At 35.4% G+C, this 144,179-nt stretch overlaps 1 protein-coding gene across 12 annotated transcripts; it reads left to right on the top strand.

Annotated features, from left to right (window-relative positions):
* Nucleotides 1-40,785: 40,785 nt before the first annotated feature.
* DCAF12L1 (DDB1 and CUL4 associated factor 12 like 1) lies at nt 40,786-107,642 on the top strand. Of its 12 annotated transcripts, XR_008518169.2 has the most exons (9): nt 40,786-42,739; nt 42,827-42,870; nt 44,146-44,262; nt 63,187-63,386; nt 75,334-75,435; nt 76,291-76,426; nt 76,865-76,949; nt 78,264-78,397; nt 94,195-94,378. XR_008518169.2 is itself a non-coding variant. In XM_002832085.3 (2 exons), the coding sequence occupies exon 1, from the start codon at nt 41,326-41,328 to the stop codon at nt 42,715-42,717; it is 1,392 nt and encodes a 463-aa protein (XP_002832131.1). In that variant the 5' UTR covers nt 40,787-41,325; the 3' UTR covers nt 42,718-42,739; nt 42,827-43,018. The 12 variants fall into 12 exon arrangements, 1 of the variants encoding a protein (XP_002832131.1); XR_008518168.2 differs by lacking the exon at nt 44,146-44,262; XR_008518167.2 differs by lacking the exon at nt 44,146-44,262 and having other exon boundaries at nt 78,251-78,397.
* Nucleotides 107,643-144,179: the final 36,537 nt, after the last annotated feature.

Raw genomic sequence — 144,179 nt, 5'->3', positions numbered from 1 at the left:
ATGTAGATGATGACAGGTTGATGGGTGCAGCAAACCACCATGGCACATGTATACCTATGTAACAAAACTGCACGTTCTGCATATGTACCCCAGAGCTTAAAGTATAATAAAAACAAAACAAAACAAACAAACAGAAAAGAAGCCTTACAGGTCAGCAGAGAGTGGCATGATAAATTTAAAGTGCTGAAGGGAAAAATAAAAACAAAACAATTTTTATTCAAGAACAACATAACCAGCAAAAATGTCCTTCAAACATGAAGGAGAAATAAAGGCTATCACAGTCAAACAAAGGCTGAAGGATTTTTTATCAACACCAGACCTGTCCTACAAGAAATGCTAAAGAGAGTACTTCAATCAGAATGTAAAGGACATTAATGAGCAACAAAAAATCATCTGATGGTACAAACCTCACTGGCAGTTGTAAGTACACAGATAAATAAAGAATATTATGACACTGTAATGTGATGTTTAAACTACTCTTATCCTAAGTAGAAAGACTAAACAATGAACCAATTGAAAATAATAACTACAACAACTTTTCAAGAAATAAATGGTACAGTAAGACATAAACAGAAAAAGCAAAAAGTTAAAAAGCAGGTGAACAAAGTTAAGGTGTAGAGTTTTTATCAGTTATCATTTTACTTGTTTTATTTTTGTTTGTGCAAACTGTGTAAAGTTGTTATCAGAATAAAATAATGGGTCATAAGAAAATATTTGAAAGTTTTATGGTAAACGCAAACCAAAGAGCATACTACATATACACAAAAAATTAAAAGCAGGAAACAAAATCATACTGAATGGAGAAAAACTGAAAGCTTTTCCTCTAGAATCTGGCACATGGCAAGAATGCCCACTTTGACCACTGTCATTCAACACAGTACTAGAATTCCTAGCTAGAGCAATCAGACAAGAGAAAGAATTAAATGGCATCCAAAATGGAATTAAATAACTCAGTTATCCTAATTTGCAGATGATACGATCTTATATTTGGAAAAACCTAAAGACTACACACACACACATGCACACACACACTATTAGAAGTGATAAATGAACTCTGTAAAGTTTCAGGATACAAAATGAAAATACGAAAATCAGTAGCATTTCTATATGCCAACAGTAAACAATGTGAAAAAGAAATTAAAAACTATTCTTATCTATAATAGCTACGCATAAAATTAAATACCTAGGAATTAACAAAATAAATGAAAGATCTCTATAATAAAAAGTATAAAACACTGATAAAAGAAATTGAAGAAAACACCAAAAATTGGATAAATATTCCAATATTGTTAAAATGTCCATGCTCCCCAAAGCAATCTACAAATTTAATGCAATCCCTATCAAAATACCAATGACATTCTTCACAGAAATAGGAAACAAAAAATTCTAAATTTTATATGGAACCACAAAAGACCCAGAATAGCTAAAGCTATTCCAAGCAAAGAGTATAACAGGAGGAATCACCTTACCTTTTATACCATACTATCACATTACCTGTTATATAAATTATACTACAGAGCTATAGTATCCAAAATAGCATGTTACTGGCATAAAAACAGACACACAGACAAATGAAACAGAATAGATAACTCAGAAAGAAATCCACACACTTACAGAGAACTCATTTCTGACAAAGGTGTCAAAAATGTACACCGGGGAAAAGACAATCTCTTCAATAAATGGTGCTGGAATAACTACATCCATATGTAGAATAATGAACTAGGCCCCTGTATCTCACTATACACAAAACATCAAATAAAAATATATTAAAGACTTAAATCTAAGGCCTCCAACAATGAAACTACTACAAGTAATCATTGAGGAAAATGTCTAGGACATTGGTCTGGGCAAAATTTCTTGAGCAATACCCCACAAGCACAGATAACCAAAGCAAAAGTGGACAAATATGATCGCATCAAGTTAAAAACTTCTGCACATCTAAGGAAAGCAGCGGTAAAGTGAAGAGACAACCCAAAGAATGAGAGAAAATATTTACAAACTTACCATCTCACAAGGGATTAATAACCAGAATAAGGAGTTCAAACAACTGTGTAGGAAAAAAAAATCTAATAATTCAATATAAAAAGGCAAAATATTTTAAGAGATACTTTTCAAAAGAAGACATACAAATAGCAAATAGGCATATGAAAAGGTTCTCAACATCATTGATCATCAGAGTGATGCAAATCAAGACGGCAATGAGATATCATCGCACCTCAGTTAAAATGGTTTATGTTTAAAATACAGGCAGTGAGAAATGCTGATGAGGATATGGAGAAAAGGGAACTCTCATACACTGTTGGGGGGAATGTAAATTAGTACAACCGCTATGGAGAACAGTTTGGAGGTTCCTCAAAAAACTAAAAACAGAGCTACTGTATGATCCAGCAATCCCTCTGGCGATTGAATATACTCTGCTGGGTATATATCAAACCAAAGAAACCTGCATATCAAAGAGATATCTGCACTCCCATGTTTACTGCATCACTTTTCACAATAGCTAAGATATGGAAGCAACCTAAGTGTTCATCAACAGATGAATGGATAAAGAAAATGTGGTACACATACACAATGAAGTACTATTCAACCATAAAAGAAAATGAGATCTTGTCATTTGCAACAGCATTAACAAAAGTGAAGATCATTATGTTAAGTGAAATAAGCCAGGCACATAATGACAAACATCTAATGTTCTCATTTGTTCATGGGATCTAAAAATCAAAACGATTGAATTCATGGTCGCAGAGTAGAAGGATGGTTTCCAGAGGTTGGGAAGGATAGTGGGTAGTTGAGGGGAAGTGGGGATGGTTAATGGGTATGAAAATTAGTTAGAAGGAATGAATAAGACCTACTATTTGATAACACAGCAGGGTGACTATAGTCAATAATAACTTAATTGTACATTTTAAAGTAACTAAAATATTATATTTGGATTGTTTGTCACAGAAAAGATAAATGCTTGAGGGGATAGATTCCCCGTTCTCCATGATATGATTATTATGCGTTGCATGACTGTATCAAAACATCGCATATACCTCATAAACATATACACCTACATATTCAGAAAAATTAAAAATTAAAAAAATTAAAAATAGAGCAGTCAAATCATAGAATATTTTTGAACCTATTCACTATTGGGGGCACTTTAGTTTGGAGGTGGTGATAAACAGAGGGATCTCAGATTAAGGCACAAGCTCTAGTTTTGAGAAATGTATAACCATATCAGAGACAAAGACATTTATTCATTTATTCATTCACCAAATATTTACTAATAGACTACTATTTGTCAGGAAATTTTCCAGATCCTGAGAAAACAGTGGTAGATAAGACAAGCATAGCTTCCCTGTTGTTTGAGGGTTATGCTTTAATGGAGTGAGGCAGACAATAGCCTAATTAGTTATCCCTTGTGTTGAGTGTTATGAAGAAAATGAAAGAGATGTGGTAATGACTGGGTAAGTATTTAAACTGGAGTTATTAAAAGAGGACTCTTTCAGAAGGTGATATTTAACTGTAAGCCTTAATGATGAGAAGGAGTGGGCAATGTAAAAAATAGAAAGACTATCATTCCTGGCACAGGGAACAGCTAAAGTGATAAGCTCCCAATGCATGAATAACCTTGCTGGATACACAAGTAAATAATATAAAGAAGGCAAGCATTAGTAGACTATGATAGATTCTGAAGAAGTATGCAAAGGTCAGCTTGTGTAAGGCTTTGTAAACCAATGTAAAAAGATTGGATTTTATTCTAAGGTAATTGTAAGTCACTGAAAGTCTTTGAGTATAACATAGTAAATGAACTAACAGAGGTATCTGGGGTTTGATTTGAGAATATAACCTAGAATAGGAGTTGGGGAACCTGGAAGAGAAAACCGAGCCTGAAAAGATGATGAGGGGTTAAACAGGTCACTCCTTGAGCCAAGGTGCAGGGAATGGAGTTGGGGTGGGTATTTCGTAAGGGACTGGCAGAAGACACTGGCATGCTAGGCACAGAAATAACATTTCTGGGAAAGGGAATATAATAAAGCAAACTCATTAAATCATAAAATCTGTGATGTATGTTGGAAAAAAACAGGTCTGCTTGGAAGGCCTAAGGCAAAGAGGAGTGAAATTATAGTCAAGGAGCAGGGGAATCAGTTAAACTGCAAATATTATAAATGAAGAAAAGATGATGAGAGCCTGAATTAGGATCATGGGGATGGGAATAAAATTGGAAGAAGCAATGGACTTAATTAAGGGTTAGTGTATAAAGCTGTCAAGAGGTGCTAGCTGATTGGATGGGGAGTGAGGGAGAGGGAAAGTGTGCATTCAAGAATGATTTGTGGGTTTGTAGGCCTCAGTGATACACAAAGACCAAACAAAATTTTACTTTGTTATGTATGGTTTATGGAGATAAGAGATATTTTTCCTTTTTGCTTTGCACCTTCTAGTGTTGTATGTATTTTTTTACTAGTTGTAGTGGATCCTAGCTGAAACACCCACTTGTGTATGGGGCATTCACTCACCCAACTACTAGAAATGTTGGTAGATGAGGACACAGCTTATTCCCTTCTCAAGAATTGTAGTCATCTTAAAGCGTTCCTTTACTAAAGGTTACACTCATTCCCTGGAGTCATCTTGCATCCAGTGACTGGTTGATGAAGGAGTGACAAAAACTGGACAACCTTGCTTCCGTTTGGGAAACCTGTTAAGACCATTCCAACTCCAGGGCTCTCTGTGAGATCAGTTGAGCCCTCTGGTGTAAATTCACAAGAGTTCAAGTTTTCTCTCTGTCCAATCTTCTTTCTTCACTCACTCATAGACGGTATTTCTGAGAGCACTTCCCAATAAGTCACCTGCATCTCAGAGTTTATCTCTTAGGGACTCAAAATATGACTTTTATAAATCTAAAAACAATTTATCCACAAAAATCCATTTTATTTTGGAAAATTAAGATGCTTAATACTAGGTAAAAGATGCTTAGATTTTCTCAGCCACTGTAAGAAATAGCTATTTCTAGCCATGTGCCATGGTATGTGCATATAGTCCCAGCCACTCAGGAGGCTGAAGTAGGAGGGCTGCTTGAGCACAGGCCTTCAAGGCTGTAGTTATATGATCATGCCTGTGAATAGTCACTACTCTCCAACCTGAGCAGCAAAGTGTGTGTGTGTATATATATATATATATATATATATATATATATATATATATATGAAATAAATTTAAAAATTATCAACCGATTTTGTTAACAAAAGAGAAATAGCTACTCCTTATAAGTACCTGATAAAAAAAGGTTGAATATTGTCAAGAGATGTTCTACATAACATGCCTAACACTATTTGTAAATGAAGTGATTTTTTTGTGTTGTTGTACATGCCCAAGTAACTATTGAAACCTGTGGATGCATTTGCATGTATATAAGAGTAAGCTTAGATTTCTCCAAATAGGCTAAAAACATTCATTTTCAATTATTATATATTTCCTACAGTAATTAAACATGATTTATCAAGAAGTAATTTTCTATGATATTACATCTACCTCTATTCATAATTTATAATTCCCATTATTCATTACCCTTAAACACATAGGAATAAAAGGGTTTAGAATAAATTTTCTTATATTTAAAAAAAAAGGCTCTTGATGATGGGCATTTCACATTTCCAATAAGGATTTAATCAATCTTTAAATATCTCTTCCTGCTTATTATAACATCAAGCAACTTATGAATATGCCAAAAAGAATTGAAAATGTTAGTTGAATTTTCATCAGCTAGCCTGCCAATTGGAAAGTTAATAGCTTACCTCAAGTGACATCTGTAAAGTAAAAGCAAAATTAATTAGAAATCTTTACTCCTGAAAGGTTAGACAAACATGTCTCGTCTTATCTTGTCTCTTTGACAACCATCTGCCTTGCATATATGAGCAATGAATGTAAGAAAATAATATTTAAAATTAAAATTGTATACACATGTACACACAAACTGTGAAAAGACAAATTAATTAGAATACACTTATTTTCTTTGTATGTTGTGAGAATTGTCTGTTAACCTTAGAAATGGAAAACACAGTCTTGTTACTGATGGAAAATAAGTGATAGAAAATACACAAGTAGTAGTCAATTTATTTTTCTACATATTTAATTATCTTTAGTGTTGTTTAATTACTTGGTATAAGAAATTAGGTATTTCTTCACATTAATTTAGAAAAATTGGTTTTGAAAATAGCATATTCTATTTTCCAGAATGAAAGAGCTTTATATTTTCTGTTTATATAAATCATATATTTATATTATAAAATTGTTATAGAAAACGTATGAATAGAAAAGTAAAATTTACTTTGATTTCTAATTCCTAAAACAAAGTGTTATGTTGTACCTATCTTTTTATCAATATGCTCTATTTATGTATCTATCTACTACTTACCTCTACATAAATAATATTCGTATATAATGAGTCATGTTACATTTGCTATTTTTGTTATTTTTTTTTATTTTTATTTTTTTGAGATGGAGTCCCGCTCTGTTGCCCAGGCTGGAGTGCAGTGGTGCGATCTCGGCTTGCTGCAACCTCCAACTCTCAGGTTCAAGTAATTCTCTTGCCTCAGCCTCTTGAGTACCTGGGATTACAGGCGCCCACCACTACACTCGGTTATTTTGTATTTTTAGTAGAGATGGGGTTTCACCATGTTGGACCAGGCTGGTCTCGAACTCCTCAGGTGATCCACCTGCCTCGGCCTCCCAAAGTGCTGGGATTACAGGCGTGAGCCAACACACCTGACCTACATTTGCTATTTTCATATATATATTTATTTTCAGTGAAAATGTCATGGACATTTTTTCATGTTAATAAACATAGACCTACAATCTAGTTTTAAATGGCTTTATACTTTTTCATTGTATTGCCATATCACATTTTATTCAAATGTTTCCCAAATGAAAAATTTTCAAATTGTTCCTCCTTTTAGAATGTATTAAAAAAAACCTTAAAAAGTTAAATATGATGAAAGAAAGAAAGAAAGAGAGAAAGAAAGAAAGAAAAAGAAATTGATTCAAGTCTGAAAAACCATTCACATATTTCCTTAGAACACTTTGTTATAAATAGAATTTTGGGGTCAAAGGGAACATCATTTTTAAGAAACTAAAAGAATCTTGCATTCACTGATCTCATTATTAATTAATTCTGTTTACAGATATATTACCTTAGGTAAAATTTAGTTGCAGTAAACGCAAACATTCTAAGTGTACGATGCACAGAAAAACAAATACTGCATGATCTCACTCATATGTGGAATCTAAAAGGTTTGATCTCAAAGGAATAGGGTAGAATGTGGTTACCATGGGCTGGAGTGGTTTCAGGGAAGGATCAGGGAGGTGTTGGTCAAAGGATGCACTGAGTGTTGACAAATGCTTACACCCAAGAAACTCGTATTATGACAACAATGTAGAACATTTCCCTCATGAAAGTTCCCTCATGCCCCTTCCTAGTCAATCCCACTCCACAAAACATAGAAAGCAGCTTTTCTTTTTTCACCATAGATTATTCTTGTTCTTTTACAACTTTATGCAAACAAATCATACGATATGCTCTTTATGTGTTCAGCTTCTTTTCTTCAGCATAATGTCAGTGACATTCTTTTCTGTATGCTATTGCATGAATAAATAATTTTTTTACCCATTCTCTGCTGATGGATACTTGGGGTGTTTCACTGAGATATTTATTTTTTCCAGCTTTATTGAGATATAGTTGAAAACAAAAAATATATATATTTAACATGTACAATAAGAAAATTTGATATATATATAGTAAAGTGATTACCACGATCAAGTTAATTAACACATCCATCACCTCACATAGTTACCAATTGTGTGTGTGTGTGTGTGTGTGTGTGTGTGTTTGTGGGTGTGGTGAGAACATTTGAGATTACTCTCAGCAAATTTTAATTATAAAATACAGTATTAATAACTATAGTCACCATACTGTATATTAGATCCTCAGAACTTATTTCTCTTATAACTGAAAGGTTATACCCTTTGACCAAAATCTCTTTATTCCTCCCAATCCCCAGGTCTTAGCAACCACCATTCTGTTCTCTGCTTCTGTGAATTTGACTTGATTTGTCTCCTGCTTTTATTCTTTTTTATTGCTACAAAAGAATACTGACACTGAGTAATTCATAAAGAAAATAGTTGTATTTAGCTCATGGTTGTATAGACTGAGAAGTTAAAGGACATGGCTCTGGCTTCTGGTGAGGGCTTTTGTTCTGCATCACAACATGGAAAAGATCAAAGGGGAAGTGGACATATGTGAAGAGAGAAAAATATTAGGGACATTCTGGCTTTATAACAACCCACTCTTTGTGGAACTAATTCATTCCCATGAGAGCTATTAGTCTCAAAAGAGTGAGGACTCACTACCATGACAACAACATCAAGCCACTCATGAGGGATCCGCCTTCATAACCCAAACACCTCCTACTACGGCCCTTCACTTCCTAGGATCTCCACATTGGGGATTAAATTTCAACATGAGTTTTGGTGGGGACAAACAAAAGGTATCAAAATCATAGCATTCTTCTTTAATTTATAGTTTTATTCACTTGAGTTCTCTCTCTAGTTTCTTTGTCTATCTAAAGGTTTGTAGACATTTTTTTCCCTTTGAAAAAATCAACTCTTAGTTTTGTTGATCTTTTGTGTTGTCTCCCTAGTCTTTACTTCACTTATTTCTGCTCTAATCTTTATAATTGTTTTCCTTCTGCTACATCTCAGCTTAATTTTTTCTTCTTTCTTAAGTCCTTTGAGGTGTAAAGTTAGGTTGTTCAGTTGGAATAATTTTTTTTCTTAATCTAGGCATTTATTATTATATACTTCCTCTCAGAATTGCTTTAGCATCTGTTTCTATGTTCATTTATCACAATATAATTTTCCATTTCCCTTTTGATTTTTTCTTTGGCCCATTAGTTGTTCAGGAGTGTGTTGTTTAATTTTCACATAATTGTGAGTTTTCCAATTTTCCTCCTGTTATTAATTTCTAGTTTCATATTATTGTGGTCAAAAAAAGATACTTCATATAATTTCAATCTTCTTAAGTTTGTTAAGACTTGTTATGCAGCCCAACATAAGATCTATCTTAGAGAATGTTCTATATGTGTTTGAGAAGAATGTGTATTCTTCTTTTGGGTTGAATGTTCTCTGTATATGTCTGTTGGGTCCATTTGTTCTAAAGTGTAGTTCATATCCAATGATCCCTTATTGAATTTTCATCTGGATATTGGAAGTGGAGTGTTGAAGTTCCCTGCTATTATTGTATTACAATCTATTTCTCCCCTCAGATTTATTAATATTTGCTTTATATAATTTGGTGATCCAATATTAGGTGCATAAATACTAATAATTATTATATCCTCTTAATGAATTGACTCCTTTATCATTATATAGTGATCTTTGTCTCTTGTGAGAGATTTTGACTTAAAGTCTATTTTGTCTCATATAAACATCTCCACTCCTGCTCTTTTGGTTACCACTAGCATGGAATAACATTTTTCATCCCTTTACATTCAGCCTATATGTGTCCTTAAAACAAAAGTGAGTCTCTTGATGGCAATATCTAGTTGGATCTTGTTTTTCATCCATTCAGCCACTCTGTGTCTTTCTTATTAGAATATTTAATTCGTTTAAATTTAGGTAATTGTTAATAGGGAAGCGTTTGCTGTGGTCGTTTAGTTAATTGAATTTTGACTATTTTTTTTTAGTTCCTTTGTTTCTTACTTCCTCTCTTGCTATCTTCCTTTGTAATTTGATGTTTTCTGTATTAGTGGCTATAATTTTTTTCTTTCATCATTCTTGTAATCTACTGCAGGTGTTTTCTTTGTGGTTACTATAAGGCTTTCATAAAACATCTTATAACAATCTATTTAAAGTTAATAACAACTTAACTTCAATTCCCTAAAAAAAACTGTAAAATTATATTTCTCCTCTCTACATTTTATTATGTGACTTATAATTTTCTTTGGATTGACCCAGCTTGGGATCCTTCAAGTATCACGTAGTTAGATGTTCTTATCCTTCCCAAGATTTGGAAAGTTTTAAACCATTATTTCTTTAAATAGGTCTTTTCCCCCTTTTTCTTCTCTACTATTCCTAAGAATACCATATTGTGTATATTTTTTCACTTGATGGTGTTCCATAGGTCCTATTTAATGTCCTCATGCTTTTTATTCCTTTCCTCTTTTTGTTCCTCTAACTGGTTAATTTCAAATGACCTGCTGTCAGTTTTGCTGATTTTTTTTCCTGTATTATCAATTCTGCTGTTACAGGTTATATAAATATTCAGCCAATTCTAATAGATACTCCAGATAATATGTTGAGAAAAATCCCTGTCTGTTCTTTTCTTAAAAAAGACTGCCACCATCATTCTCATAAAGAAAATACAGCCAAAAGACACATGAAAAAATGCTCATCATCACTGGCCATCAGAGAAATGCAAATCAAAACCACAATGAGATACCATCTCACACCATTTAGAATGGCAATCATTAAAAAGTCAGGAAACAACAGGTGCTGGAGAGGATGTGGAGAAATAGGAACACTTTTACACTGTTGGTGGGACTGTAAACTAGTTCAACCATTGTGGAAGTCAGTGTGGTGATTCCTCAGGGATCTAGAACTAGAAATACCATTTGACCCAGCCATCCCATTACTGGGTATATACCCAAAGGACTATAAATCATGCTGCTATAAAGACACATGCATGCGTATGTTTATTGCGGCCCTATTCACAATAGCAAAGACTTGGAACCAACCCAAATGTCCAACAATGATAGACTGGATTAAGAAAATGTGGCACATATACACCACGGAATACTATGCAGCCATAAAAAATGATGAGTTCATGTCCTTTGTAGGGACATGGATGAAATTGGAAATCATCATTCTCAGTAAACTATCACAAGGACAAAAAACCAAACACCGCATGTTCTCACTCATAGATGGGAATTGAACAATGAGAACACATGGACACAGGAAGGGGAACGTCACACTCTGGGGACTGTTGTGGAGTGGGGTGAGGGGGGAGGGATAGCATTAGGAGATATACCTAATGCTAAATGGCGAGTTAATGGGTGCAGCACACCAGCATGGCACATGTATACATATGTAACTAACCTGCACATTGTGCACATATACCCTAAAACTTAAAGTATAATAATAATAAAAAAAGAAAATACAGTGCACTTTATTTTATCTGACATGTTTATAGAAGCCCATCTCTGCAATAATTATAATTAATCAAACATTTTGGTTAAAAGACAATTGCCATGTATTTAATAACGTTTTTAATAATGTAAATATGTCAATAATATAAATAGAACATCAAATATTCTTTATTTTTATTTTTTATTGTGGTAAACCCACATAACATGAGATTGCAAATTTTAACCATTTTTAAATATGCACTTCAGTGGCATTAAATACCTTAACATTGTGCAACAATTATCACCATTTATTTCCAGATCTTTTGTTATCTCTTTAAATGAAAACTCTGTACCAAATAAACAATAACTCCTCACAGCCCTCTCCCCCAGCATCTGACAGTCACCATTCTACTTTCAGTCTCTATCAACTTGACTGCTGAGTACCTCATGTAAGTGCAATCATACAATATTTGTCTTCCTGTGTCTGCTTATTTCACTTAGAATAATGTCTTCAGGGCTTATCCATGTTGTAACATGTCAGAATTTCATTTCTTTGTAAGGCTGAAAAATATTCCATTGTGTGTATATACCACGTTTTATCCAGTTATCCATTGATGGACATATGGGTTGGTTTCCATCTTTCATTTATTGCTGCTGTGAGAATGGTCATACAAATATCTGTTCAAATTATTGATTTCAATTCATTTGGATATATACCCACAAGAGGAATTGTGTTATATGGTAAATCTATGTATTTTCCGGGGAGGTGGGGGGGCGCGCGTCCCTGCAAGGCACACCCCGCTTCTTGGGTTCCCGCCTCCTGCCCGTTCACCGCGGGGGTGGGACTCGCCCCTCGGGGGTGGGACTCGCCCCTCCGGGCTGGGACGGGGTCCGGGGAGCGTGGGTGGGAAACGCGGAGGCGGGTACGCTGAGCCGGGTCCCTGGGCAGCAGGCTCCTATCCCAGGGCTGGCCCCGCGGGCCCGGGGGCGGCCACCCGGCGTTCCGGCCCTGGCGCCTCCTTCCTCTTCTTTCCCCTGCACCGGTCGACCAGCAGACCGCGGGTGGGGCGGGGGGCGGGGTTGGTGTGTGAAAGGGGGTGGCAAGGCCTAGGGCGTCCCCACACCCCGCCAACCTCCACTGGCCACAGCTTCTTGGTCTGGCCTCAGGGGTCGACCAGCTGCCTCTGGAGGGCGTGAGACTTAACTGGTGGCTTGCTCTGTCCCAGGTAGACCAGCAAGTTGAATCTCTGAATAGACCAATAACAGGCTATGAAATTGAGGCAATCATTAATAGCTTACCAACCAAAAAAAGTCCAGGACCAGATGGATTCACAGCCGAATTCTACCAGAGGTACAAGGAGGAGCTGGTACCATTCCTTCTGAAACTATTACAATCAATAGAAAAAGAGGGAATCCTCCCTAATTCATTTTATGAGGCCAGCATCATCCTGATACCAAAGCCTGGCAGAGACACAACAAAAAAAAAGAGAATTTTAGACCCATATCCTTGATGAACATTGATGCAAAAATCCTCAATAAAATACTGGCAAACCAAATCCAGCAGCACATCAAAAAGCTTATCCACCATGATCAAGTGGGCTTCATCCCTGGGATGCAAGGCTGGTTCAACATACGCAAATCAATAAATGTAATCCAGCATATAAACAGAACCAAAGACAAAAACCACATGATTATCTCAATAGATGCAGAAAAGGCCTTTGACAAAATTCAACAACCCTTCGTGCTAAAAACTCTCAATAAATTAGGTATTGATGGGACGTATCTCAAAATAATAAGAACTATCTATGACAAACCCACAGCCAATATCATGCTGAATGGGCAAAAACTGGAAGCATTCCCTTTGAAAACTGGCACAAGACAGGGATGCCCTCTCTCACCACTCCTATTCAACATAGTGTTGGAAGTTCTGGCCAGGGCAATCAGGCAGGAAAAAGAAATAAAGGGCATTCAATTAGGAAAAGAGGAAGTCAAATTGTCCCTGTTTGCAGACGACATGATTGTATATCTAGAAAACCCCATCGTCTCAGCCCAAAATCTCCTTAAGCTGATAAGCAACTTCAGCAAAGTCTCAGGATACAAAATCAGTGTGCAAAAATCACAAGCATTCTTATACACCAATAACAGACAAACGGAGACACAAATCATGAGTGAACTCCCATTCACAATTGCTTCAAAGAGAATAAAAGACCTAGGAATCCAACTTACAAGGGATGTGAAGGACCTCTTCAAGGAGAACTGAGTAACTTCCATAGTATTTTCCATAGAAGTTGTGCTTTTACACTATTTTTTATTGAGTCAGAGTCTTGCTCTGTCGCCCAGGCTGGAGTGAGGTGGCGCGATCTCGGCTCACTGCAAGCTCCACCTCCCGGGTTCATGCCATTCTCCTGCTTCAGCCTCCCCAGTAGCTGGGACTACAGGCGCCCGCCACCACGCCTGGCTAATTTTTTTGTATTTTTAGTAGAGATGGGGTTTCACCGTGTTAGCCAGGTTGGTCTCTATCAACTGACCTTATGATGGGCCCGCCTGGGCCTCCCAAAGTGCTGGGATTACAGGCGTGAGCCACCGCACCCAGCCAGTAGTTGCACCATTATAAGTTCCTCCAACAATGTACATGTGTTCCAATTTGTCTTCATCCATACCAAGACATGCTGACATTCTGTTTTGTTTTGTTGCAATTAGCTATCCTTACAGGTGTGTGGTGTGAGAAACTCCAGGCTTCTACGGGTTTGTAGTCCCCCTTCAATTTTTATGAGCACTACTTGCTGCTCTCTGTCACTTTTCCAGGCTGAGATTTGAGTTACACATAACAGAGACTAGTCCTTTAGGAATCTCCCAGATATATTAGAATCTTGCAAATAAGGTCTGCTCTGCTCTCTCCAGTTTAAAGGATTTAAAATCATTAATTTTTTAAGTTTTATTTTTTAATGGAGCCACAATAATTGTACATGTTTATGGGATACAGTGTGATGTTTCAATACATATATACATGTGTAATAATCAAATCAGGGTAATTAGCATGTCCATCACTTCAAACGCTTGTCATTTCTTTGTAGTGAGAAGATTCAAACTCCTCTCTTCCAGCTATTTTGAATTATATATTATTGTTAACTATAGTTGCCCGGCTGTGCAATAGAACACCAGAACTTATTCCTTCTGTGTAACTTTGTACTCATTGATCAACCTTTCCCCATACTCCCATCCCCTCTACTCTCCCTGACATCTGGTAAACACTGTTCTACTTTCTAATTCCATAAGATTAACTTTTTTTTAGATTCATACCAATGAGATCATGTGGTATTTGTTCTTCTGTGCTTGGTTTATTTCACTTGACATAATATCCTTTAGGTGTGTCCATGTTGATGCAAATGATGGGATATCATTATTTTTTATGGTTGAATAATAATTTCCAAAATATATAAGGAACTCAAATAACTCAGTAGCAAACAAAAAAAAAACAAACAAAAAACAACAACAAATAACCTAATTTAAAAATGGGCAAAATATATGGATAGACATTTCTCAAAAAAGACATACAAATGGTTAACAGATATATGAAAAAGATCTTCAACATAACTAGTAATCACGGTAAAAAAATCAAAACCACAGTGAGCTATCATCTCACCCATTAGGATGCCTATTAGACAAAAAATTAAAAAATGCTAGCAGTAATGTGGAGAAAAGGGAAAGCTTGTATGTAACTGGTGGGAACGTAAATTGGTACAGCCATTATGGAAAACAGTATGAAGGTTGATCAAAAAATTAAAATCTGAACTACCATATGATACAAGAATCTCACTATTGGGTATATAACCAAATGAAATGACATTAGTATGCTGAACAAATAGCTGCATTCCCATGTTCACTGCAGTACTCTTCACAATAGCCAAGATACGAAATCAACCTAAATATCCATCAATGGATTAATAGACAAAACGTATGGCATAATTATACAATAAATTGCTAATTTTTAAATGGACTCAACATAATTAAAAGCTTTACTGTATTGGTTATGATTTGATTATTCTTTATTTATTCAAAAGATGCTAATGAATCTTGCTTAACCTGAGAGGCATTGGTATCAACATCATCCACTATCAACATCAGTAGGCTCATTGATAGGTCAGACTCACTTTATGCTATTGTGTCCCTTCTACCATTTTCATATTTTTTTCCAATCACTCCAATAAAATATTCAAGAATGAGTCTAATATCAGTCATTTATATCTCTTTGTTAATTTAAGATTATTCTCTAGTTGTTGAAAAAAGGTTTTTTCCTCATTAAAAGAACAGCAAATATTGGTGAGTTTGTGAAAGAGACAGATTAATTCACACCATATAAGTTGTTATTCAAGGCTTACATACTAAAACCCACAACCTCATCAGCCCATGAGCTGGCTCATCAATTGTATGCTTTTCTAATATACAAAAGAAAAGAAAATTATTGATCAAATTATGGTTTTATGGAAGTTAATATTTGTCACTCAATCACACTCAGGGGAATTACGGCTATTGTCCAAATTATTCTACCACATTTCTCCATATCTTCCAGGGTCTATCATATAATCAGATATACTAAATCAATTTACCATCTGAACTCTACCAATTATCAACATATCTGTAGCATTATTTCAACAATCCAGGCCTATATGCAAGAATGAGTATTGCTTCTCTTCATATTTTCACCTATTTTCTATAAATGACTTTGTCCGTACTCAATTTTTCCTCCTTTGGAATGTCTCCAAGGACCTCAGGATCTTACACTACCTCCTAAATTTTATATAGAATTTTGTATGCCCAGCTCTCAAGTTCTATCTGTAGACTTTCATCAGGGGCAATTTAGTCTAGAGATTGGACACTATAAAAAATAACATAAAATAAAATTTGGGCATATAAATTAAGTCATTTAAAATTAATTGGAGCTCTATCTTAAATATAGGTACCAACTTAATAGTGTTTCTTTCCTGATCTATTGAATGTGGCTAGCCAACCTTTGTATAATCATACTAATAAGCTAATGCTATGAATATTTGGATATTGGAATACTTCACATGCTTTGAAACATTCTGTTTTTCTCAATTATTAATCTCAAATATAAGAATAACGATTTTTCTGCAAGTTTCGTCACCAAGAGCATCATATTGTCTAATTGAGATCCTGTACTCAGCTTGTCAAATCTAAGTATTTCAAGTCAGCTAGAGTGAATTTTAGTTGGGCTAAATTACACTATTGATTTAGTAATTTGGTTTTAATTAGTTATATTCACTTAATCGTTTTGAGGTCTATCATGACATTTAAAAATGGAGTTGTGGAAATTTATTTCAGACTTTGAACGCTTAAGTGTGTATGTTTTTTTAATTTACTCATTTCTACTCTGAAACTTTGTGTAGAAGCTTTAGTCATATGACTTTCTTGCAGTTGCTTTTCACATGTAGGTTTGTTTTAAAGAGTGAGTGCCTTCAACAAAGTTCTTTAGCAACAGACATAATGACTGTCATGTGCTGCAATGATACAATAATGTTCATTGTGTACAGTAGCCAGTTTTCTAGATATTTAAAAGCCCCCTATGATGAGGAACTTGTATTTCAATTAACTTGCTTTTGTGCTTCATATTATAATAAAAAATAATAGCTATCATAACCATCACGACTATTATCTATCTTGCAAGATGTTGAACATTAAGCATATAACATTTAAACATAATACGACATTTCAATACTACCACTGACTCCTGCCTTAGCTTTTTCATCCACTGACAGAATCAAAAATGAAATGCAATTAGGATTTTTCTTTATGTTCATTTCTGTTGGCCTAGTAACATGTTATATGTTACCTAGATTTCCAAAACCTAGAGTCATAATCCCATTCAGGAAGCATTTAGAGAGAAAAGAGCATGGCTGACAGAAATGTAACATTTCTCAGAGCGTGTTCAGTGGAAAGTTGTTTAATATTACCACAAGTTTGGAAAACACTAACTGAAGTAAAACAGTTCTTTTTTTTTTCTGCAAAAGTCTCAGATAAGTTGCGTTTCAAATTTCTCTGAAGAGAATATGCATACCCTTTTTGTAAAGCACTACACAAATAATTCTTCATAACATATTTTAGAAACTATTGCAAAGAAAAATTGTAATGCTCTTTCAAGTGCATGTTATGGACTGAAAGTTTGTGTCTCCCACAAATTTAAATCCTGAATCCCTAACTCCCAATGTGATGATACTAGGTGGGGCCTTTGTGAGGTAATTAGTTTTGGATGAGGTCATGAGTGTGGAGCTCCCATGATAGGATTAGCGCTCTTATAATAAGAAGATAAACCAAAACTTCGTCTCTCCACCATGAGAAGACATAGAGAAGGGGCTCCCTGCAAGGTAAGAGGAGGCCACTCTTGAGAACATGACTATACTGGCACCCTATTCTTGAACTTCCAGCTTCCGATATTGTCAGAAATACATTTTTGTTGGTTAAGACATCTAAATATTTTGTTACGAGGAGAGCCTCAACTAAGATAATATTGTTGAGGAATTTGGGCCCAAACTGAATTTACTCTTCATCTTTGAAACTTACTAGAAGTCTAACACTACCTCTAAGTCCATCACTCATCAGTAGGGATACTAATAACTTGCAGGATTATTGTGATGATTGTATGTACATGGCTTATAGTAAGCTACGAGTAAATCACAGCTGTTATTGTGTTTATTATTATTCCCTATTACTATAGGTTTCTTCTACTCAGGCTCAAATTTTAAAGTGAATTGAAAATTTGGAAAATTATAAATTTGGCTGCTCAAACTGGAAAATTCTGGTCAAAATATAATATCCCTGTGAATCTTTTTAGAGAGGGCAATTATCCATAAATTGTGGCTGTTAAAGCTAGGTCCAGGATAGTTAATCTTGGAGTTTACAGGGTAGTATTAATAATAAATCAGCTGTTTGAGTACGATCAATACCTACTGATAAGCCTAGGTGAAAGTTTGCTCTCCTGAGCTTACTGATTTTGTACTAACTTTGCAGCTCAGCAGGCTCAACTGGGTCAAGTAATATGTTAGATGCATTAGGTAGGCACTCCATCGAGCTCCAACACACCAAGAAATTTTCATGCACTGAACTCCCATATTCTGGATTGTAAGTATAATTTTTATACCCATAGCATCTCAAGGTAGCTCTCATAATAACTTACTTCTTGTCTCGTTAAAAATAATTCTCATAACCCAATTTACCATTTTTGCTAGAGAACTGTATTCATGTCTGGTCAATCATTTTGTTTCATAAGAAAGTGTCTTCAGATATGGATAACTAAATCATTTTGCATATTTGCTTTGGAATGTCTACGTGAGGATTTATCCTAGGATCTTAACTCTAAGAAATAAATACATAGATTCTGAATTGTTTTGACATGAAATAGAGTGATAAAATCATGATTTAATATTTATACTATAACATACCATCCTTTGAAAAATCATTTTTTAAAAAAATCTAGTCTTACTAACTTGTAAGCATTTTAAACTTACTAACTTAAAATCATTTGTGCTAGCTATGGTATTTTTTTTTAAATTATTAAATTGGATAAGGCTTCTTGCCCCCAGAGATCTTATAACTTACCACACAGCACATTTTATGTTTTCATTTGTAGGCAATATATGTATTGAAAGGCACTGAGTATGTTGTGCTTTTTTCCTTATTATATCTTCCACATTTGCATGTGCTCTCTCTCAATGCCTTTTTGAATTATCACTATTTACGTATATATGAAATAATGCATATAGAAAAAATTATATATATATATATATATATACACACACACAGAGAGAGAGAGAGAGAGAGAGAGAGAGAAATCTGCTTCCTATTTTCATTTGATTTCTCCATAGGAGTGCATTCTGCTATAAAGGTGATTAAGTTCTCTTAAAATAAGAAGTTAATGTGGGAAAATACTTCTGATCAGTTCTGCTTTAATTTTATAGTGGAGTAACAATGCTTATAAGACATTTCGTTAAGCAATAATGGAAGAATATACATGTATTCACATGAAATTTTAATGGACTAAATTGCAACACACACTAAATGCCAGCATATTCCTCTAAAATACACCATTGGAGATTACAGAACTTGTAAATAAATGTCAAGCTTTAGAAAAAAATATAGTAACCAAGAATAGCATCGTTCATTCACCAACCAGCCATATTCTGAGTTCATTTTGGTACTATTATTGCAGTACTCTGCAGTGTTGCTTAATTCAACTCCATCGCTACTTTTTTTTTCCAAAACTAGGGTTTTCAAAATTCCATCCTAGTGTACATGCAGCAAACTCATGATAAGTTCATGGCAATTGGTATTCATTACATAGAATTACTGATACTGAGAATCTTGTTTCAGCTCAGTTTTTGACCTTTTATACAGTCACCTGTATATGTATATGTTGATTTATAGGCATCCTATGCCTACATCTGGTCCAATCGTCTGGGACTAGGAGCACAGAGCCATGTGATATAAAGCAAGACCAACAAAAGGCTTCTTGTAGAACAATAGTTATGAGTGAAGCAGGTGGCCATCAAAGGTGCTGTGGGAAGGCAGGTGCCATGTACATTCTCTATACCTTTGTTCAGAATAACTTAGTGGTCATCAACAAGCAATGAAGGGAATAGATTCCTTGTTGATGTGTATTGGTCTTATAATTCTATGAGTTAAGAATTAGGGAAGGTATAAGAAAACCGATACTGAAGATATTACATATTTTATCTTGCTTCTTACATATTTGAAACTGCATTATACTATATTTCAAATGTTTGAGATAATCAAGACTGATTTGATGGATCCAAGAAAATTCTCAGCAAGTACAACTGGACACTTGGATAAGATTTCAATATATTTTAATTTTATCCTAATAGTTTTCAGCACTTCGTTCAAGTTTTTTTAGCTGAGTTGTACATTTAGCATTGTATTCTTATGTTTTAACTTAAAAATGAAAGCAGTTATTCAAAAAATAAAAATAAAACAATACCTCACTATATCATTTGTTTTATAAGCAAAAATTCAACACAAAATACAAAGTATAGGTTGTGCAGTCTTAGGAAGCAAGACAAGGTAGATTTAAATCCCAGCTCTCTCACCTAGGAGCTGTGCAAATTTGCTGAGTTGTCTTCAACTTACTATACTTCCTTTTCCTAATACATTTAGTGGGAATAAAAATACATGTCTCCAGTTGTTGTGTAGGTATTAAATGAAATACTTTATGTAAAGGACTTGGCACAGTACATGGCTTATTAATAAGCACTCAATAAATAATAGTCCATTAGACCAGCAGTCTCCAACCTTTTTGACACCAGGGACCGGTTTCACAGAAGACAATTTTTTCCATGGACCATGGAGGGGAATGGTTTCTGGATGAAACTGTTCCACCTTAGATCAGGCACTAGATTCTCATAAGGAGTGTGCACCCTAGATCCCTTGCATGCACAGTTCACAATAGGTTCTTGCTCCTATGAGAATTCAGTGCTGACCGGGCATGGTGGCTCATGCTTGTAATCCCGGCACATTGCGAGGCCGAGGCAGGCGGATCACCTGAGGTCAGGAGTTCAAGATCAGCCTGGCCAACATGATGAAACCCCATCTCTACTAAAAATACAAAAATTTGCTGGGAGTGGTGGTGGGTGCCTGTAATCCCAGCTACTCGGGAGGCTGAGGCAGGAGGAGAATCGCTTGAACATGGGACGTGGAGGTTGCAGTGAGCCAAGATCGTGCCATTGCACTCCAACTTGGGCGACAAGAGAGAAACTCCATCTCAAAAAAAAAAAAAAAAAAAAAAGGGAATCCAGTGCCTCCACTGATCTGGCAGGAGGCGGAGGTAAAGCGGTAGTGCTGGCTTGCCTACTGACTTGCTCACCTCCTGCTGTGTGGCCTGGTTCCTAATAGGCCATTACCTGGTACCAGTCAGCAGTCCAGGAGTTGGGGACCCCTGCATTAGACCACATCTCCAAAGCAGTGTTGCAAGACAATTCACCGAGCTACCAAATAAAACACTAAGCATTTAATTTGTAATATTACTTTCTTTTAGTTTAAAACTACATTAACACTATATATGTATATAAAACTTTAAGCATACAAATGTAATCATATCATATATGCTAAGTTTTTGTGGTATATATATTTCTTCCTTTTTTGCTTGTCTCATCCCTATCTCTTTGTCTCTCCTTTGCCCATATCAGCTCCTTTGCCTACTCCCAAGAAACACATTCCAGATAGATCTGTATCACTTAGCAATGCTCTTGGCTGCAAATAACAGAACACCCATTTAATAGTGTCTTAGACAAGTAAGAAATTTAATTATATCACTCAAGAGGGCTGGAAGTAGTAAGGCAGTTTTAGAGTTGCTTCATTGATTCAATGACATTTAGAGGCCAGATGGATAACTCCTTCTTTTTCCTTCATTTTTGTAAGATGGCTGCAATGATGCCAACCTCCAAAACCTCATGTGAAACCATGCTGAGTGGCTTATACATGTCATCCCAACACTTTGGGAGCCTGAGTTGGGAAGAAGGGTGGAGGCCAGGAGTTTAAGACCAGCCTGGCCAACATAGTGAGACTCATCTCTACAAAAGTAAAAATTAACAAAAAATTAGCTAGATATGTTTGTGTGTCACTTTAGTCCTAGCTACTTGGGAGGCTGAGGTGGAAGGATCGCTTGAGCCCAAGAGTTTTAGGATACAGTGAGCTATGATCATGCCATTGCATTCCAGCCTGGTTGACAAAATGAGACCATATCTGGAAAAGAAAACCCTAAAAACTCAAAAACAAAACCCAAAAATCTCATGTGACAGCCTTATAAGAAGAAAGGAGAATTCAAAGGGAAAAAATGTCTTTGCCATACATCTTATACACACACACACACTCACACACACTCACAGGGAATGGGTCAGTTTGTTTCTAAAACTAGTATCACACTGTACACACTTTTAGCATCTTGCTTTTCTCACTCAACAATGTGTACTGAAAATTTATCTGGGTCAACTACCAGAGCTCAAATACATATTTTTATTGGCTGCATAATATTCTATGTTGTGACTATAGTATCATACATTCAATCACTTCTCCCCTGAGGGAAATTCACTTTGCTTCCAGAAGTTTTTTGTTTGTTTGTTTTTTGTTTTACCACTTTTGAAAAGGGGTCTAGATCTAGAAATTCCATTCGACCCAGCCATCCCATTACTGGGTATATACCCAAAGGACTATAAATCATGCTGCTATAAAGACACATGCACACGTATGTTTATTGCCGCATTATTCACAATAGCAAAGACTTGGAACCAACCCAAATGTCCAACAATGATAGACTGGATTAAGAAAATGTGGCACATATACACCATGGAATACTATGCAGCCATAAAAAATGATGAGTTCATGTCCTTTGTAGGGACATGGATGAAATTGGAAATCATCATTCTCAGTAAACTATCGCAAGAACAAAAAACCAAACACCGCATATTCTCACTCATAGGTGGGAATTGAACAATGAGAACACATGGACACAGGAAGGGGAACATCACACTTCGGGGACTGTTGTGGGTTGGGCGGGGGGAGGGATAGCATTGGGAGATATACCTAATGCTAGATGACGAGTTGGTGGGTGCAGCGCACCAGCATGGCACATGTATACATATGTAACTTACCTGCACATTGGGCACATGTACCATAAAACTTAAAGTATAATAATAATAATAATAATAATAATAATAAAAGAAAAAAAGAATGAAAGTAAAAGGATAGAAAACATATTATGCAAATTGCATCCATAAGAAAGGTGGAAGGGCTGTACTAATATCAGAAAACACACTTTAAAACAAAATAAAAGGTACTAGAGACAAAGAGAGGGACTTTATAGTGCTAAAAGGGTCAATTTGTCAGGAAGTTATGAGTGATCAGAAGTGTTTTATCAGTTTTGAGAAACCCTTTGCCAGTATTTGTTCGCATCTGTCTCTTACCCCATTTTCCTTCGCTTTTTCTTCTGGAACTTCACTTGCTTGTTTATTAGATCTTTTCCCTAAATCCTACGTGTCTCTAATGCTTTTTTTTCTGTGTTTTCAATTCTTTTTTTCCTCTCTCTGCTTTAGTTTGATTGTTTTCTGTTACCTATATTCCAGGTGATGGATGCTGTGTCTAATGTGTTATTGAACCCAACTAGTTAGTTCTTAATTTTAGATTTTTTTTTTTTGTTGTTCTGGAATTTCCATTTGATCCTGTTTTCATCATTTTGAATATACCGAAGAAATTACCTAGCATTTCAATTCTTTTATGCACATTCTTCATTTTCATATTAATTGAACTGTGGTTATTTTAAAATCCTTGTTAGTTAAGACTAACATTGGGATCACCTATGGGTCTGTTTCTATTGGTCATTTATTTTCTTTTGTTATTTTTTGACATGTGAAGGAATATTTGAATAAATGCCAGACATTAAAAAAAAAAAAAAAAAAGAAAAGTTCTGCAGTCATCATTTTGGCTGATACAGTTTTCTATGTAACGGAGGTTTTATTTTATTGGGTAAATTCCTAGAAGTGAGATTACTGGGTAGAAGACGATATGTATTTTTAATTTCAGTAGATGGGCTGGGTTGTGTCCCCCAAAAAGATTATAATATCTTATATTTCCACCAGCAATATATCAGAGAATTTTTTTTGCATCCTTGGTAGCAACAGATGTTCTTATTCTTTATAAATTTGTATATGTCTTATAGATGAAGTGGTACTTTATTTTGTATTTACTTTGAATATTGCTATTTGTGAATGTGAACATCTTTTCATATATTTGTTGGCTGACTATATCCTTTGTCCTTTTTTACTCTTTGGTTGTTTGGTCTTTTTCTTGTCAGTGTGTTAAGACACACTTACGTATTATAGACTTTAACTTTTCGTTTGATGTATTTAGTACAGTGTTTTCCAAAACTATCATTTATCTAGTGGTTTTATTACATGAAATTTAGTTTTCAGCTTTTGTATTGTTGAATGTATATAGTGAAGGTTACTCTCGACACCTTAGATTGAATGTGATTCCATATCTACTCTGTTAGACTTTCAAGATTTTGTTTTATTTTTATATCTGTATCAGCTGGCATTATATGTTGCTATAAAAACAATAAGAAAAAACAGTGGCTTACGAAGATACCAGTTCTCTCTGGTGAGACTCTCAAGAGTATAGCTGCCTATAGACTCCAGTAGACATCTGACTCAGACATACTTTGGAGGTCAGGTGAAGGGAACCATATTCAGGTTGCCATGTTTCCAGAGTCCTCTTCTAATAGATACTCTTAGTGCCCTGCCAAGTTCCCCTTTAGGAAGCTGGTTCACTCATCCCCCAGTTATCTGGCTGTTACTATGTCAATTGCTCACAACTGCAACTTTCTCTTGAGGATTTCCCTGGGCTTAACAGGGCCACCTCACTGAAAATGACCGGATTGTCATGTCCTCAACAAGACAACTTTGGTGGTACCATTCATTCTAAATCTCCCTATGGAATCGAAGACAGGGTGAATAAACTCATATTTGTGCAGAGCTTCTTCCTCTGCCCTATCCTGTTTCCCTTGTGCCTTTATATGTCTTACCTAAGAACACTTTCTTAATAAATCACATATAGTGTTGTCATAGTTAGCAAATAAAAATACTACACACTCATTAAAATTTTAGTTTCTAGCAAAGAAGGAATGGTTTTTAGTATAAATATGTCACATGAAATATTTGGGATGTATACGTACTGTAAAATTAATCACTGTTTATCTGAAATTCAAATTTAACTCGGCACCTTGTATTTTAGCTAGCAACCTTATTTCACTTGCACAAAAATTCTCATCTCAGGCCCTGCTTCTACAGAACTCAACCTAAGTTACTGCTCACTGGTGACTATATTCAACTTTTTATACATTAGAAAATGAAATTAAGCTTCACTATTTAATATACAGATAGGTAATCTCACTAGATCCATCTGTTAGTCTGTTATATAAAGGGCTAGAGAAGCAGCCCTGAGTCAGAAGATTAGACGGTAGCACTTTAAGCCCATTTTGATATACGCAGTTTATGTAAGAGAGTAAACCCCCCTTATCCACATTTTCATTTTCCATGGTTTCAGTTACCCATGGTCAAGTGTGGCCCAAAAATATTAAATGGAAAAATCCAGAATTAAGTGATGCAAAAGTTTTAAATTACATTCCATTCTGAGTAGTGTGATGAAATCTTGCCCCTTCCCACTACATCTTGCCCTGAAAATGGATCATCCCTTGGTTTGATGTATCCACACTTTCCATGCTACTCACCTGTTAGTCATTTAGTAGCCTTCTCAGTTATCAGATTTTTAAAAATTGTAAATACAGTCATCCCTCCATATCTATGGGTTCCACATCCATGGATTCAGCCAACCTTGGATTGAAAATATTCACAAAAAAATTCTATCTGTACTGAACATGTACAGATTTTTTTTCTTGTCATTATTCCTTAAATAATTCAGTAAAACAAATTTTTTTACACAGCATTTACATTACATTAGATATTATAAGTAATCTATGCAGGACTCAAAGTATATGAGAGGATGTGTACATGTCAAATGCAAATACTACACTATTTTATGTAACGTACTTGAACATGCTCACATTTTGGTATCCCCACTGGGTTCTGTAACCAATCCCCCTGAGAAACTGAGGGACAATACAGTTTGGTCCTATGCACAGTTTCAGGCATCCGCTCACTGTGTGTCTTAGAACAGATCTCCCTCTGATAAGTTGGGGCTACTGTACTGAATATCACTGATGAAGATTTTTCCATGATAATAGATTTACAGTAACTTAAAGATGTATTATATATTTGTATTTTATTAAAAAACCAATTGTATCAAATTTGTCGACTTTTTCTTTAATGACAACTGGTTTTCAATATCATGTTAATAGATTTTTTTAAAACAAAACCAAAAAAAAAGAAACCACTTAATCTGACCCTTCTAGACATGGATAATTTACCAAAGAGTAAATTCTGATTTTGAACAAAAAGTTTTGCTATAAAGAGGGAATTTTGAAAGTAAATATTTAAAATGTTTTTATCTTTATATGATTTTTCTCCTGAGTACAACTAAAGTGTATAACTTAAAAAAAAAACCTATCATTATGAGCATGTTAAAAAAACAACTTTGGAAACAGTGTTTCTTTTTTTTTTTTTTTTTTTTTTTTTTTTCAGTGGTTGAGTGTTTTGAAGAGATCACACAGCAAACAGGTGGTGATGCGTAACATTAAACCCAGGGTGACTGCAGCAGACATATATGAAGCGGTTGGGTAAGAGGACATAAGTATTGGTTTTCCAGTGTTACTGAGAGCAATTTCAGAGGGATGGAGCTAAATAAGACACATTTATTTTTTATTTTTTAACTTTTTATTATGAAGTAACATTAGGAAAAGAACATAAGATATCATGCAACCCCAGATCTTGGTTTCTTTTTCTTTGAGACAGAATCTTATTCTGTTGCCCAGGCTGGAATGCAGTGGCACAATGCCAGCTCACTGCAACCTCAGCCTCCCAGGTTCAAGCAATTCTTCTTCTTCTTATTATTATACTTTAAGTTCTGAGATACATGTGCAGAACACGCAGTCTTCTTACATAGGTATACACGTGCCATGGTGTTTTGCTGCATCCATCAACCAGTCATCTACATTAGGTATTTCTCCTAATGCTATCCTTCCCCTAGCCCCCACCCCCCGACAGGCCCAGGCATGTGATGTTCCCCTCCCTGTGTCCATGTGTTCTCATTGTTCAACTGTACTTATGAGTGAGAACTTATGAGTGAGAACTTGCAGTGTTTGGTTTTCTGTTCTTGTGTTAGTTTACTGAGAATGATGGTTTCTAGCTTCATCCATGTGCCTGCAAAGGACATGAACTCATCCTTTAGAAACAGTGTTTCTAAACTGTTTATAAAATATTCCAAATGAAGAGCTGTAGTAGATATCAATTTTTTTTTTTTTTGAGACAGAGTTTCACTCTGTCACCCAGTCTGGAGTGCAGTGGCACAATCTCCGCTCACCGCAACCTCTGTCTCCTGGACTCAAGTGATCCTCCCACCTCAGACTCTGGAGTAGCTGGGACTACAGTCGTGCACCACCAAGGCCTGCTAATTTTTGTATTTTTAGTAGATGCAGGGTTTCACCATATTTCCCAGGCTGGTCTCAAACTCCTGGCCTCAACCTCCCAAAGTGCTGGGATTACAGGAGTGAGCCACCATGCCCAGCAATAGCAAATCTTTTATAAAAGTACAATTGCAATGCTGACCCATAAATTGGCAGGAACAACTATTGGGCTTCAAAGAAGCTGAAACTTTTTACCAGTGTTTCTTTTCAAAGTGTATGCATAACTGGTAGGTGGGATTAAAATGTGAATAATGATTTACTAAACTCAGTCAATAATACCCTTCTTCTAATTAAACCTATGTAACTTCATGAAGTGTCTTTTTCAGCTATGAAAGCCACTTAATCCAGACATGGGAAAAATAATAAACACTTTAAAAACTGAACATAAAACCAAATATTTGAATGGCTGCATCACCAAGAATAACCAAATTTTAAAATAATAATGAAGTATATTGAAACAAAAAAAATGTTTATTTAGTTCAAAGACATTTCTTAAACCATACATTTTAAGAGTGTAATTTTCAATCACATTTATTAAATTTCATTACTCCTGGTCTAAAGAATCATGATTCCAGCACCTCACTGAAGTTATTAGCTTGCAGCCTCCTTAGGTATACTTATGAGGTGTCTGTAATGCTAAACGGGCTGCTTCTGCTAATTTATATTCAGTACCTGGCAATTGTATATGGTGGAGTGAAGAATGCAAAGGAAGTAGAATGGTGCTGCACTATATTTTTCCCTTTCTAGCACTGAAATGTTCTAATGGCCTCTGCCAAGTCAAAAAATGAGGCCTCACAATTGAAGGCACAGAGTCTTATATGTTAACGTTATGCCTACTGATAGAAGGGTGCTTATAGTTTGCGTTTTTTAATTTTCTGTCTTGATAACATATATAACTGGATATTTATGTATATTACATGGTTTCTTCCTTTTTTTATACTTTAAGCCCTAGGGTACATGTGCACAACGTGCAGGTTTGTTACATATGTATACATGTGTCATGTTGGTGTGCTGCACCCATTAACTCGTCATTTACATTAGGAATATCTCCTAATGCTATCCCGTCCCCCTCCCCTCACCCCATGACGGGGCCCAGTGTATGATGTTCCCCACCCTGTGTCCAAGTGTTCTCATTGTTCAGTTTCCACCTATGAGTGAGAACATGCGGTGTTTGGTTTTTTGTCCTTGCAATAGTATGCTGAGAATGATGGTTTCCAGCTTCATCTATGTCCTTACAATGGACATAAACTCATCCTTTTTCATGGCGTATTCCATGGTGTATATGTGCCACATTTTCTTAATTCAGTCTATCATTGATGGACATTTGTGTTGGTTCCAAGTCTTTGCTATTGTGAATAGTGCCACAATAAACATACGTGTGCATGTGTCTTTATAGCAACATGATTTATAATCCTTTGGGTTTATACCCAGTAATGGGATGGCTGGGTCAGATGGTATTTCTAGTTCTAGATCCCTGAGGAATCGCCAAACTGTCTTCCACAATGGTTGAACTAGTTTACAGTCCTGCAAACAGTGTAAAAGTGTTCCTATTTTTCCACATCCTCTCCAGCACCTGTTGTTTCCTGAATTTTAATGATCACCATTCTAACTGGTGTGACATGGTATCTCATTTTGGTTTTGATTTGCATTTCTCTGATGGCCAGTGATGATGAGCATTTTTTCATGTGTCTTTTGGCTGCATAAATGTCTTCTTTTGAGAAGTGTCTGTTCATATCCTTTGCCCACTTTTTGATGGGGTTGTTTGATTTTTTTTGTAAATTTGTTGAAGTTCTTTGTAGATTCTGGATATTAGCCCTTTATCAGATGGGTAGATTGTAAAAATTTTCTCCCATTCTGTAGGTTGCCTGTTCACTCTGATGGTAGTTTCTTTTGCTGTGCAGAAGCTCTTTAGTTTAATTAGATCCCATTTGTCAATTTTGGCTTTTGTTGCCATTGCTTTTGGTGTTTTATTCATGAAGTCCTTGTCCATGCCTATGTCCTGAATGGTATTGCGTAGTTGAAAGTAAAGCACTCCTCAGCAAATGTAAAAGAACAGAAATTATAACAAACTGTCTCTCAGACCACATTGCAATCAAACTACAACTCTGGATTAAGAAACTCACTCAAAACCGCTCAACTACGTGGAAACTGAACAACCTCCTCCTGAATGACTACTGGGTATATAAGGAAATGAAGGCAGAAATAAAGATGTTCTTTGAAACCAATGAGAACAAAGACACAACATACCAGAATCTCTGGGACACATTTAAAACAGTGTGTAGAGGGAAATTTATAGCACTAAATGCCCACAAGAGAGAACAGGAAAGATCTAAAATTGACACCCTAACATCACAATTAAAAGAACTAGAGAAGCAAGAGCAAACACATTCAAAAGCTAGCAGAAGGCAAGAAATAACTAAGATCAGAGCAGAACTGAAGGAGATAGAGACACAAAAACCCTTCAAAATATCAATGAATCCAGGAGCTGCTTTTTTGAAAAGATCAACAAAATTGACAGACCGCTAGCAAGACTAATAAAGAGGAAAAGAGAGAAGAATCAAATAGATGCAATAAAAAATGATAAAGGGGATATTACCACCAATCCCACAGAAATACAAACTACCATCAGAGAATACTGTAAACACCTCTATGCAAATAAACTAGAAAATCTAGAAGAAATGGACAAATTCCTGGACACATACACCCTCCCAAGACTAAACCAGGAAGAAGTTGAATCTCTGAATAGACCAATAACAGGCTATGAAATTGAGGCAATAATTAATAGCCTACCAACCAAAAAAAGCCCAGGACCAGACGGATTCACAGCCGAATTCTACCAGAGGTACAAAGAGAAGCTGGTACCATTCCTTCTGAAACTATTCCAATCAACAGAAAAAGAGGGAATCCTCCTTAACTCATTTTATGAGGCCAGCATCATCCTAATACTAAAGCCTGGCAGAGACACAACAAACAAAGAGAATTTTAGAACAGTATCCCTGATGAACATCAGTGCAAAAATTCTCAATAAAATACTGGCAAATCGAATCCAGCAGCACATCAAAAAGCTTATCCACCATGATCAAGTGGGCTTCATCCCTGGGATGCAAGGCTGGTTCAACATACGCAAATCAATAAATGTAATCCGTCATATAAACAGAACCAAAGACAAAAACCACATGAATATCTCAATAGATGCAGAAAAGTCCTTTGACAAAATTCAACAGCGCTTCATGCTAAAAACTCTCAATAAACTAGGTACTGATGGGACTTATCTCAAAATAATAAGAGCTATTTATGGCAAACCCACAGCCAATATCATACTGAATGGGAAAAAGCTGGAAGCATTCCCTTTGAAAACTGGGCACAAGACAGGGATGCCCTCTCTCACCATTCCTATTCAACATAGTGTTGGAAGTTCTGGCCAGGGCAATCAGCCAGGAGAAAGAAATAAAGGGTACTCAATTAGGAAAAGAGGAAGTCAAATTGTCCCTGTTTGCAGATGACATGATTGTATATTTAGAAAACCCCATCGTCTAAGCCCCAAATCTCCTTAAGCTGATAAGCAACTTCAGCAAAGCCTCAGGATACAAAATCAATGTGCAAAAATCACAAACATTCTTATACACCAATAACAGACAAACAGAGAGCCAAATCATGAGTGAACTCCCATTCACAATTGCTTCAAACAGAATAAAATACCTAGGAATCCAACTTACAAGGGATGTGAAGGACCTCTTCAAGGAGAACTACAAACCACTGCTCAACGAAATGAAAGAGGACACAAACAAATGGAAGAACACTCCATGCTCATGGATAGGAAGAATCAATATCATGAAAATGGCCACACTGCCCAAGGTAATTGATAGATTCAATGCCATCCCCATCAAGCTACCAATGACTTTCTTCACAGAATTGGAAAAAAACTACTTTAAAGTTCATATGGAACCAAAAAAGAGCCCGTGTTGCCAAGACAATCCTAAGCCAAAAGAACAAAACTGGAGGCATCATGCTACCTGACTTCAAACTATACTACAAGGCTACAGTAACCAAAACAGCATGGTACTGGTACCAAAACAGAGATATAGACCAATGGAACAGAAAAGAGCCCTCAGAAATAATACCACACATCTGCAACCATCCAATCTTTGACAAACCTGACAAAAACAAGACATGGGGAAAGGATTCCCTGTTTAATAAATGGTGCTGGGAAAACTGGCTAGCCATATGTAGAAAGCTGAAACTGGATCCCTTCCTTACACCTTATACAAAAATTAATTCAAGATGCATTAAAGACATAAATGTTAGACCTAAAACCATAAAAAGCCTAGAAGAAAACATGGTTTCTTTCTTAATGGTTTTCAAACCATTTTTTAAATTTTGAAAAAAAAGTATTCATATACAATGTTTAGAAATAATATAGAGATCCAGTATACACTTTACCCAGTTTTCCACAATTAAAAAATAGCTATATATTTGAGAGCTCGAGGTGGGTGGATCACGAGGTCAGGAGATTGAGACTATCCTGGCTAACACGGTGAAACCCCGTCTCTACTAAAAACACAAAAAATTAGCCGGGCATGTTGGCAGGTGCCTGTAGTCCCAGCTACTTGGGAGGCTGAGGCAGGAGAATGGCATGAACCCGGGAGGCAGAGCTTGCAGTGAGCCAAGATCGCGCCACCGCACTCCAGCCTGGGTGACAGAGCAAGGCTCCATCTGAAAAAAACAAAACAAAACAAAAAGAAGCTATATTAAAATATCACCGTCAGAATACTGGCATTGATAAAGTTAAGATATAGAATATTTCCATCACTACAGTGGTACTATGGCCCTTTTACAGATAAACCCACTTCCCTCTCACTCCCACTCCCCTCCTTAACCCCTGTAACCAATAATTTCTTCTCTAGTTCTATAAATTTGTCATTTCCAGAATGTTATATTAATGGAATCATACTGTGTGTAACCTTCTGATATTGGCATTTTTTTAAATCAACATAGTTCCGTTGAGATTCATCTTAGTGGTAGCATGCATTGACCATGTGCTCCTTTTTGACTGCTGAGCAGTAGACAATATATGGATAAAGCAAAATTTACTTAATTATTCATCCATTGAAGGATACCAAGTTTGTTTCTAGATTTTGGCTATTACAAATAGAGCTGCTATAAACATCCATGTGTGAGATTTTGTGTGATATGTTACAATTTATTTAAGACAGATCAAGCTATAGACTGGTAGGAAATGTATGAAAACTGTATCCTCAACAACATACTAGAGTCTGACTATATAAGAACTCTTGAAACTCCTCTTTAATTAAATGTCTCTTTTTGTCATTTACCCATTTTATAATTGATTTTTTTTTTAGGGTGTCTTGCTTTGTTGCCTGGGCTGGAGTGCAGTGGCTCGACCTTGGCTCACTGCAACCTCTGCCTCCCGGGCTCAAGCAATTTTCCTGCCTCAGCCTCCCGAGTAACTGGGATTACAGGCGCCCGCCATTACGCCTGGCTAATGTTCTATTTTTAGTAGAGGTGGGGTTTCACCATGTTGGCCAGTCTGGTCTCGAGCTCCTGACCTCAGGCGATCTGCCCGCTTTGGCCTCCCAAAGTGCTGGGATTACAGGCTTGATGTTTTGAGAGTTTTAAGAGTACTTATATATTCAAGACATGAGTCCTTTGTTCAGTATGCAGTTTTCATACATTTTCTCCCAGGCCATAGCTTGTGCTTTAGTCTCTTTAACAGGGTTTTTCACAGAGTAAAAACTTATAATTTTGATGAAGTTCCATCTATCAGTTTTTCCTTTTAAGGATGAATCTTTTGTTTCTAAGTCTACGGACTCTTTGCCTAGCACAAAGATTGCCTATATCTCAAAGATTTTAATCTGTGCTTTTTTTAAAAGAAATTTATGATTTTATGTTTTAAATCTGTGTGCAATCTATTCCTAGCTAGAGGAATCAGACAAGAGAAAGAAATAAAGGGCATCCAAATCGGAAAGGAGGAAGTCAAATTTGTTTGCAGATGATATGATCTTATATTTGGACTCCAACAAAAATCTATTAGAACTGATATATAAAAATTACCCTGAATTGTCCACTGTTGGCATATAGAAATGCTCCTGATTTTTGTACGTCGATCTTGTATCCTGCAACTTTACTGAATTTGTTTAAGAAGTGAGGTTTGGGTCAAGGTTCATTTTTTTTTTTTTTTTGCATACATATGTTCAGTTTCTCCAGCTGTTTTTTGAAATTGCCTTTGTACCTTTGTCAAAAGTCAGCTAGGTGCATTATTGTGTGTCTACTTCTGGGTTATTTATTCAATTTTTGGATGTATCTATCACTCTGCTAATATCACACTGTCTTGATTATTGTGGCTATGTAGTAGGACTTAATGTGGCATAGAGTGATTTTTTCACCTTATTCAAGATTGCTTTAGCTATTCTGGGGCCTGTGTCTTTCCATATCAATTTTAGAACAAGCTCCAAAAATACCCTGCTGAGATTTTGGTAGGAATTGCTCTAAAACTATAAATCAGTGAGGAATGTTGACATATTTAATATGTTGTGTCTTCCAATGCATAAACATGGCATATATTTAGGTCTTAATTGATTTCATTCATTATTATTTTGTACTTTTCACCATACAGATCCTGTACATATTTTGGTAAATTTACATGTAATTATTTCATTTTATTTATGTGATTTAAATGGTATTTTGTTTTTAATGTCATTCTCTATTTGTTCATTGTCGATATATAGAAATGAAGCTGATTTCTGCGCATTCACTTTGCATCCTATGAACTTGTTGAACTCACTTATTAGTTCTAAAAATTTTGTTTTTCTTTCTCAGATTTCTTGGGATTTTCTACATAGGCAATCATTACATCTGCAAGTAGAGACAGTTTCATGTCTTTCTTTCCTATCCATACAGCTTTTATTTCTTTTTCTTGCCATATTATACTGGGTAAAAATTCCAGTTACAGTTGGGTAAAAGTGGTGAAAGCAAAAAAACCTTGTCTTATTTCTGATCTTAGACATAAGAAATATAATTCCTCACCTTTAAATATGATATTTGATGTAAATTTTTGTACATGTTCTTTACAAAGTTGATGACGTTCTCCTTTGTTCCCAGTTTGCTGAGAGTTCTAAATTACAAATGGGGGTTGGATTTTGTCAAATGCTATTCCTGTGTCAGTTGATATGATCATATTATTTACAAAATATTGTTGAGATGGTAGTTTACACTGTTTGATTTTCTAATGTTGAACCAGACTTGCATACATGGAATAAATCCAAATTGGTCATGCTGTATAATTCCTTTTATAGCTTGCTGGATTCAATTTGCTAATATTTTGTTGAGAATTACTAGCTACATAAAATTCATTGGAAAATATTCCCTCCTGCTATGGACTGAATTGTGTCTCTCTACAATTCATTATGTTAAAGCCCTAATAACCAATGTGACTGTATTTGGAGAAGGAACCCTTAAGAAAGTAAATAAAGTTAAATGAGGTCATTAGGATGAACTCCTAATATGACAGTATTGGTGGCTGTATAAGAAGAGGAAGAGATGCCTCTCTCTCTCTCTCAGCCCTCAAACAAAAAAGAGGTCATGTGAGCACGCTGTGAGAAGGCAGCTATATACAAGCCAAGAAAAGGGACCTCAGAATTAAACCTACCTTTCTGGCACCTTCTAGCCTCCAGAAATGTGAGAAAATTATGTTGTTTAGGCCACCCAGTCTACGTTATTTTGTTATGGCAGCCTGAACAGACTAAGACGTCTCCTTTTATATTTTTCTGGGAGAGGTTGTGTAAATTTGGTGTTAAGTCTTCTCTAAAAGTTTGTAGATTTCTCCAAAGTATTTGTGTATGGAAGTGACTTTTTATGGGGAGAATTTAAAGTATTAATTCAATTTCTTTAATAGTAATAGTGCTATCTACATTTTCTACTTAAAATTCAATAAGTTGTGGTAGTTTGTACTTTTTGAGGAATTGGTCCATTTTTTTTCTAACTTGCATTAATGTAGGTAAAAGTTGCTCATAATATTCCCTTATTATCCCTTCATGTCTGCAGGGCCTATAGTGACACCTTCTATTTCATTCCTGATGCCAGTAATTTGTGTTTTCTTTTTTCCATTCTGTCAGTCTTACTAGGTGGCTATTAATATTATTTTTTTGAAGAATCAACTCTTAGGTTCATTGGTTATCCCCATTGTTTTTTGTTTTCAATTAAATTCATTTCTGCTTATATCTTTATTAATTCTCTCCTCCTGCTTGTCTTGGATGTATTTTGCTCTTATCTGCTTTAGTTTCTTGAAATGAGAACTTATATTTCATGAGACCTTTGTTTCTACTGTAAGCATTTAATGTTACAAATTTCCCTTTCAGCACTGTGTGGTATATATTTTCATATGTTGTACTTTTACTTTCACTGAATTCTATACATTATTTCATTTCCATTGAGACTTTCCTCTTTGACCCATGGATTATTTACAAGCATGTTGTTTAGTCCTTAGAGATTTATTGTTTTTCTATTTGATTTCATTATGAGCAAAGAACATACACTGTGGTTTCAATACTTAAAATTTGTTAAGGTTGTTTTAAGGATTAGAATATGGTCTATCTTTGTGAATGTTCCATGCGTGCTTGAAAAAATAATGCGTGTTCTGCTATTGTTGAGTAGAGTGTATTATATATGTCAACTAGATCCAGTTGATTGGATTATTAAGTTCTTCTATATGCATGCTTATTTTCTGGTTAGTAGTTCTATCAGTTACTGAGAGTAGGATCTTGATTTGTCTATTTCTCCTTTTAATTCTACTCATTTTCATTTCATTTTATTCAGAAGTCTCTTTAGTTTGGAACATAAACATTTAGGATTGTTATGTCTTCCTTAAGGATTGATCCTTCTAAAATTACGTAATGAACCTCTTTGACTCTAGTAATTTTCTTTACTTTGAAGTCCATTTTATCTGATATTTCTATAGCCTTTCCTGCTTTCTGTGATTAATGCATGCATCACATGTTTTTCTATCCTTTTACTTTTAGCCTATCAATGTCATATTTTTGGAGGTTACTTATTTACAGCATATTTTTGGATTATGTTTGCTTTTTAATCTACTCTGCCAATTTCTGTCTGTTGATTAGTATACTTAGACAATTTATACTTATGGTAAGTTTTGATATGTTTGGGCTTAAGTCTGCCACTAATTTGTTTTCTGTTTTCTCTTTCTTTTTTCTCTATCTCTTCTTTCTCACCTTCCTGTGGGTTATTTGAAATCCCCCTTTTTCTTGGATTCTATCTTCATTTTTACAGCATTTTTGAGTATATCAGTTTGTATTTTTGTAATTGCTCTAGGTATCAATATATACACATGTAATTTATCATAGTATACTGTTATCAGTGTTTTAGCACTTTGAATGAGGTGTATAGACCTTACTTTGTATAAAGTCCTTTTATTTCCCATACTTTAAAATATCATTTTCTTAAATATTCCTTCTACATACATTGAGTGCTGTATCAGATAGTGTCATAAATTTTCCTTCAATCATCAAATCTGATTTAAGAAACTCATGAGAAGTAGAAAAGCCTATTATGTTTAATTATGTTTTTACCCATTTGATATTCTTCTTTTCCTTTTAAAATTCCAAGTTTTCTTTTACGAATATCTTTCTGCTTAGACAACTTCCTTTAGCCATTTTTCAAGGGTAGTGTATTTTTTTTTTAGCAACAAATTCTTTTTCCTTCATCTGAGAATGTCTTTATTTCACCCCATTCCTGAATAATTTTGCTACATGTGGAATGTGTGGTTGGCATGTTTTATTTCAGCACTTCCTTCTGGCCTTGTGGTTTCAGATAAGAAATCTGGCGTCATTTGATCTGGTTTTGCCCTGTAGTTAATGTGCCATTTCTCTGTTTTATTTTATGATTTTTTTTCAGAGATTTAATTATAATGTGTCTTGGTGTGGATTTATTTGGGCTTATACTATATGTGTTCACTTAGTTTCTTGAATATGTAGATGTATGTATTTCATTATTTCTTCGGAGCAAGACTTAGCCCTACTTCCCACCTCCTTATTCAGTCTTTTTTCCCGCTGAGTGTGTGTAGAGGTTCAGTTACCGCTGACACCAGGAGTCAAGGATAGTGGAGAACTGACTAGCTCTGAATCTCACTGCTTTATTCAGACTCATTGATACTAAATATGAGTGGAAGCTCAGCTTGTCACTGAGCCTTACTGAAATTGGCGAAGAGGAGGGGTGTGAAGCATAGTGGTGATGAGCCACTTCTCAAACCTTCTCCTTGCTGACCAGATGTGAGTGGAGGCTGAGTTTACTACTGGACCACATTGACACTACCCCTGCAAGGAGTATAACACCTGCTTCTGCCATGGAGAGAATGGAAGATCAGCTCCCTACTTGGCCACACACTGAAACAGTCTGTGGTAGAGTGAGGTAGGGTAGTTTTTCTGTTGATGTTTAGCTGCAGTAGGATGGGTATTGCCAAAAAAAAAAAAAAAACGCTTTTCTGTAATTAGGCCTCTGTTTTCCAGATCCTTTGCCTATGGACAACAGGCTTTTGTTGGAGCTTTTATTATCTGTGCCTATTCATGGTTCTGGGTTAGAGGCTCCTGCAACTTTCTGGCCAATATATATGGGACACAATAAAGACACCCAGGGAACTCACTACCCTGAATTTCCTCAAATTCTGTGGTCCTTTGTTCATCCAGCTTACTTTCACCTTTCAGAGACTTCTTAAAGTTATGCTATGTCCAGAATTTTTTTAGTTTGAAAAGGGAGGACCTTGAAAGAATGGGTTTACTCTATCTTGGCCAGAACTGGAAATCTCTTTTCTTCTATCTCCATGTTTTAGACAATTATAATATCCACACTCCACCACTACAGAAGAGCACTGCATTATGACTTGGGGACAGTGTTAAGTTTCTAAGGGGTTGCCACTCACCTATCTGTGGTACCTCATCCCCCAGAGCATAGAAAGCCCTCTCCTTTTGTAAGCCTTGGGTAATGGATATTATCGTGTTTCATAAAACATAAGAGGAATATATAGCACATTTCTTTACCTTCCTAAGTCTAATTGCATTTGAGTTCAAGCTACACACACTTGGCTGGTAGAAAGGCCAATATCAGTAAAATTTCAAAAGTTCCTTCCTTTCTCTATGGGATCCTATTAGACTTGTGATGTTTACTTGGTCCCAGGAAAAATAAGTTGATTGTGGTCCTTAGTTCTTCTTGTTTGTTATGGATACCCTTACTGTTCATCTGCTGCAAGATGACATCAAGATGACCTACACTGATCCTTCCTGCTCCTATGGAGCAGTTCTTTTCAGCAGGACTTGACACTAATCACAAAATGAATCTCCAAACCCCTGACAGCTGGCTTAGTGTTTTTACTCCTGGTACCCAACTTCAACAGATGTTCCATAGTTATATCCGATCATCTGTGCTGCAAGAAACTGAAGCTTATCAATCACTAGCAGAATCTTTTACTCAATCCCTGGAATTTCTCTAATCTCTGGGAAGTGAATAAGAACATGGAATATGGAATCAAGCTACTTGGGATGACTTAATAATTCATTTACTTTGGACAAAATCATAACCTCTCCAAGCCTCAATGTCCTCATATGGGGCTAATAATATTAGTGGTTACCACTATTATAAGGTTGGATTAAATGAGACAATATTTGTTCTTGTGTTACCAGTAGAGGGTCTTGACTGCAACTTGTCCAGGCTCTTGGCATTCTGAACAAATAATTGGACAAAACACATAGCAAAGCAAGGAAAGAATGAAGCAATGAAAGAACAAAAGCAGGGATTTATTGAAGATGAAAGTACACTCTACAGTGTGGGAGCGGGCCTCAGCAGCGACTCAAGGGCCCCGGATACAGAATCTCCTCGTGTCCAAATATGCTCTGGAGGTTTCACAATGGCTACTTGGCACTCACCTCATGTAAATGAAGGGATGACCCACAGTCAGTCTGATTAGTTGCAGAAAGTAACCAATCAGAGGCTGAAGTGAATTGTCCACTGATCATTTGCATCAAATCTTTAGGGATAGAATCAAAGGATATGCACATCTATTAAGCTGCTCCTGAGATGCTAATGTACACTAAAACTCATGAAACAATCCTTGACACTATCTGTGCCTTTTCACATATGGTTGCCTCTTTCTAAAATGTCCATTCATCCCATTTGTGTCCACGTGTGGAAACAAAATGCAGCTTCCTCTATGTACCTGTCCCTAATTTCATGTTCACTACCACCAGCAGATGCAGCCTTTCTATTGCTATAGGATGAATGATATGGGGAGGAATCAAAATTGAGGTGCAAGAGAGTGTTGGGGTGCACTGGAAGGCAGCTGCTGGATTGGAGTGGTGAGAAGGACCTATGGCTTTTACTTGGAATTTGTGCACTTGAGGCGAAGTTGCAAAAAGGGATGGGGGAAGGGGACAGAAAACCAGAAAAATAAAAAAGGAGTTGGGGAGAAGCAGCAACAAAATAACTCTTATGGTTTTCCCTGATCGGGAAGTAAATTAATCACCGCAGGTGTCAGCACCCCACGCCCTCAGGCCCGACTGCCCACTCGCCTGCTCTTCCCACTGCCTCAGCCCCTCCCGCTCGGCCTTCCTCGTGGATCTGTCCACACACTGACTTTGTTCTCACTGCCCTCTCTCCCCAATGTATCACTGTGTAACTGAAATCACTGGGTAACTGAGTATGCCCCGTTTGGGCCTGCCACCTGACTGGCTGCTCTGAAGCAGCAGAACTGGATACGAACTTTATGAACCCTGAGAAGTTATTCATGCACAGAACCTCTAAACTTGCATCATTGTATCCATGTTGTTGCCTTCTTCTGGAACGTTATGTTCTCTGCACGTGAAAATCCTCTGCCTCTAGACCCTGTCCCAAGGTCCCAGGGACTCTGCTTGGGCGCCTCTGGGACTGACAACGGGGATATTAACTTTGCCTCTCAGGACTGGGGAAGAGGTCCCCCTCCCCGGATCCTTCCACTCCCTCTCCTTAGGGCTCTGAGGCTCAAAGGAAGCAAACACCTCCAAAGAGCACCTCAAGATTCCTCCCCCATTAGTACAACCTACCATATTCTCAAGGCTGCACCAAACCAAGTGTTCGCTGATATCACCGTGGGCCAAAAGTGGGTCCCAGGGATTTGCATTTGGATTGTACTCCTCAAGGGACTGTGGTGCAGTAGCTCAGAGACCTCAGTTTGAGGAGGGAAAAAATATTTGTTTAAAACTGTTTAAGACATCAACTGAGGGGCTGAAACTTGAGGGGTTGCAGGTCTGACATATGGGTAAAGGTCTCCCTGCAGCTGCCGAATCCCCCATCCCTTGCCAAGTTTAATGTCTAATCTTAGCGAAGGGTGTCCCAGGATTACACCAAGTGCACACTGGTTTCTCCAGACAGATCGTGGCCTGGGCTCCTTCTAGCCCCGTGCTTGACTATATCGTAGGTTTCAGATTTTATTGAAGTAGGGATTTTAAGAAGGGTAGTTAGCTGCTGTCCTGAGGGTAGCGAAATGCCGCGTGTCTGATACTTGGGATCCTGGCTTGGGGGCCCTCCTAGACTCTGCCCTTGCAGCTCCGCTACCCGCTCCCCGCCCTGTCCCTCCCAGCCTTCACCCGGCCCGGCCTCAGCTACTTCTCAGGCATGCCACGCGCTCACACCCGCCTGCCCGATCGCCTGCTCCTCCCACTGCCTCCGCCCCTCCCACTCGGCCCCCCGCGTCGATCTCGCCCCACACTGACTTTGCTCTCACTGCCCGGCCAGACGCACTTCCCGCCTTCGCCTAGGTCTGCACTGCCACCGCCGCCCTCTCCCGCGCGTCCCTCACCCGGTCCGCCACTGCCGCGTCTCAGAATCCGAAGGCTCAGTTCCAGCGCAGCCATCCACGCCGCCGCCACGACCAACTCCTGAGCCACGCGCCGCAACCACCACCAACGCCTTGCCGCCGCCGCCGCCGCCGCTCGCCCGCCGCCCACCATGGCCCAGCAGCAAACAGGTAGCAGGAAACGGAAAGCGCCCGCGGTCGAGGCGGGCGCCGAGAGCTCGCCGTCGCAGGGCTTGGCGGCAGCGGACGGTGAGGGGCCGCTGCTACTCAAGAGGCAGAGGCGGCCGGCGACGTCTCGCTCGATGGTGCACTATCTGAAGGTTCGGGAGGTAGGCGGGTGGGGCCCCGCCAGGCTCCAGAGCTTCGATGGCGAGATGCGAGGCTACGCGGTACAGAGGCTGCCCGAGCTGCTGACGGAGCGCCAACTGGACCTGGGCACCCTCAACAAGGTGTTCGCGTCACAGTGGCTGAACGCCAGGCAGGTGGTGTGCGGCACCAAGTGTAACACGCTTTTCGTGGTGGACGTGCAGTCAGGCCACATCGCGCGCATTCCCCTCTTGCGGGACAGGGAGGCCAGGCTGGCCCAAGACCAACAGGGCTGCGGCATCCATGCCATCGAGCTGAATCCCTCCAAGACGCTTCTGGCCACCGGCGGCGAAAACCCCAACAGCCTGGCCATCTACCAGCTGCCCTCCCTGGATCCCCTGTGCCTGGGCGACCGCCATGGCCACAAGGACTGGATCTTCGCTGTCGCCTGGCTGAGTGACACCGTAGCCGTGAGCGGCTCCCGCGACGGCACTGTGGCGCTGTGGCGGATGGACCCGGACAAGTTCGATGACACTGTTGCCTGGCATAGCGAGGTGGGTCTCCCCGTATATGCCCATATCCGTCCGAGGGATGTGGAGGCCATCCCCAGGGCCATCATCAACCCCAGTAACCGCAAGGTGCGGGCCCTGGCCTGCGGCGGCAAGAACCAGGAACTGGGAGCGGTGTCCTTGGACGGCTACTTCCACCTGTGGAAAGTCCGGAGCACACTATCCAGGCTGCTGTCCATCAGGCTGCCCTACTTCCGGGATAATGTGTGCCTGACCTACTGTGATGATATGTCTGTGTACGCCGTGGGCTCCCATTCCCACGTCTCTTTCCTGGATCTGCGCCAGGACCAGCAGAACATCCGGCCCCTGTGTTCTCGAGAGGGTGGCACGGGAGTGCGGTCGCTGAGCTTCTACCGCCACATCATCACTGTGGGCACCGGTCAGGGCTCCCTGCTCTTCTATGACGTCCGGGCCCAGAAATTCCTGGAGGAAAGAGCCTCCGCCACCCTGGAGTCCTCTTCAGGACCTGCAAGGAGGAAGCTCAGGCTTGCCTGTGGCAGAGGCTGGCTCAACCACAATGATTTCTGGGTGAATTACTTTGGTGGCATGGAAGTGTTTCCCAGTGCGCTCTACACCCACTGCTACAACTGGCCGGAGATGAAGCTCTTTGTGGCTGGGGGGCCTCTCCCTGCAGGCCTCCATGGGAACTATGCAGGCCTCTGGAGCTAAGGATGACCGCCTTGTACTCCAGGTACACAGATTTACCTTTCAGTTCCGCCCGACTGTCCTTCATGCTGCGTTTTTTTGCTTTTAACTCTGTGTGTCTTTTGTTTTCCAGGTGGAACCAGCCCAGCTTAATTTGTACTCCTCCAAGCAGAGAGAGTGAGTGGTCCTTTGGTCAATGAAAACTTGGCTTTAAGACTTTTTGACTCCTTTCCAACACCATCTTTTGGAATTTTCATACAAAGAAATTTGGTTAATCTTTAGTTGCATTCTCTCTTTGAGTGATTCATACATTCTGTTTCTTTAAGGAGATGCAGTCATGGTCTTTATGTATATTTGTTTTCCTTGTTTTTCCTCGTTACCAATATTATAACAGCATTGTTTTCAGTTATTTTTCATTGTAGATAGATGGTATACGAAGAGAAAATTTTCTAGTAAGCGAGGTGTTCCTACATCTTTTCTGGAGAGCTTACCATAGTTTTATAGCATTGTTCAATTGGAAAAGTACATTCCAAGTTCTAGATTACCTACGTTTGGAAACACTTAATTTACAAATTGTGATCTTAGTGTATATAGTTTTTACATTGTTGGTGCTAAAGTGCTTTTTTGAAGTTTATTCTCTTTCAAAAGAAGTTATCATAGAATCTTGTGCTTGTATCAAACTCCTAATTGGTTGGAACACTTTAGGAGTGCAGGGGTTCTGCTTCATTGCATTTTCAGAATTAACCTGAAGTTGAAACAACCATTTTTTTTTATTTCAAAACTTATTTAAGTTGTTATCACCTGTCCTTAAATAGATAAAAGAATGTGTATTTTTTCACTTGTTGCCTTAGTACTATCAAGACTTGTGAATATATTTGAATGTATATTGTTTGAAAAACTTGCACAGGGCATTGGAGAAATGTAAATGTGGAATGTATGGCAGGCTGGGCAGAATGTATACTGATCCAGGGTATAGACTAGATATTTTTGCTGTTGCTGTTTTTATTATAAAATGTTATATTTGAGGATATTTAACATTTTCCAATTCTGCTTAAGAGGTAATTCACCATAAAAAAAACAAAAACCAAAAATAGCACATTCTGAAAAAAAGATTCTTAATAAAATTTTATTTTGTGAAGTTCAAAGATTCTTTCCTAAAGTATAATGTGTTGTTAAAAAGTAGTGGTGTTATAACTCTCAGTGTAATAGTATGCAATATCAAGAACACAGGAAGTTTGTTTCAAGATAGGTGAGATTTAAAATAAATAGGATGAGGTTGAAGAAAAGTATATTGGGGCGCAGATAAATAAAAATTGTGGACTGCTATGAAAACAGGTTGTACTTCTCCATATGTGAGACTATTGGAAGTGAGAAGCAATATTTGCCATTTCTAAAACTGGCCAGGCTGTGCTGACCTAGGATTAGTAATTTGTTATGTCTGTTTCCCCTTAGATGTTTGGGCACTCAGATGCTGTCTTGGTGTACACACACAACATTGCTGTTCAGTCACAAATCCGAACAAGTTAATAAAGTAAATTATACTAAAAGTCATTTAAGAAATACCAAAAAGTAAGCTTTTGTTTTTAACCATTGTTATAAAGGCTAATATAATTGTTGTTATATAGCAGTAAGATATATTTGTGTGCATGTATGTGTCTCCAAGTCAGTTGTAAATGTCTTGAGAACAGAGAATACAATTGTCATCTTTATATTGCCTCATTTCTCCACTAATACTTAGCAAATAAAAGGCAATAAGTAAATATGTACTGGTTGAATGCCTCTGGAGACCTAGAGTTTAAAGTTTTAAGTCAATAAATAAATAAATAAATAAATATTTACTCTTAAATAATATAGAATCCTGTTGTGTTTTCCCCCCTTTTTTGGTAAACTTTGCCCTGATTTATTTCCAGGTCAGGCTATTGTGCTTATCCATTCATAAACTTACCCATATGTGATACTAGAAGAGGAAAGAACATGTATAAATCTTAGTTGACACTGGAAATTAATCTTTTCACCTGCAACCATTTAGGTTTGAAGATTTATTTAAAATATTTTGGGGGTTTTTTTCAGAAATTAGTTTTGAAACATGCTTTGTAGTTTGTCTTTTAACTTTAAAAACATATTTGCTAAAAATTTCCTTGAGTGTTACCCAATAACTTCAAAGTATTCGCTGCGTATCTTCTTGTAGGCAATGGGGAATTTTTATGGTATTCTTGCAATTATTTTGGAAATAATGTGGAAAACATTTTTAGAGGAAATAACACTTTCTACCTGGGGTGGGATTTTAGAGAAGAAATAGAAGGCATGTCTGATTTCTTCTCTGTCTTGGTCCTTAATTTCATCACTGACTCACTCTTAACTTTTGCGTATTTTAGGCTATATCTTTTTAATGCCAAATCACATGGCTTAACTTTTTAAAAACTAAATATTCTATGTGTATATTTCTATTTTGTAACCATCTAGTTATTTTGAAATATTTTCTAATTCTGACACAGTGATCTATAGAACTATGATTAATTATGTAACCTGTGACTGAAATAATTGGAAAAAAAAACAAAAAAAAAACGCCAGGCCTCCAGAAAGTCCATAAATACAACTCGCTTAAAGTACATAAGGAAGTGCAAATATTTATGTATAAATTACCTATCACTGATGTCTGAAAGGCCTCAGTTACTTATAGCTATGCATAAAAATGTGAATTATCTTTTTTTCTTTTCTTTTTTTTATTATTATTATACTTCAAGTTTTAGGGTACATGTGCACAATGTGCATGTTTGTTACATATGTATACATGTGCCATGTTGGTGTGCTGCACCCATTAACTCGTCATTTAGCATTAGGTATATCTCCTAATGCTATTTCTCCCCGCTCCCCCCACCCCACAACAGTCCCCGGAGTGTGATGTTCCCCTTCCTGTGTCCATGTGTTCTCATTGTTCAATTCTCACCTATGAGTGAGAACATGTGGTGTTTGGTTTTTTGTCCTTGCGATAGTTTGCTGAGAATGATGGTTTCCAGCTTCATCCATGTCCCTACAAAGGACATGAACTCATCCTTTTTTATGGCTGCATGGTATTCCATGGTGTATATGTGCCACATTTTCTTAATCCAGTCTATCGTTGTTGTTGGACATTTGGGTTGGTTCCAAGTCTTTGCTATCGTGAGTAGTGCCGCAATAAGCATACGTGTGCATGTGTCTTTATAGCAGCATGATTTATAGTCCTTTGGGTATATACCCAGTAATGGGATGGCTGGGTCAAATGGTATTTCTAGTTCTAGATCCCTGAGGAATCGCCACACTGACTTCCACAATGGTTGAACTAGTTTACAGTCCCAGCAACAGTGTAAAAGTGTTCCTATTTCTCCACATCCTCTCCAGCACCTGTTGTTTCCTGACTTTTTAATGATCGCCATAAAATGTGAATTATCTTTATCTCTAACTACCTATTCACATATTTCTCTCCAAGCATACTTCTGATCCAAAAGTTTATGTTCCTCTCCTTTACTCTTTGGAATGAGTTAATTTCTATTTTCTTTTGAAAAGGGGTGAAATAATTTACTTATCAAGGATATCTACTGGAATAAATTGAGGTGGAAAACAATCATTTGTTAAATACACTCTAGCATTAATGATAAACAAAATTGAATTTTCCAGAGGTTGATTTTTATCCACTTGTACTCAGAGTTGAACAATTTGTCAAAATTTTTCATTAATTGCTAATTTAGATTGATTTTAGAAAGCAATTCACAAAGCCCTCTTGGATGTTTTACTCACAGCTTCCTAATTTCTGCAAGTATTATTAGGTAACCCAGCTACATTAAACATGTCATTATGTGAGCTGCTCAGGGATGCAGTTCAGTGAGAATGTCATGTACTAATATGAAAGAGAGGCTGCATAAGCCACAGGTGTTTGCTTTAAGATATGTTATTGTGAGATCTGCTCAAGAAAGGGTTGCCTAAAAGTATTTCACACTACCAGTCTGCTGCAGACCCAGAGACACCTAGCATTGGAATTTGGCATCAATGTAAAGGCAATGTTTTTGCAGGAGGTTGCCATAAAATGGTCAGACTGATCCTTAGGAAGGAGGGTTCTTTCGCTGGTACATATTTAGTTTGCATAGGTCTTTGCTCCATATGCCCTTTGCCTACTTTTCTATTAAACTCTCTGTGACTTCCAATACAGAATTAAGCACTTAACTTCTCCATGCTCACAGTGACGGTTTTGTTGTTTTCTTTATTATAGCATTTAGCAGATTGTGATGCAGTCAGCTATGTGAGTGTTTAGCTTCCCTGCCCCTCTACTTGAATATCAGCTCTGTCACCCCAAACCTAGCATAATAGGCTACACATTCATGGCACTTAGGTGTTCAGTACAATGACTAATACATCGATTCTTTTTCATAAATTACTTTATCAGATTAGTTGACCAAAACATTAGGGAAGATGATAAAGATTAAGTTGATGAATGAAGAGTATCCTGAAACAGGCCCCATGGTAATGATCATGGTGATTCATGGCATGAAATAATGTGGGTAGAGCAGCAGAAACTTAAATTGTTTTGCCCAGGAATGATATTGGACCTGGAGTACCAAGATGAAATGGAGTATTATTTCAGAATCATAAATACCTGGATTTGAATCCCAATTCTATTATTTGTTTATAATAAGGCATGGATATGCTGTTTAACTACTCTAAACCTGTCCTTACATTACTAATTGTTCTATCCCCAGCATCTAGCATACTGCCAGATGCATAAGGCATTCAATTGATAATATTTTCCCCTCTAGAGTCCTATCAATTCTGATAGAAGGCATATGTATTTTTTTATTTGATTATTATAAAAACAGTTTATGTGCCTTGCAGAAAGTCGGACACATAAAGTAAAATATTTTTAAAAACCACCACATTTCCAGCAGCTGAAGATTACTACTGTCAGCAAGTTAGTGTACATCTTTCATGACTTTTTTGTACATATATGTACCCATCTATGCAGTTGCTACTAAAATATGAATATTTTGTAAAGGTTGTTTTGCAACCTACTTTTTTTCAGTTAATGTCTCCATCTTTTCGTCACAATATTTATCTTACCTAACATTCAGGGTGTTTTAAATGTGTACAGGCTGGGCCGGGCATGGTGGCTCACGCCCGTAATCCCAGCACTTTGGGAGGCCGAGGCGGGTGAATTACCTGAGGTCAGGAGTTGGAGACTAGCCTGGCCAACATGGTGAAACCCCGTCTCTACTAAAAATACAAAAAATTAGCTGGGAGTGCTGGCGCACACCTGTAATCCCAGCTACTCAAGAGGCTGAGGCAGGAAAATCGCTTGAACTCGGGAGGCGCGGGGTTGCAGTGAGCCGAGATGGCGCCATTGCACTCCAGCCTGGGCAACAAGGGCGAAACTCCGTCAAAACAAAACAAAACAAGAGGGGGCTGGGCGCGGTGGCTCACGCCTGTAATCCCAGCACTTTAGGAGGCCGAGGTGGGCGGATCACGAGGTCAGGAGATCGAGACCATCCTGGCTATCACGGTGAAACCCCGTCTCTACTAAAAATACCAAAAAATATATATATATATATATTAGCCGGGCGTGGTGGCGGGCGCCTGTAGTCCCGACTAATCTGGAGGCTGGGGCAGGAGAATGGCGTGAACCGGTGAGGTGGAGCTTGCAGTGAGCCGAGATTGTGCCACTGCACTCCAGCCCAGGCGACAGAGCGAGACTCTGTCTCAAAAAAAAAAAAGTGTGTACAGGCTCACTAGTTAGAAAATTGTTGCCATCACCAGAAATCATTAGTGACACATCAGATATTTAACCAAATATAAGAGGGTATACTTACACCTGAAGAGTTATTTTAAACATTTATTGTGTAGCAGTACTCTCTGTCTAGCTATTTGCGTAATTCAATGATTTTCAGACTTTAGAACACATTAGAGTCACTTGAACATACGTTGAAAGTAAGAGATGTTTCAGCTCATACCTACTGTAACAGAATTTTCTTGTAAAAGCATCATTTCATTTGAGTGTTTTCAGATTAATCCATTCAAAACCAAAACAAGACAGTAACAAAAACGTCATCTGCCTTGGAGGTTTATGGTGTAGTAGAAGAGAAAGATAGTTACTTCACTAATCATAACAAAAAAGTAAGTATAGTATTAAGGATATATACTAAAAATACTGAGAATATGGAGAAAATAGCAATCAATTCTGCCTGGAAAGGTTACGGAGGGCTCCCAAAAAAGGCAGTAGTTGATTTGGGTCTGGAAAGTAAAATAAGAATGAAGAAGAAGAGCCAATATTGACTTCAAAGGACCTTGTGAATGTCTGAATAGTATGGGCACATGCATATGTACAGGGCTGTTGCAATTTGGCCTTGTGGACTTTGAAGTGCCTGTGGGATTTGCTGATGGAAATGTCTGTTTTGCAGTTAAACATATGGATTTGGTCCTCCTAAGAGAGGTTAGGGCTGGAAACACAAGTGTGAAGATTATCACTATACAAATAGTATTTGGGAGAGGCAAGGAGGGGTGTAGTGTGTAGTGTCGCAGAACCTAAGTGTTCTGGCTCTCATTTGAAAATTCATATATCTTTAAATAAGTCTACACATATATATGTATATATATATAGTGCACATATATATGTGTAGACGTATATAGGTCTGCACATATAATAATGCATACCTACAGGGCTGTTGCAATTTGGCCTTGTGGACTTTGAAGTGCCTGTAGGATTTCCTGATGGAAACCTCTGTTTGGCAGTTAGAAATATGGATTTGGCACTCCTAAGAGAGGTTATATATGTATATATTTATGCATTATTATATGTCTAGGACATAGTAGGTAACTAATGACTTGTAGATTGATAGCCAAATAAATGTTTGTTTAGTTGATACTCAACAGTACTTACTGCCCCCAGGAAGCAATATTTCATACTTTTATCATTTAATGATCAACTTTTTAATTTCCCTAATGCAATCACATTAATCCAAAGATGATAAAGGAAATCTGCCAAATGTTGCTGTGTTTTATGAATAAAGAAATCTATGTTTTGGTTAGATGTATTTTTTCATCTTTTATAGAATATAGGTCAATCTAGAGTTGGGCAAGAAGAAAGCTAAATATTGATGATAACTTCCTTACAAATAACCTTCTTGTTTTTCCATTTTGGAGGTACAGTTCACTGAAGCAAACACATTGATGATGTCAATGAGAGTAATGGTGCTATTTTCACCCTTTCTAATGCCATCATTGTGCCATTCTCTGTTTCAACCTAAGGCATTAATGTTTCATGTTGATTAAATTTTAACATCTAAATTGCCCTTTTATGTTACACACAAATGATAAACTTGAATGTTGTAGTCAGAGGGCAGCAACTTCAGTTTTCTCTGGGCTCTTAGTAAATTTATCAAATAACATCCCCCAGCACCTCAGAAATGGCTCATTTCTGTTTCTCTTTCTTTACTCGCCTAGGATATACTGAGTTGAGTGTGATTTTTTTTGAATCATGCCTTATATGACTAAAACTAGACCTTATTTTGCAAATAGTTGCATTCCTTGACATTTGTACGTGAAGCACATTTTTGAAAATGGAATCTATATTTCCTTATTGACCTACATTATAATTTTAGAAGTGCCACCTTTATTACAGATTGATTTCCAATTGACAGTGATTTCTAACATGTTACCACTGCCTCCACTTCTGAGACATGTGCTTTAGTCTTCAAGCAAAAGATAAGTGATATAATGGAATCTCTAATTTCAAAGGATACTAAAGGATACTTTCAGAATATGATAAATTAAACTAATTCATTTGTATAAAAAATGAAATTTCTTAAAATAGGGCATCATGAAATTGGACTTGCTCTCTATATATTTATCACAAGCCAGAGCAAATCCTAAATGTCCTGCTTAAGGAATTCAATTTTTTCTTTTCCTCAGGTCTTTCTTTAAGAAGATTCCCCTAAGCAAAGGCTTTTGGCTTATGGATATTTCCTGAGAATGATAATAATTATTTGTTTTCCTCACTATCTTAATCTGTAAAACTCTGGATACTTACATCAGTTTTAAAAAGGCTGTTTAGGCATCATCATGCTAGATGGAAGTGTGGCACCAGAAATAACAAGAATGCAAACTTTTCCTTAACCCATATATGCCTGAGGTTGCAGTTTTTTGAATTTTTGCAATCAGACCTTGGCGATGACCTTGAGCAGTAGGGTATAAATAACGCCCACATGGTTAGTGTTCCAGTAATGGAACACTAGGCATAGATGGGGTTAATTGCTTTCTTAAAAATCAGGGGCTTTTAAAAAAATTTTTAAATCTGGTAAAATACATTTACATAAAAATTTCAACCGCCATTTTATTTTCTGTTTCTATGGCTTTGACTACTGTAGGTATCTCATATCAATAGAATAATACAGTATTTGCCTTTTTGTGTGGTTTGATGACTAGATTAATTCACTTAACGTAACGCCCTCAAGGTTCATCCCTGTTGTAGCCTGTGTCAAAATTTCCTTCCTTTCTAAGGCTGAACAAGGTTCCATTGCATGTATACACCACATTTTGTGTATCCACTGATCTGTAGATAGATGCTTAGGGTGCATCTATCTCTTAGCTCCTGTAAATAATGCTGCTATGATCACAAATATGCAAATATCTCTTTCATTCCCTGATTTCACTTATTTTGTATATATACACAGAAATGGAATTGCTGGATCATATGGCAATTTAATTTTCAATGTTTGAAGAACTGCCATTCTGTTTTTCATAGTGGCAGCACCATTTTACATCCCTACCAACGGTGAACAAGAGTTCAAATTTTTCCACATCCTCACGAACACTTGTTATTTTCTGTAATGTTTTCTATTTTGATAGTAGCCATCCTAATGGGTATGAGGTATCCAGGGCTGTTTTTAAACTTGTTTTAATTTATTACTTAATTAATACTATTTTAGTTAGCAAATGATATTTGGATACATTTGTGGTTTTCGATGTGATGTTTTCATGTATGTATATAATGCGGAATGATTAAATCAAGCTAATTAACACACTTCATCTCGCTTACTTTGTGATGAGATGTTGGAAAATTTACACTCAGTTATTTTGGAACATACATTGTTTTTGATTATAGTCATCCTGCTGTGCAATAGATCTCAAAATCCTATTCCTCTTGTGTAACTGAAACTTTATACCCTTTGATGAACACGTCTCTATTGCCTCCCTTTCCCCTGGCTCCGGCCTCTGGTAACCACCATTCTCCTCTACTATGAGTTGACATTTTTACATTCCACATATAAGATATGCCATACTTGTCTTTCTGTGCCTGGCTTATTTTATGTAACATAATGTCCTCCAAGTTCATCATGTTGCTGCAAATGACAGAATTTCCTTCTTTTTAAGACTGAATAGCATTTCATTGTTTACACACCACATTTTCTTCATCCATTCATCCATTGATAGACACTTAGGTTGATTCCATATCTTTGCTATTGTGAATAGTGCTGCAATAAACAGTGGAGTGCATATATCTCTTTGACTTACTGATCTCAAATTTTTAGATCTATAACCCATAGTGAAATTGCCAAATCATGTGATAGTTCTATTTTTTGTCTTTTATGGAACCTCCAGACCGTTATTCATAATGGCTGTACTAATTTATATTTCCACCAGCAATAAACAAGAGTTCCCTTTTCTCTACATTCTGAAACACATATATTTCCTTTTTGATTGCAGCTATTCTAACAGGTGTGAAGTTATAGCTCATGGTGTGTTTAATTTGCATTCCTCTAATGTTTAACTTATATTGAGAATTTTTCATGAACCTGTGGATTATTTGCATGTCTTATTATGATACATGTCTCTTCAGGTTTTTTGCTCATTTTCTGATCTGGTTATTTGTTTTCTTGTTATTAAGTCATTTGAGTTCCTTATATATTTTGGATATTAACCTCTTATCAGATGTATGGCTTGCAAATATTTTCTTCTACGATGTGGGTTGTGTTTTCACTCTGTTTTTTCTTTTGCTGTGAAGAAGCTTTTTCATCTGATAAAATTTCATTGTCTATTTTTGCTTTTTGTTGCTTGTGCTTTCAGGGTCATATCCAAAAAAACTCTTTGCCCAAACCAACGTCAAGATAATTTTCCTCTATGTTTTCCTCTAGTAGTTTTAGAGTTTCAGGTCTTATGTTTAAGTCATATGTTATGAAAGAAAGATTCAAATTCATCCTTCTGCATATGGATATACAGTTTTCCCGACACCAGTTTTTGGAGACTGTCCTTTCCCCATTCTGTGTTTTTGGCCTCTTTGTCAAAAATCAATTGGCTATAAATTTATGGGTTTTCTTCTGAGCTCTTTATCTTGTTCTATTGTTCCATGTGTATGTTTTTCCAGTGCAATGCTATTTTGATTACTGTAGCTTTGTAGTAAATTTTAACATCAGATAGTGCGATGCTTCTAGCTTTGTTCTTTTTGCTGAGGATCACTTTGGCTATTTGTGGATTTTTGTGGTTCCATATTAGTTTTAGGATTGTTTTTTCTATTTCTGTGAGAAATGGCATTGGAACTTGGATAGGGATTGCATTGAATCTGTAAATCACTTTGGTTAATATGGACTTTTCAATCCATGAACATGGGACATCTTCCTATATGTTTGTGTCTTCTTCAATTTATTTCGTTGATGTTTATAGTTTTTAGTGTATATGTCTTTCACGTCCTTGGTTAAATTTACACTTACCCTTTTTTCTTAACTATTGTAAATGGAATTATTTTCTTGATTTCTGGATAGTTCACTGTTAGTGCATACAAACATTACTGATTTTTGAATGTTGATTTTGTATTCTACAGGGTATACATTTCTTACAATTGAACTTCACTTGAAATTTCTTAGGAATACATTAATAAAAAAGATTTGTTGTAAGTAGAGGCTATGTCACTTTCAGTGGCAATTGATAGATCAAAGCATCATAGAAACTTTGAACACATGAAACTAATTTTAAACTTAATATTAGAGTATACTGTGACAAAATCTGTTTTTTTTAATTATACTTTAGACAAAATCTGTTTTAAATAGTGGATGAGACAAACTACTTCTTGCTATCTACTCTATTTTATAGATCAAATTGCATAACAGCAAGTAACTAACTTCTAAACAATTTCAGAAAGGAAAATATTCTAAAATAGCCATCTTGATATTATTTGTAACTTAATATTATTTGTAACTAGAAATACCTAGTCTCATTTCAGACCCTTAAAAAATTTTGGAGTATTGATAATCAGGATAGATATATAGGAATATAAAAGTAGGATGCCAAATCATTTTTAAACTTTTTTATATACCATCTATGTTTACAAATGTTGCAACATTTTATAATGACTAGCATTTTTATTTTTCTCTTTTTTAAATATCTCTTTATATCCAATTGTGAATAAAGTATGAACTTCCGAACTCATATTTCCATGACACTTTACTCTCATTAGTGATTTGTTAATATATTCTTGTTTAGAAGCACCTTTCAATATTTTTTTTACTTTGCACCCCTCAATAAAACGCATAGCACAATACGTGCCTAAAAAACTCATATTTTGAACAAATTGATTTTCTTACTTTGTAAATAAAAATAAAATTCCTTTGATTTGACTTTCTTGTTGCTTAGGAGCATATCACTTCATTATAAATGAGAATTATGACATCTCTATATTCAATGATATCAGATAATTTTACTATACATACTTCTATTAATAGATAGTCATATTAACATTCTTTTCACCTTCCACAGTTTGTATATTGGGACTCTATTTAGTATTCTCCAATTTATATGGGCTACTAAGATGGTATCTGCTCCAAAAATTCTTGTAATATTACACACATTTCCATTCACTTCCAGTAATATTAGTACAGTACTATTAGTTACTCATCATATTCACTTCCAGATAGTTTTTCAGCATCTTATTATGTGTAGTACTGAGAAGAGCAATGATATCCATTTATTAAAAGGATGCTTTGTCTTTCCCACCATTTTTGGCTCAGTTTTGAGAAAAGTTTTTTTAGAAATTAATTCAGAGAATTAAAATACCATTGGCTTAAGTCTTTATATTTTGCACAAGTTAGTTGCTATGTTTTTTTTTGTTTTGTTTTGTTTTTTATTCAAATATGAGGCAACCATTAAATGACTGAATCCTTTAAATGACTGAATCCTTAGGAGAAAAATCTATATTAAACCCAAACTATTATGGCATTTGAAAAGTGGCATTTTCTGTGGTACATATACAAAATGTATTATGACACAGCCATAAGAAAAAGCAAAATCATGTCTTTTGCAGCAACATGGATGAAACCGAAGCCCATTATCTTAAGTGAATAAAGAAACACTGGAACAGAAAGCCAAATAACACATGTTCTCACTTATAAGTGGGAGCTAAACATTGAGTATGGATGGACATAAAGATGGGAACAATAGACACTGGGGACTACTTGAGAGGGGAAAGCAAGAGGGGGGCAAGGGTTGAAAAACTAACTATTGAGTACTATGGCCACTATCTGGGTGATGGGATCATTCGCACCTCAAACCTCAGCATCACAAAATACACCCATGTAACAAACCTGCGTATGTACCCCTTGAATCGAAAGTAAAAGTTGAAATTATAAAAAAAAAGAAAAGTGGTATTTTCATTAGCGTCACTTGCCTTTTTAAATTTCTATAAATTGAAAATCATTATGAATAATTGCACCAGCTCTGATCAAGGATTAGTTTATTCTTTGAGTATTAATTGTGATTGCTTTGAAATACAGATGATCCTGTATTGACTAAAGGCACTAAATAGTATCTTCATGGCAAGTCTGGAAAATGTTGAGGTAGATGAAAATTATCTTCAGGATGTGACATCACTTAAGCCTTACGTAGAAATTCTCTAGGTGTTTGTGTTCACCATCCTCAAATATATCTCCAAATTCTGATATCAAGGAGTGGCTTACTCTACACAGTGAATTGTAAATATTGTTTCAGATATGTCATGTTAGTTTTAATAAAGGCATAACCAAACCATTTTTTGGCCTGTTCCACAACTGAACACTGAGTGGGCTCCATTCTATAATTTCTATTTACTAAGTTCATTTGATATTGAGTATTGTTTATAAGCATTATTCACTTTTCTATGTCATTTAGACTTTCAACAACTTCCTGAAATCATATTTTCTAAAAAGTAATTATAATTTTTAAAAATTATATGTAGTTTTTAAAATGACATATACAGTTATTACAATGAGAAAAAAACACTCGTGAATGGGAGCCAGAAGTTAGTGTAGAATGTGAATGCTTAAGTATACAGCTGTACTTAGACACGATGATTACCTAAAATGTTTTCATTGGTTTTTATATTGATCTTTAATTATAATGCACAAAGTAGACACATTTTATAAACTCTTAAAATTATAAGAGTTAGAATCTATATAGAAAATAGTTATGTACTAAGCAGGGCAAGAAAAAAATATGTACCAACATACTTGATTAAACTATTTCTCTTCTCAACAACCACAAAATTCAAAAGATGAGAACTACAGCAAGAAAATAATAGTTTCAAAAGGAATGATCATTCATTGAGCAAATATTATGATCAGATTTCAGCATAGAATTATTAAAATACTTCATGGAAGTATGTTTTCTAAGCATAAAATATCAGTCATGGTTCCATGAATTCAGAGATATAGAAAACTTGTTAAAATATGGTGGTAATTTTAAATGTTTATCATTTTCCAACAGGTAATTGCTAGTCATGACTTTTTTCCCAGACATGCCTTCTCTATATTTGTGTTTAGCTTCTCTTAAGATGGTTAGTGAAGATTATTTTTTAAGTATCATAATAAAAACCACGCCCCAGGCAAATACACAAACTACATTTTATTTATCTTCACTTTATTTTATGAGAATATCTTAATAATATTGCCTATGATTCTATCACATGAGAAAGTTATTTGTTCCTTTTGAGCTTTCAAGTGCAAATAGAGACAAAAGCTACAAAAGTTCAAATCACTTATATTTGTGTATAAATTAGGACTTAAGAGGATAAAGGAGAAAATGGAACTTAACTTTTGGTCAGTGTTTGGATACCTGATTCCTTTGGACAGGTATTTCCTAAAGTATGGTCCTAGAATTAGCTATACCACAGTCACCTGAAGTCTTACCAAGCCACATCAAGTCAAACAAAACGCAGATTCCTGGCTAGCACAGAAAAACTAATTTGAACAGTGGCCCCGGTAATTTTGATGCCCTTTCAAATTTGGAAACAGCTGATTTAGTGGTTGAGCCTCCAATTATCTGGTCTCTCTTAGAGTTCAATGCATTGCATGGAATAGAGCCAGGTATGATTTAGATGCATGACATCATTTTAGACTCAAATTTTGGCTGTAATGCTTTTATTCTTGTTAGTGTGAGAGTTGGAAATTTATCCCTGTTAAATTTGCCTGTGCATCCTCAGCAACTTGAAAAGCATACACAGCATATTGTATGTTCAATGAATTTTAACTGAAATAAGAAAACTCATAATGTAAACAATGAATTGCATTCTCCTAAAATGTAAATAATCGAATATGGCTCATCACACTGTATATTAGACTTCACTGACAAATGTTATTTTATGAGGCTGGGCATGGTGGCTCAGGCCTGTAATCTCAGCACTTTGAGAGGCTAAGATGCGAGGACTGCTAAAGGCTAGGAGTTCAAGTCCAGCCCGGTCAACATAGCAGGACCCCCATCACTATAAAATAGGTTACTTTATTTGATGAGTATTACTTTTTCCTCAATAATGTAAAATCTTAGTATCTCACATTTTTTCCTCTTTGTGTGTATCGGAATTGATTTATAAAGTAATATGACATGCAATTACACATAAAGAAGTTTTTAATGTTGCCTTGTTTTACTTTCATTTGAATTTATTAAAACAATTGTGTTTCCTTTTAAAGCCAACTTTATATTTTAGAAACTATAAAACATTTTATACAGTTATTTATATCGTCCGGTGATATGCACTTTCAATGTATATTCCGAGAAACATCATAGGCACCTTGAAAACAGAAAAGCATCCTAACGTCTGTGAAAGATGTATTAGAAAAATTCCCCAATCGCTTTATACTACCAGTGGAGTTAAGAGTATGTTTCCGTAAGTAGTACTTTATGATTGACGAATTGGTATGCACCTTTTATCTTCCTAATATGCTTCAAAGTCTACAGCTAGGATATACAACAATATAAGAATTATTTTCAATATGGGATACCTACACTATCCTGCTTTTACTCTAGAACCATCTCAAAACGTTATATTTTCCTTTAGCTTTATGAGCTACTTAAAATGTTTTTATTGAAGTATACACAAATAGAAAAGTTCACAAATCACAAGATCAAGAATTTCTTACAAATTTGTTACACCCATATAACCAATGACCAGATGTACAACTAGGACAGTATTGGCATGTCAACACTGCCTCTGCCATGCCTCCTCTTTATGAGAGAAAGGTAACTGTCCTGATGACTTCTAACACCATAAATTAGTTTTATATGTTTTGGAATTTGATTTAAAAAATGGGGCAATGTGAGCTGCTTTGTCTTCAATTTGTTTAAGTTAGTGTTATGTTCTTTTGGTGTCAGATTTTATTAAATGCTATTGTTTGTATCTATATTGAAATAATCAAGTAATTTCTATCTTTATTCTGTTAATATGGTCTGTTACATGAAATTATTTATTGTTAATATTAAAGGAATTTTGCTTTCCTGAAATAATCCGCACTTGGTCTTCCTGGATTATCTTTTCACATATTACTTGGCTGGATTTATTACTATTTAATTTAGGATTTTTACATCTATATTATCAAGAGATACAGATCTGTGTTATTTATATTATTATTATTATTAATTTCCAGTTTGAGTATCAGCCTACACTGGCCTCTTAAAAAGTGAGAAAGTACTCCCTTTTTATTATTCTATGAGATTGTTTCAGAAAATTTGGATATGTATATGTAGTTTTTTTTCTGCCTTAAGTACTTGGAAGCATTTATCAGCAAAGCTCTCTGGCACAGAGTATTTTCTAGAAGGGTTTATCACAACAAATTAAATTTATTTAATTAATCTAAGATGGTGAAGATTTTATAGTTCTTCTCATATCAATTTTACTTAATGGCATTTTCTAAGTAGTTTGTCTATTCAAAGTGTGATTATCTACCCACTATGTGATTCTTCTTAGTGGAGAAGGAGAGTAGGAGATGGCTCTAATTAGCCATACTGAACCCCTTCCCCAACTTTTTATTTTATAGATAAGCTTATTAGATTAGTATTTTGTGAAACATTGGAAATGATGTCTAATAATTGTCTCCTATGCGGAAGAATTCAGTACACCTTGCAATGCTGAGAGTGGCCCATGGGGCATCAGTGAATGTAATAGTCATCTAATTTTAGAGGAAGTGTCTCCAGATGAGAGCTTTACATAAGTTAATGGTAATTGGCCACGTATTAAATAAACTGATACGAGGTCTTTCATCATGTGACTAGAAATAATTTGAAACTATTTACCGTGTTTCCAAAGGATTGCTCTCTAAACTTGTCTTGCATGAATAACAAATCATTTGCACAGAATGGTATCCCTATATGATGTTCCCCAAATTTCTACCCAGTGCATGATTTATATTTCAAGTGGTCTCAGAACCCAGAGATTCTGCAGTCCCTGTGGTCTGCGGGGACTGGGTGAGGTCCAGGCCACCCAGAAAAAGAAAATCAATACTGAGTAGAAAATCACTACTGGGAAAGAAAATCAATACTGAGTTGCTATCTGCTATCACTTATCTAAGATTATTTTCAGTGAAGTTCATAGGAATAGAGTGATTATTTTACTCTTGGTAAATCATGTATTATTTATTAACTGCCGGGAAATTGTAAGAATAGGAAGTTGTATAATTATAGGAAAAGTGTTCAAAATAATGTCTGCAGTTCTTTTTAATACTCCAAGCTACTAAGTACATTAAGATTAGGCCTTGTTGTAATGGAAAATCTTGAGATAAATTAATCTAAAACAAAATAGTTATTTTTCAAACACATTAAATAGTATGTTACAAAATATTAGCGCATTCAAACACTCACTCACTTACCTGCAATAATATTTAATATTATGCCATTTTCATTGCAATGAAACAAGTTGTCTGATCCTTTAATGGTATGCAATCTGAAAATCAGGAGTAGCTTACTATGGTTTTTAAAATTTGTTTGTGAGTATATTTTCTTTCTCCTAAGTGAACTGCCTTTATTTTCCTGTTGATCTATTTATGCTAAATATAATATGTTTGGTTTTGTCAAAATAAGTATACTGTAAGAATATTTATGGCATGTATAATTGTGTGCATAACTCAAAATTACAAGTCTGTAGAAGGAACATGAGACATTGATGGGGAAGAACTAGTTATGACTCATTTGTTAGTATCCTGTTTACAGTTCCATCAAAATTGTTTCTTACTTCTTAAGTAAGTGTTTATACCTTGGTAAGTATATTAATTCGATGAAAAACATTACTAATGGAGGCTTCAAGCTATAAAAATAAACCTGCATACTTAATATAAGTGTATATATACATTACCACACCAGTAGATAATAATGTCTATAATAAAATAAGAGAACTTCAGTTTAAACAAACTTTTGTTATGTTCCATGATACACTCAGATATGCCACTAATTAATTTACCATAGTCGAATAGCTTTTCATTGTACATTTACATCAGTTCAGATTTGGAATAAAATCCTGCCAAATTCAGAATAATTTACCTGAAAATCTCTGAACACTTTTTGCTCAGAGCCACTCCAATACAGGAAAAAATACCCATTTAATCAGGGCACGGAGGAAATAAATGCTACTATCCTAAAATCAGACACTAAGCCTCGTTCCGTAAACACTTGTTAATTACTACTGTGTTTTATTTTCTGATCTGTCACAGTGTTTATATTTCTTTGTGTTAAATTACTTCCATAAGACACTACCCCAACCCTGATTCTATCTCCTTGCCTGCTTAGATCTTTATTTGCCATCAGATCTTGTAGTTCATTTAGTAGGCTTTGTAGTCAGATATTTGCTTGCCCCATGTATATCCATGCCTCTGATTGCTTCTCTTCTTGTAGTGTGTTTGTGTGTATATTAAAGAGAGAGAGAGAGAGAGAGAGAGAGAGAGAGAGAGAGAATGAATCTCAACCCGGGTCTCTTAGGGTAACTCATTATCTGGATAAACATAGGTCAGGGACTTTAGAACATGGATCCTGGTGGAGCTCATTGATTTTCCTGTGTCCATATTGTACTGTTTAAAAAACAGTCAACATTAACTCTTTAAAAAATGTTCAAGTAGAATTAATGTATTTGAAGCATACTTAAAATAATTTTAAAGATTTATATGATGCTTGCTTGCATGTGCAAAAAGACAAACTAGAAATTATTTTCTTTTTCAAATAAAATTTGCTCCTGAAAAGGTACATAATATAATATGCCTTACTCTTTAACCCTTTTCCCATTTGCCCTGAGAATACTCGCCAGCGGTGCTTCCGACTGCAGCTTTTACCTCAAGGTAACTTTGCCGTGGAATATATTGCTTTTATTATTTTCACATCATTCTAGTATATCGACTTTGGAAACAAGAGTAAAAATCCTGGAAAAGGTAGCATTCCTACACGTGATGTTAACATCATTCTCGAACAGTTGTTTGCTGAAGATGCATTGGATGCATCTGATTTTTCTGAAATAGATGATTCTGATGTTAGTTCTCTTTAGAAATAACTCCAAAAAAGTAGTTTTAATATTTTATTTTCACATTAAAAATCAGATTTGCTTCAGCCTCAAAGAGCATGTTTATGTAAAAACAAATGAGCACTGGCAACGAGCTGCACTTTTTTTTTGTAAATGGGAAAAGGGTTAAATAGCTGTAGTATCAGAAAGTCTTTCAGTAACAGGGGAAAGCAAAGGAACAAAGGGGAACAAAAAACGTTTTCTTAAAAATCCTTACTAAGTGTCTGTGTTCTGTCATATCCCAGTTATCATTTTCATTCAATTTTAGATAATAAAGATAGCATTGTTCAATAATTGCCAATATAAGAACATATCAGTTTGACCAAAATTTTAAGGAAAAGCTCAATGAAAACAAAAAAAACTATCATTTAAAAGAACAATGAATTATAGTGGCAAGGAACACAATTAATTATACACTGAAATTAACATAAAGCATTTTTTTTGGAAGTTGCAGTATAAGGAGTAATTTATATTTGCTTACTGTCACAGTAGTGCTTAACAAATCTAAAAAATATGGCTTTATTTACATCCAGGGTAGGTAGAAGTTCTTCAATAAACTGGCCTCTTATTTATTTTTAGTTTTAAATTTTTCGTATTTTTAATTTTTGAAATACTTATTTGACATATATTAAATAGATTTAATATATAAAATGTGTTTATTTGATATACATGTACATTGTATAAAGATAACCCCAATAAAATATATTAACACATATATCACCATCCAGGCCATACATTAGATCCCCAGAACTTGTTAATCTTATAACTAAAAGTTTGTATCTTTCATCAACATCTCATTTTCCCTATTCCTTATCCCCTAGTAACCATTATTCTACTTTCTGTTTCTGTAACTTCAACTTTTTAGATCCCACATATAAGTGAGATCATACAGTATTTGTCTTTATGTTCCTGGCTTATTTCACTTAACATAATGTCTGCCACGTTCACACATGTTGTGAATGTGGTAGAATTTCCTCCTTTTTTGGCTGAACAATATTTTATTATATATATTCACATAGGAAAATATATCACAATTTCTTAATCTATTTATCAGTTGAGGGACACTCAGTTTGGCTCATATCTTGGCTATCGTGAATAATGCTGCAATAAGAATAGAGGTGCAGATATCTCTTTGAGATATTGATTTAATGTCATTTGGATACACAGATGTGGTATTATTGGATTATAGTGAAATTCTATTTTTGATTTTTTGATTAATCTCCATATTGTTTTCCATAATGGAGATACCAATTTACATTTTCACTGGGTGCAAGGGTTCTCTTTACTCTACATCCTCTCTAAACAATTATCATCTCTTGTCTTTTTCATAATAGCCATCCTAAAACTTGTGAGATGATATTTCACTGTCATTTTGATTTACATATTCCTAATGATTAGTCATATCGAGCAGCTTTTCATATACAGTTACGAACTGCGTAATGATGTTTCAGGCCACAACAGACCCATAAGATTATAATAGAGCTGAAAAACTCCTATTGCCTAATGACAGTATAGCCATCATAGTGCAACTCATTACTCATCTTTGTGATGATGCTAGTGTAAACAAACTGCACCTGGAGTCGTGTAATAGTCTAAAATACACAGTTATATACAGTACATAACACTTGATAATGATAATGCATGCCTATGTTACTGGTTTATTTATTTACTATACCATACATTTTATCATTATTTTACAGTGTGCTTCTTCTACTTATGGAAAAAAAAAAAAACTTTTAGGTGTAAAACATCCTCAGGCAGGTCCTTCAAGAGGTATTCCAGAAGAAGGCATTGTTATCATAGGAGATGACAGCTCCATGTGTGTGAGTGCCCCTGAAGACCTACCAGTGGGACAAAATGTGGAGGTGGAAGACAGTGATATGAATGACTCTGACCCTGTGTAGGTCTACACTAATGTGTGTGATTGTGTCTTATTTTATAACACAAAAGTTTAAAAACTTAAAAAAAGGTAAAAGTTTAAAAGTAGAAAGAAGCATATAGAATATGAATATAAAGAAATAAAATACTTTATAGCTGTATAATGTGCTTGTGTTTTAAACTATTACAAGAGCCAAAAGCTTACAAAACTTGTAAAGTAAAAAAGTTACAGGAAGCAAAGATTAAGTTTTTATGGAAGAAACAAAAATATGTATTATAAATTTAGTGTAGCCTAAGTACAATGTTGTAAAGTCTACAGTCATATATCATAATGTCCTGGGCCTTCACATTCACTTACCACTCACTCATTGATCCACACAGAGAAACTTCTAGTCTTGCAAACTCCATTCATCGTAAGTGCCCTTACAGGTGTACATATTTTTTATCTTTTATACTGTGTTTTACTGTATATTTTCTATGGTGAGATATATTTTGATGCACAAATACTTAGCACTGTGTTATCATTGCCTATAGTATTTGGTACTGTGCCATGCTGTATAGGTTTGTAGCATAGGAGCAATAGGTCATACCACGTAGCTTAGGTGTGCAGTAGACTATATCATTCAGGTTTGTGTAAGTATACTCTATGAGGTTTGCACAGTGACAAAAATGCCTAAAGACATATTTCTCAGAGGTATCTCCTTTGTTAAGCAGCACATGACTGTACCTGTTGTACGTTTCTTATGGAAAAATGTCCATTCGGATCCTTTGCCCATTTTTGTATGGATTATTCAATGTTTTATAAATATGTATATTTATATATATTTATATATTTATATATTTATATATTTATCTATATTTATCTATATTTTTCTATATTGATATGTATTTATATATTTATCTATATTTATATATTTATATATTTATATATATATTTTATATATGTATATATATTTATATATGTATATGTATATTTATATATGTATATATATTTATATATAAATGTATATTTATATATATTTATATATTGATATCTATTTATATATATTTATATATATTGATATATATTTATATATATTTACATATATTTATATATATTGATATATATTTATATATTTATATATGTTTATATATTTATATATATTTATATATTTCTATACATTTATATATATTCATATATATCTTTTTATATATTTATATATAATTACATATATCTTTTTATATCTTTATATGTATTTATATATATTTATATATTTATATATATTTGTATATATTTATATATTTATATATCTATATATTTATATATATTTATATATAGATATATATTTTTATATATTTATATATATTTTTATATATTTACATATTTTTATATATATTTTTATATATTTATATATATTTATATATATTTATATATTTTTATATATATTTATATACATTTATATACATTTATATATATTTATATACATTTGTATATATATTTATATATACATTTATATATATTTATATACATTTATATATTTATATGTATACACATATTTATATTTTTTTATATATATTTATATATTTCTATATTTATATATTTATATATGTATATATTGTTATATATTTATATATTTATATATGTATATATTTTTATATATTTATATATTTATATATTTATATATTTATATATTTATATATTTATATATTTATATAGGTATATATTTTTATATATTTATACATTTATATATGTATATATTTTTATATATTTATATATTTATATATGTACATATTTTTACATATATTTATATATTTATATATTTATATACATTGATATATTTATATATTTATATATTTATATATATTTATATATTTATATCTTTATATATTTATATATTTATATATTTATATATATTTATACATATATAGTTATATATATTCATATATATTTATAGATATTTGTATATATTTATATATTTATATATTTATATATATTTATATATTTATATATTTATATATATTTATATATTTATATATTTATATATATTTATATATTTATATATTTATATATATTTATATATATTTATTTATATATCTATATGTTTATATATATTTATATATTTATATATAGTTATATATATTTATATATATTTTTATATATTTATATATAGTTATATATATGTATATTTATATATTTTTTCATATATTTATATATATTTATATATATTTATATATTTATATATTTATAGATACATTTATATATTTATATATTTATATGTATTTATGGATATATTTATATATATTTAGATATATTTATAGATATATTTATATATTTTTATATTTATATATTTATATATATTTATATATATTTATATATTTATATATATTTATATATTTAAAGATTTATATATGTTTATATATATTTATATATTTTTTATATGAATATATATTTACATATATTTATATATTTTTATATATGAATATATATTTATATATATTCATATATATTGATATATTTATATATTTCTATATATTTCTATATTTCTATATATTTATATATTTAAGTATTTATATATTAATGTATTTATATATGTTTATATATTTATATATATTAATATATTTACATATATTTATATATTAATATATTTATATATATTCATATATTAATATATTTATATATTCATATATTAATATATTTATATGTTTATATATTTAGATATATTTATATATTTATATATGTATTTAGAGATATTTATATATTCATATATTTAGATATTTAGAGATATTTATATATTTATATATTTAGATATTTAGAGATATTTATATATTTAGATATTTAGATATATTTATATATTTAGATATATTTAAACATTTATATACTTATATATTTATATGTTTATTTATTTATATATATTGATATATTTATATTTATATATTTGCATATTTATATATAGTTACACTTCATATATATTTATATATTTATATATTATGTACATTTATATATAAATACATATTTATATACATTTATATATAAATATATATTTATATACATTTATATATAAATACATATTTATATACATTTATATAGAAATATATATTTATATACATTTATATAGAAATATATACACATTTATATAGAAATATATATTTTTATATTTATATACATTTATACATAAAGAAATATATTTATATATATTTATATACATTTATACATAAATATATATATTTATATATATTTACATATAATATATATATTTTATATAGAAAAAAATATATATTTTATATAGAAAAATATATATATTTTTATATATTTATATATAAATATATATATTTTTATATATTTATATATAAATATATATATTTTTATATATTTACATATAAATATATATATATTTATATATTTATATATATATTTTATATATTTATATATAATATATATATTTTAAATATATATTTTTATATATAAATATATATGTTTTTATATATTTACACATAAATATATATGTTTTTATATATTTACATATATATGTTTTTATATATTTATATATAAATATATAGATTTTTAGATATTTATATATATTTTTATATATTTATATATAAATATATATATTTTTATAGATTTATATATATTATATATTTATATATGAATGTACATTTTATATATTTATATGTATATTTTATATATTCATATAAATGATATATTTAATATATTCATATAATATATATATTTTATATATTAGATAAATATATATATTTTTATACATTTATATATAGTTATGTATATATTTATAGATTGTTTTATATATATATTTAGATATTATTTATGTATATATGTATTTATATATTTTTTATGTATATATATTTATATATATATACATTTTATACCTATATATTTACTATTGAGTTGTATGAGTTCCTTATATATTTTAAGTATTCATCTCCTAACAGATGTATGGTTCCATACATGCTTTCACATTTCCTGGCTTTCTTTCTCATTTTGATGATGTTTTCCCAGTGTTACACTAAAACTTTTTAGTTTGATATAGTCTTACTTGCTTATTTTGCCTTCTGTTGCTTGTGTTTTGGTGTTATATAAAAAAAATCATGGAATTCGGGGTGAGCAAGCATTCTTCAATATATTGCCTTCCTTTACACAAATGCAGTGTATTTGTATTGAAAAATAATTATTAACATTAATTTTTTCAACAAAGAGGATTCATAACTACTTGAAATGATATTAATTTTTGGTAATAATTTCCCTAATAAATAGATTTTTCCACAAGGGTTGAACTAGTTTACAGTCCCACCAACAGTGTAAAAGTGTTCCTATTTCTCCACATCCTCTCCAGCACCTGTTGTTTCCTGACTTTTCAATGATTGCCATTCTAACTGGTGTGAGATGGTATCTCATTGTGGTTTTGATTTGCATTTCTCTGATGGCCAGTGATGGTGAGCATTTTTTCATGTGTTTTTTGGCTGCATAAATGTCTTCTTTTGAGAAGTGTCTGTTCATGTCCTTCGCCCACTTTTTGATGGGGTTGTTTGTTTTTGTCTTGTAAATTTGTTGGAGTTCATTGTAGATTCTGGATATTAGCCCTTTGTCAGATGAGTAGGTTGCGAAAATTTTCTCCCATTTTGTAGGTTGCCTGTTCACTCTGATGGTAGTTTCCTTTGCTGTGCAGAAGCTCTTTAGTTTAATTAGATCCCATTTGTCAATTTTGGCTTTTGTTGCCATTGGAAGTCAGTGTGGCGATTCCTCAGGGATCTAGAACTAGAAATTCCATTTGACCCAGCCATCCCATTACTGGGTATATACCCAAAGGATTATAAATCATGCTGCTATAAAGACACATGCACACGTATGTTTATTGCAGCATTATTCACAATAGCAAAGACTTGGAACCAACCCAAATGTCCAACAATGATAGACTGGATTAAGAAAATGTGGCACATATACACCATGGAATACTATGCAGCCATAAAAAATGATGAGTTCATGTCCTTTGTAGGGACATGGATGAAATTGGAAATCATCATTCTCAGTAAACTATCGCAAGAACAAAAAACCAAACACCGCATATTCTCACTCATAGGTGGGAATTGAACAGTGAGAACACATGGACACAGGAAGGGGAACATCACACTTCGGGGACTGTTGTGGGGTGGGGGGAGGGGGGAGGGATAGCATTGGGAGATATACCTAATGCTAGATGACGAGTTGGTGGGTGCAGCGCACCAGCATGGCACATGTATACATATGTAACTTACCTGCACATTGCGCACATGTACCATAGAGCCTAAAGTAATAATAATAATAATAATCAAAAGAAAAAAAAATAAATAAATAGATTTTTTATAGCATATATTTCCTGATTTTATTGTGATTACATTCAGGTGCTATTGTTATAACTTTGTCAAGATTATTAACCATTATTTATAACCTTAGTGTTGTCATTGTTACTCATTTATTGACTGCTGGAAGAACATGAAACGCTACAAACTCTGTAGTCCAAACCCACATAGGCATATTTACCATTTTATTCCACATAATCCAGTTTAAATGAATAATGTAAAGTGAAATTAAACTTTTAACTTTAACTACATTCAAAAGGCATCATCCATAGATGAAAGTAGATTTACCACTGAAAATACATTTTTTTTTTTACTTGAGGCTAATTCAATCTATCTATAAACACTTCTACTTCTGACATAATTAAAATATGAAAGAGCCATTTACTATGAGTACCTACAGAGAATGCGAAAATGAAATTGTAAAAGAACACCCACAGCCCCTAACTTAGTTGTTTTTGATGACACTGATTTTTGTTGAAAAAAAATATGTTTAGTGTCTAGATTGCTAAATAAGAATGAAATCACAATTTTTCTACTTTTTTTTTTTTTTTGGCAGGGTCTCACTCTGTTGCACAGGCTGGAGTGCAGTGGCATGATCGTGGCTCACTACAACCTCCACCTTCTGGGTTCAAGCTGTCCTCCCACCTCAGCCTCCTGAGTAGCTGGGACTACAGGTGCACGACACCATGCCTGGCTAATTGTTATATTTTTTGGTAGAGGCGGGGTTTCACCATGTTGCCCAGGCTGGTCTCGAACTCCTGAGCTCAAGCAATCCACCCATTTCAACCTCCCAAATTGCTGGGATTACAGGCATGAGTCACCGTGCCCGGCCTGAATCTAAGTTTTGTTGATAAAAATCAATAATATGTGCCATGTAAAGATGTCCTGTAATATTGTGATATAAAATAGTCATTGCAGAAGTTTATTTTTATTCAATAGGTGTATACTTCATGTCTGTAAGATGATGACTCATTATTTATATGTATTTTGGTAATGCTTTTTGAAATTATCTTGTTAACTGATATAACAGAAAGGAGAAACTGCTTTCCAAATTAAGTATATGTTAAATTCAAAAGAAAGGCATTCTTTAAAACAATCTCACCCAGCTTTACGTGATTGCTATGGTGGTATCAGGTTGATATATAAACTTAGAAAAAAAAAATCTACACAAGTAATTCCATTCCTTTGAAAACAAAAATCCATTATTAACAACCATTTTACTTTAGTACATTTTTTAATACAGGCATACCTGGTTTTATTGTGCTTTGTCTTTGTGTTTTGCAGATATTGCAGTGTTTTTTTTTGGGGGGGGTTGTTTATTGTTTTGTTTTGTTTTTAAGTTGAAGGTTTGTGGCAACTCTGCATCCAGCAAGTCTAGCAGCACCATTTTTTTTCATCAGTATGTGTTCACTTCATGTTTCTGTGTCACATTTTGGTAATTCTGACTGTATTTCAAAATTTTTATCACTATTATGTCTGTAATAGTGATCTGTAAACAGTAATCTTTGATGTTACTATTGTAATTGTTTTAGGGCACCAGGAACCACACCCATATAAGATGGTGAACTTAATGAATGTTATACATGTTCTCACTGCCTCACCAATTGGCCCTTTCCCTGTCTCTCTGTTTTCTTGGGGCTCCCTATTCCATCAGAGGCAACAATATTGAAGTTAGGTCAATTAATAAATATACAATGGGCTCTAAGTGTTCAAGTGAAAGAAATAATTTGTACAACACTCACTTTAAATCAAAACCTAGAAATAATTAAGTTTAGTCACAAAGGCCCATCAAAAGCCAAGACAGGCCAAAAGCTAAGGCACTTATGGCAGTTAGCCAAGTTGTGCATGCAAAGGAAAAGTTCTCAAAGGAAATTAAACGTGCTACACCACTGAACACAAGAATGATAAAAAAGCAAGGCAGCTTTATTACTGATATGGAGAAAGTTTTAATGGTCTAGATAAAAGATCAAACCAGCTACATTACTCTTTTAAGCCAAAACCTAATCCAGAGCAATGTCTTAACTCTCTTCAATTCTATGAAGGCTGAGAGGTGAGGGGGCTGCAGAAGAAAAGCTTGAAGGTAGCAGAGGTTGATTCACAAGGTTTAAGGAAAGAAACCATCTCCAAAATTAAAAGTTCAAGGTGAAGTGACAAGTGCTGATGTGAAAATTCAGCAAGTTATCCTTATTAACTAGTTAGATAACTGATGAAGGTGGCTACACTAAATAACATATTTTCCATGTGGATGAAATAGCTTGATAATGGAAAAAGGTGCCATCTAGGACTTTCATATCTAGAGAGGAGAAGTCCATACCTGGCTTCAAAGCTTGAAAGGTCAGGCTGACTCTCTTGTCAGGGGCTAATGCTGTTGGTGACTTTAAGTTGAAGCCAATGTTCATTTACCATTCTGAAAATCCTAGGGCCTTAAGAATTATGCTAAATCTACTCTGCCTGTGCTCTATAAAAGAAACAACAAAGCCTGGATGACAGCACATTTATTTACTTCATGGTTTACTGAATATTTTTAGCCCACAGTTGAAATCTACTGCTCAGGGAAAAACAAAAACAAAAACAGTTCCTTTCAAATATTACTATTCATTTACAATACACCTGGTCACCCAATAGCTCTAATGGTGACGAGTAAGAAGATTAATGTTGTTTTCATGATTGCTGATATAACATTTATTACGCAGTCCATGGATCCACAAGTCATTTTGATTTTCAAGTGTTATTGTTTAAGAAATACATTTAATAAGACCGTAGCTGAAATGGTGATTCCTCTGAGATATGTGGGAAAAGTAAACTGAAAACCTTGCAGAAAGGATTTGCCATTCAAGATGCCATTAAGAACATTTGTGATTCATGGAAGGAGGTCAAAATATCAACATTTTGATAGGAGTTTGGAGGAAGTTGATTCCAACTCTCATGGATGACATGAAGGTTTCAAGACTTCATTAGAGTAAGAAACCTGCAGATGTGGTGAAAATAGCAAGATAACTGGAATTAGAAGTGAACCCTGAATATGTGAATGAATCCCTGCAATCTCATGATAAGACTTGAACATATGAGGAAATGCTTTTTATAGATGATCAAAGAAAGTGGTCTCTTGAGATGGAATTTGCTCCTGATGAAGATGCTGTGAAAATTGTTGAAATGTAAACAAATGATTTGTAATATTACGTAATCTCAGTTTATAAAGCAGCAAAGGCATTTGAGAGGATTGATTCCAATTATAAAAGAAGTTCTACTATCTTTAAAATGCTATCAAACGCATCATATGCTGTAGAGAAATATTTTGTGAAAGAATCAATCAATGCAACAAACTTCATTGTTGTCTTATTTTAAGAAATTGCCACAGCCACCCCAACCTTCAGCAAACACCACTCTGATCAGTCAGCAGCCACCAGCATTGAGGCAAAACTCTCCACCAGAAAAAAGCATATGAATAGCTGAAGGCTCAGTTTAGTTTTAGCATTTTTAACAATAAAGGATTTTAACTGAGGTATGTGCATTGTTATTTTAGACATAATGCTATCATACACTTAATAAACTACAGTATAGTGTATACATAACTTTTTTTTGGAGACCTGGTCTCTCTCTGTCACCCAGGCTGGAGTGCAGTGTCACGATCATGGCTCACTGCAGCATTGACCTCCTGGGCTCAAGCCATCTTCCTACCTCAGCCTCCTGAGTAGCTGGGAATACAGGCATGCAGTATGGTGCCTGGCTAATGTTTTTCAGATGTTTTTGTAGAGATATGGACTCCCTATGTTGCCCAGGCTGGCCTTAAACTCCTGGGCTCAAACAACCCATTCATCCTGGCCTCCCAAAGTGCTGGGGTTAAAGGCAAGAGCTAGTGCTCTTCACAGCAACATAACCTTTATGTGCACTGGAAAACCAAAAAAGAAAAAAAAAGCGTTACTTGCTTTATTGTGATATTTGTTTTATGGCAGTGGTCTGGAACTGAACCCACATTATCTCCAGGATATTCCTCTAATAGCAGATATATTAAAGGTATAATATTTCTACATTTTAAAAACTAGAATTCAGATTTCTTTATGAATTTAAACTGTCTAATACATTTGTTTGGAATTTAAGTGTTTGGTATACTGTAGAAATTGAGGCACACTTAATTTGTTGTTAATGTATATACAAAAGCCCCTCAATATTGTCATCTAGCTCTGAAGGAGTGACAATATAAATCATAATTCATGGTCATACTGCCAAAAGAACTTTGCAGAGTTTATCTATTTGTAAACAATTTTTTCCATATTTAGTGAAAAAAAGGGTGTTTCACAAGTCGAAGCAAAAAATATAAAAGGTGAAACAATCATTGTTTAAATTTGAGATGAATACTATTATTGAATGTTCATTTTCTTTTTTTTATTATACTTTAAGTTCTAGGGTACATGTGCACAACATGCAGGTTTGTTACATATGTATACATGTGCCATGTTGGTGTGCTGCACCCATTAACTCGTCATTTACATTAGGTATATCTCCTAAAGCTATTCCTCCCCCCTCCCCTCACCCCACAACAGGCCCCGGTGTGTGATGTTCCCCTTCCTGTGTCCAAGTGTTCTCATTGTTCAATTCCCACCTATGAGTGAGAACATGTGGTGTTTGGTTTTCTGTCCTTGCGATAGTTTGCTGAGAATGATGATTTCCAGCTTTATCCATGTCCCTACAAAGGACATGAACTCATCATTTTTTATGGCTGCATAGTATTCCATGGTGTATATGTGCCACATTTTCTTAATCCAGTCTATCATTGTTGGACATTTGGGTTGGTTCCAAGTCTTTGCTATTGTGAATAGTGCCACGATAAACATACGTGTGTATGTGTCTTTATAGCAGCATGATTTATAATCCTTTGGGTATATACCCAGTAATGGGATGGCTGGGTCAAATGGTATTTCTAGTTCTAGATCCCTGAGGAATCACCACACTGACTTCCACAAGGGTTGAACTAGTTTACAGTCCCATCAACAGTGTAAAAGTGTTCCTGTTTCTCCATATCCTCTCTAGCACCTGTTGTTTCCTGATTTTTTAATGATCGCCATTCTAACTGCTGTGAGATGGTATCTTATTGTGGTTTTGATTTGCATTTCTTTGATGGCCAGTGATGATGAGCATTTTTTCATGTGTCTTTTGGCTGCATAAATGTCTTCTTTTGAGAAGTGTCCGTTTATATCCTTTGCCCACTTTTTGATGGGGTTGTTTGTTTTTTTCTTGTAAATTTGTTTGAGTTCTTTGTAGATTCTGGATATTAGCCCTTTGTCAGATGAGTAGATTGTGAAAATTTTCTCCCAGTCTGTAGGTTGCCTGTTAATTCTGATGATAGTTTCTTTTGCTGTGCAGAAGCTCTTTAGTTTAATTAGATCCCATTTGTCAATTTTGGCTTTTGTTGCCATTGCTTTTGGTGTTTTATTCATGAAGTCCTTGCCCATGCCTATGTCCTGAATGGTATTGCCTAGGTTTTCTTCTAGGGTTTTTATGGTTTTAGGTCTAACATTTAAGTCTTTAATCCATCTTGAATTAATTTTTGTATAAGGTGTAAGGAAGGGATCCAGTTTCAGCTTTCTACATGTGGCTAGCTAGTTTTCCCAGCACCATTTATTAAGTAGGGAATCCTTTCCCCATTGCTTGTTTTTGTCAGGTTTGTCAAAGATCAGATAGTTGTAGATGTGTGGTATTATTTCTAAGGGCTCTGTTCTGTTCCATTGATCTATATCTCTGTTTTGGTACCAGTACCATGCTGTTTTGGTTACTGTAGCCTTGTAGTATAGTTTGAAGTCAGGTAGCATGATGCCTCCAGCTTTGTTCTTTCAGCTTAGGATTGACTTGGCAATGTGGGCTCTTTTTTGGTTCCATATGAACTTTAAAGTAGTTTTTTCCAATTCTGTGAAGAAAGTCATTGGTAGCTCGATGGGGATGGCATTGAATCTATATATTACCTTGGGCAGTATGGCCATTTTCACGATATTGATTCTTCCTATCCATGAGCATGGAATGTTCATTTTCATGCAGAAAATTGTACTCACTATGTATGTAGCTATGTGTCAGATACACTTTCTGCCTTTATGCCTCACAGAAATCCATAATATTGCAGAGCAACCTACCTGTAGACACATATTTGGATTGTGGCTTGAATGGTGGTGATGCAAAGCATGGTATATTCATTTATTTTTGGAGTATGTGATGAGAAGGAATAACTGCTTTTGCCAAAGCTTAGGGGAACACAGATATTAAAGAAGACTTTCATGAAGAGGGGTAATTGAGATGGTTTTAGCAAGAATATCTCAGACAATATAGGAAGGGAATTCTAGACATAATGAACACAACATAGAAGTGCATAGAAATGAGAAAAAGTAGCAAGTGGCATTCAGGTCAGGCTCTAATGAGGAGACAGAGAGAAACAAGAATGAGGAAGTTTATGGCACACTACTACAGAGGATTTATATGCCATTCAAATGAGTTTAATACTAGAGTAATAAAAAGCTAATGAGGGATAATTTAGCTTCCAGCCATGTTCCCTAAAGAATGTTAATATTCTTAGTCAACAGGTACTTTGTATATAGACTTCTGAAATTTTAGGGGAAACCAAATAGCAAGCCCTTCTACATGTTTAATTGCAGATTAAATTCAACATTACTTTTCAAGGACTGGTCTGAAAAGAGCAAGTTTTTAATCATTGTGGCTGGCATGGAAGGAGTGACATCAGAACTCATATTTTTAGGGTAAGGTTTGCTAAACAAATATGTGAACAATAACATCTTTTCCACCTCAGCAAAAATGGGTAGTCAATTCTAACTTGTTATTTTCTGTGAGCCTTCCCATCCTTGATGATTATTGTATAATATCCTTCATATCGACTTCTTGCAGTCACAAAGTGAGTTAAATATTGAAAGGGGAAAAAGATTGAAATATTCTGTCAACTTCAAAAGTTGGGAACTCGAGAATGAAGATGCATAATTAGGATACCATAGTGTCTTTCCTTCAGACTCAAAAAGAATTCTTCTAATTCTTCTAGGTTTCAAGTCTAGAGTGCTGTCAAGCTACATTCCAATATTCTATGTTATATGACATTATTCATGTGCTCTTATAAAGTCATTCCCTAATTAATAATCTAAATATTGAAGCAATATTGCACATCACAGGATTTAAAAAAAAAAAAAGAGCCTTAGTCTAAGGGTGTTGTTTTGATCAGTGATGGAAATAAAGGGTGATTTGTGGCAGTGAAGTTCTGGGGCTGCCCAACTTGCATGTCAGTAATTTAAGAGGCAGAACACAATGACACTTCCCAAATAAATATTCATCAGTAGACATTTATTAGCTACCTGTCATTGCTTAGCTCTATATACTTGGCTCGGTGAAAAGTTTAAAGCAGGAGAAAACACAACATATGCCTGCCTAAACTGGAGGAGCTTATGCGCTAGCTGGGAAGACAATATGTATATTCACAAAAAAGGCCAGGCAACAAGGTGCGATAAGTATATGAGGTAATATAGTACAGATGATCCTATGGAAGTTTACGCAGCTTTATGATTTCCTCTATTAACCATCACTTTTCCCCACTGTTCTTCCTTTCATAGAAATGGTGATGATAACCTAGTGTCTTCCTGTAAGGGGACATTGTAAAGATATACTAAGTAACTTTTGGAAAGGAATTTGAGCTCAGAGAGAAGGCATCAGAAGAGTATAATGAAAAGAACCTTATCGTAAACCAAGGTAGAGTTGGTTATAACAGAATGACTAATAAATCATTCCTTTGTTTACTTTCTTCTTCTTCCGTATTTGACAATTAAGCCTTTTAAAATTCCTGGTGTTTAAACTGACAAAAAATAACTGTGAATTGCCATGAAACAACCTAATGCACAAGATTTTAAGCATACACACTGCCTATTTTTGGCCAGGTCTTTATTTTTAACAGGGGCCTTTAAAAAACGTCTTTAGCAACAGTCTGTAATAATAGAGAAAACCACTAAATGTATCTATTTGTCAGTAATCCTAAGGCATTATTTTGCGAGGAGAGGAGAAGAAGAAAATGGTTTGGTTTTAAATTTTTGAAAGTTCTAAAATATGTTTTTTTATTAGAAACAAATATGAATGTTTATTTTATTGCTTCCTTGTTAAAGTAATTATACACTGACTTTTTTTCCTTTCCAGGGTGTTATTCAAGGACCTTAGACTAATATCTCCAACAGTTCTTTTAATTACTCAGGAAGGATGATTTATATAAACAGATATGAAGGTACTGAACCTGATTTTCTTTATCAGCTTAAGTCGTGTGTTCCACAGACTTCAAAACTCTAAATGATATCTTTGAACTGCATATTTTTAAACCTGAGGGCTTCGGTTTATGTAGACTGGAACTGGAAAACTTCTCTTCCTTTCTCCAATCCTCTCTTCCTTTCTTTCTTCTTGACTTTTTTCCTTTCTTTTCCTTTCGTAACTCAGATAAAGAATATCCATTTAATCATATTCCTCAGTTCATAGCACATTATTAATCACCCACTGATGTAAAGCCCCTCTTGTGTTTGTAATTCCATCCATCCATCCATTTCTTTTTATCTTTTCTACTTCCATTCCCCTTTATTCATAGGCAATCATTACAATGTGTATACATAGTGTATTTTTTTTTAATTTGAGTGCATGCTTTGAACATGTATGTTGTTATTTTGGGTTATGTCTTTGTAATTTATATAAATGGCATAAATAGTAATTGTAGGTATTACTGACATAGTACTTTCTATAAGCCAGACACTGTTCTAAACACCTTTTTATGTACTGACTTAGTTAATCTTTGCAATAACCTAATGATATGGGTACATTTTTTTTTTCTTTTTTAAAGGCATTTTTACTATTTTCACATTACATAAAGTAATGTAGACAACCTTAGGAGAATCTTTCAAGATAATGATTGTGTTTAGGACCAAATAAATCTACATCTGATTAGCAGGATTAATTTGTTTTCAAACAATGACTATGTTTTTAAGAGTTCTTCCCTTAAGTAAATTCACTATTTTTTTATTATTATTTGTTTTTCTAGCTTTATTAGGGTATGATATCATATAAATATAAGTTTTTAAGGTGTATAATATATTTTTATATTACCTTGTGAAATTATATTACCTTGTGAAATGATTCCCTCAATCACATTAATCAAACTATCCATCACCTCACAGTTATTTTACGGAGGTGAGGTTGAGAACATTTAAGATATACTCTGTTAGCAAATTTTAAGTATACATTATTAATAACTATAGTTATCATGGTGTTCATTAGATTTTCAGGACTTACTCATTTGATAACTGAAACTTTAGAAGAGGAAACTAAGGCACAAATTGGCCTGTGCCGCACAGCTAGAAAGTGAAAAAGCTGAGATAAAAACCCGTACATCTGGCTTTGGAATCCACACTTTTAATCACTAGTCAAACTGTCTCTTGCTATGCAATATCACTGTATTTTTAAAATTTTTTACTAAACACTGTCTTGAAAATTCATGTGTCTTGCTATGTACACAGCTAATTAATTCTTTTTAATTTGTGGGAGGCCTCTTTTGTAGGTTTTAGCAACTTCTTGCCTTAACTCTCACCAATGTTTCCAAGTGTATTGTGAGTACACTAGCATCTATGAGTCTGGACAGAGAAGGAGATCAGGATGAGTGTAGCAAAAAGGGTGGTAAAAAATAATCTACAGGTATGTGTCAGTTCCTGTTCGGTCATATTTCTTAATTTTACCTAAATATGATTATCCCTTATAACAAAATATTTGAAAATAGGGAATTTCTGGTAATCTATGCACAACTGAAAAAAATCTGAATTAGTTTGCCAGGGCTGCTATAACAAAGTACCTCAGTCTGAGTGGCTCATAGAACAGATATTTATTTTTTCACCTTACTGGAGGCAAATTGTCCAAGATAAAGGTGGCCACAGTGTTGGTTTCCTCTGAGGTCTGTCTTCTCGGCTGGTTGATGGCCATCTTCTTCCTATGACTTTAAATATCCTTCCCTCTCTAAGTGTCTGTGTCATAATATCTTTCCTATAAGGACACCTGTCATATTGGATTACATCCCATCCTAATGACTACACTTTGACCTAATTTCCATTTTATAGTCCGTATCTGCAAATATGGTCACAATCTGTGGTACTGAGGGTCAGGACATCAGTCTATGATTTTTTTTGTGTGTGTGGTGTAAGGAGACATAATTGAGCCCATAACAATGGCTAAGGGACATAGTGAGACCATGGATTGACTATGTGTTAAAGCTAATGTTTCTTTTAGGAAAACATAAGAAGATTATTTTGATAATTATATACTGATCATCTGTTATGTGTCAAGAACTAAGATAAGATGCCATAGAGTGAGAGTTTGGTGAACAAGTACTTTTCAGATGATAAAGGTGGCTAAATGGTGCTGTTATTACCTAGGAAGGTTTTAGAACCATATTCGATAGTGTTTTCAAAGAATATATTTTCACATGGTGAGACAAGCCTATTGTACACATGCTAGAAGGCAGATCGTCATTTCTTTCTGATGCCATATTTATTTAAAATCAGGCTTTCTTTCTCCTTCTACCCCTTCTAGATCTTTTTAAACTTTTCCTTATGTGCCATGTTTACTACAGTAATACTGATTCCCAGTCCAATGTCACACCATTTATATCACTTACTATGGCACTGTTCTTTTACCAATTACCCTGGTGATAGTTGATTAATTCATACGTGCCCAGGTTATACTTTAGCTCTGTATGAACAGAAGCACACTGTGTCCAGCATATGTAAGGTAAAGATGCAAACATACACCATAGATCTAAAAGAGCAATGAGTGAGAGCAAAAGGCTGAACTTAATATTCCAAGACAATAAATTTTCATAGCATTTAATCTGTTTCATGATTTGGTATTTCTGAAGTTAACAGGAGCCATAAACAAGAAAGAAGGAGTTTTTGTGTGCTGAGGGATGAATTAGAAATAATGTGAACAAAGCAGAATACCTCATAGTTGTATATTCCATGTGGAATAGTCAATCTGCTATTGGCTTAGTTCTTCAGCTGAGTGGACTGGTATGTTGAGACAAATTCCTACATTTCTCACAGAATGGTGTTCCCATGTGTTTTACTGGACTCATGATTGTTGAAATGTCCATGGAATCCTGACTTTCATAATTTAAAAAAAATGCACATACATAAAAATATCAATGCCAAGTTGAATTATTGATATTAAACCTATAAAACAGGTTATTCTCAACAGAGTAAAGTATTTTTTTGGTTTTATTATTTCCTGCCAATTTATAAAGAATAGATATTCTGCTTTTAACTTCTCTCAAAGAGGATACACTGCATTGAGCTACTTTTGTTAACACTTAGTGTAGCTGTATTCCATTTAAAGAAAAGGCGGGTAATAAATGTTTTCCAGCTGTGCAATATTTATAATATGACATGATTTCAAATACAAGCGTTACATTATCTGTGTTTTTTTTTTTTTTAAAAGAAACTCTTTAAATAAACCTAATTATGTGTTATACATCTCAGAACTGGCTTGTTTTTAAACCCAACCATTTGCTTACACCTTTCATACTACAAAAATGCTTGTTCTGTAATAGATATTATTTTTTATGTAACCTTGATTTAAAGGAAATGTAAACATTAAAAATATTTAAGAATCAAAAATATTTGAGTTATTGAAGAGTATTTTTAAACTTTAATATGAAAGTTATATTGGAATTGAGCAGGAGGAAGTTGTAATTAAAGGAGCATTTAAATAAAAATGAAATGTCTTAGTTAGACTTGTTATGCTTTATATTGCAATCCTTATCAGAAATACCTTATAGATATGAGATAAGATAACAATGATTTCCACCAGGGATACTAAACACATTATCAATAATTATTTTAAATGTCTGAATTCAGTAAAAATAAAATAAACTACCTGAAACATGTTCAAGCAAGGAAGATGTTTGTAACTATTCTCATTCTAGCCTTTAACACTTATTTTAATATCTAACATACCCACTCTCTAGGGTTGGTAATACCCCTAGAATGGATTAACTGTTATGATTGTTTAAATTGATTTTGCTGTTTATCAGCTCTTATTCAGCAAATGGCAAGTTTGCTGACATAGCAGTGTACCGTAGATTCATTCTCCCAGATTCTATCAGTCCTGTAATTCAGTGCAGGTGTATCATTGGCGGTCCAATATAAAGAACTTAATGCAGGACTTTAAAACTTCTAGAAATTACATTAAGGACTTTCTTTGATTTTGAGGATTTCGAAGGAAACAACCAATAAGGATAAAACACAAATAGCCTCATTTATTATTTGAAGACGTTTTTACATGATTTTTACCTATGAAAACAGGAATGTATTAGAAGTTGGAATACTACTGCACACATGTAATTTTAACACTTCTGAATGACTTTTCAAAAAGGTTGACTTCTGCATACGGTTTGTTTCTTATTCTAAGTTTCTTAATTCAAAACAATCAATTCTCTTTCATTTCTTTTAAAAGTCTGCTTTGATTAATAAAGGCTACAATTTTTTCCACCCTGTGATTTATCTTTACCACCATTCTTCTGTGCCCATGTTCTCAACCTGTTGTTGACCATGAGGAAGACAGATGTTTATATTAAAATTTGGATTCCCTTTACTTTTCTCTTTTCTATAACAGATAATTGAAAATTGTCAGTAATAACATGATATAATGGACTAAGTGTAATAAATTCTTTAAATGTCTTTATTTTCATGTGGAGTGAGAAAGAAATGCTGTCTTTTCACAGTTATTCCTAACATGTTTTTTTCTGATTCCCTCAAGCCTACTCCAGAACTTTTGCTAAACTGTCACGCCTTCCTACTTTCAATTTCCTCCTTTCAACTGATTTCCTCTCTTTGGCATATAGAAAAACATAGGACTGCCCATTTAGTAAAGGCTTCTCTCAAGTTACTAATTCCCTTAAACTAGCAATTTCTTTAATCTACTGCCCTAGGATCCTCTTTTCTCTCATCACTAAATTTTTTCAGAAGTATTCATTCAGTTCTAGCTAACAACCCTATTTTATTCCCCAATCCACTACAGTACTTTTTGTTCCAATTACTTTACAGACTGTTAAAGTCATCCTTAACTTCCTTTTTTTGTTGTTTGGTTTTAAACCAATGACCTCTCAATTGCTAAATCAATTGGCTCCTCAAGTAACTTCCCTACTTCTATCTTGAGCAGTTGATTAAAAAAAACTATTTCTATCAGAAAGTCCATCTCTCATACATTTTTTTTCAGGTTGCCACTTTCAACTTCACTCTCCTACTATTCCACCTTCCCAATCTTCTTTGCTGACCTCTTTTTCTCCAACCGTTACATGCTAATGTTTCCCAAAATTCTTATGTTTGGCCATCTCTTTTTGTTCTCTGTGTTTTTCCAAGTAAATTAAACCATGAAAATGATTTTATATACAATTTATGCAGAGATAACTTCACAATCTGTGTCTTTCAGCTTGATCTGTATTTTATACATATACTTACACAAACTTACTAGAAGTATTCACGAGGTACTTCAAGCATAGCATACCTTAAATTAAGCACATTATATTTACTCTTAAATCAAAATCCATTTTTACTCCTGTATTCTGCATCTTGTTGAATTACATCTATTTCTTCCCCTCTCGAGCTCCTAGAGTTAACATTGACTCTTCACTACCCTTCAATATCCACATCTAATACCTCATCTAGATAAATTATGCCTCCAAAATATCTTTTAAATATTTTTATCCTGTCCATTCCTACCTTTAGTATCTTACCATTTCTCCACTGAACTATTTATGAAAATACCCTCATTATTGGTTCTCTTACAAATATATTGTATTTTCTTTAACTTTTTTCCAATTATTGCCACAGTTATATTTTTAAATACAATTGGGGTTATGGGACTTGCCTACTTAGGGTACAAGTATGTAAAGCACTGAGACAACACTCTTCAAATCTGGGGTCCAATCCTTCAACATGTCTAATTACACTTGCCATATAATAAATAAATATATATGTATGTTATGTATATATCATACATATTATGATATATAATAAATATACATAGATAATAAATAGATTATATTATATAGAGATATTTTATATATATATACATATTTAGTCATTTTCACTAGTTCTTACCACAGAATTCCTCAAAATATTGGAATTTCCTGAGTGATACAAATGTCTTTTGTTATTTACCACAAACACCTTTTTACCATACCTGAGTTTATGCAAAAGAAGTGACTCCTAGTGGTCCTAAGATAGCTTCACGATAGTAGCTGGTTGCCAGAGGAACCAAACACATGATTAGAAATTGCAACTTTCAGCCTCACCATCCATACCCTGTCCAGGGAAGAAAAAAAGGCTGGAGATTTCGTACAATCACCAGTGGCCAATGATTTAATCAATCATGCCTACATAATGAAACCTTCTTAAATACTCTTGAACAACAAAATTTGGCAAGCTTTTGGGTTGGTGAACATAATGATGTGCTGAGATGGTGGCACGTCTAAGAGAGGGCATGGAAACTCTTCACACCTCTACTCCTCCATACTAGCTCAATGCATTTCTTCTATTTGGTGATTCTTGAGTTGTAGTCATAATAATAATACTTTAATCATAAGTATAGCACTTTCCATTGTTTTGTGAGTCATTCTAGCAAATTATCAAATATGAAGGGGTGAAAGGAACCCCTACATTTATAGTCTGTGTGGTCCGAAGTAAGGTGGCCCCTGGGACTTGCAATTGGCATTTGAAATAAGGCCAGTCTTGAAGGACTGAAGTCTTGAGTTGTAGGGTCTATGGTAACTCTAGGTAGTTAGTGTCAGAATTCAACTGACTTCTGGGAAAGCCAGGTGGTGTCAGAGAATTGAAAATTTTGTTTGAATAACAACATATGTGGTGTCAGAAAAAAAAAAAGCATTCATTGCTAGAAAACCTTATATTGCTAAAAGGGGCCTGACCCATGGAGACATGGTTTGAGACAAGAAAGGATGAGGAACCTTTGATCTTGGAATGAATTAAGACTTTTTGGCTGTTGAGATGAGGGGAGAGGGTGTGAATGTATTTTGCATGTAAGAAAGACATGAATTTGGAGGGCCCAAAGGGCAGAGTGTTATAGGCTGAATTGTTTTTGCACAAAACTAAAATGTTGAAGCCCTAACCCCTCAATACTTCAGAATGTGACTGTATTTGGAGGTGGAGCCATTAAAGAGATAATTGAGGTTAAATGAGATCATACGCATGGGCCTCAATCCAATCTGAGTGGCATAAGAAGAGAAAATTTAGGCAAAGAAAGACATCAAGTGTACCAAGGAAGAGAAAAGACCATGTGAGGACACAATGAGAAGGCAACCATCTACAAGCCAAGGAGAGAGGCCTCAGAAGAAATCAAACTTGGCTAGTACCTTGATCTTGAAATTACAGTCTCTAGATCAGTGCAATAATAAATTTCTGCTGTATAAATCACCTTTTCTGTGTTATTTTGTTATGGCAACACTAGCAAACTAACACAGCAGGTTATTCTTGAGGGAACAGTAAGTCTTATGCACTGTATGAAACTGAAACCTGTTTGATAAAGCCTTAATGTAGGCTCAAGTTAGGGATGTATGTGTTGATGGAATTAAAGTGAAAGTTTAGATGAAAATTGATATGTGATATGGTTTGGTTTTGTCCCCAGCCAAATCTCATCTTGAGTTGTACCTCTCATGATTTCCACAAGTTGTGGGAGGGACCCAGTGGATGAATATGACCTGGTGGGAGATAATTGAATTATGGGGGCGGTTCCCCCCATACTGTTCTCATGGTAGTGATTAAGTCTCATGAGACCTGATGGTTTTATAGGGGGTTTCCCCTTTCACTTGGCTCTCAGTCTCTCTTGTCTGCCGCCATGTAAGATGTGCCTTTGACTTATACCATGATTGTGAGGTCTCCCCAGCCACGTGGAAGTGTGAGTCCATTAGACCTTATTTTTTTCTTTATAAATTGCCCAGTCTTAAGTATGCCTGTATCAGCAGCATGAAAACAGACTAATACAGTAAATTGGTACTGGTAGAGTGGGGTGCTGCTGTAAAGATACCCGAAAATGTGGAAGTGACTTTGGCACTAGGTAAGAGACAGAGGTTGGAATAGTTTGGAGGGTTCAGAAGAAGACAAGAAAATGTGGGAGTTTGGAACTTCCTAGAGACTTGTTGAATAGTTTTGACCAAAATGCTGATAGTGATATGAACAACAAAATCCAAGCTGAGGTGGTCTCAGATGGAGATAAGAAACTTGTTGGAAAATGGAGTAAAGGTGACCCTTGCTATGTTTTAGCAAAGAGACTGGCAGTATTTTGCCCCTACCCTAGAGATTTGTGGAACTTTGAACTTGAGGGAGATGATTTAGGGTATCTGGTGGAAGAAATTTCTAAGCAGCAAAGCATTCAAGAAGTGACTTGGGTGCTGTTAAAATCATTCAGTTTTAAAAGGGAAACAGAGCATAAAAGTTTGGAAAATTTGAAGCCTGACATGTGAGGAAAAGAAAAACCCATTTTCTGAGGAGAAATTCAAGCCAGCTGCAGAAATTTGCATAAGTAACAAGGAGCCAAATGTTAATCCCCAAGACAAGGGGGGAAATGTCTCCAAGGTATGTCAAGGGGCTCCTTGCAGCAGCCCCTCCCATCACAGGTCTGGAGGCCTAGGAGAAAAAAATGGTTTCCTGGACTGGGCCCAGGGTTCCCCTGCTATGTGCAGCCTAGAGACGTGGTGCCCTATGTCTGAGCCACTCTAACCATGGCTAAAAGGGGCCAAAGTACAGCTTGGGCCATGGCTTCAGAGGGTGCAAGCCCCAAGTTTTGCCAGCTTACACATGGTGTTGAGCCTGGGGGTGCACAGAAGTCAAGAATTGAGGTTAGGCAACCTCCACCTCGATTTCAGAGGATGTATGGAAATGGCTGGACATCCAGGCCAGTTTGCTGCAGGGGAAGGGCCCTCATGGAGAACCTCTGCTACGGCAGTGTGGAAGGAAAATGTGAAATACAAGTCCCCACATAGATATGAGTCCCAACTCATGCACTGCCTAGTGGAGCAGTGAGAAGAGGGCTATGGTCCTCCTGACCCCAAAATGGTAGATCCATTGACAACTAGCACCATGTGCCTGGAAAAGCCACAGACAACACCAGCCTGTGAAAACAGCCGGGAGGGAGGCTGTACCCTGCAAAGCCATGGGACAGAGCTGCCCAAGACCTTGGGAACCCACTTATTGCATCAGCGTGACCTGAATGTAAGACATGGAGTCAAAGGAGATCATTTTGGAGTTTTAAGATTTGACTGCCCTACTAGATTTTGGACTTTCATGGGACCTTTAGCCCCTTTGATTTGACCAATTTCTTCCATTTGGAATGGTTGTATTTACCCAATACCTGGACCCCCAAAGTATCTAGGAAGTAACTAACATGCTTTTGATTTTATGAGCTCATAGGCAAAAGGGACTTGCTTTCTCTCAGATGAGACTTTGGACTGTGGACTTTTGAATTAATGCTGAAATGAGTTAAAACTTTGGGAGACTGCTGGGAAGGCATGATTGGTTTTGAAATGTGAGGATATGAGATTTTGGAGGGGCCAAGGGTGAAATGATATGGTTTGGCTGTGTCCCTATCCAAATCTCATCTTGAATAAGACTGCTCGTATTTCCCACATGCTGTGGGAAGGACCCAGTGGGAGATAATAGAATCATGGGGCCAGTTTCCCCCATACTCTTCTTGTGGTAGTGAATAGGTATCATGAGATCTGATGGTTTTATAAGGGCTTTCCTCTTTTGCTCGGCTCTCATTGTCTCTTGTCTGCCACCATGTAAGACATGCCTTTCACCTTCTGTCATGATTGTGAGGCCTCTCCAGCTACGTGGAACTGTGAGTCCATTAAACCTCTTTTTCTTTATAAATTACCCAGTTTTGTGTATGTCTTTTTCAGCAGTGTGAAAACAGACTAATACAATATGTTTGAACAGGATTTATATAAAGTGGTTATTGTTTCTGTTTTACCTATTTATTTTTAAACATTTATGTCAGAATTCCTAAGGTCCTTATGGGGCAGCTTATGCTTTGACCCCTTCTGGCAAAATTGGGTTTTATAGTACAGCAGTCCCCAACCTTTTGGCACCAAGGACCAGTTTTGTGGAATAAAATTTTTCCATGGACTGAGGTGGGGGGCATGGTTTTAAGATGAAGCTGTTCTACCTGGGATAATCAGCCATTAGTTAGATTCTCACAGAAGCACACAATCTAGATCTCATGTGTGCAGTTCATAATAGGGTTCATGCTCCTGTGAGAATCTAATGTCACCACTGATCTAACAGGAGGTGGAGCTCAGGCAGAAATGCTGGCACTCCACTCACCTTCTGCTGCGTGGCCTGGTTCCTAACAGGCTGGACCTCTACTGGGTCCATGGTCAAGGGGTTGGGGATACCTGTTACAGTGAGTGCAGCTATATTGCCTAGTGATAAAAATAGCCTACGAGTGGGACAGAATACGAGTGGGATTTGGCTCCTTTTTCAAATTTCTTTTTCTTTTGTCCCACTGATCACAAAACCCATGTCATTACCTCTCTGACACTATACCCGCTATCCTGGAGGCTTTAGTCATACAAATAAAATAAACATTATTTTGTGCTCTCATAGTATTTAGCCATGCCTTTTACTGAAAGAATTTCAGAAACTGGCCTTAGGGGATCCAAATATCCAACTAAGATTGCAGAGTGTCCCACCTCTGGTAGGAATGCTGAACAATTGATTTACAACCTTGTTGCCACTAGCCACACCATTAGGTGGCCCGTTACTCAAGATAACCATCACAACAGGATATGCTGACCCACATACCCTTCCTCTTATGTGCTTTTCCCAGCCTAGCCTGCATACCCTATCCCTGATATAAATTCCTTTCTTTTCCTAATAAAAAAAAATCCCTATAGGCTCGTTTCAGGGAACCAACTGGGGAATCTTTGTACCCCCTCTGTTTCCCTTGCCCTCAAGCATAAAAGCCAGAAGACTTGTCTTGGAAAACTGCTTGGCCCTGTGTTAATTTCCATTATATGGGGAGCCTAGAAGCCTGTGGTTTTTAATACTAGCTCTATCCCAATATAAATGTAACCTATTGAAGTGGGAGTGGATTGATGGGAAGGTACTTGCTTAGAATAGTATTGCTGCTGGCAATCAAGACCAGCACAGTGATCAAACGTAATATCCCTTCCAAAGGTAGAAAATTCTGGGTACAAATGGAGAAAAGGAAGAACAGTAGCTGAGGGTAAATGAATAAATAAATGGGATGTGTGATAAAATAAATTCAATATTAGATTAACACTTCGAAAAAGGCACAAAGCAAAAGATGATACTGTCTCTTAGCTCATTTATACCAGATGCCTGAAAGGGTGAAGCCATATATTACTGAGACTACTTCTGCTTTTTGAATCTCCCAATATCAAATGAAAGCCTGCAAACTTGAATTCCCTGCCCTAGTAGGCAATTTTATACAATATAAAGATGGATTGGTCTAATTATTAATGATGGAATAGACTCCTAATGTGCCAGTAATTTTTGATGTTTATAAATCTTTTCTCATAAGGTATCTGTGGTCACAGGCCAGGGTGTTGCCTGTGCTATAATAAAAAATGCACACTTGGTCTTTGTTCCTGGTTCCTGAGCTCTTCAAACCCTTGGAATTTCCTGAGTGATAGGAAGGACTTTCGTTAAACCTGAGTTTATGCAAATAAGGTCACTCTCAGTGGCTTCTAGGTAGCTTCAGAATAGGGCTGCTTGCCATTGGAACCAAGCACGTAATCGGAGAGTTGGAACTTTTAGACTCATTGTACCCCCAACATCTGGGGTGGAGGGGACCTGATGATTGAGTTCAGTCACCAATCGCCAATGATTTAATCAATCATGCCTACATACTTCATTAAATATTCTTGAACAGTAAAGTTTGGAGAGCTTCTGGGTTGGTGAGCACATCAATGTCCTGGGAAGGTGGTATGCCTGGAGACAGCATGGAAGCTCTGTACGCTTTTAGCCCCACCCCTCCATACTTTGCCCTATGCATCTCTTCCATTTGGCTGTTTCTGAGTTTTATCCTTTATGATATTACTATAATCATAAGTATAGTAGTATTATACTATTATACTGAGTTCCTGAATTATTCTAGTAAATTATCAAAGTGGAGGAGTGGGTTCCAGGAATTCTTAAATTTCAAGTTGATTGATCTAGAAGTGTAGGCGGCCCCGAAGACTTGTGACTGGCATCAGAAGTGAGGGCAATCCTCTGGGACTGAACCCTTTCCTTGTGGGTTCTGCGTTTAAGTAGTTGCTATCAGAATCAAAAGACTTTGTCCTTAACTTGTGGGGCCTGTATAAACTCTGAGTGCTTAGTGTCATAATTCATTTGAATTTTGGGACACCCAGTTAGTGTCAAAGAATTGATAATTTTTAGAATGACAATGTATGCGGTGTCTGCTATGGACTGAATCTTTGTGTCCTCTTCAAAATTTATATGCTGAAACCGTAATCCCCAAAGTAATGGTCTTTGGAGGCAGGGCCTTTGATAGTAATTAAGGTTTGACTAAGTCATGAGGGTGGGTGTCCCCTGAGTAGATTAGTGCTCTTTTGAAGAAATGAAGGGACCAGAGGTTTCTCTCTTTGACATGTAAGGATACAGTGAGAAGGCAACTGTCTGTTATAAAAGGGAAAACCCTTACCAAGAACCTGACAATGGTGGCACCTTGATCTCAGACTTCTAGCTTCAGGACTCTGAAAAATAAATATTTGTTGTTTAAGCCACTCAATCTATGGTATTCTGTCATGGCAGCCTGAACTGACTAAGATGGTGTCAGAAAAACAAACAACCAAAAACAAAACAAAACAAAATGCTAAACAGGAGAATTGTTTGTGGCACTGTGTCCTCAGTAGAAAGAATACATGGGTTCAGGAACCACAGGGTAGAATCAGGGTGGCGTCACTTATTGTCATTTCCAATGTCCCTCTGGGAGACTTTGTATTTTCTGTCACTGCAATTTTGGGGTTTGTAGAGAGACAGATACTATAAAGTGGGCACACTTTTGTTGTGTGCCAATAAGTTATAATCTACAGCTGCTACCAGGACACTTAGGACTCCTTGTGTTCAGAGAATAGCAGGGTGGAAGAAAAGCTATTATTTTTAACAGGGGTAATTGACTTTGATTGCAGGAGTGAGGAAGTAGGACTACTCCCACACAGTGGGGGCAGGGAGAATTATAGCTAAAATCCAGATGATCTATTAGAGTTTCTCTTGGTATTTCCTTGCCCCACTGTAACTGTGAATGGACACATGCAGCAACCTAAAATCAATTAATTAATTATATTTTTTGAGATGGAGTCTTGTTCTGTCACCCAAGCTGGAGTACAATGGCACGATCTTGGCTGGCTGCAACCTCCGCCTCCCGGGCTCAAGCGATTTTCCTGCCTCAGCCTCCCGAGTAGCTGTGATTACAGGCATCCGCCACCCCACCTGGCTAATTTTTGTATTTTTAGTAGAGATGAGGTTTCACTATGTTGGTCAGGCTGCTCTTGAACTCCTGACGTCAGGTAATCCACCTGCCTCGATCTCCCAAAGCACTGGGATTACAGGCATGAGCCATCACGCCCAGCCCTAAAATTATTTTATTACAAAAATCAATATAAAATTACATCAATGAACAGGGTGCATTCCAAAGATTTCAGAATAAAAGGAAACAAGTGACCATTTTGAAATATTGAATACCTTCTGATATGATTAAGTTTATTTTGAAATACAGGTCCTAACTTTTAAAAATATGGCTTATGAAAGAAAACTAAAATGAGCATGTAGTAATAGGTATAGAGCACAGTGAAATATAAGTTTTTTTTTAAGTTACGCTAAGTTGCTCTACACCTTTGTATGGTATATTAAGACAATATTTAGGAAGAGTCAAAGTGAAAATGCAGATAAACATAATAAATCAAAATCTTCTCTTGTTCTTTGTTGTCAGATTATATAATTTCTTTTTGATTCAGTATTGGATATGGTGTTAATTTTAAGGATATTTAGTATATTGAATAATTAAGTAATAAAATAAAGGTTAATCTTTAAAATGATGTTATCAATCATAGATGTATAGGAAGATTGAACTACACATACATTTAAATATACTTGAAGAGACAGAAATGTTGGGTTTATAGGTTTCTTAATTCTGTCTTAATAAAATATAAATAATAAATTGAAGTCATTAAAAACTGACATATTTTGATATCACTAGAAATGATAGTTTTAGATGTTTCGTGCATAATTTGACAACATGCAATCAATCAATCAATCAAAATTATTCCAAACTCAACAATTAATTCAACGAATGAACCTTTGTCAGAGTACACATTGGAAAGGTAAAGATGGAGAGATACATACTGGTCATAATAGATTACTGTTCTAAAATTCAAATGAAAACTTCCAGTTAAGCATTGAAATTTGAGTAGGGACATTTTAAATCCTCTAATCCTACTATAGACTGAATATTTGTGTTCCCCTCAAAATTCATATGTTGAAACCTAATGTCCAATGTGATGGTATTTGGAGGTGCTGCTTTTGGAAGGTGATTAGCACATGCAGGAAGAGCTCTCATGAATGGGATTAATGTTCATATACTAATGCCTCGATCTTGGACATCCCAATCTCCATAACTATGAGAAATAAATTTATGTTTTTTTATAAGTCACCTAGTCTAGTATTTTTGTTATAGCTGTCCAAATAGACTAAGACAGAAAATTGGTAATGAGAATGGGGTGCTGTTATAGCAATTACCTACAAATGTGAAAGCAGCTTTAGAATTGAGCAATGAGTAGATCCTGGCAGAGTTTTGAGGTACATGCTAGAAAGAGACTACATTACTATGAATGAAACAGTAAGATAAATTCTGGTGAAAGTTCAAATGGAAATGAGGAACATGTTATTGTGAAATGGAGGAAATGCAATCGTTTTTTAAAGAACTTGCCTAGACTGTGTATGTATCTTAGTGGTTTGTGGAAAGTTGAACTTGGGAGTAATGCAATTGGATATTTAGCTAAAACAATTTTTAAGCAAAGTGTAGAAGAAGGAGCCTCATTTCTCCATACTGCTTGTAGTAAAATGTGAGATAGAAATAATTTAAAGACAGAACTGTTAATCAGAAAAGAAATAGAAATTAAAGATTTTGGGGAAAATTAGCTTACGCATATTTTAAAGAATAGGAAATCCTGTTTAGGAGAAAACTCTTAGAGTATGGCAAACACCCGTTTGATTTTATTTTTTTACTTCATTGAGATTTGCTTATTGAGATTTTAGTATTTATTATCATTTAGACTTTATTCAGATTTATTATTATTATTGAGATTTTATTATTTGATATTTTATTAATATTATTTTTTATTTGTTTGAGATTAGTCACTTATCTCAACAGAAGCCAAGAGCTATTCATCAAGGTAATGGATGAATGCAAAGGAGGGGCTGCTGGTGCCTGTGGTACCTTGGTGTACATGTGCTGCCCAGCTGCCCGGTGCTGCCTCTCATCATAGGCTCTGCTTCACATCCTCTGGTGCTACACTCTTTGGCTGCCCCTGCTGTTGTTACAAGGGCCTGCTGTGCATTGTGGGCTGCAGTGGCCTCCTCTGACGGGGACACAGGCAGCCAGCTTTGGCTGTCTCCACATGATGCTATCTCCATCAGCACACAGAATCCATGAGTCATGAGGCAAGCTGCCTCCAACTCGATTTCAAAGTATAGAACCAAATTCCTGCAGAGCTGTTGGAGCAGAGCTGAGACAGACGGCTTCTGTGGGGCCATTTAGACAAGCTGTGGGATGGAGCCACCCAAAGCCTTGGAGACAGGGTAGCTCAGAACCTTGGAGGCCCAGCAAAGCTGTAGCAACAGAACCACTACCCCAGTAGATATGGAAGTTATTATTTCAGGTCTGTCCCTTCAGGGTGTCTGAAAATTGGGACCTATGTCCCAGTGGGCCTGAAGGGCAGAACATCAAGTCAAAGATAATTATTTTCAAATCTTAAGGTCCAGTGGAATTTGCCCTATTGAGTTTTGGACTTGCTCAGGATTTGTCACTCCTTCCTTATTTCCTATTTCTCCTGTTTGGAATGAAAATGGCTATCCTATGCCTGTATCACCATTGTATTTTTGGAAGCACATGTCTCATTTTATTTCACAGGTTCACAACTGGAGCAGAATTTTGCCTCAGGAGGAATATTACCTTGAGTTTTATCTAGATCTGATTTAAATGAAACTTTGACATTAGACCTTAAAGCTGGTGCTGGAGCAAGTTAAGAACTTTGGGGCTATTGAAATGAAATGAATATATTTTGCATGCAAGAAGGACATAAATTTTTGGAAGTCGGGTGTGGAATGTTATAGACTGAATATTTGTTTCTCCCAAAAAATAATATGTTGAAACTTCATCCCCAATGTGATTGTATTTGGAGATGGGGCCTTTGGGATGTGACTAGGTCTAGTCTTTTAACACCTGTGATCTTTTTCAGTATTAGTGTTTCTTTGAGACCAAAAAATAAAAAAGGGGGAAAGTACATAATATATACAGAAGGGAGAGTAGTTCTATCACTATTTTTCTACAAAAATAGTAAAAGTTTACCTTGAAATATACTTCATTGAATATTTTACATAATTTTAAAATGTAAAATACCTATTAAAGTAGGTTGTAGATAGGAAAGAATAAATTAGACACATATCTATGTGAAATTTTATTCTGATCACTCATTTGCCTTTGTGTTCTTGTGTGATTTAGCTGTGGTGTGGCTTTCTTTTACATTTCAGATTAAAGTAAATTTTATATTGGTTTAAATTTAGTATATTTTCACTTTCCTATTTACTTTCTCTGGTAATCTTCAATTTTTTAATCTTTTTAAAATGGAACTTGACTTTCGTCTGGGGCATGAAAAGACTTATTTAAATATTATTAAGTCATTAATATAAATAGCATATTTTAGACAGTCTGGATGATAAATTTTCTGCTCACTGACCATTTTACTGAATTAATGTATGACCTGACATGGAACTAACAATAAGAAATGGAAATTACATTTACCTCAAATCATTCTGGTTTTAACTAAATTTATTAAGCTTTAGAAATGTAAATTATGCATATTTATTGAGTACTTAATATACCAAGATGATGGAGAAAGTGCATATTTGTATTATAGTGTAGCTTTCAACTAATGTTTGGATGAATTCATGGAAACTTACTCAAACTTCGATGTCAGATTTTACTTTAAATAAACACAAGTTTAATATTAGAATAAAAGAGTGCCTTGGTCAAATGTGAGTTGAATTCTGCCAGAGTGAAAACTCCTGATTACTACATAGAAGACTGTGTTATTTGCTAAACATCCCTAACATCTCATCTCAAGCATCAAAGAATAAAATTCAACCGTAATGTCATGTATCTTCCTATCTTTTCTCTTGTCACAGTGTGGTTCACATAAAAGTCAAATAGAATGATTTCCCTGGGAAATGATTCCTTCTGTAAAATGAGACTAATGATCATTCCTGCCAGAGTCAACTTACAGAACAACTGTGAAGCAAAAATGACTTGTGTATGAAAGCACCTTGAACACTGCTGCATAAACAGTATTATTAAAGATCAATTGGTTTGAAAAACATAAATTATATTTTGAAATAGAAATAGCTTTATTTCTGATTAAAGTAATATGTTATCATTGTTTCAAAAAGCCAGTCAATGAAAGAGATAAACATTGTTAACATCTTGTCACATTCTCTTATTACGTATGTGTGTATATATAGCTATCTCTAGTGTGGAAATGTTTCTATGTTGAAAATTAAAAGCTACATAAATATTTTGAATATCTGGATTTTTTTATTTTATATCCATGCTACAATTTATAAAACCGACTGCCATTGAAAGAGTTTATTTTCTATATTTTATAAATTGCAATAAAATAAATATCCTCCTGTATTAACATGTACAACTATTGATTTAAGATGATATAATAAATGTAGATTAAGATAAATTGCTCTCCCTAAAATTCTTACCAATTTGCTCTCCCACCAACAATGAATTTCTGCTTCTTTCCACACTTGACAATATATATTATTTGATCAATTTTTAAATGCTTTGAAAGTGCAATAAATTTTTAAAAGGCATCCTATATTTTTAATTTATAGTGAAGTGAAACTTTTTTCATATGTTTAGTGACCATTTGCATTTTTGTCTGAAGTGTTTCTCTTCCCATTTTTTTCTTTCCCATTTTTTTCTTTCCCATTTCCCTGTTTCTTTCTCATTTTTCTCATTGTTTTGTAGGCTTTCTGCATGCATTAAAATAATTTATCTTTAAACTGTCATAGGTTATATACATTAGCCTAGTTGTTTTTCTTTAAACTTTATTCTTGGTTTTTTAGGTATATAGAAATTTTGTAATTTGTTTTTATTTAATCTTTTTTATGTAATTTGTTTTTATTTAACATATGCCTACAAGGTAGGCATATATGCTTATGAGGTAGATGAGATATTTTGATACAGGCATATAATGTGTAATAATCACATTAGAGTAAATGGAGTATCCATCCCCTCCAGTATCCTTTGTCTTACAAATATTCCAATAACACTTTTTAGTTATTTTTAAAATGTACAATAAAATTATCATTGACTGTAGTCACCCTGTTGTCCTATCAAATACTCGGTCTTATTAATTCTTTATAAATAGTATTTATACCCATTAAGCATCCCCATTTCCCTCCAACCAACTCACTACACTTCCCAGCCTCTGGTAACCAGCCTTCTATTCTCTATCTCCATGAGTTAATTGTTTTGATTTTTAGGTTCCAGAAATAAGTGAGATCATGCAATGTTTATCTTTCTGTGCCTGGCATATTTCCCTTAACATAATGACATTCAGTTCCATCCATGTTCGTGGAAATGACAGGATCTCATTCTTTTTGATGGCTGAATTGTACTGCATTGCATAAAAGTACTACATTTACATCATCCATTTGTCTGTTGATGCACACTTAGGTTGCTTCTTAATCTTGGCTAGATTGCTCCTTAATCTTGGCTTTTGAGAACTGTGCTGCAACAAACATGGGAGTGCAGATAGCTTTTTGCTATACTGATTTTCTTTCTTTTGGGCACATACCCAGCAGTGGGTTTGATGGACCATATGGTACCTCCATTTTTAGTTTTTTGAGGAACCTCCAAACTATTCTCCAGAGTGGTTGTACTAACTTTCATTCCCACCAACAGTGTATGAGGGTTCCCTTTTCTCCACATCCTTGCCAGCATTTGTCATTGCCTGTCTTTTGGATATAAGCCATTTTAACTGGGGTGAGATGATATATCATTGTAGTTTTGATTTGCATTTCTCTGATGATCACAGATGTTGAGCACATTTTCACATACCTGTTTGCCAATTTGTATGTCTTCTTTTGAGAAATATCTATTCATTGTTTTGCCTATTTTTAATTTCGCCTACTTTTAATTTTTCATTGTCTCATTAGATTTTTTTTTCCCTATAGAGTAGTTTGAGAGCCTTATATATTCTGGTTTCATAGTTTGAGGTCTTAGGTTTTAGTCTTTAATCCATCTTGATTTGATTTTTGTGTATGGCAAGAGATGGGGGTCTGGTTTCATTCTTCTGTATATGGATATCCAGTATTCCCAGCACCATTTATTGAAGAGACTATATTTCCCCCACTGTATTTTCTTGGCATCTTTGTCAAAACTTGAGTTCACTGTAGGTGTTTGCATTTGTTTCTGGGTTCTCTATTCTGTTTCATCAGTCTATGTGTCTGTTTTATGCCAGTACCATGCTATTTTGGTTACCATAGTAGTACAACTTGAGGTAAGGTAATGTGAATTTTTCCAGTTTTGTTCTTTTTGCTTAGGATAGCTTTGGCTATTCTGGGTCTTTTTGGGGATCCATATGAATTTTGAATTTTTTTCTATTTATGTGAATAATGTAATTGGTATTTTAATAGGGACTACACTGAATGTGTAGAATGCTTTGGGTAATATTGACATCTAAACAACACTTTTTTCTTCCAGTCCATAAAATGGAATATATATTTGTTTATTGGGGTCCTCTTCAACTTTTTTCATCAGTGTTTTGCAGTGTTTCTTATAGAAATCCTTCACATCTTGGTTAATTTAATTTTTAGGTATTTAATTTACTGTGTGGCTATTGTTTCATGGGATTACTGGTTTTTATTTATTTTTCAGATTGTTCACTGTTGGCGTATAGTAATGCTACTTATTTTTGTATGTTGATCTAATATCCAGAAACGTTACTAAATTTGTTTATCAGTTCTAATAGTCTCTTGATGACGTTTTCGGGTTTTTCCAAATGTAAGATCATATCATCTGCAATCAAGGATAATTTGATTTCTTCCTTTTCAATTTGGATGCCCCTTATTTATTTTACTTGTCACATTGCTCTAGCTAGGACTTCCAATACTATGCTGAATAACAGTGTTAAAAGTAGAGCTCCTTATTGTGTTCCAGAGCTTAGGGGAAAGGGTTTCAGTTTTGCCTCATTCAATATGATGCTAGCTGTGGTTCTGACATACATGACTTTTAGTATGTTGAGGTATGCTCTTTCATCACCCAGTTTTTTGACAATTTTTATCACGAAGGGATGTTGAATTTTATCGGATGCTTTCTCAGAGTCAACTGAAATGATCATACCTTTTTTATTCTTCGTCTACTGGTATGATGTATGACACTGATTGATTTGCGTATGTTAAACCATCCTTGCATTCCAGGAATAAATCCTATGTGGTCACGATTAATGATATTTTTCATGTGTTCTTGAATTCAATTTATTGTATTTTGTTGAGGATTTTTACATCAATCTTGATTGGTACTGATATTAGCCTGTAGTGTTTTTCTAATGTGTCTTTGTCTGGTTTTGAACTCAGTGCTGTTAATACTGTTCTTGCTGATTTGTTTGGAAGTATTCCCTCCTCCTATATTTTTCAGAATAGTTTGGATAGGATTGCTATTGTTTTTCTTAAAATGTTTGGTAAAATTCAGCAGTGAGGCAATCAGGTTATGGGCTTTTCTTTGCTGGGAAACATTTTATAATGGCTTTGATGTCATTGCTTGTTATTGGTCTGCTCAGTTGTTGGATTTCTTCCTGGTTCAATCATGGTGGGTTGCATGTGTCTAAGAATTTATCCATTTTGTTTATGTTTTCAAATTTATTGCCATGTAGTTGCTCATAGTAGCCTTTAAATCATCCTTTAATTCCTGTAGTATCACTTGCAATGTATCCTGTTTCATCTCTGATTTTATTTATTTGAGTCTTGTTTGTTGTTGCTGGTCTGACTAAAGTGTGTGAATTGTGTTTATCTTTTCAAAAAAACAGATTTTCATTTCATTGTATTATTTTCTTTATTTCAATAAATTTGATTCTGCTCTGATCTTTATTATTTCTTTCCAGCTAATTTTGGTTTGGTTTATTCTTGCTTTTGTAGTTTTTTAAGATGCATCATTAAGTTGTTTATTTGAAGGTTTTTTTTTATACTTTTTTGATATAGGTGATTGTAGCCATAAATTTCCCTCTTAGTACTGCTTTTGCTGTATCCCATACCTTTTTGTATGTTGTTTTTCCGTCATCATTTGCTTCACGAATTTTAAAAACTTTCTTCTTAATTTCTTAATTGATGCATTTGACATTCGGGAACATATTCTTTAAGTTCTACGTGTTTCTATAGTTTTCAAAATTCTTCTCATTGTTGATTTATATTTTTATTCTATTGAGTTCAGAGAAAATACTTGATATTATTTTAGTGTTTTGATTTTTTAAAGTCTTGTTTTGTATCCTAAAATATAGTCTACCCTTGACAATGATCCATGTGCTGAGGAGAAGAATGCGTATTTTGCAGCCATTGGATTAAATATAATATAAATATTTATTATGTTCATTTGGTTTATCTTGCAGATTAAGTCAACTGTCTTTTTGTTGATTTTCTGTCTGGTTTATCTGTCCAATGTTGAAACTGAAGCATTGAAGTCTTCAGCTATATTGTCTGGGAGTCTATCTCTCTTTAGCTCCAATAATATTTTCTTTATATGTCTGTGTGCTCCGGTGCTGGGTGCATTTATATTTAAAATTGCTATATCCTCTTGATAAAATTATGACCCCTTTGTCATCATACAATGATGTCATTTGTCTTTTTTACAGTTTTTGTCTTGAAATCTATCGTGCCTAAGTATTGCTATTTTTGCTCTTTTCTGGTTTCCATTTGTATGGAATTTTTTTATGCCTTTCTTTTCATTCTGTTTGTGTCTTTTTTTGAGGAAGTGTGTTTCCTGAAGGCAGATCATTGGTTCTTGTTTTCCTAAAACCATTCTGCTACTCTGTCTTTTGCTTAGAGAGTTTAGCCCACTTGTATTCAATGTTATTGTTGATAAGTACAAAATTACTCTTGCAATTTTGTTATTTGTTTTCTGATTATTTTGTGGTCTCCTCTTCCTACTGTCCTTCCTTCCTGTCTTCTTTTGAGTAAAGGTGACTTTGAAAGGTGATATGATTTCCTTTACTTTTATTTTTTCTGTGACCCTTGTATTTTGTTTGACTTCAGGTTACCAAGAGGTTTGCAAACAATAACCTTTAACTAATTATTTTAAACTGCTGACAAGGGAACATTATTTGCATAAACAAACTAATCAACTGGAAAAAAGAAAATTAATAAAATTTGCATTTTAACATTATCCCCCATTTTTTACACTTTGTTTTTTCTATTTATATCTTTTTGTACTGTCTGTTTCTTGCAAAGTTGTTGTAGTTTTTATTTTTGTTCAGCTTATCTTTGAGTATTTCTATTCAAGATATGAGTAATTTAAAAACTACAATTACAAAGTTATATATATATATATAAAACTATATATAATAAACTATATATATAGTTTTTCTGAGTCCTTGCTAGTTCCAGTGAGTTTTATGCCTGCAGATAATTTCTTATTGCCCATTAACATGTTTTTTTCTTTCACACTGAAGAACTTCTGTTAGCATTTCTTGTAGTACTGGTCTGGTGTTGATAAAATTCCTCAGCCTCTAATTGTCTGCAATAGTTTTGTTTTATCCTTCATGTTTGAATGATAATTTCATGGGATATACTATTCTAGAGTTAAAATTTTATCCTTTTAGCACTTTAAATATGTCATCCACTCTCTCTTGCCCTGTAAGGTTTCCACCGAAAAGTCTGCTGCCGGATGTATTTGAGCTCCATTGTGTATTATTTGTTCCTTTTCTCATGTTTTTTTAGAAATTCTTCTTTATCCTTGACTTTTTGGAGTTTAATTTTTAAATGTCGCAAGGTACTTTTTCTTGAATTTAATATACTTGGTGTTCTATAACTTTGTCGTACTTGAATATTGATATATTTCCCTATGATTGGGAATTTCTCTGCTATTATCCATTCAAATAAACTTTTTAACTGCATCTCTCCCTCTCTCTCCTCTTAAAGGCCAATAACTCTTAGATTTTCTCTATTGCGGCTGTTTTCTAGATTCTGTAGATATGTTTCATTGTTTTTTATTCTTTTTTCTTTTGTCTACTCTTACTGTGTATTTTCTTTCTTTTATTTTTTTGTGAGATGGAGTCTTGCTCTGTCCCCGAGGCTGGAGTGCAGTGGCGTGATCTCGGCTTACTGCAAGCTCCGCCTCACGGCTTCACGCCATTCTCCTGCCTCAGCCTCCCGAGTAGCTGGGACTACAGGCACCCACCACCATGCCCTGCTAATTTTTTGTATTTTTAGTAGAGACGGGGTTTCACTGTGTTAGCCAGGATGGTCTTGATCTCCTGACCTCGTGATCTGCCTGCCTTGGCCTCCCAAAGTGCTGGCATTACAGGCGTGAACCACTGTGCCCAGCCACTGTGTATTTTCAAATAGGCTGTTGATATGGTTTGACTTTGTGTCCCCCCCCAAATCTCATGGCAAATTGTAATTCCTTATGTTGGGGCAGATACCCAGTTGGAGGTGATTGGATGATAGGGACAGATTTTCCACTTGCTGTTTTCATGATGGTGAGTGACTTATGATAAGATCTTATAGTTTAGAAGTTTGTGGCTCTTTCCCCTTCACCTTCTCTTTCTCCAGCTTCCATATGAAAATGTACTTGCTTCTCCTTTACCCTTCTGCTATGATTGTAAGTTTCCTGAGGCCTCCTCAGCCATGCCTCCTGTGCAGCCTGTGGAACTGTGAGTCATTTAAGCCTCTTTTACTTATAAACTACCCAGTCTTGCATATGTTTTTATCAGCAGCATGAAAACCAACTAATACAGTAAATTGGTACCAGTAGAGTAGGGCGCTGCTATGAAGATACCTGAAAATTTGGAAGTGACTTTGGAGCTAGGTAAGAGGAACAGGTTGGAACAGTTTGCAGAGCTCAGAAGAATACAGAAATATAAGGGAAATTTTGGAACCTCCTAAAGACTTTTTGAATGGTTGTGACGAAAGTGCTGATAGTGATATGGACAGTGAAGTCCAGCCTGAGGTGGTCTCAGATGGAGATGAGGAACTTATCTGGACCTGGAGTAAAGGTCACTCTTGCTATGCTTTAGCAAAGAGACTGGTGTTATTGTGTCTCTGCTCTAGGGATCTGTGGAACTTTGAACTTGAAAGAGATGATTTAGGGTATCTGGTGGAAGAAACTTACAGCAGCAAAGCATTCAAGAGGTTGCCTGGCTGCTTCTAAAAACCTACACTCATTTGTATATAAAAGAAATGTCCTGAAACTAGAACTTGTATTTAAAAGGGAAGCAGGGCATAAAAGTTTAGAAAATTTGCAGTCTGACCATGCAGTAGAAAAGGGCACCCCATTTTCTAGGGAGAAATTCAAGGCTGCAGAAGTTTGCATAAATAATGAAGAGCTGAATGCCAGTAGCCAAGATAATGGGGATAGTGCCTCCAAGCCATTTCAGAGACATTTGTGGCAGCCCCTCCCATAACAGGCCTGGAGTCCTAGGAGGTAAAAATGGTTTTGTGGGCCAGGCCCAGGGTCCTGCTTCTCTGTGCAGCCTTGGGACTTAGTGCCCTCTGTCCCATTTACTGCAGCTCCAGTCATGGCTAAAGGGGCCAAGGTACAGCTCAGGCCATTGCTTCTGAGAATGCAAACCCCAAGCCTTGGTGGTTTCCATGTGGTGTTGTGACTGTGGGTGTGCAGAAGGCAACAGCTGAGGTTTGGGAGGCTCTGCCTAGATTTTAGAGGATGTATAGAAATGCCTGGTTGTCCAGGCAGAAGTCTGCTGCAGGGGCAGAGCCCTCATGGAGAATCTCTACTAGGGAAGTACAAAGGGAAAATGTGGGGTTGCAGCCCCCACTAGGGCACTGCCTAGTGGAGCTGTGAGAAGGGGGCCACTGTCATCCAGACCCCAGAATGATAGATCCACCAACAGTTTGCACTGTGTGTCTGGAAAAGATGCAGGCACACAACAACAGCCTGTGAAAGTAGCTGCTGGGGCTATATCCTGCAAAGCCATAGGGAAAGAACTGCCTAAGACCTTGGGATCCCACCCCTTGCATCAGTATGCCCTGGAGGTGAGACATGGAGTAAAAGGAAATTACTTTGGAGCTTTAAGATTTAATGACTGCCTTGCTGGGTTTTGGAGTTGCATGCTGTCTGTAGCTCTTTTGTTTTGGACAATTTCTCCCATTTGGAATGGGATTATTTACCCAATGCCTGTACTCCCTTTGTATATTGGAAGTAACTAAATTGTTTTACATTTTACAAGCTCATAGACAGAAGGGAGTTGCCTTGGCTCAGATGAGACTTTAAACTTGGCCTTTTGAGTTAATGCTGGAATAAGTAAAGACTTTGGGTGTCTGTTGGGAAGGCATGATTGTGTTTTGAAATTTGAGAAGGACATGAGATTTGGGAGAGACCATGGGTGGAAGATGTGTGTATGAGTCCATTTTTTTTTTTTTTTTGAGATGGAGTTTCACTCTGTCACCCAGGCTGGAGTGCAGTGGCGCGATCTCGGCTCACTGCAACCTCTGCCTCCCGGGTTCAAGCGATTCTCCTGTCTCAGCCTCCCGAGTAGCTGGGACTACAGGCACCCGCCATCACGCCCAGCTAATTTTTCTATTTTTAGTAGAGATGGGGTTTCACCATGTTGTTCTGGCTGATCTCGAACTCCTGACCTCATGATCTTCCTGCCTCGGCCTCCCAAAGTGCTGGGATTACAGGCATGAGCCACCACGCCTGGCCAATGCTTAGTCCATTTTCATACTGCTATAAAGAGATTCCTGAAACTGGATGATTTATAAAGGAAAGAGGTTTAATTGACTCACAGTTCAGCAAGGCTGAGCAGGCCTCAGGAAACTTACAATCATGGCAGAAGGTGAAGGGGAAGCAAGGCATTTTCTTCACAATGTGGCAAGAAGTGCCAAGCAAAGGGAGGCAAACCCCTTATGAAACCATCAGATTTCGTGAGAACTCATTCACTATTATGAGAACAGCATGAGGGAACCACCCCCATGATTCAATTAACTCCACCCAGTCTCTCCCTGGACACGTGAGGATTATGGGGATTACAATTCACAATGAAATTTTGGGTGGGGAAACAACCAAACTTTATCAATGTGGTTTGGCTCTGTGTCCCCACCCATATTATATGTTGAATTGTAATTCCCAGTGTTGGGGGAGGGACCTGTTGGGAGGTGATTGGATAATGGAGGAGGATTTCCCCCTTGCATTTCTGGTGATGGCAAGTGAGATCTCATGCCATCTGATGATCTGATGGTTTAGAAGTGTGTGGCATTTCCCCCTTCACTCTCTCTCTCCTGCCACATGCAAAGATGTGCTTGCTTCTCCTCACCCTTATTCCACGATTGTAAGTTTCCTGAGGCCCCCCAGCCATGCCTCCTGTACAGCATTTTGGACTGTGAGTGAATTAAACCTCTTTTCTTTATAAATTACCCAGTCTCAGGTAGTTTTCTAATAGTGATGTGAGAATAGACCAGTATAGCTCTCTTCAAGCTCTCTAATTCTTTTTACTGCTTGATCATTCCTGTTATTAAAAAACTGATACGTTATTCTGTAGTTCTTTTGCATATTTCAGCTCCAGAATTTCTGCTTGATTCTTTTTCATTATTTCAATTTATTTGTTAAATTTATCTGATAGGATGTTGAATTCCTTCTGTGTTATTTTGAGTTTCTTTGAGATTCCTCAAAACTGTTACTTTGAATTCTGTTTCAGAAAGATCACATATCTGTTTCTCCAGTATTAGTCCTTGGTGCCTTCTTTAGTTCGTTTAGTGAGGTTCTGTTTCCCTGGTTGATCTTGATGTTTTTCAATGTCTGTCAGTGTATGGACATTTAGGTATTTATTGTAGTCTACACAGACTGGACTTCTTTGTACCCATCCCTCTTGGGAAGGGTTTCCCGGTATTCAAAGGGACTTGGGTGTTGTCATCTAAGTTTTTGTTCAGTCTGGGTGCAGTGGTGCTCACACCTGTAATCTCAGCAATTTGGGAGGCTGGCACAAGTGGATTGTTTAAGGACAAGAGTTGGAGACCAGCCTGGGCAACATAGTGAGACCTCATCTCTACAAAATTAAAAAAAAAAAAATATCCCAGCATGGTGACATCTTTCTGTAGTCCTGTCTTCTTTTGAGTGAAGGTAATTTCCAGCTACTCAGGAAGCTGAGGCAGGAGTATTGCTTGAGCCTGGGGGGTTGAGGCTGCAGTGAACTGTGATTGCACCACTGCACTCCAGCCTGGGCAATAGAGCAAGAGCATGTCTCAAGGCAAAAAAAAGTTTTGGTCACTATGGCCTTGTCTGCATTAGGTAGCACCCAAAGCTCAGTAACACTGTGGCTCTTGCAGACACATACAGGTCCTGGCTTGGTGGTCTTGGGTAAGACCTGGAACAATTATCTGGATTACTAGACAGAGATTCTTGTTCTCTTCCTTTACTTTTTCCTAACAAATGAAGTCTCTCCCTCTCTCTGCTGAGCTTCCTGGAGCTGGGGTAGGGGTGACACAAGCACCCCTGTCGCCACCACAACTGGGCCTTCACTGAGTCAGACTTGAAGCCAGCATGGCACTGGGACTCGTCAAAAGCCTCTTGTAACCACTTCCTGGCTACCACCTATGTTCACTGAAGGCACTAAGTCTATACAATCAGTAGATGGTGAAGTCAGCCAGGCTTGTGTCATTCCTTTCAGGGCCATGAGTTCCCCTACCCCTGAACACATCCTGAGATGCTGCCTGGAAGCCAGGGCCTGGAGTTGGATACCTCAGGAATCTACCTGTTCTTTTCTACCGTGGGTGAGTTAGCCACATTCCCTCCCCACTCTCATGGCCACCACCACAGGTCCAAAGGACTAGTGCTAGGTTATCCCTGAAGTTTACTCAAGGACCAAGGGCTTTTCAGTGAGGTTGTAGTGAATGCTGCCAGGCCTGGGACTCACCCTTCAGGACAGTGGTCTTCCCTGTGGCCCACGGCAGGTCCAGAAATGTTGTTTGAGAGTCAATACCTGGAATTGGGGAACCCAAGCACCTTCTTGGGACTCTACCCCACTGTAGTTGAACTACAGTTGGTACCTAAGCTGCAAGACAAAGTTCCCTTTCCTCTTCTCTCTGATTTTCTCAAACAGAAGTTGTCTCTCCCTATAGCCACCACAAGTGGGAATATGCTGAGTTACACCTGAAGCCAGCACAGCTCTGAGTCTCACCCAAGGCCCATGGTGTATACTACCAGACTACTGTTGCTGATTATTCAGAGCCCAAAAACTCTTTAGGCAGCGGATTATGAATCCTGCCAGGACTGAGTCCTTCCTTTCAAGGAAGTGGGTTCGTTTCTGGTCCAGGAATGTCTAGAAATGTCATCCAGAGCTAGTGCCTGGAACGGGGTCCTTAGGACTTGGCCCAATGTTCTGTCCTATTGTGAGTGAGCTGGTGCCCAAGATGCAAGACAAAGTCCTCTTTACTCTTCCCTTTCTTCCCTTCAAGTGGAAGGAAGGAGTCTCTTTCACAGCTGTGAGCTGTGCTGCCTGGGTTTGGGGGAGGGGTAATGCAAGCACTTTCTTGGAAGATCCAGCTGGTGTCTCACTAGGTTGTGTGCCCCTCATTCCACTGGCTCAGACTCTACAAGGCACTGGAAATTGCCATCTTTGTGGCCTAGACTGACTTTCTATTTTGTTTCGGACCTCAGATCACTGTAGCCTATGGTGGTGAGGTTTGCTAGAACTCAAGCTCTGACCCCTGGGATGGATGATTCCCCTCTGGTTAGAGCTGGTCTAAATGCTCCTTCTGTGGGTGCCAGCTGAGTTCTGCCTGGTGTTGCTTTCCACAGTAAACAGGGCAGCACTGATTTCCAATATAAAGACCCACAATCACTATGCTTTCCCTCTTCCAAGTACACAGATTCTCCATGCCATGGCTGATGCTGCAGGATGGCGGGGGGTGGCATTGACAATTAAAGGCTGCCTTTCCTACCCTCTTCAGTGCCTCTTTCAGTTATATGAAGTTAAATCTAGTTATTGTGATCACTCACTTCAGTTTTGTTTCTTATGAAGGGGCTTACTTGTGTAGACAGTTTGTAAATTTGGTGTTCCTGCAGGTACAGCAATAGGTAGAAGTCTCTATTTAGCCACCTTACCCTGCCTCAGAAGGTTTTTTTTTTTTTTTTTTGAGTTTTTTATATGATCACTTCTGTTCATCTATACCTTTATCATTTTTAGTTTTGTTGTCAGGCTTAGGAAGGCTTTCTTCATTCAAATATTATAAAATACTCAATTTTAATCTTCTGGTGTTTCTGTGGTTAGAATCAACAGGAATTTATTTTTGTATGAGACAAACGTATGTTTATTTTTGTCCAAATCATTAGGTAGCTGCAACAGCATTAATAATCTTTCTTTCCTAACTGATTTTAAGTGCCAGCTGAAACTAAATATTTATATATACTGGGGTTTGTCTCAAGGTTTTTTATTCCATTCTATGAATATATATGTTCTGGCAACAGTACCATACTGCTGTCATTACACTAGTTTTGTAAAAATAAAGACAACATTTCTCGCATTACTTTTTTTTTGGGCAGATTTTTTTTTTAACTGGAAGAACCTCATACATTTTTTGTTATGGATAAACTCTGAAATGGCACTTCCATATTCCAAGTTTTCCCATTTTTGCTCATTTATCTTTTCCTTAAAAAAGTGTCCACATTTTCAGTTTAATTAGCATAATTGTATTCTTAATTTACATTTCCTCTGTGTATGTAATTATATGTTAATCTATTACTTTTCCTTTGCAGGCTGATGAACATTTATCTTATAATATAAACAATGACCTGGGTATGATGAGTGCAGGGGATAGATTTTTAATATTGGCACTTTCATTTATATAATATTTTAGCTATCATTCCTTTCTGCTCTCCTTTCTTCCCTCCCATTCCCACTCATTTTATGTGTTGTATTGGGGCCATATTTTCACATCTGATGATAGATTCTACCTGATCTGTATTCCAGGTATAGAAGCTGACTCTGCTTTATCTTTTCTCCCACTTTTCATCTTGTGAATTGGAGGAGTGTCTTCTTGTCTCCTGATCTGTCTCATTGTGAAGGAAGCCCCCTGAGTAACAAGATTGCATCCTCAGTTGGTGATGACTTAAAAATGTTGGTAAAATTGAACAAACATATAACAAACTAAAACACAACTCTCAGTATTTTTCATTGGTGATGAAATTGCCCATCCTTATCCTCCAACACCACCATTTTTTCATCTAAGTGTTAATTTTGGTCAGTTCCTGGGAGGTGGGTGGAAGCAAGCGCTTACAACTTCATATTTCCCAGAAGTCTCATTTGTGTTTGAAAACTTTCAAATTGACATAATGATATTTCCTAATGTTTTCTACTGCTCTCAATTGTATTTAATATAAATTTCTGGTGTCATTTCCTACCTGTACTAACTTTTTGGTCTGAGTTTGGACTGCTTTATTTTTATTTCCCCTGCTTTCTCTGCCAATAAAAGTCACATATATCATTTAAGACACAGCTCAGACATCACCTATGCTATTTTCCCATAGTCAATTGATTCATTAATATTATAATAAATTCAGATTTCAATGGGAGCATAGTAATGTTTAAAAAATGTGTGCAGGCCAAGTGTGATGGCTCACACCTGTAAATCCAGCACTTTGGGAGGCCGAGGTAGATGGATCACTTGAGGTCAGGAGTTCAAGACCATCCTGGCCAACAAGGTGAAACCCTGTCTCTACTAAAAATACAAAAATTAGCTGGGTGTGGTGGTGTGGCCCGTAGTCCCAACTACTCAGGAGACTGAGGCAGAAGGATCACTTGAGCCCAGGAGGCAGAGGTTGTGGTGAGCTGAGAGTGTGCCACTGCACGCCAGCCTGAGCATGGGAGTGAAACCCTGTCTGAAAAAAAAATGTGTGCAAAGATAACAGTGAGGTAGGAAATTACACCAGAACTTAACATAATATACAAATAGGAGCAGTAGAAAATATTAGGGAATGAAATGATATAAATTTAAAAGTTTTCAAACTTGAGTGAGACTTCTGGAAAAGATGAAGGTCTAAGAGTTGACTTCCTTCTACCTCCCAGGGTCTGACCAAAATTACCACTTAGAGGAAAAAATGGTGGTGATGCTGGAAGGAGGGGATGGGCAATTTCATCAAAATGTCATCAACTATGAACAATCAAAATAAATTATTTGTCTTTTACACTGTAACTAATACATTGAATCCTATGTGTTTTAATATCTATACTCTCCAGAAAAGCGAAGCTAATCAGAAATAGTTATATCTTTTTTATAATCCTACTTGTGTTTCAGCCAGCATTTACCTTCTTCAAATTTACACTAGTTATGCAATTGGAAGAACATCCAGGCAGCCCTTCCTCCATATTTGTCTAAAAAATGTAGCCACAAATAACAGAATAAAAAATACAGGGCATTAAAAAATAAGAGGCAGCAAATTATTATAATCTCCATATCCTAAAACATAAACTGTTAGGTTTTTGTGTTCTATCCATACATATATTCATGTCATGGTAAAATAACATCTTATTAAACATTTGTTATATTTTCAGCACGTTGTTATTATAAACATTTTTATTATTGCATAATCATAATATTCAAGTAAAGATACTATAATTTACTAAACTTTCTCCTTAATGTTGCACCATTCTAAGGCTAATTTCACATATTCACTATTATAAAAATGCAATAGTGACCATCTTTGTGGATCTATTTCTACCTTTTGAATTATTTCCTTAACTTAAATTCCATTATTTTATTTCAAAATAACAGTGGTGTGTTGAATATTGATTGAATAAATATAAAATAGTATTGTGGGGAAAATATTTTTATAATTTATCTCTACCAGTACCACCGAGTTATTGTCTCACATCATTTAATAATGGTGGGTCTTGTGTCAAAATGCAGAATGTTACAATTTTCATGTTGTCAAATATATCAACCTTTCCTGCATTGATATCCTTTTATTTTAACGCTATTTCATTGTAATTATTGTATCTGAATTTTATTAATTAATGGCAAAAGTCTAATCATAACTTTACCTTTTTTACTAAACATTCTTGTGCTTTTTTGCTTATAGATTCCTTTAGGTAAATGATGGCATTACTTTACTTTTTTTTTAAGAGGGAAGGAAGAAAGGATAGGACTTTGAGTGGACTTTTATTAAATGTAGAATTTTAAGGAGAATTTGTGTTTCTACAACATCCACTTACTACTTTTCTCTCAATTTATTTACATGATTTTTTGTCTATTCTATAGTAAAACTATTTGTAAGATTCTAAAAATATGTTATAGATACATTCAGTTAAAATTGTTCCTAGATATTTTATATTTATATTTTTGTTGCTATTGTCGATAGAATATGTGTTTTCTTTAACTTTTCAATTTGTATATCTTGTTAAAATTTTAGTATTACACATCAACATCTATAGCATTATACTGAGAAAAGGTGGTGATGGCTGCCATCCCCATCTTGTTCTTAATTTTATAGGAAGTATTTCTAACATTTCACTGTTATATGCTATATGATGTTTGTCATAGTGTTTTAAGCTGTTATTTCAGATACAATTGAAATCATGTTCAATTACTTTAATTTTACAATTCAACGCTATTTAATACATGTGTAGAGTTGTGCAACTGTCACCACAATCCAATTTTAAAATGTTTCCATCACCCCCAAAAGAACCCTAATGTTTATTTTCAGTTACTCACCATTCCTATCCCATCCCCATATTTCAATTATTCATTTACTTTTATTGTCATATAGAACAATAGTATTCCATTTTATAGATATTGTACATTTTGGTTTTGGTAGATACTTAATTATCAATGTAACCTACTTCTTTTCTACTGCAAGTTTGATTGTAATTTTTCTTTTAGTGAATGGATATTGATAGCGCTGTAAATTTTTGACAAGAAATTGCACATTTTTCTTTGTGTCAGAAATATTTACTTTTTAAATTTTATTATTTTTAATTTTTGTGGGTACATAGTGGGTGTACATATTTATGGGGTACATGAGATGTTTTGATGCAAGGCATGCAATGGGAAATAAGCACATAATGGAGAATGGGGTATCCATCCCCTTAAGCATTTATCTTTTGTGTTACAAGAAATCCAATTACACTTTTTTAGTTATTTTAAAGTGTAGAGTTAAGTTATTATTGACTGTAGTTACGCTGTTATGCTATCAAATGGTAGGTTCTTATTCATTCTATCTAACTGTTTTTTGTACCCAGTAATGATCCTCCCCCCAACCCCCCACTATACTTCCCAACCTCTGGTAACCATCTTTCTATTCTCTATCCACATGAGTTCAACCGTTTTGACTTTTAGGCCCCAGAAATGAGTAAGAACATTCAATGTTTGTCTTTCTGTCCCTGGCTTACTTCACTTGCATAATGATCTCCATTTCTATGTTGTTGCAAATAACAGGTTCTCTCTCTCTCTCTTTTTTTTTTTTTTTTTTTGGCTGGGTAGTACTCCATATGGTGTATATGCACCATATTTTCTTTATCCATTCATCTGTTGATGAACACTTAGGTTGCTTTTAAATCTTAGCTATTGTAAACAATGCTGCAACAAACATTGGAGCGCAGAGTGCAGATATGTCATTAAATATACTTATTTCCTTTCTGTTGGGTATATATTCAGCAGTGGGATTGATGTATCATACAGTAACTCTATTTTTAGCTTTTTGAGGAACTTCCAAACTGTTCTCTGTTAGTGGTTTTACTAATTTACATTCCCACAAACAGTGTAAAAAGGTTCTCCTTTCTCCATATCTTTGCTAGCATTTGTTATTATCTGTCTTTTGGATGTAAGCCATTTTTTTCTTTTTTTTTATTTTATTATTATACTTTAAGTTTATGGTACATGTGCACAATGTGCAGGTTTGTTACATATGTATACATGTGCCATGTTGGTGTGCTGCACCCATTAACTCATCATTTACATTAGGTATATCTCCTAATGCTGTCCCTCCCTCCTCTCCCCACCCCACAACAGGCCCCGGTGTGTGATGTTCCCCTTCCTGTGTCCATGTGTTCTCATTGTTCAGTTCCCACCCATGAGTGAGAACATGCAGTGTTTGGTTTTTTGTCCTTGCAATAGTTTGCTGAGAATGATGGTTTCCAGTTTCATCCATGTCCCTACAAAGGACATGAACTCTTCATTTTTTATGGCTGCATAGTATTCCATGGTGTATATGTGCCACATTTTCTTAATCCAGTCTATCATTGTTGGACATTTGGGTTGGTTCCAAGTCTTTGCTATTGTGAGTAGTGCCGCAATAAACATACATGTGCATGTGTCTTTATAGCAGCATGATTTATAATCCTTTGGGTATATACCCAGTAATGGGATGGCTGGGTCAAATGATATTTCTAGTTCTAGATCCCTGTGGAATCGCCACACTGACTTCCACAATGGTTGAACTAGTTTACAGTCCCACCAACAGTGTAAAAGGGTTCCTATTTCTCTACATCCTCTCCAGCACCTGTTGTTTCCTGACTTTTTAATGATTGCCATTCTAACTGGTGTGAGATGGTATCTCATTGTGGTTTTGATTTGCATTTCTCTGATGGCCAGTGATGATGAGCATTTTTTCATGTGTTTTTTGGCTGCATAAATGTCTTCTTTTGAGAAGTGTCTGTTCATATACTTCGCCCACTTCTTGATGTGGTTGTTTGTTTTTTTCTTGTAAATTTGTTTGAGTTCATTGTAGATTCTGGATATTAGCCCTTTGTCAGATGAGTAGGTTGTGAAAATTTTCTCCCATTTTGTAGGTTGCCTGTTCACTCTGATGGTAGTTTCTGTAGTTTCTTTTGCTGTGCAGAAGCTCTTTAGTTTAATTAGATCCCATTTGTCAATTTTGGCTTTTGTTGCCATTGCTTTTGGTGTTTTAGACATGAAGTCCTTGCCCATGCCTATGTCCTGAATGGTATTGCCTAGGTTTTCTTCTAGGGTTTTTATGGTTTTAGGTCTAACATTTAAGTCTTTAATCCATCTTCAATTAATTTTTGTATAAGATGTAAGGAAGGGATCCAGTTTCAGCTTTCTACATATGGCTAGCCAGTTTTCCCAGCACCATTTATTAGATAGGTAATCCTTTCCCTATTTCTTGTTTTTGACAGGTTTGTCAAAGAACAGACAGTTCTAGATGTGTGGCATTATTTCTGAGGGCTCTGTTCTGTTCCATTGATCTATATCTCTGTTTTGGTACCAGTACCATGCTGTTTTGGTTACTGTAGCCTTGTAGTATAGTTTGAAGTCAGGTAGCGTGATGCCTCCAGCTTTGTTCTTTTGGCTTAGGATTGACTTGGAGATGCGGGCTCTTTTTGGCTCCATATGAACTTTAAAGTAGTTTTTTTCCAATTCTGTGAAGAAAGTCATTGGTAGCTTGATGGGGATGGCATTGAATCTATCAATTGCCTTGGGCAGTATGGCCATTTTCATGATATTGATTCTTCCTACCCATGAGCATGGAATGTTCTTCCATTTGTTTGTATCCTCTTTTATTTTGTTGAGCAGTGGTTTGTAGTTCTCCTTAAAGAGGTCCTTCATGTCCCTTGTAAGTTGGATTCCTAGGTATTTTATTCTCTTTGAAGCAATTGTGAATGGGAGTTCACTCATGATTTGGTTCTCTGTTTGTGTGTTATCGGTGTATAAGAATGCTTGTGATTTTTGTACATTGATTTTGTATCCTGAGACTTTGCTGAAGTTGCTTATCAGCTTAAGGAGATTTTGGGCTGAGATGATGGGGTTTTCTAGATATACAATCATGTCATCTGCAAACAGGGACAATTTGACTTCCTCTTTTCCTAATTGAATACCCTTTATTTCCTTCTCCTGCCTAATTGCCCTGGCCAGCATTTCCAACACTATGTTGAATAGGAGTGGTGAGAGAGGGCATGCCTGTCTTGTGCCAGTTTTCAAAGGGAATGCTTCCATTTTTTGCCCATTCAGTATGATATTGGCTGTGGGTTTGTGATAGATAGCTCTTATTATTTTGAGATACATCCCATCAATACCTAATTTATTGAGAGTTTTTAGCATGAAGGGTTGTTGAATTTTGTCAAAGACCTTTTCTGCATCTATTGAGATAATCATGTGCTTTTGTCTTTGGTTCTGTTTATATGCTGGATTACATTTATTGATTTGCATATGTTAAACCAGCCTTGCATCCCAGGGATGAAGCCCACTTGATCATGGTGGATAAGCTTTTTGATGTGCTGCTGGATTCAGTTTGCCAGTGTTTTATTGAGGATTTTTGGATTAATGTTCATCAAGGATATTGGTCTAAAATTCTCTTTTTTGGTTGTGTCTCTGCCAGGCTTTGGTGTCAGGATGATGCTGGCCTCATAAAATGAATTAGGGAGGATTCCCTCTTTTTCTATTGATTGGAATAGTTTCAGAAGGAATGGTACCAGCTCCTCCTTGTACCTCTGGTAGAATTCGGCTGTGAATCCATCTGGTTCTGGACTTTTTTTGGTTGGTAAGCTATTGATTATTGCCACAATTGCAGCTCCTGTTATTGGTCTATTCAGAGATTCAACTTCTTCGTGGTTTAGTCTTGGGAGGGTGTATGTGTCGAGGAATTTATCCATTTCTTCTAGATTTTCTAGTTTATTTGCATAGAGGTGTTTGTAGTATTCTCTGATGGTAGATTGTATTTCTGTGGGATCGGTGGTGATATCCCCTTTATCATTTTTTATTGTGTCTATTTGATTCTTCTCTCTTTTCTTCTTTATTAGTCTTGCTAGCAGTCTATCGATTTTGTTGATCTTTTCAAAAAACCAGCTCCTGGATTCATTAATTTTTTGAAGGGTTTTTTGTGTCTCTATTTCCTTCAGTTCTGCTCTGATTTTAGTTATTTCTTGCCTTTTGCTAGCTTTTGAATGTGTTTGCTCTTGCTTTTCTAGTTCTTTTAATTGCGATTTTAGGGTGTCAATTTTTTATCTTTCCTGCTTTCTCTTGTGGGCATTTAGTGTTATAAATTTCCCTCTGCACACTGCTTTGAATGTGTCCCAGAGATTCTGGTATGTTGTGTCTTTGTTCTCGTTGGTTTCAAAGAACATCTTTATTTCTGCCTTCATTTCGTTATGTACCCAGTAGTCATTCAGGAGCAGGTTGTTCAGTTTCCATGTAGTTGAGCTGTTTTGAGTGAGTTTCTTAGTCCTGAGTTCTAGTTTGATTGCACTGTGGTCTGAGAGACAGTTTGTTATAATTTCTGTTCTTTTACATTTGCTGAGGAGTGCTTTACTTCCAACTATGTGGTCAATTTTGGAATAGGCGTGGTGTGGTGCTGAAAAAAAATGTATATTCTGTTGATTTAGTGTGGAGAGTTCTGTAGATGTCTATTAGGTCCGCTTGGTGCAGAGCTGAGTTCAATTACTGGATATCCTTGTTAACTTTCTGTCTCACTGATCGGTCTAATGTTGACAGTGGGGTGTTAAAGTCTCCCATTATTATTGTGTGGGCATCTAAGTCTCTTTGTAGGTCACTAAGGACTTGCTTTTAAATCTGGGTGCTCCTGTATTGGGTGCATATATATTTAGGATAGTTAGCTCTTCTTGTTGAATTGATCCTTTTACCATTATGTAATGACCTTCTTTGTCTCTTTTGATCTTTGTTGGTTTAAAGTCTGTTTTATCAGAGACTAGGATTGCAACCCTGCCTTTTTTTGTTTTCCCTTTGCTTGGTAGATCTTCCTCCATCCCTTTATTTTGAGCCTATGTGTGTCTCTGCATGTGAGATGGGTTTCCTGAATACAGCAGACTGATGGGTCTTGACTCTTTGTCCAATTTGCCAGTCTGTGTCTTTTAATTGGAGCATTTAGCCCATTTACATTTAAAGATAATATTGTTATGTGTGTATTTTGTCCTGTCATTATGATGTTAGCTGGTTATTTTGCTCATTAGTTGATGCAGTTTCTTCCTAGCCTTGATGGTCTTTACATTTTGGCATGTTTTTGCAGTGACTGGTACCAGTTGTTCCTTTCCATGTTTAGTGCTTCCTTCAGGAGCTCTTTCAGGGCAGGCCTGGTGGTGACAAAATCTCTCAGCATTTGCTTGTCTGTAAAGTATTTTATTTCTCCTTCACTTGTGAAGCTTAGTTTGGCTGGATATGAAATTCTGGCTTGAAAATTCTTTTCTTTAAGAATGTTGAATATTGGCCCCCACTCTCTTCTGGCTTGTAGAGTTTCTGCCGAGACATCTGCTGTTAGTCTGATGGGCTTCCCTTTGTGGGTAACCCGACCTTTCTCTCTGGCTGCCCTTAACATTTTTTCCTTCATTTCAACTTTGGTGAACCTGACAATTATGTGTCTTGGAGTTGCTCTTCTCAAAGAGTATCTTTGTGGCATTCTCTGTATTTCCTGAATCTGAATGTTGGCCTGCCTTGCTAGATTGGGGAGGTTCTCCTGAATAATATCCTGCAGAGTGTTTTCCAACTTGGTTCCGTTCTCCCAGTTAGGCTACTAGGGTGTCAAGGACCCACTTGAGGAGGCAGTCTGCCCGTTCTCAGATCTCTAGCTGCGTGCTGGGAGAACTACTACTCTCTTCAAAGCTGTCAGACAGGGACATTTAAGTCTGCAGAGGTTACTGCTGTCCTTTTGTTTGTCTGTACCCTGCCCCCAGAGGTGGAGCCTACAGAGGCAGGCAGGCCTCCTTGAGTTGTGGTGGGCTCCACCCAGTTTGAGCTTCCCAGCTGCTTTGTTTACCTTATCAAGCCTGGGCAATGGCAGGCGCCCCTCCCCCAGCCTTGCTGCTGCCTTGCAGTTTGATCTCAGACTGCTGTGCTAGCAATCAGTGAGACTCTGTGGGCATAGGACCCTCTGAGCCAGGTGTAGGATATAATCTCCTGGTGCGCCGTTTTTTAAGCCCGTCGGAAAAGCACAGTATTCGAGTAGGAGTGACCCGATTTTCCAGGTGCCGTCTGTCACCCCTTTCTTTGACTAGGAAAGGGAACTCCCTGACCCCTTGTGCTTCCCGAGTGAGGCAATGCCTCGCCCTGCTTCGGCTTGTGCATGGGTCGCTGCACCCACTGTCCTGCACCCCCTGTCTGGCACTCCCTAGTGAGATGAACCCGGTACCTCAGATGGAAATACAGAAATCACCTGTCTTCTGCCTCCCTCATGCTGGGAGCTGTAGACCCGAGCTGTTCTATTTGGCCATCTTGTCTCCACCTCGGATGTAAGCCATTTTAACTGGGATGTGGTAATATCTCATTATAGTGTTGATTAGCATTTCTCTGATAATTATGTTAAGCACCTTTTCATATATCTGTGCCATTTGTATGTTTTCTTTTGAGAAATACCAATTCAAGTATTTTGCCCACCTTTTGATTGGATCAGAATTTTTCCTATAGGGTTGTTTGAGCTCCTTATATATTCTGGTTATTAATCTGGGGTCAGATGTGTAGTTTGCAGTTATTTTCTCCCAGTCTGTGGAATGTTGCTTCTCTTTTTTGGTTCTTTCCTTTGCTGTGCATAAGGTTTTTAACTTTGTGTGATCCCATTTGGCCATTTTGCTTTTGCTTGCCTGTGTTTGTGATACCTTGAATTTTTGCAGTCTCAGTTGTAATGTCTCCTTTTCCACCTCTGATTTTTTTATTTGCATCATCTCTATTTTGTTCTTAGTCTGGCCACAGTTTTGTTAATTTTATTTGCCTTTTCAAAAAACTAACTTTTTTATTTCATCTTTTGTATTGTTTTTTCATTTCAATTTAACTTATTTCTCCTCTGATTTTATTATTTATTTTCTTCTAATAATTTTGGATTTGGTATGCTCATCTATCGTTTTTTTAAGATGCATCATTAGGTTGTTTATTTGAAGTTTTTTCTCTTTTTCAATGTAGGCACTTATAGCTATAAATTTTCCTCTTAATACTGCTTTTACTGTATCCCATAGGTTTTGGTATGTTGTGTTTGCATTATTGTTTGTCTCCATAAATTTTTAAATTTCGTTCTGAATTTCTTCATTGACCTGATGGTCATTAAGAAACATAGTCTTTAATTTTCATGTATTGGTATAACTTTCAAAATTCCTCATTATTAATTTTTAGTTTTATTCCATTGTGTTCAGAGAAGATGCTTGATATTATTTCAATTTTTTGAACATTTTAAGACTTGTTTTGTGACCTAACATATGGTCTATCCTTGAGAATAATCCAGGTTCCAAGGAAAAGAATGTGTATTCTGCAGCCATTGGGTGAAATATTCTGTAAACATCTATTAGATGCATTTGGCCTGTAGTGCAGATTAAGTCCAGTAACTTTTTTGATTTTCTGTCTGTAAGATCTATCGACTTCTTAAAGTGGGGGTATTGAAGTCTCCCACTATTATTGTATTGTGGCCTCTCTCTTTACCTCCAGTAATATTTGCTACATATATTTGAGTGTTCCAGTGTTGGGTGTGTATATATTTATAATTGTTATATCTTCTTGCTGAATTGTCCCATTTATCACTATATAGTGACATTGTTTGTCTCTTACAATTTCTGTCTTGAAATCTATTTTAGCTGATATAAGTGTATCTACTCCTGCTGTTTTATGGTTTCCATTGGCATGGGATATATTTTTCTATCCTTTTAGTTTTAGTCTATGTGTGTCTTTATACATGAAGTGTGTTTCTTTTTGGCAACATGTTAATGGATCTTGTTTTTTCATTCATTCAGTCACTCTGTCTTTTGATTGAAGAGTTTAGGCCATTTACATCCAATGTAATTATTCATAGGTCAGGACTTACACCTGCCATTATGTTGTTTTCTAGTCTTCTTTCTTTCCTATCTGTCTTCCTTCAGTGAAGGTGTTTTTTTTTTTCTGGTGATATGATTTAATTTCTTGCTTTCTATTTTTTGCATATGCATTGTATGCTTATTGGTTTCAGGCTACCATGAGGTTTGCAAATGCCTTAACTTCGTCCCTCTGCTTTTTATGTTTTTGTTGTTTCTATTTATATCTTATTGTATTGCCTATATCTTGAAAACTTGTTTTAGTTATTATTTTTGATTGGTTCATCATTTAGTTATTCTACTTAGGATAAGAGTAGTTACCACACCACATTAATACTGTTATAATATTCTGTGTACTTACTATAATTAGTGAGTTTTGTATCTTTAGGTAATTACTTAGTGCTCATTAACACTCGTTTCCTTCTGATTGAAAGAAAATCCCTTTAGCATTTCTGGTAGGACAGGTCTGGTGTTGATGAAATACCTCATGTTTTCTTTGTTTGTGAAAGTGTTTATTTCTCTTTCATGATTGAATAATATTTTCACTGGTTATACTATTCTAAGGTAGATGTATTTTTTCCTTCAGCACTTTAAATATGTCATGCCGCTCTCTCCTGGCCTGTAAGGTTTCCACTAAAAAGTCGGCTGCTAGTCATATTAGAGGTGTTTGGTTTTTGTTTTGTTTTGTTTTGTTTTGTTTTGTTTTGTTTTTTTGATGTCGTCTTGCTCTCTCACCCAGGCTGGAGTGCAGTGCTGCGATCTTGGCTCACTGCAACCTCCTCCTCCTGGGTTCAAGCGATTCTCCTGCCTCAGCCTCCTGAGGAGCTGGGACTACAGGTGTACGCCACCACACCCAGCTAATTTTTGTATTTTTTAGTAGAGAAGGGATTTCACCATGTTGGCCAGGATGGTCTTGATCTCTTGACCCCATGATCCACCTGCCTCAGCCTCCCAAAGAGCTGGGATTACAGGCGTGAGCCGCTGCGCCCAGCCTAGAGTTCTACTGTTACTTTTGCTTGATGCTTTTAGCATCATTTTTTATCCTTGGTTTTTGGGAGTTTGATTATTAAATGCCTTGAGGTAGTCTTTGAGTTAAATCTGCTTGGTGTTCTATATCCTTGTTAAACTTGATTATTTATATTTTCCTCTAGGTTTGGAAACTTCCCTGTTATTGTCTTTTTGAATAATCTTTCTATCCCTCTCTCTACCTCCTCTATAAGAGCACTAATGCTTTGTTTGCACTTTTGAGGCTATTTTCTAGATCCTGTAGGTGTGCTTCATTGTTTCTTTCTTCTTTTTTGTTTTGTTGCTTCTGATTGTATATTTTCAAATAACATTGTTTTCAATCTCACTAATTCTTTCACCTTCTTGATCAATTCTTTGGTTTAAAGGCCTCTGAATTGTTCTTCAGTATGCCAGTTACATTTCTCACTCTGGAATTTCTGGTTGACTATTTTTAATTATTTCAATTTCTTTGTTAAATTTATCCAAAATAATTCGGAATACCTTCTCTGTGCTAACATGAATTTCTTTGAGTTTACTAAAAACAACTATGTTGAATTCTATCTCTGAAAGGTAACTTGTCTCTTTTTCTCCAGGATTAGTCCCTGGTGCTCCTTCCCTCTTCTCTTACTTTCTCCCAAAGAAGGGAAGTGTCTCTCTTAGTTTCTGAGTCACCTAAAACTGGGGGTGGAGTGACAGAAGTATCCCTGGGGCCAGCACCACTATGATTGTGCCCAGTTAGACCTGAGGCCAGCATAGCACTGAGTCTCACCCAAGGTCTGCTGTAACCACTACCTGGCTACTGTCAACATTTGTTCAAGGTCCTGGGTCCCAAACTCAGCAGTTGGCAAAGCCAGCCTGGCCTATGTTTTTCCCTTTCAGAAGGCGAATGTCCCCAGGTCCCAGTTGGCTCCAGAAATGCCTTCTGGGAGTCAAGGAATAGAGTGAAAAACCTTAGAAGTCTACCTGGTGTTCTATTGTACTGCAGTTGAGCTGGCACTCAAACCACAAGACAGAGTTCTTCCCACTCTTCCCTCCTCTTTCCAAATGCAGAGGAGGCTCACCTCATAGCCACTACCACCAGAGGCCATGAGGAGTACTGCTAGACTACCATAGATTTTCATTCAAGGCTCAAGGCTATTATGTCAGCTTGTGGTAAATGCTGCCTGGCTTGGGACTCACCCTTCAGGGTAGTGGGTTGTCTTCTGGCCCAGAGCAAGTCCAGAAATGACATCCAAGAGTAAAGTCCTAGAATTAGGGACCTCAAGAGCCTACATGATGCTCGACCCACATGTGGCTGTGCTGGTATGTAAGGTGCAAGACAAAGTCCCATTTACTTTTCCTTCTGCTTTTCTGAAGCAGAAAGATTTTTGCCTTGTACTCAGCATAGCTGGTAGTGTACTGTATCTCACCTGAAGCTGGCAAGTCTCAGAGGCTGACCCAAGTTCTTTGACATAGTACCTGATATCACTGCTGATTTTTCAGGGTCCAAGGGCACTTCAGTTTACAGATGATGACTGCAGTCAGGACTGGGTCCTTCGTTCAAGGCAGTAGGTTCCTTTCTGGCCCAGGGTGTGTCTAGAAATGTCCTCTGGGAGATAGGACCTGGAACGGGGGCCTCATGAGTCTGACGCATGCTCTATCCTGCTGTAACTGAGTAGGTATCCAAGATGCAAGACTCTTTCCTCTCCTCTCTTCAAGCAGAAGGAAAATGCCTTTTTTGGAGCTATGAGCTATACAGCTTGGGGTTAGGGGAGGTGTGATGCCCATGCCCCTTAGCCAACCCATTTGATGTTTCAGTAGGTCATGTGCCCCACCCCCTACTCTGAATCCACTGTCTCTGGGCCCAGTCCAGCACCAGGACTCACCTAAGAGTTGCAGTCCTTATGGCCTAGACTGCCTTTCAAGTTTTCCGAGAGACCCAGTGCAATTTAGCCCTCAGCAGCCAGGTTTTCAGGCACTCAAGTTCTGAGTGTGGGGATCAGTGATTTATATCCCTCTGGTTAGGTTTGTTTTAAATGCTCCCTCCATGGGTGGGCATCAACTGTGTTTAGTCTGGTTTTCCTTTCTGTTCTAGCAGGACAGCACTGCTCAGTGCCTCACAATTGATGTTCTCTCCTTCTCCTAGCAAACAGAGATGGTGTCAGCACCATGCCGCCACTGCTGGGTTGGGAGAGGGCTGGCTTCAGAGATTCAAGAATGTCTTCAGTGCCTCTTTCAGGGATACAAAAATAAAGCCAGATATTATGAGTGATCACCTGAGTTTTGGTTCTTATGAAAGTGTTTTTATTTTAATGTAGATAGTTGTTAAATTGATATCCTTGTTGGGGGAGACAATATGTGGAGCCTTCTATTCTGCTGTCTTGATTCATCTCTCCTCAGTACTTGAATAACTGTGAGTTTATCTGTTCTTTGAAGATATTTAGATCACAAAATTGTTGGCCTCAGCTCTTTTATTAGAGGTTTGCATCTTTTTATAATTATTGACTTATTCACCCTGGTTACTGATCTAATATATATGAATTTTTCAAAGAAAATTACTCATTTTATGTAGAATTTTGCCACAGAGTTGTACTAGTAATATTATTCTCATAATGATTGAAATCTTCCTATAAGTATTTAAATGTTTATTGTACAACAAATACCAAATTATAGAAAGAGAATAACAATCAACTTATCTTTCAACACCCAGATATAATAAACATTAAACATGCTTATTAATATCTAGTTATAATGGTGCATAAACTTCTAAATTTCATCACACACACACACACACACACACACACACAGACATCAAATGAATGAGTTTGAAAGCATGCTGTTTCTTTTTCTAATCTATTTTTAACATGTAACAATATGACCTTAATATTTTTGTAAGCCCACACATATCTTCAGTATGTTTTCTTTAACATTTTTGAGAGTCTATGATTTGCATGATATATGCATATAACATAACTTTCTTTACCAACAGTCCTCATACAGATATTTTTATTGATATTTAATCTTTTTTAAAAAAAATTCTATAGCCTTATGTGTGCATATTTCCTTACCCTTAAATGGCTAAAATTTAATAATATGAACATTTCACATTTTGATATATGATTGCCATACTCCCTTCTAGATTTATTCTGACAATTTACATTCCTGTTGACAGTATAACAATCAGTTAATTTTTCATTATTGACATCACTGTGTCTTTTCAATATTTCATATTTTAAGTGCTATTTTAGGGAAATTATATTTAATTGTCTGTACTATTATTTATTTTATTATTAATGAGGTCATATTTTTACTACTACTAGTTTATGTTCCTTTTTGTGTGTTTTAAATCTGTATCTCTTGTTTACCCTTATTGGAGTGCTTTTTGTTAATTTTACATAAAACGTTTTTCTGTTATTTATTTTAAGTATTCTCAGGATTTCATTTATTGCTCAAAAATTGTATGGTGTTGAACAGATTATTTTTTACATTGTCAAATGTATCAGTCTTTTTGATCTGTAATATTTATGTTCTGCTTAAAAGCTTTCTGCAATCCAAGATTATAAATATATGAACATATCCAGCCATATTTCCATATCTTTTTATCATCTATATTTAAATATTTTATCACTTGTGAAAAATTTTGGTTTAAGTGTGAGATGATATTTAAGAAAATAGTTAATGCCTGCACAATTCTCTCTGTTCTTTTCATCTATTTCTGTGCCAGACCACAATATTTTGATACCACTTATTTTACTGTTTTATTTAATACATTAGTATTTGTTATGGCTAATTTGATAAGTCAACTTAACTAGGCAATTATTAATGCCCAGTTATTTAGTCAAACACCAGTTTAGATTTTATTATAGAAGGATTTTTTTTAGAAGAGATTACATTTAAATCAGTACACTCCATAAACTCAGCCTCAAGCTTCCAACATAGTAACCCAGCTTGAGTTTCAAGGCTGTTGGCCTGCCCTGTGGATTTTGGACTCAATACTGCAACATGAACTGTTCCCTGAATGTTCAGCCTGCCAGATGCCTATACAGATTTGACTTGCCAGCCCTCTCAATTGTGGGCCAGTTCTTTAAAATTTCTCTCTCTCTGTTTATGTAATATACATATATATACATTATACACACACACACACACACACACACACGATATATACCTAGGTGGTGGCCCAGTGGAGACTCTGTATGGGGGTTTTGACCCCACATTTCCCTTCTACACTGTACTAGCAGAGGTTCTCCATGAGGGCCCTGCCCCTGAAGCACACTTCTGCTTAGACATCCAAGTGTTTCCATATATCCTCTGAAATCTTGGCAGAGGTTGCCAAACCTCAATTCTTGACTTCTGTGCACTTGCAAGCTCAACACCACCTGGAAGCTGCCAAGGCTTGAGGTTTAACCCTGTGAAGCAAAGGCCCCAGCTCTACATTGGCCCCTTTCAGCCATGGCTGGAGCAGCTGGGACACAGGGCACAAAGTCTCTAGGCTGCACACAGCATGGGCACCCTGCGCCCAGCCCATGAAACTATTTTTCCCCACCTAGGCCTCCAGGCCTGTGATGGGAGAGGCTGCTGTGAAGACCTCGGACATGCCCTGGAGACATTTTCTCCATTGTCTTGGGGATTAACATTCTGCTCCTCATTACTTATGTGAATTTCTGCAGCTGGCTTGAACTTCTCCTCAGAAAATGGGATTTTCTTTTCTATTGCATTTTCAGGCTGCACATTTTCTGAACTTTTGTGCTCTGCTTCCCTTATATAACTGAATGCTTTTAACAGCACCCAAGTCATACCTTGAATGCTTTGCTGCTTAGAAATTTCTTCTGTCAGACACCCTAAATCATCTCTCTCAAGTTCAGAGTTTCACAAATCTCTAGGGCAGGGGCAAAATGCTGCGAGTCTCTTTGCTAAAACACAACAAGAGTCGCCTTTGCTGCAGTTCCCAACAAGTTCCTTATTTCTATCTGAGACTACCTGAGCCTGGACTTTATTGTCCATATCACTATTTGTATTTTGGGCAAATCCATTCAACATGTCTCTAGGAAGTTTCAAACTTTTCCACATTTTCCTGTCTTCTTCTGAGTCCTCCACACTGTTCCAACCTCTGCCTACTTCCCAGTTCCAAAGTCACTTCCACATTTTCAGGTACCTTTTCAGCAGCACCCCAATCTACTGCTACCAATTTACTGTATTAGTCTATTTTTATGCTGCTGATAAAAACATACCTGAGACTGGGCAATTTACAAAAGAAAGAGTTTATTGGACTTTCAGTTCCACATGGCTGGGGAGGCCTCACAATCATGGAGAAAGGCCAGGAGGAGCAAGTCACATCTTACGTGGATGGTAGCGGGCAAAGAGATACTTGTGCAGGGAACTTCCATTTTTACAACCATCAGATCTTGTGAGACCCATTTGCTATCACAAGAACAGCACAGGAAAGACCTGCCCCATAATTAAATCACCCTCCCACTGAGTTTCTCCTGTGACACTTGGGAATTGTGGGAGTTACAATTTAAGGTGAGATTTGAGTGGGGACACAGCCAAACCATATCAGTAAGATCTACTGTCAGTGTACTAGGTCCATTTGTTCACATAAAAAAGGAACATTGCTACATGGCAAATAGCCAAGGTTTTGGCTTACAGAAGTAGTATTATTTAATTCACTCTCCTTGGCACTCATATAGCTGTGCAAGGGTTGCAAACATACACACATAATAACACTGAAATTAATATTTTTATATCCTTATTTATCCAGATATTAAATCCAGCTTTGTTAAACATTGATAGGAATCTAAATATTTCTAAATAGGGAGTTAAATAAATGCAATATAGTATACAGGACACTAAAAATCTAAAAGAATAATGCAACTACACACTTGGGAATAATGCAAATATACACTGATATGAAAACATGTTCACAATGAACTAAATATATTTTATAAGACTATATATATATACATTCATATATTTATGGAAGAATTTATAAGAAGCTGCTGAAAGTAGTCATCCTGACATTTTAGAACTTCCAAATTTACTTAGTATATTTTGCATAAGTGCCTTCATAACATATACAAATTAATTACTAAGGAAACAAGTAAATATATAAAATAAAATGAGTAAATCGAAAAAGAGCTATTGTGATATATTTTCACCTGGATAAACTACATAGATATATGTTTATAAATGAATAAAATACTAGAAAAATACATACTTAAGTTAAGTTTTTAAAATGATTCTTTAGAGGGGGTGGGGTATGGTTGCAATTTCACATTATGCTGTCTGACATACTGATTTAGTCAATTTTACTGTATATTTGAATTCTCTAGGCATTAGAAACTCTTTCCCTATTTCAATGTATGCTGTTTTGCGGAATAAGATGATCTAATATTCTAGACTTGGATAACCTTCCAAAATAATACAATTAGTTAATTGAATGAGCATTTCTGAAGTAATGGTAAAAGTTTCAAATTTGCTTTAGAGTATATAATTTGTCTTTTAATATTTAATATACTCAAATTTTAAAAATTATTTTGTTCATGAAAGTAATTCAAAGAGAATGATTAAAATAATATGCTTCAATTAATAATTAAGAAGACTTCGTATAATATATTTTAATCACAGTCATTTCCAGTAGCTAAAACATTGATTCTTACATTTAAAATATACTGAATAAAACAGTACCTTAAGAATTTTTGATATCTAAATTCTATTTACTTTTTTTATCAATCCTTAAATTTAAATATTTTGACTTACAGTGGAGAATTCTTAAAGGAATGATCAAAAAAGTAAAATAATAAATATTTCACTTTAACCAATTATTTGAAACAACTTTGCCATATTAATCTTTTATATACAGGTGAAACAAAACAAGTGCACCTCTCTTAAAGGCAAGTAAAGATAATCAAATAATTTTCTTTTTAATTCTGGTGTTTTTATGGACGTTTCTGATAATACTGAAGAATATGTGGTTCACTAAACCTACCTAGGACTATCTCTCATTGGAAAAAATATGACAATGGAAAAATACAATATAATGTAAACAGAAAGAATTAAAAGATTTTTTATTTACAAAAATAAAAATGCATTCACTATCTTTCCTTAAACAGTCTCACACATATACTCATATCACTGCAGTAATAAGTAATCAAACCAGGTTAAAGTTTAGATGATTAACTGAAAAAGTATATATCACATTATTCCTTGTTGTGTAATTAAATGGGCATTTTCATATAAATAACATGAAAAGTGCCCTTTAAGTAAAGTTTAATTATCTGAAAGACAATTGTAATTACTCTTATTAGACTTTTTACATTTAAAGGAAATTGGAAATCATATGACGTCATGTAATGGGATCAAACTATCAGAAAGTGTTTTAAAAATCATATCTCAGGAATAATCACTTAAATCTAAGCATACTTGGCATATATAGATTATGCCATTTGTGATAAATGGGTATTTGGGGTTTTTCATGTGTTTCTCTGTATTTTGTAAAGCATGTATAGGAAAATAATTTTAGTTTCCAGTATTTGATGACAAATATAATAGTTTAATGAAACTATTGTTTTTCATAGAAACTCACATGATCAAAGTACTAGTATCTTATTTTTATTAATTAACTCATCTAAATTATAAGACAGACACATCATTTTAATAGGCCAAATCAAGTAACTTTCATAATAAATAGACATTTACTATTATCCTTATTTTATAAGTTGATTGTTATTTTGCTAGATATTAGGTTCATATCTTCCATTGATTTTTCTCAGTACTGTATTCATTATGTGTTAACATTGTCTCTAAATCCAAGACTTGACACATTGCTTATAAAAGTTTTCTTCTCAAGCACAGGTAACATCAGAGAAGTAGGTTCACATCCCTTAGTTGTCTATCTGGAGAAGCCTAGTCAAAATAGTTTGCTGCAATGTAATTGTTTTTTGAATCTTTGCTGTCCTTTTAAAAATGCACATAGGGAGCTAAGAAAGTTGAGAAAGATGGTAAAATAAAACTCTGTAGGGATTGTCCTCTCCTTGATAGAAACATCAATTTGAACAACTATAAACATTTAAAAATATCTTCAAAAGAGCTAAGAAAACCAGGTGACAGATTACAGTACCTGGTTATAAGGTAATAATAAGTAAAGATGCATTAAAGAGCTTACAATGTACAGTTTTCTATTACCTGCATCGAACCTTCTGCAATCCCAGGCAGCATGGAATGAAGAGATATCATCTACTTAGGGGAAAAAGGGGGAAGTAAGCACAGGACTTATCCTTGGTCCCTAACACTAGGCTTATGACAGTTAAACCCAGTGCCAGGCAGACTCTTGTGGTCCATCTATCCTGGCCAGCATCCAAGGGTTGAGCCTCCTGACCTGCCGCAATACCAGGCAGAAACCTGCAGCCCCTGAGAGATAGATTTAATATCTGGTCAATATCACTGCCAGCTAACTATAGTGGCCTAGTGTTCTGGATACAGGCAAGCTTCAGCAGCTGTTGGTGTCGATCAGGCCCCACTGTTGTGCTAGTGTCAGTGGCTCTGAGGTTTAGATATGCCTGAGTGCTTTGCCAGCATGGGCAGCCAAATAATTTCAACTTAGCAATTAGCTGTCCATGGCAGTCTTGGGCTTAGAGCATCCTCTAACACTGCAGCAGCTGCAGTAATCATGGAATTAGAAACCATGCAAGATGACTTGCCCAGACTCTCTAGACAGGCTTACTGTTGAAGGGCATTCCAAGATGAAGCCAGACTGTGAAGACTGAAATAAGCACTTACTTTTTTACTGAGTAGAAACTGATACAAAACCATAAAGATCAAAAACAATCAGGGTAAAAGTGTTCCTATTTCTCCACGTCCTCTCCAGCACCTGTTGTTTCCTGACTTTTTAATGATTGCCATTCTAACTGGTGTGAGATGGTATCTCATTGTGGTTTTGATTTGCATTTCTCTGATGGCCAGTGATGATGAGCATTTTTTCATCTGTCTTTAGGCTGCATAAATGTCTTCTTTTGAGAAATGTCTGTTCATATCCTTTGCCCACATTTTGATGGGGTTGTTTGTTTTTTTCTTGTAAATTTGTTGGAGTTCATTGTAGATTCTGGATATTAGCCCTTTGTCAGATGAGTAGGTTGTGAAAATTTTCGCCCATTTTGTAGGTTGTCTGTTCACTCTGATGGTAGTTTCTTTTGCTGTGCAGAAGCTCTTTAGTTTAATTACATCCCATTTGTCAATTTTGGCATTTGTTGCCATTGCTTTTGGTGTTTTAGACATGAAGTCCTTGCCCATGCCTATGTCCTGAATGGTAATGCCTAGGTTTTCTTCTAGGGTTTTTATGGTTTTCGGTCTAACGTTTAAGTCTTTAATTCTTGAATTAATTTTTGTATAAGGTATAAGGAAGTGATCCAGTTTCAGCTTTCTACATATGGCTAGCCAGTTTTCCCAGCACCATTTATTAAATAGGGAATCCTTTCCCCATTGCTTGTTTTTCTCAGGTTTGTCAAAGATCAGATAGTTGTAGATATGTGGCATTATTTCTGAGGGCTCTGTTCTGTTCCATTGATCTATATCTCTGTTTTGGTACCAGTACCATGCTGTTTTGGTTACTGTAGCCTTGTAGTATAGTTTGAAGTCAGGTAGCATGATGTCTCTGGCTTTGTTCTTTTGGCTTAGGATTGACTTGGTGATGTGGGCTCTTTTTTGGTTCCATATGAACTTTGAAGTAGTTTTTTCCAATTCTGTGAAGAAAGTCATTCGTAGCTTGATGGGGATGGCATTGAATCTATAAATTACCTTGGGCAGTATGGCCATTTTCACGATATTGATTCTTCCTACCCATGAGCATGGAATGTTCTTCCATTTGTTCGTATTCTCTTTTATTTCATTGAGCAGTGGTTTGTAGTTCTCCTTGAAGAAGTCCTTCACCTTCCTTGTAAGTTGGATTCTTTGAAGCAATTGTGAATGGGAGTTCACTCATGATTTGGCTCTCTGTTTGTCTGTTATTTGTGTATAAGAATGCTTGTGATTTTTGTACATTGATTTTGTATCCTGAGACTTTGCTGAAGTTGCTTATCAGCTTAAGGAGAGCACTTTTACACCGTTGGTGGGACTGTAAACTAGTTCAACCATTGTGGAAGTCAGTGTGGCAATTCCTCAGGGATCTAGAACTAGAAATACCATTTGACCCAGCCATCCCATTACTGGGTATATACCCAAAGGACTATACATCATGCTGCTATAAAGACGCATGCACACGTATGTTTATTGCGGCACTATTAACGATAGCAAAGACTTGGAACCAACCCAAATGTCCAACAATGATAGACTGGATTCAGAAAATGTGGCACATATACACAATGGAATACTATGCAGCAGTAAAAAATGATGAGTTCATGTCCTTTGTAGGGACATGGATGAAATTGGAAATTATCATTCTCAGTAAATTATCGCGAGGACAAAAAATCAAACACCGCATGTTCTCACTCATAGATGGGAATTGAACAGTGAGAACACATGGACACAGGAAGGGGAACATCACAGTCTGGGGACTGTTGTGGGGTGGGGGGAGGGATAGCATTAGGAGATATACCTAATGCTAAATGATGAGTTCATGGGTGCAGCACACCAGCATGGCACATGTATACATATGTAACTAACCTGCACATTGTGCACATGTACCCTAAAACTTAAAGTATAATAAAAAACAAAACTATCATGGAAAGATGGCATCATACAATGAACAAAATAAAAAAAAATTAAGTGCCAATGACCAACCCAAAAATATGGAGACGTATCGAATGGCAGGCAATGAATTCAAACTAACAGTTTTGATGAAGCTCAGAAAACTTCTAGTAACTACAAAGAGACAATATAACAAAATGAGGATAACAATAAGTTAAGAGAATGGGAAACTTAACATAAAGATTAAAATTACTTAAAAAATCAAACAGAAGCCTACAGCTGGAAAATAGAATGAACAAAATAAAAAATGCAATAGAGAGGATCAACAGCAGAATTGGTCATGTGAAAGAATCTGTGAACTCAAAAACAGATTATTTGACAATATACAGTCAAAGGAGAAAAAATAATGAAAAGGAATAAAGAAAACCTATGGAATTTATACATTTGCATCAAAAGAAGAAATGTTCAAGTTATTGGTGTTCAAGAAGGAATAGCAAAAAAACAAAGGGGTAGAAAGTTTATTTTAAAAATATGAGCAGAATGTTATCCAAACCTGGAGAAAGGCATAAATATCCAGAAACAGCAAGGTCGGAGGTCAACAATCAGATTCAATCCAAATAAGGCTACTCTAAGAAGTATTACAAACTCTCAAAGGTCCAAGACAAAGAGGAGATCCTGACTGTGTCAAGGGAAAATAAGCAAATAGCATAAGGGAGTTTTAATATGCTCAGCTGCAGACTCTTCAGCAGTAACCTTACAGGCCAGGAAGAAGTGAGGTGATATATTTAGAATGCTAAAGGAAGAAATTAAAAAAACTACCAACTAAAAATACCATAGACAGCAAAGAAGTCTTTCCTCCAAAACGGAGGGGAGATAAAGAATTTTTCTTTACACATATGTTCACTGCACCACTGTTCACAATAGCAGAGACATGGAATCAACCAAAATGCCCATAAATGGTAAACTGGATAAAGAAAATATAGTACATATACACCATGGAATACTATATAAAAGAATGAGTCATATAAAAGAATTGAGATCATGTCCTTTGCAGGAACATGGATGAAGCTGGAAGCCATTATCCTTAGCAAACTAACACAGGAACAGAAAAGCAAATACTGCGTGTTCAGTTTAATAAGTGGGAGCTAAATGATGGGAACAAATGGACACAAAGAGGGGAACAATAGACACTGGGGTCTACCTGAGGGTTGAGGGTGGGAGGCAAAAGAGGATCAGAAAAAGTAACTATTAGGTACTAGGCTTCTTACCTGGATGATGAAATAATCTGTGAAACAAACCCTTGTAACACAAGTTTACTTATATAACAAACCTGCACATTTTTCTATATGGTGTAAGGAAGGGGTCCAGCTTCAATTTCCTGCATATGGCTAGCCAGTTATCCCAGCACAATTCGTATTCTTAAATACAAATTTTTTTCCCCATAGCTTGTTTATGTCAGTTTTGTCAAAGATCTGATGGTCGTAGATATGTAGCCTTATTTCTGGGCTCTGTATTCTGTTTCACTGATCTACATGACTTCTTTTGTACAAGTGCCATGCTGTTTTGGTTACTGTATTCCTGTAGCATAGTTTGAAGTCAGGCAGCATGATGCTTCCAGCTTTGTCCTTTTTGCTTAGGATTGCCTTGGCTATTCAGGCTCTTTTTTGGTTTCATAAGAATTTTAAGATGGTTTATTCTAGTTCTGTGGAGAATGTAACTGGTAGTTTGATAGGAATAGCATTGAATCTGTAAAGTGCTTTGGGCAGTATAGCCATGTTAATGATATTGATTCTTACTATCCATGAGCATGGGAGTTTTGTTTTTCATTTGTTTGTGTCTTCCCTGATTTCTTTGAGGGGTGTTTAATAATTCTTATTTTAGAGATCTTTTACCTCCCAGGTTAGCTTTATTCCTAGGTATTTTATTTTATTGTATTTTGTTTTATTTTATTTTTTGTGTGGCAATTTTGAATCAGATTGCCTTTCTGATTTGCCTTTCTGTTTTGCTGTTGGTGTATAAGAATGCTAGTGATTTTTTAGATTGATTTTGTATCCTGCAAATTTGCTGACATTGTTTATCAGCTGGAGAGAGCTTTGGGGCTGAGACTATGGAGTTTTCTAGATATAAAATGATGTCTTCAGAAAACAAAGATGGTTTGAATTTCTGTCTTCCTATTTGGATGTGCTTTATTTCTTTCTCTTGCTTGATTGCTCTGGCTAGGACTTCCAATATTATGTAGAATAGAAGTGGTGAGAGAGGACATCCTTGAAACACTATAATAAAAAATCAACTCAAGGTGAATTAAAGACTTAAATGTAAAACCCCAAACTATAAAAAACCCTAGAAGACTACCTAGTGAATACCATCTTGGAGATAGGAAAGGGCAAAAATTTAGTGAAAAAAAACATCAAAAGCAATTGCAGCAAAAGCAAAAATCGACAAGTGGGATCTAATTAAAGTTAACAGCTTCTGCACAGCAAAAGAAACTATCAACAGGGTAAAAGACAACCTATGAATTGGAAAAAAGTTTGGCAAACTATGTACCTAACAAAGGTCTAATATTCAGCATCTATAAAGAACTTAAACAAGTTTACAAGAGAAAAACAAACAACCCCATTAAAAAGTGGGCAAAGGACATGGACAGACACTTCTCAAAAGAAGACATGCATGTGACCAACAAGCATATAAAAAAACTCAATATCATTGATTAGAGAAATGCAAATTAAAACCTAATAAGATACCATCTTACACAAGTCAGGATGGCTATTATTAAAACGTCAAAAATAACAGATGCTGGCAAAGTTGTGGAGGAAAGGAAACACCTATATACTGCTGGTGGGTGTGTAAATCCATTCAACCATTGTGGAAGACAGTGTGGTGATTTCTCATAGACCTAAAGACAGAAATTCCATTTGACCTAGCAATCCCATTGCTTGTTATATACCCAGACGAGTATAAATCATTCTACCATAAAGACTCATGCACGCAAATGTTCATTGCAGCACTGTTCACAATAGCAAAGACATGGAATCAACCCAAATGCCCATCAGTGACAGACTGTATAAAGGAAATGAGATACATAGTATTCTAGGTGCACCATGGAATACTATGCAGACATAGAAAAGAATGAGATCATGTCTTTTGCAGGAACATAGATGGTGCTGGATGCCACTATCCTTAGCAAACTAATACAGGAACTGAAAACCATATACCACATGTTCTCACTTATAAGGGGGAGCTAAATGATAAGAACTTACTAACACAAAGAAGGAGACAACAGACACTGGAGTCTACTTGAGAGAGAAGGTTAGGAGGAGGGAGGGGAACAGAAAAGATAACTATTGAGTACTGGGCTTAATACTTGGGTGATGAAATAATATGTACAACAAACCCCCATGACACGTGTTTACCTATGTAACAAACCGTCGCATGTACCCCCAAACATGAAATAAAGGTTAAAAGTACCTAAATAAATAAAATTATCCAGACATACCAAAACTGAGGAAGTCATCACTAGAACTGTTGTACAAGAAATTCTAAGATGAATGAAAATTATGCTAATGAGTAACATGAAAACACCTGAATGCATGAAAGTCACTGGTAATAGTAAGCACTTTGTCACATTTAGAATACTTTAGTACTGTAATGATGATGTGTAAATCGCTTGTATCTTTGGTGTGAAGGTCAAAAGATTAAAGTTTTAAAAATTATAATAACTTCAAAAATGTGTTAAGGGATATGCAATATAAGAAGATATAATTTATGGCATCAAAAATTTTAAATGTGGAGGAGAAAGTGAAGTAATCTGTGGAGCTTTATTTTTATGTGGGTGACCAATTAAGTTTTTATCAGCTTAGAATACCCTGTTATAACTATACAGTATTTTTTAAACCTCATTGTAACCACAAGGAAACATCTATAATACAAAAATATTGAAAGCAAGGAATCAAAGCACGCTATTACAGAAAAATCAATTAACCACAAAGGAAGATAATAAGAGAGTAATAGTAGACTTACAAAGCAACTAAAACGAACAAAATGCCAGTAGCAAGTCTTTATGCATTGATAATTACCTTGTATGTAAATTGATCAAATCCTTTAATCAAAAGTTATAGAGTGGCTGAATGGCTGAAATTATAAGATCTAGTTATATGATGCCTTCAAGAAACTCCTTTCGCCTGTAAGGACACACATAGACTAAAAATGAAGAGATTGAGGAAGACATTTTATATAGTAATACATTTACATAACACGGGAGCACATAAATATATAAAGCAAATATTGATAGTTGTAAAGGGAGATATAAACTTCAAAACAATAATAGTATTGAAATTGAACACTCTACTTCCAGCAATGGATATATCATCCAAACAGAAAATCAAGAAGGAAATATCATAATTAATCTGCACTCTAGACCAAATGGATGTATAGACACACACAGAACATTCCATCTGACAATATCAGAATGTACATTTTCTCAACTGCACATGGAACATTCTCCAAGCTCAAACATATGTTAGGCTACAAAACGGATCTTAGCAAATTTAAGAAGATTGAAAACATATCAAGTATTTACTTTAACCACAATGGTAAAAACAAAGCAAAACAAAACTCAGTAACAGGAGGAACTTTGGAAATTTTGTACATATGTGAAAATTAAAAAATACACTTCTGGACAACCAATAGGTCAATGAAGAAATTAAAATGGAAATGTAAAAATTTTCTTGAGACAAATAAAAATGGAAGCATCGTATACAAAAACTTATGTTATACAGCAACAGAAATTCTAAGAGGGAATTTCATAGCGATAAATGCCTACATCCAAAAAAAGAAAAGATGAAAGAGTTCAAATAAAAAATCTAATCTTGCACCTCAAGAAACTACAAAAAAAGAACAAACTATGCTCAAAATTATTAGAAAAAATGATAAAGAGCAGAGCAGAAATAAATAAAAAAGAGACTAAAATAATAGAAAATATGAAAGAAATTATGTGTTTTTTCGGAAAAGATGAATCAAATCAACAAGTCTTTAGCTAGACTAAGAAAAAAGAGAGAAGGCTGAAACAAATAAAATAACAATTAAGAAGACATTACAACTGATATAACAGAAATAAAAAGGGATAATTAAAGAAAATTATGGAATGTTATACAACAACAAATTGGATAACCTAGAAGAAATACATAAATTCCTGGACACATAAATCCTACCAAGACTGAATTATGAAGAAATAGAAATCCGAACAGACCAATAGTGTGTAAGGAGATACAATTTGTAATAAAAACTTTCGTATCAAAGAAAAGCACAGGACGTCGTGGCTTCACTGCTGAATTCTACTAAACATTAAAAAAAAACTAATACTGCTCCTTCTCAAACTCTTAAAAAATTAAAGAGGAAATAATATTTCCAAACTCAATTTATAAGGCCAGAATTACCCAGATACCAATCCCAGATATAGACACAACAGCAATAAAAAGGAAAACTCCATGCCAATATTCCTGATGAACACATATGTAAAATTTCTCAACAAAATATTAGCAAAGAGAATTCAATAGCACACTAAAAAAAAATTCAACTTGTTCAAGTGGTATTCATCCCAAGGATGCAAGGACGGATTAATATAAACAAAACAGTAAAAGTGACACGTCGCATGAATAGAGTGAAAGACAAAGTTTATGTAATTCTTTTAATAGACGAAGGAAAAGCATTTGACAAAATTCAACATTCCTTCATAGTGAAAACTCCCAGCAAATTAGGCATGCAAGGGATGAACCTCAACACCATAAAGGCCATATATGACAAGTTCCAGCTAATATCACACTGAATGGGAAGGTGGTGAAAGCATTTCCTCTAAGATCTGCAACAAGATAAGGATTCCCACTCTTGCTAGTTCAACGTAATACTGGATGTCCTAGCCAGAGTAATTATGCAAGGGAAAGAAATAAAAAGCATCCAAATTGGAAAGAAAGAAGTTAAGTTGTCCCTTTTCAAAGGTGACCTGATCTTAAATATAGAAAACCCCAAGACTCTAACAAAAACCTGCTAGATCTAATAAACAAATTCATTAAAATGGCACAATAATCACACAAAAATTAGTAGTGTGTCTATACACTAAGAGTGAACTATCTGAAAAGGGAATCAAGAAAACAATTCCATTTACAAAAGCCATGACAAATAAAATAGTCAAATAAATTTAACCAGTGAGGTGAAATATTTCTACAACGGAAACTATAAGATATTGATGAAATACATTAAAGAAGACACAAATAAATGGAAAGATATGCAGTGTTCATGGATTGGAACAATTATTACTGTCAAAATATCTATACCACTTAAATAATCTACATATTCAATGCAATCGCTATCAAAATACCAATGACATTTTCCAGAGAAAGAAAAAATATAATCGTAAAATTCATATGGAGCTACAAAAGACCCTAAATAGCCAAATCAATCCGGAGCAAAAAGAAGAAAACTGGAGACATTACACAATCTGACATCAAAATATACTACAAACCTATAGCAAGCAAAACAGTATGATACTGGCATAAAAACAGGCATCTAGACTAATGGAACAGAATAGAGATCCTTGAAATAACTGTGGCATTTACAGCGAACAGATTTTTTATAAAGGTTCCAAGAACATACATTGTGAAAAGGACAGTCGCTTCAGTAGGTGGTGGGAATACTGAATATGCATATGCAGAAAAATAACAAAATTAGACTCTTATCTCTCATGATATTCAAAAATTATCAGAAAATGGATTAAATCTTTAAATGTAAGATCTGAAACACTGAAACTACTGGAAGTAAATATAGGACAAAAGCGTCTGGAGAATTGTTTTCTGGATATATCCTCAAGAGCACAAGCAAGAAAAGGAAAAATAGACAAATGAGAATTCGTTAAACTGAGAGGCTTCTGCACAACAAAGGAAGCAATCAACAAAGTGAAGAAACAGCCTGCCATATGAGAGAAAATATTAGAAACCATACATCTGACAAGGGTTTAATATATAAATATATTTAAAAACCTCAAACATCTTAATAGCAAGAAGACAAACAACCCAATTGCTAAATGGCATAAATACTTGGATAGACATTTCTAAAAAGAAGACATACAAATTGTCAACAGCTGTATGAAAAAATACTCAGCATTACAAATTGTCAAGGCAATACAAATCAAAACCACAATATCACCTCACTTCTGTTAGAATGGCTATTCTAAAAAAGACAATCTGATTGTTAGCAAGGATGTGGAGAAAAATGAACCATTGCACATTGTTGGTGAGAAGTTAATAGGTACAGCCATTATGAAAAACAGTATGGAGGCTCCTCAAAAAACTAAAAATAGAACTACCATGTGATGCACCAATCTGACTTCAGGGTATATATCCACAGAAATTAAAATCAGTATATCAAAAGGATATCTTCACTCCCATGAGTAATGAAGCATTATTCACAATAGCCAAGATATAGAATAAAAGAATAAATCCGTGTCCATTGTGTGTGTGTGTGTGTGTGTGTGTGTGTGTGTGTGAGAGAGAGAGAGAGAGAGAGACAGAGAGAATATTACCTGGATGTACTTTTACTTTTGAGGTGAATTGAATGCATGCATGACCAAGCCTAAAATATCTAAAATATCTTCTATGGTGATGACATAAGGCATCCAATGTCAAAATAAACACTATTATATTGTTTTAAATAAACAAAATAGCCTATCTAGGGATATATATTTGCAGCTAATTCATCTCGATGGACTTAATCCAACATTTTTTAGGAACTGTAAAGATTCTCTGTCATTTTCAAAACTGGTACCTGGCATTCTCTTCCCTTATATGTTTCCTAGTCAAAGTTAGCTCTTTTTGAATAATTTATATAGCTCATGTAAAACAATCATAAGTAATATCCCAAAACAACAACAGTAATAACAACAAATAAAAATACCATGTATTTACTAATTAATATCTGTCAGATACTCTGCTAGCAACATTATATAAATTATCTTAGTCATCATAATAATTTCTTTGCTATTTGTCTCGCCACGAAACAGATTAAAAATTGAAATGCAGAGATTAAAAAACTTACCTAAAGTGACGTAGCAACATAATACTTAGTGAAACTAGCTTTGAAAACAAAGTCAGCTTCTAAAATTATTTATTACTATAATAACACCCTTAAATATTCATAGTGGTTCCTTTGAGTGAAGAGATTCAATCCACTTCTTAAAATCTCCCTTCTGCCTTTTTGTACTTTCCCAAGTTTTCTTCAATCTGTATTACATTTGTAACTCAAAATATTTTAAAATATTTTCTTCTTTATTGTATATAACACAGGAGTCTTTTAGTAGTTGTGTGGTGTTTTTGTGTCCTCAATAATATTTTTTGAAATAAATTATTTCCCATTTTATTTCTATCTTATAGATCTATCATTTATGATATCAGGGTTTTTTGTTTGTGTGTTTCAGGTATCAACCTTTCATTAAATCCAAGCTTATCAATATATTAAATCTCACAAATAACAGCAATTGGTTCATAAGTTGGTTACATTACCCAGAGTCCTTTTCTCGAATTTATAATATGACTTCACAATAAAGAAACTCCTTTTCACTGGGGTTATGAAGTTAGCAAAATATGAATATAAAGCTATTGGTGGCTATGTTCCCTGCTATATGCAGAGAGCTTGTCTATAAAATGAAGCCAAACAGTGAAGCCAAACAGAGGGAGGGAAGTAGAGATGAAAGATAGATAGTTATTTTGATAGTAGTAAGTCTTAGTTTCAGACCTTAAAGTCATTGTACTTGTAGTTTTTCCCTCATCTTATTCTGGGGTTGAGTCCTGGAATATCTTATTATTATTTTTAAAGATCCTCAATTAATCATGATGACTGGCTGTGTGTGGCAATCATAGGACATGTTAATAATCTGTCCCAAGGAAAAGGCGAAAGCATGTGTTAGTTGATCTAGGTCAGTTTCGCACTGAAAACATTCTCTGAAATACTCGTCTCTCAAAGATCTCCATAAGGAAAATAGTTTTTTGCTGTTTATTAAAGAGTGTTAGAAGTCCTGCGGTAACAAAAAATTGATTATTTGTTAAGCACACCATTCTCAATTATAACTTCTTTCATTAGACAGTTATTGGCATACTACAAGGCACATTTTAAAAAATTCCAATTGACATGTTATACTTATATATAAGAATTGGCCAATATTACATTTCTGAAGTTTTACTGTAACTAAAATTGTATCTCTTTCACAGGAATTCTCCCCAATTGTTTAATTGTGTAACTAATTCAATTTAAATTTATATCACTGGATTCACCAGCAAGTTTGAGTTAGCCAAGACAATGTTTAATTTCAACTGGAATCCAGCATGCTTGATTTCTCTCCTAGCTTTGAATTATCGGAATATTTGATAAGGGGAAATTCTAAAGCTCCATTTAAGATATTGGTCACTATGTATAGGATCAGATAGGATTAAGGATAAAGTTTTAACTCACTCTGCTATCTGGTACCATCCAAGTTAACACTGGTTCATTATTTTATATATTTGATATGAAGTTATTCAACTGCTAATTGACCTAACACTTTTCTAATTCAGGCCATATATTTTTTCAAATATAGGTATGTCGCAAGAGGTTTTGTCATTTGGTTTACGTAAATCAAACTTTATCTTCATAGATAGTTTGTTGTGATCTTTTAGTTAAATACCAGTAATATTTCCCCTAATATCTGAATTAGAATTTTTTGATAGAAGTACAGCCGAAAGGATTCTTAATTTTAACTTTGCCAAGACTCAACCAGATAGAAACAATATATAGCAGTTGATAGAAAAACAGAATAACTCTAAATAAAATAATTGATAGACAAAACTTTCAGTTATTTTGTTTTTCAAATGAGTGGCCTTATTACTCAAAGTACTCTCCTGCATAGATATTAAATTTTGTACAATTTAAAATATAATTTTTTTGCTTATCTGCAAATGTTCCTGGAAAATTTTGAAAATATTGTTCAAAATGTTAATATTATATATGTATGTGTGTGTGCATGTGTGTAAAATGGCACATAACTGTACAGCTTGAATTATTTTCACAAACTGAACATACTTATATTATTAGTGCTCAGATAAAGAAACAGAACCCCAGTATTCAGAAGCCTTCTTGCAGGCTCCTTTCCACTGGCTATTCCTCCAAAAATAACCACTATCCCAGCTTTTAACTTTATAGACTAATTTTGTCTCTTAGAACAAAGCACATGTTCAGATTCGTCGGATACATTGTAGTTCATAGAATTACTCCAAATGTTCAAGTTGAAGAAATTCAATATTTTTCCTCTATATCAAATAATAAAGTTTAAGGCAACATTGCAGAGTGAAATTATGTTTCTTAAACTTTCTAGTTCTATCACCTTAGGCAAATTGGTTAACATATATGGCATATATATATATATATATATATATAGAGAGAGAGAGAGAGAGAGAGAGAGAGAGAGAGAGAGAGACTTCATCAATTCAGGCTTCAATAACAAAATATCTGTATATATTTTATATATATATATATATATACACATTATATATCATATATAATGGTATTTTGTTATAGAAGCCTGAAAGGATGAAGGCAACATGCCAAAACCAATTAATGTAATGTACTACATATATAGAAGAAAAAGCACACATGATCATCTAAAGAGATGCAAAGAGTCATTTGACAAAATATGACACCTATTATGAAATAAAATGAAAGAAATGAAAATCTCAACAAATGAATTTGAAGACAAGTCTCTCAACCAGATAAAGGGTATCTATGGAAAATCCGAAACTAACATCATACTTAATGGTGAAATATTGAACACATGCTATTAAGACAAGGACATCTGCTATAATAAACTTCTATTTAACCTTGTATTACTGGCTCTGGCCAGTACAATAAGGTAAGGAAAAGTAATAAAAAGCACTCAAATAAAAATCTGATAAGTAAAAATACCTTAATCTGCAGATGAAATGATGAAATAAACATTTATGTAGGAAATATTTAGGAATTTTCTCCCTTTCTCATTATGTAGCTCATTTTATAAATATATATGTATGCATGTGCATTGACATATATATCTGTACCTATCTATAAAATATATATTTATACTAGTATATTAATTATATATTGTATATGTAATTATATATAATTATCTGTTATGTTTAGTATGCAATAATATAATTACTTTTGTATATTTCAATTATATTATGTAATAGAATATTAATTGTACAAATGATGTATTTATATACAATTATTGTATATTGTAATTATTTAATCCATAGATAATTAAATTATATCTATTATTATATGTTATTACATTATATATTATATACTATATTTTATCACATATTAATTTTATTGTATATAATATATTGTATATAAATGTATGTATATAAATATATGTATGTATTATATATAAACATAGATATACTGATAGATTCTGTAAGGTGTAGCACCTAGCACACAATAGGTACTAAAATGATGCTCATTAACTAAAATTTTAATGCTTAAAAATACCCAAATATATTTTTAAAATCATTATTATTGTCAATTAAAATCACTACTAATTAGATCTATTTTGTTAAGAAGCAAAATATTTCTGATACTTCAAATAAAAATGTTGTCTTTTCATTGAATCTTATTATAAACACTAATATAATGAGCATCATGTTCTTGAATGATGGATTTACCTGTCATACATTTCATCTTATGATTATGGTCATTAATTCTAGAGTGAAAATTTATCTTCTATATTATGGTGTTTTAAAATGCCTCACACTGACATGGAAGTGTGTCAATAATCTGTTAGCACATTTATGACTAACATAACAATCTATATGAAAAGCTATTGATAATTCTCAAACATTTTTAGAAAAATGTCTTAATAAAGCCATGAGTCATAAAAGTTATTTTTGATTTTTTAATAGTTTCAATATTTTCAGATCATAACAGAGTGTGAATTTTCTATTATGTTTCAGTAATAGTTATTGAGAATCCATGTTGGATCATATTTAGTTCAACAAGTATGGAATTGTAAAGTTAGGCTGTGTCATAATTACCCAAATATATTGAGGAAAGCCTTATTTATTTGTTTGGTTGGTGGTTGTTTAGCTTTGTTCTGCTTTCCTTATATATCAGGGTAATTATTTCAAGGCTCTACTTCACTAAAATATTAGAAGTCCATGCTCTTACTGATGTGATCCTTTTTTTTTTTTTTTTTTTTTTTTTTTTTTTTTTTTTTGAGACAGAGACTTGCTCCGTCACCCAGGCTGGAGTGCAGTGATGCGATCTTGGCTCACTGCAACCTCTGCCTCTGGGGTCCAAGCAATTCTCCTGTCTCAGCCTCCCGAGTAGCTGGAACTACAGGTCTGCGCCACAATGCCCGTCTAATTTTTGTATTTTTAGTAAAGATGGGGTTTTGCCATTTTGGCCAGGCTGGTCTTGAACTCCTGGCCTCAAGTAACTAGCCCGTCTCGGCCTCCTAAAGGGCTAGGATTACAGGCGTGAGCCACTGTGCCTGGCCTGATCCATTTTTAAAGACCTCATTGATGTATAATTTACATACCATGCAATACACTTGTTTAAATACATAACTCAGTGATTTTTAGTACTTTAAACAGTTGTGCAAATATCACAGCAATCCAGATTTTCAACATTTCCGTCATCTTAAAGATGTCCAATCATCACTATTTGCAGACAATTCCTGTTTTCCTCCCCTGTAGCCAGGTAACCACTAACTTACTTTATGTTTCTATAGACTTGCCCTTCCTGGACATTTAGTAAACTGGTATGATACAGTATGTGGGATATTTTTCATCTGGTTTCTTTGTGTTAGCATGAGGTTTGTGAGGTTTATCCACATTGTGGCGTGTATCAGGATTTTTTCCTTTTTATTGTCAAACAGATTCCATTGCATATATTTAACACATTCAGTTTAACCATTTTTGCACTAATGGACATTTGAATTGTTTCCATTTTTTGACTGTTATAAATAATGCTGCTGTGAACATTCTTGTATGATTCTTTGTGTGGAAACAGAGCAGGCACTACTTGCTCTTTGGTAGAAACCTAAGCATACAATTACTGTGTTTTACATACATTTATGTTTAACTTCTTTAAAAATTGCCAAAATGTTTTCCAAAGTTGCTGCACAATTTTACACTATCACCAGCAATGCATTAGGGTTATAGTTTCTCCACATCATCACCAACACCTGTTTTGGTCAATATTTTGAATATTGCTTTTCTGGTTGATAGGTAATGGTATCTAATTGTGGTTTTGATTTGCATTTACCTAATGATTAATTATGTTGAGCACATTTCCATGTACTTATTCACCATACAGATATGCTTATTTAATGAAATTTCCACGGAAATCTTTGTCCCGTTACTTATTTGGGGATCTTTCCCCTTATTATTGAATTGTAAGCATTCTCTATATATTCTATACTTGTAAGTCATTTATCAGACATATGAGGTATAAATATTTTCTTCAAGTCTGTAGTTTGCATTTTCACTTTCTTCATGGAGTATTTTGAAGCAATTTTTAAAAATTTTGATGAAGGCTAATTTATAAAAGTTTTCTTCTATTGCTTGTGCCCTTGGTTTCAGATCTGAGAAATCTTCAGCTGACTTAAGATAAAAAAAATTTACTCATATTCTTCTTCTAAAAAATCTTGTTTTTATGAATAACTTTATGTTTATTATTCATTTTGAATTATTTTTGTGTATGATGAGGTATTCATCTAAATTTATTCTTTGCATATAGATGTCCAGTTATGTCAGCAATATTTGTTGAGGTTAGTATGCATTGCTAGTTGGGTTGATTGGAATCTTCGTCAAAATCAATTGACCAAAAATGTAAGAGTTTCATTTTGGACTCTAAAAAGTATTCCATTGATTGATGTCAACATTTATGCCAGTGCTATATCATATTCACTACTGTAGCCTTGCAGTATATTTTGAAAAGAAGTACATGCCCTCCAACATTCTCATTCTTTGTCAAGATTGTTTTGCTTATTCTGGGTCCCTTGAATTTCTATGTGAACATTAGAGTTAGCTATTACGTTTCTAAAAGAAGGGAGCTAGGATTTTGATAGGGTTGTTGTTGAACACATCTATTTGGGAATATTGCTATTGATATCATAGAGTCTCCCAATTAATGAACATGGCATATCTTTCCATTTATTTATGTATTCTTTAAATTTTTGGTAATGGTTTGTATTGTCCAATATCAAAATGTATACGTCTTTATTCATTTTAAAGTATTTTGTTATTTTTGATATTATTGTGAATGAGGTAGTTTTCTTAATTTCATTTGTGATAGTTCATTGTTAGGCTGTAAAAATACAATAGACTTTTCTGTATTTATCTTGTACCCTGTGAATTTCATGAAGACATTCGTTCTTGTGGAGAGGGAGAGGACAAAGAGAGACACATAAAAGGAGAATGAGAAAAGAAGATAATGTCTTAATACTTCCTACATAAATGTTCATGCTCTTAAGCAGGAATTAAGACA

Source organism: Pongo abelii, chromosome X, assembly GCF_028885655.2.
Source record: "Pongo abelii isolate AG06213 chromosome X, NHGRI_mPonAbe1-v2.0_pri, whole genome shotgun sequence".
NCBI lineage: Eukaryota > Metazoa > Chordata > Mammalia > Primates > Hominidae > Pongo > Pongo abelii.
The sequence above is the reverse complement of the archived record's forward strand: the minus strand, read 5'-3'. Positions and strand labels throughout refer to the sequence as shown.

Excerpts from the sequence above, each read along its gene's own strand:
- DCAF12L1 (XM_002832085.3), top strand. The coding sequence starts at position 41,326 with ATGGCCCAGCAGCAAACAGGTAGCAGGAAACGGAAAGCGCCCGCGGTC.